Source organism: Sceloporus occidentalis, unplaced genomic scaffold, assembly GCF_023333645.1.
Source record: "Sceloporus occidentalis isolate IW3139 unplaced genomic scaffold, rSceOcc1.0.p SCAF_222, whole genome shotgun sequence".
NCBI lineage: Eukaryota > Metazoa > Chordata > Lepidosauria > Squamata > Phrynosomatidae > Sceloporus > Sceloporus occidentalis.
In genome coordinates this window covers 1-144,179 of record NW_028317202.1, presented here as the reverse complement: position 1 = coordinate 144,179, position 144,179 = coordinate 1, and the positions used below count along the sequence as shown (strand labels likewise).

At 42.2% G+C, this 144,179-nt stretch overlaps 2 protein-coding genes across 2 annotated transcripts in view; one reads left to right on the top strand and one right to left on the bottom strand.

Moving 5' to 3' along the window:
- Positions 1-7,811, bottom strand: part of LOC149276968 (bcl-2 homologous antagonist/killer-like) — an 11,315-nt gene extending 3,504 nt beyond the window's left edge. Inside the window, exons 1-2 of the mRNA XM_089503190.1 lie at positions 7,757-7,811; positions 5,198-5,333 (exon numbers count right to left, since the gene is read on the bottom strand). Coding sequence (XP_089359316.1) covers positions 5,198-5,333; positions 7,757-7,811 — 191 coding nt within the window. The remainder of the gene's footprint in view (positions 1-5,197; positions 5,334-7,756) is intronic.
- A 78,172-nt stretch (positions 7,812-85,983) lies between these two features.
- LOC149276967 (inositol 1,4,5-trisphosphate-gated calcium channel ITPR3-like) lies at positions 85,984-143,912 on the top strand (the record flags this gene model as incomplete). The annotated part of the gene is made up of 34 exons (XM_089503184.1): positions 85,984-86,072; positions 99,356-99,426; positions 99,610-99,731; positions 100,271-100,357; positions 100,493-100,651; positions 100,801-100,899; positions 102,117-102,200; positions 102,373-102,519; positions 104,309-104,404; positions 114,076-114,132; positions 114,826-114,968; positions 115,974-116,073; positions 116,419-116,579; positions 121,357-121,498; positions 122,401-122,562; positions 123,237-123,409; positions 124,664-124,783; positions 125,396-125,578; positions 125,878-126,129; positions 126,612-126,750; positions 133,061-133,211; positions 133,821-134,020; positions 134,126-134,255; positions 134,555-134,612; positions 134,771-134,936; positions 135,117-135,281; positions 135,397-135,468; positions 136,400-136,525; positions 140,601-140,723; positions 141,361-141,561; positions 141,820-142,071; positions 142,618-142,743; positions 143,528-143,653; positions 143,792-143,912. Coding segments are annotated over exons 1-34 (4,603 nt in total), but the record flags the coding sequence as incomplete, so codon positions are not given.
- Positions 143,913-144,179: the final 267 nt, after the last annotated feature.

Here is a 144,179-nt window from a genome sequence, read left to right as displayed (position 1 = left end):
ACTCCTGAGGTGGCGGTTGAGACAGTGTGGCATGCACATAAAGCGGTCATACGGGGCACTATGATTCGCTTAGCTTCCCAAAAGAAGAGGGAGAGGCGTAGTAAAGAGAAGACATTGAGAGCTGAAGTTTTTAGACTAGAACACATACATAAGGCCACTGGGGATCAGACAGTCTTATGTTTGTTAATCACTAAAAAGGGTGAGCTCAATCTGCTGCTATCTGAGGAGGTTTTGAAAGCAATATGCTGGACGAACCAAAAGTTTTTTGAGAAGGGCTTATTGGCAAGAGGCCTTAAACAAGTGACGAAATCCAACCACATTCGTCAGATTCATACCTCACATGAACATACATCATCATATCCTGACATAATTTGTGAGCAAATCTTACTATAGGGAACTTTATGATGACCTCTACTACTCTCAAATTAAAGCAAGCACGCACACATTCTTACAAGACTCTGCTTTGCCCACTCTCCCTCCTGATTCAGGGCTGAATCTGGCGGCTGAAATTACTCAAAAGAGATTGATTTGGCTATTAAGTCCTTGAAACGCTCCAAGGCCTCGGGCCTTGATGGGTATACAGCACTCTATTATAAGCAAGTTAAAAGCACCCTTATCACACATCTGCTTTTATGCAGGGGATCCCTAAAGAAAAGCTTCTAGCGAAAATCATAGCCATCCCTAAAGAGGGCAAGGATAGATCCTATTGCTCAAACTATCGGCCAATCTCCCTCATCAATACAGACATTAAGCTCTATGCTCTATTTCCAAAATTGATGAGAATAGCTCCCCATCTGTCGCAGTTGATTCACCCCGATCAGATGGGACCTATACCAGGCTTATTATCGCCCCAGAATTCAGGAACCGAGCGGAGACCAGGACAGATCGATGACCTATAGAATCTCAATGCTGTGCAGACTTTATAGTGTTAAAATTACTTTTGCCGAAGATACTCTCTCTTCAGGTCTCTCCCTATTCCTTTAATCACACAAGAGCTATGGAAGCTTCAGACCGGTGTTTTTAAATTATTTTAGAACAAACGGAAACCCTGGTGGAAACACCAATAACATCAGCCTCGGTCTGTAGGAGGTTTAGGTATGTCCCACTTACTCACATACTTTCATGCGGCTCAGTTGGCTCAATTGACACAGATACACTTAGACCTGACTGCTCTGAGATGGGTGGCTCTAGAGAAAGAGCTATTCGACATACCAGATATTTCAGATACCGTATTTGCCCGAATATAGGCCACCCCCTCCACTTTAAGTCTTTAAACTGGGGGTGTAGCCTATATTCGGGGTTTAGCGCAGGAATGTGCAATTTGTATCGCCAGATGCCCGGGACATGCAGTTCCGGGCGCCGGGCAGGCAGCAGGGTTAGAATACAGATCCCCCGCAGTGCTGCAGGGGGCCTGGATCCTACTATCCGATACGCTGATACAGCCTCCCCTGCCAGCACTTTCCACTGTGCCGGCACAGGAGATTGTCTAAGAACATCGCGCAGATGTTCACCGGCTGCGGCGATGCACGTAAACAACCTCCGCTGCCGGCACGTCTGCTCGATGTGCTTTAACATTCTCCCTTGCTGGGACTTCCAATGGGGGGGGGGGGAGTCCCTGCAAGGGAGATTGTTAAAGCACATCGTGCAGACGTGCTGGCAGCAGAGGTTGTTTATGCTCGCATCGCCGCAGCCAGTGAACGTCTGCCCGTTGTACGTTAACAATCTTCCTTGCTGGCACTTTCCACGGCAGAAGTGCCGGCACCGGAACTTGTCCACGCCTTTCGCGCAGATGTCCCCCGCCAGCCCCGCTAGACACCAGGAAGACTGCATTGGTAAGTCTAGGGGGGGGCATATCTAGGGAGCAGAGTGGCAGCATATCTTGGGGGGCAGAGGGCAGCTTATCTCAGGGGGGGCAGAGTGACAGCATATCTCGGGGGGCAGAGAGACAGCATATCTTGAGGGGGCACAGTGGCAGCATATCTCGGGGGCAGAGTAACAGCATATCTTGGGGAGCAGAGTGGCAGCATATCTTCGGGAGCAGAGTGGCAGCATTTCTCGGGAGGCAGAGTGACATATCTGGGGCAAATGGGCATATCTATAAGTAAGGTGCATTAAAATGGCTGTTGGTTTTCTGTTTGTATGTAACATATGTTGACTAACCCCTTACGAAAAAATTACTGCAGTTTTTCTGAAGTATTACTGCACATTTACTGCAGTATTACTGCACATTTACTGCAGTATTACTGTATTTGTACTTCACTGTACTGCAGTTTTACTGCAGTTATTTTTGTACGGAAGTACAAATGCAATAAAGCTGCAGTACATTGAAGTACAACTGTAGGTTTGCAGTTTAAAAAAAAAGTGCACTAAATGTGCAGTACAACTGCAGTACAGTGAAGTACAAATGCAGTAAAACTGCAGTAAATGTGCAGTAATACTGCAGTAAAAGTGCAGTATTGCAGTTTTTTCATGTCCAAAAAACTGCAGTATTACTTCAGAAAAACTGCAGTAATTTTTTGTAAGGGACTGCTTAATAGATACCAAAAATGTTAAAATACAGTGTGTTAGAATACTGTTTTACTATTCCACTAATGTGTATTTTTTCTAAAAATCAAAATTTTTCTTTAAAAAAAGGCACCTAACTTTTAGGGTGTGGCCTATAATCGAGCCAATACGGTATTTGTTGGCTGGATAGGAGCGCACACCTGTCTTTTAAGAATAGTCCAACGTTATCTTTCTCCCTCTCACTTTGGGAGCAGCTGAGATTGAAGTGCAAATTACATAACCAGCCCTCCGTCCTTAAGCCACTGTTACACGATCCTGAATTCCCAGCTGGACTAACACCTACATCATTTCAGTCGTGGAGATCACATAACATGACTAAGGTTGGACACCTGTGTTATATGGGTCTCTTATACACGCTTCAAGACTCAATACAGATGCCCCCTCAGAGACCTTCCACTTCTTGCAACTTAAATCGTTTGTGTCCCGGGAGCATTACACTCTCACCATGTCACGTCTGACACGCGCTTGTGGTTGGCTCATTCAAAACCGGTGGGTACGAGTTCAGTCATGCACTCTCATGTTATTGAGAATACCTTCTTTCATATTCCTCTACACAGACAGGCTTGGGAGAGGAACTAGGTGGCAAACTGTCCCTAGAGCAATGGACGAAAATGTACAGTAACACTTTTAGATTAACGGCAAATACACTTAATTAAAGAGGGAGGATATAAGGTCCTGGGCCTGTTGAAGATCTATCCTGGTGCGACTGAAAGACGTACAAGAGGGTGTGGCATCTACCTACACACGTGGTGGAATTGCCCCATTATTTGAAGGGTGTTGTCAGGATTCTGCCCCAACCCTACAAACTGCCTTCTCCACAGCTTGCCGTTTTGTTTACTCGTGTGTCTCTGTATTTTATGTACCTTTGTCCTCTTTCTCTTATACATCTAAGGATCTTGATTCCTCTCTCCTCTCCCCATGTCCCAGTTGAAGATCTCCTATCCTTGCTTAAAGAAGCGTCTGATAATCTTGCTTCCTCACTCCATCCCCTGTGTTCCTTGCCTTGTTCCCTGGCCTTGGTGTCCTGTACCATGTATGTCTTGTCTGGTTATGTTTAGAATCAGTGTTCTGTGTATTTATGTTCAGCTGTGTTAGTTATGCTATATCCATGCCTCCCTCACCTGAAGCCTTTGTCATTACCACACCTGACCTAATCAACAGGCTTTATATCCCTGCCTCTCAGTAAAAAGGTGTGAGTTCATTAAGTTACTTTGGCGCTATAGTGCATGCCTGACGCTGGACCTGTCTCTTGGAATCACCATTTTGCCTGCCTGCCTGCCTGCCTGTTACCTTTTTGACCCGGACTGCCTATTGTATTTATCCCTTTTGCTTGCTACCCGTCCCAGACCCTTTTGGATTCTTACCTGGACTATTTCACTTTCATACTCCCCAGCAGTCTGTTTACTTGATATGCCTTCTACCCTGCTGCTTATGGTGAGATGTATCAGCTTTGTTTAAGATAACTATATTCAGCTTTTGTCTCATTTGTGAAGTGTGTCTATCACTGTGTGTGTTCTTACACTCCTGCGTTTTGGACTCCACCATTCAGTAGGGCTGAGATATGATGAGCCTGACAGGTGTAGACTTGGATTTTTCACCTTCTAAGTGAAATTCTTGATTTACCGGTTGCTCCAGACCCCTGGACAGCCTTGCTCAATAGAAAACATTCTAACCCTGCTGTTCTTTCGCCAATTAATAAATTCATACACGGAATACGTGCAGCTACACGCCTAGACATTGCTTAGAATTGGACGCAATCACAGGTCGTGTCTAAGGTCTGGCATATTGTACATATGGAGAAACTCATATGCAGCTTACATGCACAACACTACCAACAGATACAGAAAGGTGTGGACCCCGTGGGTGACCTCCAGATAGGTAGATCGTACTTCTGGAAGAGCTGATCTGTTATGAGGTAACTTGCTGTTCATCAGAGCAACACCCGTTGGTGGGTGTATCTCCAATTTGTTCACTATGTACTATGCAACATTACTTGGCGATACTATTCCGAGAGTGATGTTCATCCTAACCTGAGAGTCTTTTTGTTACATCAAGTACATTTTCTTATGCTTTTTATTTTACGTTACAATAAAAACGTTTAACTGAAAAAAAAAATCTAACCTACTAATTTTCTTTCTTCTCGTTTCTACCTGCTTAAACTGCACTGTTTGTCATCCATCCAATACAGCTTCGTGGTCCTCAGCTGTTCATTTGCATCGATCCCTCTCTCATCTTTCCTGCCCTGTTTTTATTCCTCTCTTTCATACTACCTACTCTTTTCTTCTCTTCCTTCCCATACATATTCCAGTTTCCCACACCTCTACTTCTTCTACTCTTTTATAATGAAATATTATCATTAAATAGAAAAGCAGGGCTCGGTTTTCTCTATCCTTTTACAGAGTATTCCATAATTTACATAATTTTACAAAAATGGGAGGGTTTTTTCACAAAGGCTAAACAATTTTATGAAAGAAAGGCACATAGACCACCCTCAGCAAACCCAAATATATAGACCACTATCAGCCTCACTTAAGTTCCAGTCCCAAGATATGGATGTGCTTGCTTCCAGAATTGCAAGATTCTTTCAATAACAAATTCAAGCTCTGAAGCAAAAGAAAAAACATAATGGTACCTGTTTGGTTGCCTTGCTGCCTCCTGTATTTCATTTTCTATCGGAACAGTGTCCTCATTTTCTGTTCTTTCAATCTGACACAAATGGTATGCATAACTGACGAAAACAGTCTCTGTCTCATTCCTCAGTTGCTCCTCTATGTGGCAATAAAAAAAAGCATATAAATATACTTATATGTATACTATATAGTCACATATAAATATTAGTCCCTGGCCTTATCTTATATCTAGCTTAGCCTCATGCCTAGCCCATGCTTGCTTAAACGCCTTCACGGTATTATCATCTACCTCTTCTGCTGGAAGGCTATTCCATGCATCCATTACCTTTTCAGTAATATTTCATGATGTTAGTCTTAACCTAAAGGGGCAAATGTTTAAAAGTATGTCCTCTTGTTGTGGTAGTATTTCTTCTTTTATCATGTTGACTCTCTTTAAGTATTTAAATGTTTCTATCGTATCCCTCTGTCACATCTTCCTTCCAGGCTATATATGTTTAGCTCCTTTAACCTTTCCTGGTAAGTTTTATCCTGTAATCCATGTACCATTTTAGTAGCTCTACACTCACTGGCCACTTTTTTAGGTACACCTTGCTAGTACATGGTTCGACCCCCTTTTGTATTCAGAACTGCCTTAATTCGTCATGTGATACTTTCTTCAAGGTGCTGGAAACATTCCTCAGAGATTTTGGTCCATATGGACATGATGGCATCACGTAGTTGCTGCAAATTTGTCGGCTGCATATCCATGACGCAAATCTCCCGTTCCACCACATACCAAAATTGCTCTATTGGCCATTGGCGTACAGTGAACTCATTGTCATGTTCATGAAACCAGTTTGAGATGATGTGAGCTTTGTGACATGGTGCATTATCCTGCTGGAAGTATCCATCAGAAGATGGGTACACTGTGGGTCATAAAGGGATTGACATGGTCAGCAACAATACTCAGGTAGGCTGTCACGTTTAAACGATGCTTAACTGGTACTAAGGGCCCAAAGTGTGCCAAGAAAATGTCCCCCGCACCATTACACCACCACCACCACCACCACCAGCCTGAACGACCAGGCAATGTTCTTCCAGTCTCCTATTGTGCAATTTTGGTGTGCCTGTGTAAATTGTAGCCTCAGTTCCCTGTTTTTAGCTTACAGGAGCGGCACCCAGTGTGGTCTTCTGCTGCTGTAGCCCTTCTTCTGCAGGTTCGACATGTTGTGCATTCAGAGATGGTAATCTGAATACCTTAGTTGTAACGAGTGGTTATGTGAGTTACTGTTGCCTTTCTGTCATCTCGAGTCAGTCTGCCCATTCAACAGACTTTTTCTCCACACAACCGTGGCTCGCTGGATATTTTCTCTTTTCTGGACCATTCTGTGTAAACCCTAGAGATGGTTGTGCGTGAAAATCCCAGTAGATAAGCAGTTTCTGAAATACTCAGATTGTCTGGCACCAACAAACATGCCACGTTTTAGTCACAAAGTCACTTAAATCCCCTTTCTTCCCCATTCTGGTGCTCGGTTTGAACTTCAGCAAGTTGTCTTGACCAAGTCTACATGCCTGAATGCATTGAGGTACTGCTTGTGTTAACAAGCAATTGAACAGGTGTACCTAATAAAGTGGCCAGTGAGTGTATATCCTTCTGGAGATTCGGTCTTCATTATTGTACACAATACTCCAGTTAAGGTCTCACCAGTGCTCTGTACAATGGCATAAGCACTTCCCTCTTTCTGATGCGAATACCTCTCCCTATACAACCAAGCATTCTGCTAGCATTTCCTGCTTCTCTATTGCATTGTCTACCTACCTCTGAAACAATTAACCCTAAATCCCTTTCCACACCCGTAGAGGTTAGGACACTATCAAATATTCTATACTCTGCCCTTGGGTTTTTATGTCTTAGGTTCATTACTTTGAATTTACCCACATTAAGCGCCAGTTGCCACAGCTCAATTATTTGCCATTTGGCTTAACCCTCCAGGAACATCAACCCTAATGCAAATCTTTGTGTCATCAGCAAAAAGGCATCACTAATGATAAAAATATTTAATAGAATGGGTCCAAGTACGGATCCCTGAGTACCTCACTGGTAACAAGACCTTGCGCCAAATATACTCCTGACTAAAACCCTCTATTGTCACTCAGCCACTGCCTAATCCATTCAACAATATTTATGGATAACTCTTCTATGTGGGACAGTGTCAAAAGCCTTACCTACCAAAGCACTACCTACCAAAATCCATGTAAAATTCATTTATATGCATTCCCTGTAGATGCTTAAAATGGTCATTCAGTGTAGCACACATATATGCAAACTCAACTGTAACCAAATAATAGCATTACTAATTTACCAAATTCAGAATTCAAGTTTTTAGACTGTTAGTCAGTTAATGGGATCTGGAAAATTTTTACTTTTAACAATAATCACTTTAAGGGGCATTTATTTTATTTAAAAAAACTACGGTATATGGATTTATGAAATCTCTGTACTGCTGTCCCAAACATATGGTTAGTCCAAGGACCCTTACAAACCTAAAGATGTGGAGAATAATTTTAATGAAATGTCTTACCATCAACATGCCACTCAGCTCCTTCGCCTGGTTCATCTATTCCACCAGAAGCCATGGCCGATCAGTTTGTGAGAAGACAGTCCTCTGTACCCTATATGGAGAATACGATCGTTAAATTGTATTTTATTATAAGACTACATGTGTATAACTGCATATGTTTATCATTAATATAATTAATGGTTGTATGATGATGAAAGTTTACTGTGGTTTATGTTGGACTACGTTTAATAAGACTGCACCAAGCATGCTATTGATGGGTAGGCTGGTAATTGCAGGGGTACCCTAATTAGATGTGGATGTGTATATCTTGTTATGAGGAGTCAGAACAAAGTGTTTTAGTACTCTAAACACAAACATAAAAAACATTGGATTAGTTGCATTCATTTGATAAAGCTACCAAGAAATCCCATGTTAAAGCAATGCCCACAATCAGCTATTTCAATGTCAGTTTCATTTCATCAAGGATAAGCTAGCAGAAGAGCCACCACACCCAAGAGGAATTATTTTTCAAAAGAAAAGAAAGACCAGTCGATGGCTGAAGGCCCAGAGATGCACCCATCTTTGCCTGACGGCAATAAATTAAATAGTGGCCACAGGCACATGTATATGTTGTATACACATACATACACACATTTCTCTGCAATAGGAAAAAAGGGAGATAAAACCTCAGTTAGGATAAAATAAATTTGAAATATGTGAGTTTATTGAGGCGAAGGTTCTACTTCAGTTGTCTAAGATAAAGACAAATAAGTCGATAGGGCCTGATGGGATACACCTCAAGATATTAAAAGAGCTTGTTGGTGTACTAGTTAACTGATTTATTTAACAAATCATTGGTAACGGGAATATTCCCAGGGGATTGGAAATTAGCGAATGTTGTGCCCATTCACAAAAAAGGCAGTAGGGAGGAGTCGGGCAACTACAGGCCAGTTAGTCTTACATCTGTAGTAAGGGAAATTAAGTCACATGGGTTTCAAGTAGGGCTGCAACTAACGATTATTTTAATAATCGATTAGTTGGCCGATTATTTTTTCGATTAATCGGATAAAAAAATTAATTTTTTTTTCAATTTAAAATAATGTAATAAAAACGTACAATTTACACTTTCATCTCTTTATCACAATGGCCTCTCTATTCACCTTCTTATTTTACTGACATAATAATAAAAGCTACAAGAACCCAAACACTGTGTTTCTCAAACTAGGTTTTAATACAAAGTTATTAGTAAATATTAATTCATATGTTAACTATTTTTCATATTTAATAAAAACTATGAGAAAAAAGCCTTGTTTAAATTTTTTTTATTTACCAAACTTCCCCCGGTTATGCACATCTGACCCCCAGCTTGCCACTCTGCCCCCATATATGCCTTATACCTCTTATATGCCAGTGATATGCAACTGAGCCCCCTGATATACCTTTTACCCCCAGATATGTTTTATGCCCCCCTGATATGCCTAATATCGATATGCCTTATACCCCCCTATATGCCCTGAAATTCATAATACCCCCCATACACCACTATAACTCACCCATACACCACTCTGGCTCCTCCCCCTCCCATACACCACTCTGGCTCCTCCCCCTCCCATACATCACTTTGGCTCCTCCCCCTCCCATACTGCACTCTGCCTCCTCCCCCCTCCCATACACCACTCTGCCTCCTCCCCCTCCCATACATCACTTTGCCTCCTCCCCCTCCCATATACCACTTTGCCCCCTCCCATACTCCACTCTGGCTCCTCCCCCTCCCATACACCACTCTGCCTCCTCCCCCTCCCATACATCACTTTGGCTCCTCCCCCTCCCATACATCACTTTGCCTCCTCCCCCCTCCCATACTCCACTCTGCCTCCTGTCAGCCACGGAGGTTCACAAGACACCAGGGAGCCGGGTAGAGAGGCAGAGTGATGTATGGGAGGGGGGAGGAGTCAGAGGGGTGTATGGGAGGGGGAGAGAGACGGAAGTGAGAGACCGGCCGACAGTGAGGGGAATCCAGGTCCCCTGCAGCATTGCGGGGGATCTGGATTCTAGTGTTATAATCCGATCTCTGTTTGAGGTCGGATTATTATCGGTTTTATCGATTAGTTGTTTCAGCGCTAGTTTCAAGATCAAAAACAACATGGGTTTACCTCAGGAAGATCATGCCAAACAAATCTTATTGATTTCTTTGATTGGGTGACTAAAGCAATTGATCAACGTGGTGCGGTAGACATTGCGTATCTGGATTTCAGTAAGGCCTTTGACGCTGTCCCACATAGATTTATAAATAAAATGCAATCTCTGAGTTTAGATCCTAATGTTGTTGAATGGATTAGGGAGTGGCTGAGTGACAGACAACAGAGGGCTGTAGTCAATGGCGTATATTCAGAGCAAGGCCTTGTTAGCAGTGGGATACCTCAGGGATCTGTACTTGGACCCATTATCTTTAATACCGTATTTGCTCGATTATAAGAAGAAGTTTTTTTCAGAGCAAATGCTCTGAAAAATATCCCTCGTCTTCTAATCGGGGTCGTCTTATAATCAGACCTCAAATAGGTCTGACTATGAGACTAAGATCCAGATCCCCAGCACCGCTGCAGGGGACCTGGATCCTTCTGTCTCCCTCCCATTTAACACTCCCCCACCCCACACACACTTACCGGTGCTTCCAATTTCCTGCTGTATACCGGGGCAGCGGGTTGACGTCCACGCGATCCGCGTAGACAACTTACGCTGCAGCCGGAAGGAGGTGTGGCTAGCAGCGGGGGTTGTCTGCGTCCATCGCGCAGACCTTCCCCGGCTGTCAGAGATCAGAGTTCCCGGTGCGGGGAACTCTGATCTCTGACAGCCGGGGAAGGTCTGCGCGATGGACGCAGACAACCCCCGCTGCTAGCGGTGGAGTGCGAGCAACCTAGAATGAAGCAGCGGGCCCCTGCGGAAGTCTGCGAGCGGCACATACATCTTCAGTTCAGGTAAGGGGGTGGGGGAGGCTGTATGAAGGAGTATGTGAGATTGAGCGAGTAAGTGAATTAATGAGTATCTGTGAAGGAGTGAATGAATGTGAATGAGTATATGTAAATGAGTATCTGAATGAGGGAATTAATGAGTATCAATGTATGAATGAATATCTGTGAATTAGTGAATGAATATTTGTGAACGAGTAAATTAATATGTGTGTGTGATAGCATGGATGTGTAAGTGGGGGGGACATGCAACAGGCAGGCTGTTTTGGTGGCAAAGATGCCACAGGCAGGCTATATTGGAGGCAAAGATGCCACAGGCAGGCTGTTTTGGGGGCAAAGATGGCAAGTCCTATTCTTCCAATCGGGGTCCTAGGCAGGTCTGGGTGCCGGATCTGATTTGATACTAAAGGGGGGTGGCTGGCATAAATACACAATGTGGGGCTGGCTGGGGGCAATACGCAAGGGTGTGGGGCCATTCACAAGCGGGTGCTGGCTGGGGCATCACATAAATCAATACTAAAGTGGGGCTGTCTGGTGGGATAAATATACAATGTGGGGCTGGCTGGGGGCATAAATACACAATGGGGGGCTGGCGGCATCAATACAAAAGAGGGCCAGCTGCGGCCATCACATAAATCAATACCAAAGAGAGGGGCAGCCTGGGGGCATAAATACACATAGGGTTGGCTGGGGGCAATACACAAGGGGGCAAAAACACAAACGACATAAGCAGCGTAGAAACCGTCCAGATGCGAGTGTCAGTGTGGCAGAGTCTTTCCTTGTGTGCGTGTCTGGGTGGCAGAGCCTGTCCTGGTGTGTATTTATCTGTCATCTGTTTCCTGGCACTTTACTTTCTGTAGGAATAAATTGAACTATTTAATTTTTAGTTATCCAGAGATAAAATGCACTCCTGAATTTGTAGTCACTTCAGAGAACAAAACATTCTAGGCCCAGAAATCATTGAGAGCAAAAGTAAAGGTATTGTGTTATTTACTCTATTTCAACCTGCGTATCTTATTAAAAAGGATTAGTGACACTAAATTGTGGCTTCAGGCGTCCCGTGTATGATGACTTTTTTTTTAGTGTACTGATGTCCTCCCACTCCCATCACATAAAATTCTGTCTTATACTATCTGCCTAGCACTGATGTTCTCTTTATCCAGTACACATGGATGTCGAGGAGTTAAGATTCTGTCCATTCTGTCTATTTTATTTATTTCCATAAAAAGGCCCACCAAAATCCTCAGCACCAGGCCCATGATGCTCTTAATCCGGCTCGTATCACCAGAAGGATATAGATATGTTGGAGAAAGTTCAGAGAAGGGCTACTAAAATGGTTCATGTATTACAGCAGTGGTTGTCAAACTTCCTAATGCCGCGACCCTTTAATACAGTTCCTCATGTTGTGGTGACCCCCAACCATAACATTATGTAATTATATATTGTGAAATATGTGTTTTCCGGTGGTCTTAGGCGACCCCTGTGAAAGGGTCCCTCGAACCCCAAAGGGGTAGCGACCCACAGGTTGAGAACCGCTGTATTACAGGATAAAGCTTACCAGGACAGGTTAAAGAATCTTAAGATATATAGCCTGGAAGAAAGTCGTGACAGGGGGGATATGATAGAAACATTTAAATACTAAAAGGGAATCAACAAGATAAAGGAAGAGAGTTTATTTAAAAGGAGAAATACTACCACAACAAGAGAACATAGTCATAAGCTGGAGGGGCAAAGGTTTAATGATAACATCAGGAAATATTACTTTACGGAAAGGGTAGTGGACGCATGGAATAGCCTTCCAGCAGAAGTGGTAGGTGTTAATACAGAAAAGACATTTAAGCAAGCATGGGATAGGCATAAAGCCAGGCTAGATCTAGGATAAGGGCAGGTACTAAGGAAAACACTCAGGGGTTGGGCAGACTGGATGGGCCTAATGGTTCTTATCTGCCATCACTTTCTATGTTTCTATGTTATGTTTCTATAGTGGCCCAGCATGCTAGGAAGGTATATTGCATAGACTTGGGTGGCCCTTTTCTCTTAGCTGAATATTGAGGGCTGAGGGCTTTGTGGATTAACACTGCCGCAAGGGATGGACCTCATTGCCTCCCACCAGGGTGGACTTAGGGGTGGTAGGTAAGGCAATATATCAGGTTTCTTTTATTACCTTTCACTGTGCACAGAGAAATTGAAAAATGATTAATCATCAGCCTGCTTGACCCCTCTTTTTTATTATTATGTTATATTTTTCAATTTAGTTGGAATGGCTTTTTTAAAACTAACATGCACCTGTGTCTACTACACAGGTGCATGCTAGTTTAATAAAAGCAGTATATAAATGGTGTGGGATGTTTTTTGCCAGTACTTATGTATGTTGGCTTTCATCAATTTGCGACTTGGACTTCTGTTGAGCTTGAAAAGTTAGCTGCTGCAAAAATTTTTACCTAACTTGCAGGCACTCACAGTTTAATGAATAGATCTCCCTATATTGCGCTGTATGGATAGTACAGGGGGGCTAACAAATATATGTATTGTGTTTGTACCTTGTAAATTCCTAGCATTAGTTATTTCTCACACTGTAACTTTTATGTAGTACAAAAGGTAACAGTTCTGTATATGACAATACATTGGTTAGTATGGGATTTATTGCAATGTACAAGAACCTTTTGAGCTCAAGGCAATAACACTGCATACATGTGTTACATATATGAATATTAAAGATATATATATATATATATACATATATATATACACACATATATATGACTAAGGAATTACAACTAGGGGCAGCCTTCAAACACCAAATCAACACAATGTATTTGGCAATAATCTATGAAAATAAACCGATGTTTGTTTCCTGATAAACATTTTAACAAAGACATTGCATATCACATATGAAGAGTAACAAGAGAATGTTATGTGCCTGTCTGAGAAAAGCAGTTGTTCTGAAATCAAAGAGCTGTAGTTTAGGGGTCATTCAATTAAATCTTACAGAAAGAAGGGCAAAAGAACGATGCAGTGTGTCCCATTATCTATGCTTACATTGTAACCCCAAGAGCTGATACTCACCCGTACCTAATCACTCACAGTTTAGAGACTCACTTTTGGGGCTGTAGGAGTGGGCACAAGATGGAAGAGAGATGTCTGACTTCGTGAGGCTCACCGCCCTTTTTGCAGATGCAGGGAAATAGGCTGTCTTTCTTCTTCAAGCCAATTCGCATACAAAGGGGTGGAAACATAATGTGATGTGACTAGGAGGAGGAGGAAGAAGAGGAGGGTAATTTACTAGAAACCAGAGGCTGGGGAAATTGCTAGGAAAGTGAAACACTATCAAGTACAAACCATTCTTAAAAGCCTGCACCTTGAGCATTGTTATTATAATTTTTTATTTAAAAATAGTATTTAACGACAGGAATGCATTCTTAGTTGTTACATTTGTTTTCTGCTAACCCATTCATAGTGGGGAAATAGAGGGTTTTCCCTACCCTAAAGACTGGAGGGTTTTCTGCTGTTTTTTTTAGTTTGATGTACCCAAATCATTCATTGTTTTTTTTCTTAAGGGCAAGTATGTCCTTCTTTTTAAACCATAAAAATACATATAACACAATAGTTATTGTTACGGAAGCATCCGTGCCATGGGCTCCTGGAGGTGCCTGAGTGGCCAGCCTCCTTCCTACAGACTATGCGCCCTGGTATGGAGTGCCACATTTTCCAACGTACAAGAGACTCTAAAGACTGTGGAGCTCGGAAAGTCAGGGAACCCCCATTGTTTACTATCCTCCCAAAGACTACAATATTGACCCCCTTCTGGGTGTCCCCCTTCTCTCTACAATGTTCTGTCTGGTGCCAAAAGGGTTAGTCGCTGGTGTCCCAGCAGGAGGAAGCAATGATTGGCGGGAGTACCCAGTCGGGGTACAGGACATCCCGTCACAATTATTAGTGCTATTATGTAAAATAAAAACAATGCCAAAAGAGAAGATAAAAATTGCAGTTTGGTTTAGGATTTCTTTTACAGAATAGGTGTCCTAATAATACATTGCTCCCTTACAAAGTACCCTACTTTGCATAACAAAACTCTGAGTTTGACAATAGCAAAGGGTGTTTTTTCTAATTCTCTGCTGGTACCATTTTATATTATTTTATTTTAGATTTATTTTTAGTTAATTATTTCCTGCCTCCAGTGGAACATGGTGACTCCCTACTTCCTACTCCTCTCTTCAGTCCTTTTGCATTGATACCTATCAAGAGACATTTGGGCATTCAAAGAATGGAGATGAAGCAGTTCTCACTCAAAGTGGCTCTTCACCAAAACTAGGATGTTTGCTACTGCTGACAGAAAAGAGTCCAGGCTGTCATTAGACATAATTACATCAGACGAAACTGAGTATGGTTTCAAAAATACGTTACTTTCTTCCTCATACTTTTACTTCTTCCATTATACCTTTCCTGAAGGCACGAAGCAGCATGTTCAGAAAAGTTTGTTGCACACTACTTGTTTTTTTGTAGGTTTGTTTGCCGAAACGGCAAAAGAACAAAAAAAATCTAAACTAGATTCTCTTCTTAAAGGGACACGCCATCCATCACGTGCACTTTAATGTATAGGATACCTGAGAGGCTTCTTTTGGAAATGCTTTAATTTTACCCATGGTATACAATAAGGTGGGTGCTTGTGCCAATCTTTGACTAATATTACATAGGTTTTTTGTAATGTACCATACAATCTAAGCTATAGAAAAGGCAACTTTAATTGAACAGATGGGTTGTATCTTTTCTGCTGACACAGCCAGGGCCACCATCAGAAATCTTGGGACTTAACACCTGGACCCCAATGTGCTTTCCATTAGCCCTCCCCATGTCCATCCTATTGTCTCACCTATCACTCCACCTTAAGATCCCCCTATAAGCACACGTTATGAGAACAGGGTCAAGCCTATGGTCATGCTTACACCCTAAACTAGCACACTTACACCACACAGTAACAGACACACATCCTAACATCATATCCTCATAAACACTAACATCTTACAGTAATACACACACATCAACACCATTTACTTAATACAAATTAACACTACAAGGAGGATGGGGTCCCCATCCATGGGGATTTGGATCTTTGGACAGATTATTCATAATTTGTGGAATTTAGGGTTTATTTTCAAGGATTGTGGTTTGAGTGTGTCTGGGCTCAATGGTGGTCCAATTGTGGTTTTACTAAAAACCTATTCTTGATGGACTTGTTCCTTATTGTAGTATGAGGTACAATTTGATAATTTGACTGTGTTACAGGTAATCGGGTGATATGCTTACTGCGTCAGTTTTTCTTTTCTTGTCTTTATATATTTGGTATCAGAGCTGGCCTTAGGTGTTCAGGCACCCTGTGCGGACTACTTCTCTGCCCCCCCCGAAAACAGAAAAGAAAGGGAACAAATCTTGTAACAAACAACTAGTTTTAATTAGAGATTATTTGTGTGCAAGTAAAAACAAGTACAATAATAATAACACTGGTAACAATAATGTACCTTAAATACATTAAATATAGGGCAAAAAATCTTTGTAACAAAAACAATTTTCCTTTAAATATTAAAAAAATTGGACCCTAGGCAATTATTTCCTTTGCACTCCCTCCACGCACCCTAGCATGCAAAAAAAAATATTTGCCACACTGACTGCAGATTAGGGGAAGACTGTGAGAGTCAGTGCAGTCTTCCCTCCTTCTGACTCTACCGTGACTTTGAAAGGTCCTCTCCCTCGTGACCATCCCCTCATTCACTAAGCCACACCTCTCTTTTCCTTCCTCTCTGTAGTTCAGGTATAGATCAAATAAACAACAAATGTAAGCAACATGCGTATATAGCATTGCAGGTATAGTCCAACCTGGGGATCACATGTAAACTCAGCAATGAAGGCATAGCTCAAATAAACACATGGAAACAGCACTGCAGGTATAGATCAACTAAATAAGATATACAAACCAAAGTATACATAAATAATGTATGGATCAACAAAATAACAGACAAATCCAGCTTTGCAGGTATAGATCAACTGGAAATCACATATAAACTCAACATTAAAAGTATAGATTAAAAAAACCCTAAATTACAGGCATAGATCACAGGTTGCACACCCCAAAGCCAGCCCTGGTGTCCACAGCACCCAGATTACACACAAACAAATTACAGCCCAACCTGAGCCATCTTTGTCCCCAAACAGCCCAGCGTGAGCCATTTTTGTCCCCAAACAGCCCAGCATCTTTGCGTGAGACATCTTTGTCCTCAAACAGCGCATCCTGTGCCATCTTTGTCCCATAAACACCCTGCCTGTGCCATCTTTGTCCCACAAACACCCTGCCCGTGCCATCTAGGTCCCCAAAGCTCAAATACACTGCTTGTGCCATTATTTATACATCTATGATACACACAAAACACTTATACAATCACTCACTCATTCACTCTGTCATTTACACAATTCCTTCACACAATTATTCATTCTTTCACTCATTCACACAAATCATTTACACATTTATTTATTCATTATCTCCCACATTCACACAATTCATACAGACATTAATTCATTATCTCACGTATTCACACAATTCATCCACTCATTAATTCATTTATTCTCTCAATTCATTCATTATCTTACTCATTCTCACTCTTTCTTTCAAGATTCTTACCCCCCTTTGTCACGATCTCTTCCCCCTTCTCACTATCTACCCCTTCTCCTGCCTTTCTCACAATATCCTCCCCCTTCTCACTATCTACCCACTCCCCCACTTACTCTCTACCCCTCTCCTACCTTTCTCACTATCTATCCCCCTCTCCTCCCCCCACTCACTATCTATCCTTCTCACCATCTACCCCCTCCCCGCTTCTTACTATCTATCCCCTCTCACCCCTTCTTACTATCTACCCCCCTTCACAGCTGAGCATCAGGAAATGACATCATATTCAAGCGCTCATAGTGAAGCACCGCACCGGGCCAAGGCCTCGAGCTCCCACCGCTGTAGTCAGGGCAGCGGTAGGGAGCAGAAGAGACAAAAGGGGCTGAGTGGTTGCTAAAAACTTTTTCATGTGCGACCACTCAGAACCCCTTTCTCTCCTCCTCCTCTACCTGCTGCCTTGGCGCGGCCCTGGCCTTGGTGATGGGATGGCCGCGTGGTGCCCCTGCTACCATGGTGCCCTGTGCGGCCGCACAGCTCACACACCCCTAAGGCCGACCCTGTTTGGCATGTTCATGTTACTGTAAATGATGTGGCCTATGTTTTATCTTTACAGATGATTTACTTGTTCCAGTTGTTGGCTCCAGTGACAGATCCCAGGGGTGTGTCCATACCCAAATGGATTTGAAGTGTTTAGTAGTGATGTCCGGTTCATGAACGAATCATTCTTTTGATACAACTCTTTTCAATGATCCGGATGAATCGGTTCAGTAGACTAAACGATTCATTTGTAGCAGTTCAGTCTGTGAATCATGAACTGCAGTTGTAACATGATCCTAGAGTGAGTCATCTGCAGAGCACACAGACTCGGATCAGGTTACAGCTCATAGATTCACAGACTTGTTCAGAGACTCGTTCAGAGACTCATTCAACTGAATCGTTCAGAGAATTGTTCAGAGAATCGTTCACACAATTAATCTTCACTGCCCCCAGGATTTAAATTCCCCTTAGTTTGCCCCTTTACATCTAACTGCACCTTAAATTAACCCTAAACACCCCGTTAACCATAACTGCCCCTAAATTAACCCCCACCTCCCCTAACTTTCAGCAGCCCAAATATTAATAGCAGCTGCTATGTAGCCAGGAAGTACCAGTCTTGAAGGGGTTAAGTGATTTGGGGAAATATGGCACATGCAGGGTATTTATGGGACAAAAATGGCAAAGGGTGGGCTTTTATGTGTGTGTAATCTGGGTGCTGGTCAGGTTCTATGTGGGCAGTGTGGACGCCAGGGCGGGCTTTGGGGTGTGCAATGTGATATATGCCTGTAGTTTAGGAGGTTTATCTATACCTTTAATGCTGAGTTTACAAGTGATTTCCATTTGATCTATACCTGCAGAGCTGGGATTGTGTGTTCTGTTGATCTGCATCTGCTATGCTATGTGTCCATACATTATTTATGTATACCTGCAAATACAGGGTTTTATGTCTTATTCAGTTGATCAATACCTGTGGTGCTGTTTCCATGTGTTGGATTCAATCTATACCCTCAGTGCTGAGTTTACATGTGATTTCCAGTTGATCTATACCTACAATTTTAGGTCACTGATTATTGATCAGTCTCCCTGATCAATGTCGGTGGCTTAAACTTGTCACCTACAAGCCATCTGATATATATATAAAAAATACAACATATAGTTAACCTAATAAAATGTGACCACTAATTACCTTTTTGGTTACTAATTATTGATCCATCTTACTTCAATAGCCAAAGACCTAATCTGATCATCATCCCTAACATTAACACTATACAGTACTCTAACCTAAAACCTAACTGTACCTTTAACTATACACCAACAGGATCCTAGTGTTGCCCCTTATGCTGTTAGATAACCCCTATTTTCACTAAACTGAAAGGTAAGGGGGTGACCGACGTCCTTCAGCTTTCTGGGACTATATAGTTTTATGGGGCTAAATACAAATCAAAAGTTGTTTCAGTAATTTCACGTACCAAAACACTGTGTTTTGATAGCATGGGCTTGTTAAAAATGGAAAAAATGAAACTTTACCGCAATGTTTAGCACAGATTGGCGCTAAATTGATTATATATAAAGTGTTGAAATGGTACTAGTAAAATATTTTGAGATGTCAACTTTCAAAAAGTCTATACTTTTGTTCAGCAGTTTTTCTTTTTCTGGCTGCTATTGGGGCCCAACTCCCAGCATTCCACATTTTAAAAAAATCTTGTGCGCATCATTCATATTTAACCCATTAAGTGCCAAAATAAATGAAAATGGTAGGCATATGAAATGTTTCCAAAAAAGGACAAATTCCTAAATACATTATTGGAGTTTTTTCCCCATTTGCACTGGTTATATACTTTCTGTAGGTGAAACGTTTGCCTTTTTCCCTAATTTTCCCCACATTTTTAGATATTTTTCATACTAAATCATGGTTTATATATAAAAATTATTGCAAAAAAAGCCCTACTTGTGTGTGTGTGTATTATATATATATATATATATATATATATATATATTATGCACAAAATGAGTTAGTGGGCAATCACAATTGAATAAAGTAAAGCAAAAACTGCTCTGGTTATTTAGCGTAAACATGGAAACACCCCTGCTCCTGAAGGGGTTAAAGGTAAATATGAATACTAATAAATCAGTGTAAAAAAAAGTGCCTAAATACGATTAGGCTTCCCACAGGAAAATAATAAATAACTGTACTGATCGTGCAAGCCAAATGTTTTTGAAATAATATAAAATAGTGTTTTATATAAAGGAACATTTTAGTTCCCCCAAAAATAAATAACTATGTATGTGGGGTATTATATTGTGAGGATGTTGCTAAACATAGCTTAGATGGTACCAAAAATGCCCTGTACATGAACATATGCAACAATACTTACATTGAATAAAAATGGCACAATAGAGAATAAAACTGGTCATAACTAAATTTCTTCCTTTGCTGATACTTTCCATGATGTTTCAGCAAGAAATGTTATGCAGAGACCCTAACACTTAACCTTTACTATTGTCAACACCTCTGTCAAACCCAAGACTAAACCCAGAAGCACACAACACAGGAGTTATTCACCCCTTTAAAACAGTTATATGTGGCACAATCACACTTGACATCAGGCCATGGACCATGGATAGGAGCAACAAGATTACAAACGAGTGGACAGAGAGGCTAGGATCCGTAGATCACTCCTATTGGCCAATATTTTTAGTGTTGATTTTATCATTGGTAAGAGTGATGAATTGTTTGAGTAAAGGCATTAGCTTTGAGATTTTTTTGAACCAGGGTGGTATGAGATGACAAAGTCAAACCTGGAAAGGAACATGGGCCATCTGGTTTGTTTAGGGTTCAATCTTTTGGCCCTGCTAAATTACTCCACATTTCTGTGATCAGTGAGAATGGTGACAGCGTTCGTAGACCCCATAATATTACCTAGGAATTCTCAATTGCCAACATCATAATTGGTTTTGGTAGAAGAACATTTATTGTAGAAGAAAGCACACAAATGAAGTCTGCCATTTAAGTTTTTCTGCTGATACAGGACTACCCCCTACCCTGATTTAGGAGGCATCAAGAAAGGTGTAGTAATACTGGAGCTGAAGAAAAGGCCTGCTTAAGCATCTAGAAGGCCTGGACAGCTTCCTCAGACCAGTGCTTACAGCCCACCACTTTTCTAGCCATGGACATAAGTGGACCAAAAAATTTTGAGAAATCTTTGATACATTTTTCAAAATAATTGGTAAAGGCCAGGAACTGTTGGAGAGGCTTGAGCGCAAGCGGTTGGGGCATTAGCAATTAATAGCTGTTAATTTCACAGGATCCATTTTCAAAGCCTGAGAAGGAAATAATATATCCCAGGAAGGATATTTTGAGGGCTTCAAACTTGCATGTCTCAATATTGTCCCATTTGTTTTTGGAAAATTAATTCTTTTTCCTGCCCTTTTGGTTTGGATTAAATTCTGGGGGTTGGGTGGTTATTCGGAAACAAAATTTGCTGCCTGAAAATGTCTCTCTTGCTTTCTCTCTCCATGTGTCCCCCTAGTCCTATCTGTGCACCCTGCACTCTCCCGCTGCTTTATGTCTGCTCCCCCACCTGCTCACTTACCTTCTCCAGGAGTTTTCTGGTCTCCTTTAATCTCTTGTGGCAGATGCAGAGACAATGCTGACAGGGAGTCACAAGAGGGAAGGAGGAGGGGGGTCAGTATAAGAGACTGTGTCCTGCTACAGAGAAAATTATGAAATGGAGAATGGGAAGGGGCAGGTAGTGTACACAAACCTGTTATAGAGGCTGCCCTAAATGAAAATATAAACCTTGCTAGTCTGTATAGGTAAATTATTCTACAGCTTTCCTTACAGACACCAAAATGGTTACTTGCATACTAATTACTAAATTAAATTAACCCAAATTTGTGGATTTGTAAATTCGTAGGAATTTTTCAAAAACAGGTATAGACTCCCACAAAACGGACGAAGGCAAAGAAAAAAAGCTAAACATTTCCTCCAGGTGAACTGGCAGAGCTTCCGGTGATCTCCTCTCCTCCAGTTTGAGGGTTGGGGTAGGATGTCAACGGAAGCTCGCCATTTTGCTCTACCACAACCTTGTGTGAACTTCCGCTAACATGGCAGAGCTTCTGTGACATCCTCTCCCCTGATTGGAGAATTGGGGAGAGAATGCACTATGATACCCTTGTGTGAACTTCCACCAAAATGGTGGAGCTTCTGTAATTTTGTTCAAATTAAAGTAAAAATGGGTCCCAAGAATCATTTTTGACCCAGTTGCAGATGTATCAAGTAACTTGATTTTCATAAAGGGTTGAGAATCGAGCTAGACTGACCAAGCACTTCGATGATCCCAGCAGTGTGGCGGCTCAGTTAGAGACTGAGTTGTAGTGTAGCAAAGCAACTGCTGGAGGGAGAGATACCTGCAGACAGGAGATGCCTTAGGTAGATACACTGAACAGGTAGTCCCAGGGTCAGGGCCGTTGCTAGAGCCCATAGCAGATTTAGGGTAAATCAAAATTTCTTTATTTTGTAATTTTTGCAGTGAAAAGGGGGATACAGAAGGAAAAAAAAGGGGGAATGCGGGGTAAAACAGAAAACAATGGTCGCAACAAGAGACCTACAGTAACATAGCTCAATACAAGAGGCAGGGTGCATTACGATAGCACACATTGTGCGTAGAGAGCCACACATCAAGAGACATAGTTGACAGTACATTGTAAAATGAGCAGGTCACATAACAACAGCGCACTTGTGCACGAGAGAGCCATATGACAAGGGGCAAAGTGGTACATACGATAACCCCTATTATAAGGGTTTGCAAACTAGTACAAAGGGCACTGTGTTGTTGCAGACGTGATAGCTAGAGGAGCTCTCGTTTCAGCAGCCCCAAAACTAAAGGGGAATCACAAAAGTGGGAGAGGGAGGGGAAAACACAGGGAGGAGGGAAGGGAGAGGGAAAGAAGGAGAGTGAGAGAGAGAAAAAAGAAACACAAAGAGAGGGGGAAAAAAAAAAAACAAAAAAAAAAAACGCTCAAACACCACAACAAAAACTACTACCTCACCTGGCCACCTCAACCAAACGCAAAGAGAACACATCTCTTTGGAACTAATCCAATAGAGGGCGAATAAGGGGGCCTGCGACAAACTCCAGCCAGTGAAACCAAGTCTTCTGGTATCTCTCCTCCGCACCCGTGGCAAGCAGGTGCAACTCCTCCAGGACGCTCGTTTGTTCAACTCGGAGGACCCACTCCTTAAAGGTAGGCGGGGCAGGATCACCCCAGTGCAGCGGGATGAGCGCCTTAGCTGCTGTGAGAAGATGGCGCGTAATAGACCTGCGGAACCAACGTTCCGAGAGGGGGGTATGAAGGAGAAGACAAAATTCCGGCGTGAACGGGACCACGCGGTCCGTGAGGCGTTGCAACTGGGTATGAACAGATTTCCAGAAAGGAACTATACGAGGACACTGCCACCACAAATGCAGGAGAGAGCCTGGGGAGGCGTCGCATCTCCAGCACCTGTTCGGCACGTCGGGGCGGTATATAGAAGTCAAGGCAGGGGGTCGGTACCATAGGGCCAGCAGCTTGTATGACATTTCCTGGTCGCTGGTACTCCTGGAGCAGCAATGAGTGAAGACATATATCTTTTCCCATTGTTCCGTCGTAAAAGCGACCCGCAGCTCGGATTCCCACCGTCCCATAAACACAGGGGGCACCGGATTAAGTGCCTCAAGGAGCAGACCATATAGCCGTGAGATGCCATGTGGTGGGAGCTCAACAGCAACACACAGGTCCTCAAACACTGTGAGTGCTCGCTACATGTCATGTCTCCGGTAAGAGCACCATATAAAGAGAACTCACGGAGGATATTGGGGAGAGAGATCTGGGGTCAGGACACAACGAACAGCAGGTGATCCGCATAACCTAAAATTTTATGATGGGTACCCCCAGCTCGCAACCCACATATATCAGGGTTCATCCGCACGGCTTGGAGTAAGGGCTCAACAGAGAGCACGAACAGCAGGGGGGAAAGTGGGCAGCCCTGCCTCGTCCCATTTCGGATAGCAAAGGAATCCGAGAGGGAGCCATTAACCCGGACGCGAGCTGAGGGAGTGGAATACAAGGACCGAATCCAGGTCAGCAAACCGGGACCGAAACCCATATGTGACAGGGTGGACAGCATGAAAGGCCAGTCCACCCTGTCAAAGGCCTTCTCAGCGTCCGTGGAGAGCAGCGTAGTCGGAGTGGAGGTGTGCTTGGCGTAATGCATAAGTGAAAGGGCTCTGATAGTGCTGTCCCTGGCTTCACGCCCGGGGATGAAGCCCGTCTGATCCGGGTGAACCAGCGAGCGCATGAAAGGCTTGATTCGGTTGGCAAGAATCTTGGCCAGCAGTTTCAGATCCGCGTTCAACAATGAAATTGGGCGGTAGCTGCTGCATTGCTCCGGGTCCTTGCCCTCCTTTGGAATGAGAGTAATCGCGGCAGACAAAGTATGATCCGGAATACGACCGCCCGACAGAATAGAGTTGAAGGCACTCACAAAGTGAGGGCCCAAAATATCTTTAAATACCGAGTAGTAGCGTAAGGGAAGCCCATCAGGGCCTGGGCATTTCCCAGCCGGGGAGGACTTAAGGGCAAGGAGAAACTCTGGCAGTGTGATTGGGGAGTCCAGAGTGGCCGACTCATCCAACGTGATCTTCCGTCTAACGGTCCTATCAAGATACGACCTGATTTCTAGGGACTGACTGGGAAGTGCGAAGATTGTAGAGTCCCTCGTAATAACTCTGGAAACAGCGAGAGATATCGGAGGGGTGTGAGTGAAGGAGACCGCTCGAGGAGCGTATCTTGGGCACATAGGTCGGTTTCTGTATGGCCCGTAAAGCCCGAGCTAGATATTTACCCAGCTTATTGCCATGCTCGTAATATATTGCCTTGGTTTTCAGAAAAGAAGTGTGCAGTCGACAATTGAGGATCGAGGCCAACTCCCCCCGGAGAGACAAGAGGAGCTGCAGGTCGCTTCCAGACACCGAGGTTTTGTGCGCCTGTTCTGCCAAGGCTATCTGGGCGTAGAGACTGTCTATCCGCTCCTGCTCTGCGCGTTTGCGCTTAGAGCACTCCTTGAGAAAATGCCCCCTAATTACGCATTTATGCGCTTCCCAGACTGTCAACTCAGGGGTACCCTGGAGGAGGTTATCCTGAAAATAATGGCGGAGGACCTCAAGCGACTCAGAGCGGGCCACCACGTCCGATAAGACAGATTCATTGAGACGCCAGGAGCCTCCAGTAGGACGGGGGAGGGGGGAGGCCAGGGAGAGGGACAGGGGGGCATGGTCCGACCAGGTCGTCGCCCCAATGGGCGAAATGGCAAGGAAGAAAGAAGAAATCGATGCGGGAATACGAGTTGTGCGGCATGGAAAAGAAAGTGTAGTCTCTTGTATCAGGATGGAGAGCCCTCCAACAATCAACCAGCCTGTGAGTCGTAAGGAGTGAATGGATCCTGCGGAGGACGTGGCGGGGGGTCCGCGTTGTCCCTGAAGAGGTGTCTAAAGCCGGATACAGTGCTACATTAAAGTCACCCCCTAGGACTAGAATCCCTTCTTGAAAGCCATTAAGCTGCTGCAGTACAGAACGAAGGGCGAGGTGTTGGCCTCGGTTAGGGAGGTAGACATTCACCAGCGTGTACATTTGATCCGCGATCACGCCCTTAACCAATAAATACCTCCCCTCGGGGTCAGCTACAACATCTGAGGTGTGGAAGGGTAACTGGGCAGAGAAAAGAATCACCACTCCCTTAGATTTTGCCAATGGGTTATTACTGAAAAAACCGGTGGGGTAGGAGCGGCAGGAGAGCCTAGGAGCCTGAGACGCCAGGAAGTGAGTCTCCTGAATAAAAGCGATATCTACCCGACCTCTGCGAAGATCTCGGAAAAAGGAGGAGCGTTTCTCAGGGGTGTTGAGGCCCTTGACATTAAGTGAGAGCAAATTAAGCCCGCGGGTGGGTAGAGTTGACATTGAACAAACAAACAAACACAAAAAAAAAAAAGGGGGGAGAAGAGGGGGGGAGCAAGAGGAGAAAGCAGGAGTAGGAAGGAAGGGAGGGAGGGAAAACAGGAGGAGGGTGGGTCAGGACAAGAAATACACCAACAGCGCCCGACGGGTAGTATACACCCGACAGCAACAGGGCGTCCCTGTGCAGGGGAGATGTCGAATCCGTAAGGAAAGGTGGAACCACCAAACAGAACAGAAAATAAACACAAAAGTGAGTGAAACATGCACGGGCCGCCGCCCGCTACCTTTTACTAGTAAGAGCAACAAAAGCGATAACAAAAAGACCGCTATGTGAACCAAAACAACACAATCGAAAGAGGCAAAGGAAATGAGGAGGCGGTGAGGTGCAAGCATTGCGCGCGGATGGAGGCGCGGGGCAGAGGTTCTACATGTGTGAGAGTGTAAAGGGCAAGAAGGTCAGAGGACAAACAGGACGCATGCACCGAAGCCGAGAACAATGCATCCTCTAGCCGCTACAAAATAAATGCAAGTTATATGGATCAATATATATAAAAGCGAAAGAGAAGAAAAAGAAAAGAAAAAAAAAAAAAGATAAAAAAAAGGGTGGGGTGGGTGTGCGTGTGGGTGTGTGTGTGTGTGTGTGTGTGAGAACTCAGGTGGCCATGACTGCAATATGACAACTCAAAGACAAACAGAAATCATACCACTATGCACACATATAATCAGCGAAAGGAGGCGGCGCATCCGGCAGGCAGAGCGATCCACGCCAGCCAACATAGATAGGTATAGGCAGGCATACAAGTGTGACGTGGTATGTGCAATGCCCGCAGGCACAGGCACAGGCACAGGATACAGGCCCTGCCCATGTAGGGGCCCGAAGGCAATAAACCCGCAGGAGGTGGCACCGTGTGATAACAGTCCAAACGTGGCGAAGCGTGAGCGCTGTCTGGGCTGTATAGTTGGGAGTATATATATGTATATATGTAAAAAAAAAAAAAAAAAAAAATATATGTAGAATATGTAGAGGCAGACATACAAGTGTAATGCAATGTGCGTACAGCCCGCAGGTACAGGCACAGGAGATATGCACTACCTATGTAGAGGCCAGAGGACAACCAGCGCGCATGAGGTACCACTATGCATACATATAAACAGCGAAAGGAGGCGACGCATCCGCGCAGGCAGAGCGATCCACGCCAGCCCACATAGATATGCATAGGCAGGCATACTAGTGTGGTGTGGTATGGGCAATGCCCGCAGGTACAGGCACAGGATATAGGCTCTGCCTATGTAGGGGGGGGGTGTGTGTGTGAGCCCATAGCCGCAGTGTCGTGTGGGTGTGCCTGGATATAACTCAAAGATAAACAGAAAATCATACCACTATACACGCATATAAGCAGGGGGGGGGTCCGGCAGACACGAGTAACGGAAGGTACCATGCGGACACGTCACCCCAATCCCCCAAACCCACGCGAAGGGTGGGGGCGGCAGAAGGGCTTCGGGGACCAAGCAATTGTAGAGGCACGAAACCTCCTATGAACAAATAAACAGGGGGTAGGAAAAAAAATAAATAAATAAACAGGACAGTACAGTCCAAATAAATAAACAGAAAGAAATTGCCACGACAGGTAGGTATTGAGTGTGGTGCAAAATCCTCTACTCCTCTACCGGGCCCATACGTCGAGAGGCCATTAAGGCAGGAGGGTCAAGCGGAGAGCTTAATCGCGTGTCAGGGCGCCGAAGTCTACGAGGCCCGGGTGGTGGACCGGCGAGTCGGCCAGGAGCCGCAGACAGATCCACCCAGTCAGGGATCTGGAGGTCCGGCAGGGCCAAGTAGCGAAGCACCTCCGGGATATCGTGGTGGTATAGGATAGTCAGGGACCGGTTGGCATGCCTGATTACTAAGGCGAATGGGTAACCCCAGCGGTATGGTATGCGGAGCCGCCGTAACTCAGATAGTAGGGGACGTAGAGCCCGCCTCGCCTGAAGCGTCAGGTCGGAGAGGTCCTGGTAAAAGGAAATCGGGTGTCCATGAAAGGACCATTCACCAACCTCCCTGGCACGGGCCATGATGGTTTCCTTGAGGCGAAAGTCAGTCAGATGGCAAATGATGTCCCTAGGAGGGGACCCCGGATCTCCGGATGAGCCCTATCTGCAGGCACGGGAGTGTCCAACGGGCGGTCCAGGAGGCCATTGAAGATCTCTCCAAGCAGGCCAATGACGTCCTCCGGCGCATCCGATTCTGGGACCCCTCTGACCCGAACGTTCTGCCTCCGGCTACGATTGTCGATATCCTCGACCCGCCGGTGCAGCTCCCTGAGGTAAGTCGCGTTGCAGTCACCAAGGCGTTGAGTGGATGCGATGGCAAGTTTCTGCTGAGTCGCCGAATCCTCCAAGGTCAAGACCCTCTGTTCCAGAGCAGATAGATCCGTGCGCAAGGCCGATACTTCGTCGCGGACCACCTGCTTGAGTTCGGCGATGAGAAGAGAGAAGTCAGCCTTCCATGGTGCCGAGGAGAATAGCTGCACAACCTCCGGAGGGTGAGATGATGGAGGTGGATGCGTGATGGAGGCCGATTCCTCCGCAGAGGAAGAGCTGGCTGGAGATGCAGCCCCTGAGGCCTGCGAGGCCAAGTCAGTCGGGGTGCGAAAGTATTCGCGGACAGAGGCCGAGGAGGACCGGTGACGATCCACGTCAGGAGAGGGGTCAGAGACCATCTTCTTATTGCGTCCCATGCTAGTGTAGCAGTCAGGGATAGTAGGAGAACGAGCGAGCAGCGGCGGAGCAACTAGCTCATGCGGCCATCTTCCTCGGCGGCCAGACACGCCCCCCCCATAGCAGATTTAATAGCAGATTTAATAGAGTCTGTTTTGCAGTGGTTGCTGTGCACACACATATACATACATACACACATATCTATATATATACACACTGATCAGCTATAACATTATGACCACCTGGCTAGCATGGAATTCACTACACCTCTGAAGGTGTGCTGTGGTATCTGGCACCAAGACACTAGCAGCAGATACTTTAAAGTCCTGTAGGTTGCGATTTGGGGCCTCCATGCAGGCCCGGACTGGGACAAAAAATAGGCCCGGGTATTTAAGACTGAGCAGCCCATTTTTATTTATTTATTTATTGTTAAACCAAAATCTGACAAATTTAATATACCATTTCTTGTTGTCTATTAGTTATATTTCAACATGCTTTTGTCACTGTAATCAATTAGCATTACATAAATATATAATAAATGAATCAAAATGTCATGCAATTAAGCGCTATATCTGAAAGATTCAAAACAGTAACTAATCTTTGACCATTTAGTTGGTACTTAGCACAGCACAGCAGGGAAGAGACTCAGACCTCAGACCACCCCAACTGAATTTCAGTGCTCAGCCAATCCTCTAGGCGGAGCAATGTGACTAAAAAAAAGTTATCATACACGGGACCCCTGAAGCCACAATTTAGTGGCACTAATCCTTTTGAATAAGATACGCAGGTTGAAATAGAGTAAATAACACTTTTGCTCTCACTGATTTCTGGGCCTAGAATGTTTTGTCCTCTGAAGTGATTACAAATTGAGGAGGGCGTTTTATCTCTGGATAAGTAAAAATTACATAGTTCAATTTATTCCTACAGAAAGTAAAGGGCCAGAAAAAAGATGACTAAATACACACCAGGACGGGATCTGCCACCCAGACACACACAAGGACAGACTCTGCCACACCGACACCCAAACACACACACATACCAGGACAGGCTCTGCCACCCAAACACACACACACCAGGACAGGCTCTGCCACACCGACATTTCCTTGGGCCCTGCTCCACTCATGCATGCAATCACTCCCTCCGCTACCACACCAAAAAAAAATTGCCACGTTGACTGCAGATTAGGGGAAGACTGTGAGAGTCAGTGCAGTCTTCCCCCCTTCTCACACTGACCATGACTTTGAGAGGTCCTCTTCCCTGAAATCATTCCCAGTCCCTTTGTCCCTCATTCACTAAGCCATACTTCTCCTTTCCTTCCTCCCTGTGAACTATAGATCAAACGCATATAAACAGCACTTGCATGTATAGATCACATACAAACCATATATTTGCAGGTATGCATAAGTGATGTATGGAAACATAGCATAGCAGGTATAGATCAACAGAATCAACACAGAAACCAAGCTTTGCAGGTATAGATCAATTGAAAATCACATGTTAACTCAACGTTGAAGGTATAGATCAAATAAACATAATCAGACATACAAACCCTCTATTTGTAGGTATACAATAATAATGTATGGAAATAGAGCGTACCAGATACAGAATAACACACACCCAGCTTTGCAGGTATAAATCAATTGGAATTCACACATAAACTCAGCATTAAAGGTATAGATAACCCCCTAAATTACAGCATAGATCACAGGTTGCGCACCCACATTACACACACATTACAGCCCAGCCTGAGCCAACTTTGTCCCCTAATAGTCCAGTGTAAGACATCTTTGTCGGCAAACAGCCCACCCTTCATGTACCATCTTACTCCCCCTTCTCACTGCCTCCCCCCCTCTGCCATAGAGGCCGCATAAGCCTAGTCAGTCCGGTTCTGACTGGGTCTATTTTAAGGTAGGGGCCTAGAGCTGCAGCTCCATCAGCCCATACGTCAAATGCCCGGTGTCCCCGATGGCCAGTCCGGGCCTGCCTACATGGATGCATCCTGGTACCATATGTTCTCCAAGTAAGTGATGCACACGCACTGGGCCATCCACAAAATGTAAAAGAAAAAGTGATTCATGAGACCAGGCCACCTTCTTCCATTGCTCTGTTGTCCAGTTCTTATGCTCACATGCCCATTTTAGGTGCTTTCGGCAGTGCCTATTTAACAAACTGTGATGCACTGTGTGTTCTGACCTTTATATCAGCAATTTGCTCGTCTGTTGGATTTGACCACAAGGGCCAGCCTTCGCCCCCTCCCTTGTGCATCAATGAGCCTTGGCTGCCCTTGACCCTGTCGCCAGTTGATCACTTGGACCACTTTTGGACCCCACAAGAGCTGCAGTTTTTGAGATGCTCTGACCCAGTCTAGCCATCACAATCTGCCCTTGTCAAAGTCGCTCAGATACTTTATGCAAGATTATCGGTGTTATTTGCTTCACCTGGTCATAATGTTATGGCTGATCAGTTTGTGTATATATATATATACATACACATATATACACACATACCTTCCAACATTTCAAAATGTGAAAGAGGGACACTTTTTTTTTTTTTTTAAATCTCGCGGAACTGATACAAGCAGTTACACTTTACACCAGGGGCGTCCAACATGCGAACCTCGAGGTGCGCTCCGCGTGAGATCGGCAGCCAGGATCACAAGAGCCCTGCTGCTTACTTGTGGGGAGGGTCTATTCTCTGCTCCAGTTCTGCTTCCTCTGTGGGGAGAACGAGGGATGCCGCGCCCCCTGCTGAAATCTGTGAGCGGCATCGAGAGCTGTAGAGCAGGTAAGGGGGTGGGGTAGGTTGTGTGAATGAGTATGTCTGATTGAGGGAATGAATCTGTGAATGAATGAATGAGTGTGTGTGTCATAGCATGGATGTGTAAGTGCTGGAACTTAGGCATGATGGGACTGTGATTGCTGTTAGCCACCCTGTACCAGCATGTATTGGCTGACTTGGGATGATAGGAGTGTGATTGCCAACAGCTAACAGCAATCTGCTAACAGCAATCACAGTCCCATCATGCCTAGGTTCCAGCATTTACTGGTTGCCTGGGTATAAAAAGAGTGTGTTTGCTGTTAGCAGTCACACTCCTATCATGCCAAGTCATATTGTTTATTTTTTTTGTCCAGTTGTGGTGTATTACTTTTAATAAAAGTGTGGTTACACACTAAAATTGGACAAAGGTTAAAGGCTCAATCGCGGATCAGACGTGTACGCTGGCGAATGTCTATCTTCCCAACCGGGGCCAACACCTCACCCTTCGTTCTGTGCTGCAGAAACTTAATGGCTTCCAGGAGGGGATCCTCGTCCTAGGGGGTGACTTTAATGTTGCGCTGTCTCCGGCTTTCGACACCTCTTCAGGGTCGACTCGGACCCCCCGTCATGTTCTCCGTAGGATTCATTCCCTCCTTACAACTCACAGGCTGGTTGATTGCTGGAGGGCTCTCCATCCGGACGGGAGGGACTATACTTTATTTTCCACGCCGCATAACTCGTACTCCCGCATCGATCTCTTTTTTCTTCCTTGCCACTTCGCTAGCCTCCTCCGCCGTTCCTCCATTGGGACGACAACCTGGTCGGACCATGCCTCTCTGTCCCTCTCCTTGGCCTCCCCCCTTCCCCGTCCTCCTGGCGCCTCAATGAGTCTGTACTATCGGAGGTGCTGGCCCGTTCTGAGTCTCTTGAGGTCCTTCGACATTACTTTCAGGATAACCTCCTCCAGGGAACCCCTGAGTTGACGGTCTGGGAGGCGCATAAATGCGTGATCCGGGGGCATTTTATCAGGGAGTGTTCCAAGCGTAAACGCGCAGAGCAGGAGCAGCTTGACAAACTCTATGCCCAGATTGCCTTGGCAGAACAGGCGCACAAGGCCTGTGTCTGGCAGCGACCTGCAGCTCCTCTTGTCTCTCCGGGGGGAGTTGGCCTCGATCCTCAATCGTAGACTGCACACTTCTTTTCTCAAAACCAAGGCGATATACTACGAGCATGGCAATAAGCCAGGTAAATACCTCGCGAGTGCTCTGCGGGCTGTGCGGAGACAGACCTATGTGCCCAAGATACGCTCCTCAAGCGGTCTCCTCCTCTCCCATCCCTCCGATATATCCCGCTGTTTTCAGAGTTATTATGAGGGACTCTACAATCTCCGCGCGGCTCCCTCTGACCCCGCGCCTCCTAGTCCATCACTAGCAATCAGGTTGTACCTGGATAAGACCATCAAACGGAAGCTCACGGTGGATGAAGCGACCTCTTTGGACTCTCCGATCACGCTGCCCGAGTTTTTCTTTGCCCTTAAGTCCTCCCCGGCCCCGGATGGGCTTCCCTTGCGTTACTACTCAGTATTTAAGGATGTTTTGGGTCCTCACTTTGTGAGTGCCTTCAACTCTATTCTGTCTGGCGGTCATATTCCAGATCACACTTTGTCGGCTGCGATTACTCTAATTCCAAAAGAAGGTAAGGACCCGGAGCAATTTAGCAGCTATCGCCCCATCTCCTTGCTGAACGTAGATCTGAAATTACTGGCCAAGATCCTTGCCAACCGCATTAAGCCCTTCATGTGCTCTCTGGTTCATCCAGTTCAAACCGGCTTCATTCCCGGGCGTGAGGCCAGGGACAGTACTATCAGAGCCCTTTCGCTTATGCACTGTGCTATACACACCTCCACCCCGACCATGTTGCTCTCCACGGACACTGAGAAGGCTTTTGACAGAGTGGCTTGGCCTTTCATGCTGTCCACCCTGTCGCAAATGGGTTTCGGTCCCGGTTTACTAACCTGGATTTGGTCCCTGTATTCAACCCCCTTGGCTCGCGTCCGTGTCAACGGCTCCCTCTCGGGTTCCTTTGCTATCCGCAATGGGACAAGGCAGGGCTGCCCGCTCTCTCCCCTGCTGTTCGTACTATCTGTTGAGCCCTTGCTCCAGGCCATACGGATGAACCCGGATATATGCGGGCTGCGGGTCGGGGGAACCCATCACAAAATTTTGGGTTACGCGGATGACCTGCTATTTGTTGTGTCTCGCCCCCAGATTTCTCTCCCCAACATCCTCTGTGAATTCTCTGTACATGGGGCCTTTACCAATTTCAAAATTAATGCCTCCAAGTCCGAAATACTGAACGTAAACCTCCCTCCCGATGTGGTTCGTCCCCTGAGGTCCTCTTTCCCCTTTGCCTGGTGTGGCTCTAAGCTCAAGTACCTTGGGACCTGGCTAACGCCTGATTTCTCCCAATTGTTCAATTATAATTTCTCGCCTTTGTTCACCACCCTTCGGTCTGATCTGAGGTCCTGGAAGTCGTTGACGATCTCTTGGTTAGGTCGTATCAATGTGCTAAAAATGAATATTATGCCTCGTCTCCTATATCTGTTTCAGACCCTCCCTATCTCTATCCCCCCCTCTTTCTTCGCTTCCTTGCGCACAGCGTTTCTGCATTTTGTCTGGGGTTCTCGGGCCCTTGGGTACGCCTTGCCACGCTGATTCTCCCTAAAGTTAACAGGGGTTTGGCCCTACCCTGTCCTCGCACCTATTATAGGGCATGCCATTTGTTGCGTGTGCTGGAATGGTCACATGCCCCTTCACACAAGCAATGGGTGGCTGTTGAAGCCGCCTTACTGGGCCTCCCTATGCGCTCTTTACCGTGGCTCCTGCCCTCTACTGCGCGGGGAGCGGCCCTGCCTCACCCCTTCATTCGGGCCACTCTGGATGTCTGGTCTCAGGTTCTCCGGAAGACGCGCCTCTCCTCGGTGCCTTCTCCTCTGACACCTGTTCAGAATAATTTGATTTCCCTGATTTCCCTCCTGGGATGGGCGGTTCCCTCTTCTCGGTCTCGTCTGGGGCTGGGGGGTCGGAGATTCGCTCTTACCTTTCTGGCGAGGGTCTGAGGCCTTTAGATCAGCTTTCCTTTCACTCCCCTCCCTCTTTTCTGGACGCGTTCCGCTATGCACAACTACGCAACTTTGTGCGGTCGTTCCCCCGGAGACACGAGTTGTCGCGAGCACTTACGGTATTTGAAGACTTATGTGTTGCTGCTGAGCTTCCGCCGCACGGCATCTCGCGGCTTTATGGCCTACTACTTGAGGCTCTCAACCCGGTGCCCCCCGCGTTTATGGGGCGGTGGGAATCCGAGCTGCAGGTTACTCTTACACCGGAACAATGGGCTAAGATCTGCACCTTCACCCATTGCTGTTCCCGGAGTTCTAACGACCAGGAAATGTCGTACAAACTGCTCGCCCTGTGGTACCGACCCCCTGCCTTGACTTCTCTATACCGCCCTGACGTGCCGAACAGGTGTTGGAGATGTGGCGCCTCCCCGGGCTCTCTCCTGCATCTGTGGTGGCAGTGTCCTCGGATAGTTCCTTTCTGGAAATCTATACACGCTCAGTTGCAGACCCTCACAGATCGTGTGTTCCTGTTCACGCCGGAGTTTTGTCTTCTCCTTCATACCCCCCTCTCGGAGCGTTGGTTCCGCAGGTCTATTACGCACCACCTCCTCACAGCTGCTAAGGCGCTCATCCCGCTGCACTGGGGTGATCCTGCCCCGCCTACATTTAAGGAGTGGGTACTCCGCGTTGAGCAAACTAGGATTCTAGAGGAATTGCATTTGCTTGCCACGGGTGCGGAGGAGAGATATCAGAAGACTTGGTTTCACTGGCTGGAGTTTGTCGCTGGCTCCCTTATTCGCCCGATGTTGAATTAGTTCCACTGGGCTGTGTTCCCCCTGTGTTCGGTGGGGGCGGCCAGGTGGAGTTGTGTAGAGGCTTCCTCTCCCCCCCACCCCCTTTTTTTTTTTTTTTCCGTTTTCTCTCTCGCTTTCTCTCCCTTCCCTTCTTCCCCATACCTCTTGCGCTCCCTGTGCTTCCTCCCCTCCTTCGCCCGTCTCAGTGCGTCTCCTTTAGTTTTGGGGCTGCTTGTTTGCGAGCTCCTCTAGCCTACATGTATGCACCTCCACAGTGCCTTCTATGATAATTGCCGGCCCTTCTACGAGGCGTTACTATATGTACTGTATTGCCTCTTGTTGTGGGGCTCTTTTCTTACATTATGCCTCTCATATATGTTGTAATGTCTCACTGTGGACCTTTACATGCGATATTCGCTTTCTGTTTTACCCCTCGTCCCCCTTTTTTTTCCCCTTCTGTACCCTGTCTTTTATTGAAAATTTCAAAAATACAATGCCCAGCCAGCCAGTACATGCTGGAATCTGGGTAAGCCTGAGATTGCTGTTAACAATCATAATATATAATTTTTTTGTACAATTTTGGTGTGTGACTTACTTTTATTAAAAGTGTGTGTGGGGGGGTCACTTTCAGTTTCGGCTAAGTGAACCCAAAATTTTCATTTTAGTGCATCCCTAAAATAAATAGAACTATTTTATTTTTACTTATCCAGAATCCTGAATTTGTAGGCCCAGAAATCCCAGAAATAAAAAAATCAGGAAAAGTAAAGGTTTTATGTCATTTACTTTATTTTAATCTGCATATCTTATTAAAGGCCATATTTTCTCTCAGTGAAAAATCAGTGCGGCCCTCGCACGTATACAATTCTGATGAAGTGGCACACTGCAGAAAAAACTTGGACACCCCTGCTTTACACGCTGGCATCGCCACTTAAAACACTCTTTGTTTTTGTCAGCACAGTCATGCACATTAAAATAACCAACACATTGAATTGAATTCCCATGAGGCTAAGCCAGACATACTACTTCTGTCAGGACCAGGGCGAGCAGGTCGTGTAGGAGTCCATGTGCAGGGGATACGGGGAACTCTGTCTGTACCCCTTTATGCATGGTGACACTGATATAGGTACAGACAGAGTAGCAGGACTGGATAGGACGAGAGACAGGAGCTGAGGCAGGTACAGGCTCGGGAGCTGAGGCAGAGAGACGGGAGCTGAGGCAGGTGCAGGCTCGGGAGTTGAGGCAGAGAGACGGGAGCTGAGGCAGGTGCAGGCTCGGGAGTTGAGGCAGAGAGACGGGAGCTGAGGCAGGTGCAGGCTCGGGAGTTGAGGCAGAGAGACGGGAGCTGAGGCAGGTGCAGGCTCGGGAGCTGAGGCAGAGAGACGGGAGCCGAGGCAGGTACCGGCTCGGGTGCAGGTACAGGTACAGGCTCGGGTGCAGGTACAGGCTCGGGTGCGGGCCCACTGGCAGGTAAGCCCACAGGCACAGGTACAGGCTCGGGTGCGGGCCCACTGGCAGGTAAGCCCACAGGCACAGGTACAGGCTCGGGTGCGGGCCCACTGGCAGGTAAGCCCACAGGCAGGTTCAGGCACAGGTACAGGCTCGGGTGCGGGCCCACTGGCAGGTAAGCCCACAGGCAGGTTCAGGCACAGGTACAGGCTCGGGTGCGGGCCCACTGGCAGGTAAGCCCACAGGCAGGTTCAGGCACAGGTACAGGCTCGGGTGCGGGCCCACTGGCAGGTAAGCCCACAGGCAGGTTCAGGCACAGGTAACGGTGAGGCCCACTGGCAGGGCGGACGGGAACGGAGGCCCACTGGCAGGGCGGACGGGAATGGAGGCCCACTGGCAGGGCGGACGGGAACGGAGGCCCACTGGCAGGGCGGACGGGAACGGAGGCCCACTGGCAGGGCGGACGGGAACGGAGGCCCACTGGCAGGGCGGACGGGAACGGAGTACCACCAGGCCAGGCACGTGTACAGGTTCATGCACGGGTACGGACTTACGCTCGGGTACTGGATCATGCACGAGTACCGGCTCAGGCACGGGTACAGGAACAGGCTCAGGCACGGGTTCAGGCACAGGCACGGGTTCAGGCACAGGCACGGGTTCAGGCACAGGCACGGGCACGGGTTCAGGCACAGGCACGGGTTCAGGCACGGGTTCAGGCACGGGTTCAGGCACAGGTAGCGGCTCAGAGCAAAGGCAGTCCTACAACTTCAATGCCAAGGCCCTGACTGATGGGCAGGGCAGGTCTTATAAAGGCAGGCTTCACTCAGTTCATGAGGCGCAGCTGTACCTGATAATCAGGTTCAGCTCACTCTAGAGGGAGGAGGGTGGCCACTAGTGGTAAGTGAAGTATTAGCCTGAAGTATAATTCAGCCATGGTTCAGGCAGCAGAGAATGGATCCTGACAACTTCCATGATGCTGGCTGAGTGCCATGGGAAGTGCAGCAACAGTAAAGCTGCAGATGCTAGCTGTGAACTAAAATTCCTATAATTCTCAGCCAGCCAGGTGTCCACCATAATGCTAGCTGAGCATCATTGGAAGAGTAGTCCACAGCAGCAGATTTTTTAAAATTAAAAAAGGCTAATGTTAGCCTTCCTCCCAGGACCCTTACACACACCTGCCCATAAACACACATACACACACACACTGCCCTTACACACACATATACACATGCACTGCCCTTACACACACACGCATATACACGTACACTGCCTTTACACACAAACATACATGTACACTGCCCTTACACACACATATACACATACACTGCCCATACACACACAAGCTTGCAAATACATACATGCACATACACCGCCCTTACACCCCCCTTTCTCCCCATCTCTTACCTCTGCCTTTATACTTCTGCCTCCATCCTGCATCCTGTGGTGGGAGCGCGAGGCCTGTCACTTTAGACTTCGCTTTTACTGCTCCCTCATCACTACGCGCTGGCTATTGCTGCAGAGCGCAGGGATGACGTCATTATATGCCGGCGGGTAGTGATATGATTAGGGAGCAGTAATGTTGAGTAATGTTGAACCGACTAGAGGGAGATCGTGATCTCCCAACTAGTCTGCAGCTGCTGATCGGTCATCTGTGCGCCCCCCCTGCAGCTGCACCTAAGGTTCTCGCCTCACCCTTCCTCTGCCCCTGCAAAGCGTGACACAGACCCGAAATCGGGACTGTCCCGCCTAAATCGTGACAGTTGGGGGGCATGTATACATACACACATGCATGAAAATGCCATAACATCCGGATCACACAGACACATTACACAACACAAACACACTTTCTCATAATCTTTCATTATCTCTTGCCTCCGCTTTATCTTAATCTCTCATCTTTGTCCCCATCTCATTATTTCTCTACTTTCTCACTGTCTCCCTTTTCACTAATGTATTTGGCACCGTTCCCTTGTCTCTTCCTCAGTAACTCACATATGCACTGGCACACATTATTACACACATTCTCACATTTGCACACATGCTCACACACATCCACACACCACCTACATACTACCTAGTATCTATATGGCGTCCATGCACAGACACATACACATCTGTGCTCACACACACACACTGTCACGGGCCGGGTGAGCAGGTCTAATAGGAGCCCAGGTGCAGGGGATACGAGGGGCTCTGTCTGTACCCCACGATGCATGATGGTTTGGGGTTGGTAGAGACAGGCGCAGGAAATAAACCACAGACAGATGATGCTGATAATAATTGTATTGCAAATGATGGTACAACATATAAACAAGGAAAGTCTCTTGGCTGGAAGCCCTCTGGACGGGGCATACACGGCAGGAAGCCCTCTGGATGGGGCACACACACGTCAGGAAGCCCTCTGGATGGGGCACACACACGGCAGGAAGCCCTCTGGATGGGGCACACACACGTCAGGAAGCCCTCTGGATGGGGCACACACACGGCAGGAAGCCCTCTGGATGGGGCACACACACGGCAGGAAGCCCTTTGGATGGGGCACACACACGGCAGGAAGCCCTCTGGATGGGGCACAAACGACAAGAAGCACTCTGGATGGGGCACACACGACAAGAAGCCCACTTGCAGGGCACAAGGCAGGTTGCCCACTTGCAGGGCACAAGGCAGGTTGCCCACTTGCAGGGCACACGGCAGGTTGCCCACTTGCAGGGCACTCGACTTGGGAGTCCACTAGTGGGGCGCTGGCCGCAACTCAGGAACAATACAGGAACCAAAACAGGAGCAGATCAGGAACCAAAGCAGGAGCAGATCAGGAACCAAAGCAGGCAGACCTCTTTATAAAGTCTGTGTAATCCAGGAAATAAGGTGCACCTGGACATGGCATGGATCAAGTCTGAGTGCAGCTGGACTTTTCAATCAGGTCTGAGTGCTGCAGAGTGACAAGGGCGGCCACTAGTGGTTGGCAAATATAATGAACAGCACAGAATGTAAAGAAATCCAGACAGCGAAGGGTGAAACGTTACACACACAAATAAACACACATCCATACCTGTGCTCACACACACACATCTGTACACACGCACATACCTATGCTCACACACATCTATGCTCAGGCAAACATCCATCCTCACTTATGCACACACTCATCCGTGCTCGCACGCACTTATGCACACACCCATCCATGCTCACACGCACTTATGCACACACCCATCCATGCTCGCACGCACTTACGCACACACCCATCCATGCACGCACTTATGCACACACCCATCCATGCTCGCACACACCCATCCATGCTCGCACGCACTTACGCACACACCCATCCATACTCGCACACACTTATGCACACACCCATCCATGCTCGTACGCACTTATGCACACACCCATCCATGCTCACACGCACTTATGCACACACCTATCCGTGTTCACATATACACATCCACACCTCTGTGCTCACACATACACACATCTGTGCTCACACATACACATCAGTGCTCACACACGCCTACACATGCACTTCTGTGCTCACAGATTACACATACATGTTCACACTCACTTATATACTAACACTTACACTCACAAAATACACTTCCCCCCAAGGGACAATTTATACACATGATAATAAATCCGTAAAAATAAATATTAAAACTGTAAAAAAATCCCAAAAAATAAAATGTAGTCCTTCAAAAAGTAAATAAATACTGGTACATTCTAAAATACTGGACTGTTCATTCTGTTGAGCTGCACCAGGGGCAGACTGCCCCTAAGCCACTTGCGGCTCTGTTTGGTGGTGGTTAGAGAGAGATCAGATCTCCCCAACCGGACCATAGCCCAGAACGGAGACTCTGGTACCAAAGTATGCTCTCCTGCTGTTCTGCTCACCGCCCAACTGTGGTCACCCTACCGCTATATGTTGTGATGGAGAGGTGAGGCTGCTTAAAGCATTGCCCTAGTGGAGTTGAGGCTTCCTCAAATGAAGAAATGAAGGCATGCATTGAGGTTACTTAACAGGAAGGAGGCTAATTAAAAGAACTAATTTGGCAGGAGAATTTGAATAGTGGTGCCAGAAAGTAAACTGGATTTTCATTTGTCTGGCCTATACTTGCCTCAAGAGGACAGGAAGAAATGAGCTAAATATATATGTGTGTGGTATTTAAGACCTTTATGTGATGTCTGAGACCCAAGACCAGATAAAGGAACCTTGTGCCCAGAAGCAGTTATACAAGAAGGGCCCCTTCACTGGATTTTCTGCCTTTAGCAAGCTTTTTTCTCTGTTGACTGTCTTTTTCAGTTTCCCTTCTCTTCTATTTTTCCCCCGTCATTAGCAATTTCTTTTGCCGACACATTTTCCTCACGTTTTTCTACTTTTTTGAGTTCACTTTTTCTACCCTTTTATCTAACATTTTTCATCTGCTTTTTAACTTCTATTCTGCCCCCCACACATACACACTCACATTTATCTATCCATCCATACCGATCAGCCATAACATTATGACCACTGACAAGTGAATAACACTGATAATCTTGTTATCACGGCACCTGTCAGTGGGTGAGATATATTAGACAGCAAGTAAACATTTCGCCCTCAAAGTTGATGTGTTAGAAGCAGGAAAAAATGGTAAGTAAGGATCTGAGCAACTTTGACAAGAGCCAAATTGTGATGGCTAGACAACTGTGTCAGAGCATTTCAAAAACTCTTGTGGGGTGTGCTCGATCTGCAGTGGTCTGGATCCTATCAAAAGTGGTCCACAGAAGGAAAACCGGTGAACCGATGACAGGGTCATGGGGGGCCAAGGCTTGTTGATGCACATGGGAGGCGAAGGCTGGCTCATGTGGTCGAATCCAACAGACAAGCTACTGTCAAATTGCTAAAAAAGTTAATGCTGGTTCTGATAGAAAGGTCAGAACACACAGTGCATCGCAGTTTGTTGCATATGGGCCGCCTAGCCGCAGACCAGTCAGGGTGCCCATGCTGACCCGTATCCACTGCCGAAAGCACCTACAATGGGTACTTGAGCATAAGAAGTCCACCACAGAGCAATGGAAGAAGGTGCCAGATACCACAACACACCTTTAGAGGTCTAGCGGAGTCCATGTCGTGGTCAGGGCTGTTTTGATGGCAAAAGGGGGACCTATGCAATATTCAGCAAATCCACTACTTCCCTCAAGTATGTTCCCGTGATGATCCAATTGGGGCCCGCAACGTGCATCAATTATCTTATTTCACTGACACTGTGCATCAAGAAGTGATGACATTTCAAGTTGCTCAGTGTCAGTGAATGAGGATGATTGCCACAAACTGCGAGACCGATCAGATTGTTGCTTTATGGGACAGAAAAGAGGTATGGACCAGAACACTGGGGTTCTGGAGCAATTGCTCCTTCTGCCGTTAATCCGACCCTTCTGAAACCAAATTGCAGGAAAAGCAAAAGGAGGAAAGAAACCTGCAAAAACAAACATCTGGTGCATGAAGTGTGCAAATAGACAGTGCCTGATAAATATCCAAAAAAAACAGCTGTTGATTGTCTTGTTAAGGCTTCAGAAAGAGAGTCAGAAATAAAACAATTCTTTGTCATGGAGGCAGAGTAATTCAGAAGCCAAGTCAGCTGTGGCTTTTAGAACTATAGAAAGTCTGCCAAGAAATTCTTAAATTCTGAAGCAAAATTACAACTATGTTGTGTTGATTACATAGAATCTTCCTAGGAAAGGAATTACTGGGTTTCCTTTTTTGGTTTTCCAGATGGAGGAAATGCTTAGGTTAAGATAATGAAATTCATCATGCAATCTGGAGAAAAAGAAATTAAGCATGTAATGTTTATCTCTTGGTCAAAGTTTAGTGATCAGTCAACTAAAGGGTTGACAGGACTGACCAGACTCGAATGAGCTTGCAAATTCATGAAAATGCAAAAATTTAATTTTAAAATAGAGCTTCCAATGATACTTGCATGCCCTTACCTTAAACTTGTAATGCACATACATATTTACATTTAAATAATAGTAAAAAAAATCAGGGGTCCTATGAGCCTCTTTTAACCAAGAGGGTAGACGATGATCACCCCTTCTACTCTCACCTCATATGAGGTAGGAGTACATAAAGTAACCTGTGTGTATGGTGGCAAACATAACCCCTTCTCACCCTCACCCCCTGTTCCAGGTAATAGAAGGAGGTTAAAAGTACCCAGAATTAACCTATGGAAGGCATGGATTCCCAAGCAACAACCCATAAAGAGAATCATTTCTGCCCCCAACTGGGGTAAAGGGGTTTAAAAACAATGACCTATCTCATGCTCATCCATCCCAATCCAAAACATCAAATAATAAAAAAAAAAAAAAAGGCCTGATGCAACCCTGTAACCCATGATCAACCCCCATTTTATGAAGATTATTGGGACTGCACTTTTACATTGACTTACAGGGGTTAAATTGTAATGTTTTGTACATTCACCCTCCCGTCTCAATTACTATGTGTATTGAGGTTGACTGACTGTCTAGTCTATGTTTAAGTGTTACTTCCCTAATCTCTTCACCTCTGTTGTGTAGTCACCATTGTTAAATGTCTGATCAGATTAGCGTAGTGCCAATCAATCTGTTGGAAGAGACCTCAAAAGAACAGATACTGTAGATACTGGGAAATAATAGAAAGACATCTGATCCCTCAGTTGAGTCCAGCAAAAAGTATAGAAACAACTACCGTTTGCCCATAGGCTCTATTTTCAAACTAAAAATAAATGACTAGTTCTCCCACAGTCCTTTCCTCAATTCCCTCAGTACTCTTTCTCTCCTAACTTCAGCTACCCCATTCCTTGTCTTGGGCTGCTTCATTGATAAATTGAAACACTACATAGTACAGTGATATTATAAATGAGGTTAAGATTAACATAAGCCTTTTCATTCTGCTCTGGTATCCAAATGATGCATGCTGTATATAAACATATGGCATTAGAGGAGTTTTGGTGGAGGAAGATTGAATACAGTATTTACTAGAAAAAGAAAGCCATAGAACAACAACAAATCTCTTCACTTTTGAAGTATAATTGGAAATTGACGTAACAAATTTGTCCCCCTGTAATAAGTTAATTAATAAATAATGGTCGGATTTTAAACATTCATAAATATTTAACACTATAATCATTTGATTTTCTTGTATAAAAAAAAAAAACTTACAGCACTTATGAAGCTTAATGGGGAAGGGGGTAACTATCGACAAGAATATTACATTTAAAAATTTAGTATTATTGGCACTAATGTGTCACCCAAAACATGAATTGCAGGAATAAGAAAGAGCAAACTATATATTTTAAGTTTTGAATTATTTATAGATATTGATTTCTGTAGAACAATAGGTTATTAAAACCAGATTCATGGAACAACTTGAGGGGTAGGAAGACATGGGTAATGTGTTTCTTCAGCGTACACCTAATTTTTCTATCAACAAGTATGAAGTCGGAATGAGACAAAACTAAATACATAAATTAAAATATAAGTGTATATTTCAAGGTAAGTTGGAAATTTATAGTTATAAATGAACCTACAGTATTTTGGATGAATGAACTTTGGGTAGATGACAAACATGCATGAATTTTACAGAAGGAGGCTTTGTATTTTGCATAACTTCCTTTACTGAATAACCTCCAGCAGCAAAGCAGTTAACAATAAAAAGAACAATAACCAATAATAGAGCCCAAGACCCTATATATGATCTAGAGTCCAGCCACTCCTCCTCTTTCTTTGCTGCTTAGCCTCCAGGTGAGAACCTTCCAATTTCTTTGTCTAATTGATTCATTTGATTATTATTATTGATTGATTATTTTTATTGATTCATTATTTATTATTAATTATATTGATTATTCTATTTATTATTATTTTTACCATTTAATATTTTCCATTTAATGTTTCCAGATTATTTTTGATTACTCTTATGGTTTCTTTATTTTACTTGTTTCTTTACTTTGTCTTCTAGACCCCCATCTGCTCGGGTACGCTTCCTTTTGGGACGTCTCCACTGTTCTCGAGTTTGTGGCGCGTTGGCCAGACAATGTCCGGTTATCTCTTCGTCAGTTGTCTGCTAAGCTTGCCCTGCTCCAATGTATCGTTTCCTTCCGTCATGTCTTGGACATTCACGCTTTTGACATTACTTCTTTCTCCTTTTCCCCTGAGGGTGTTTCTGTTTGTATTTCATACAGGATCAAATCTCACTCAGTCTCTGTTGCCAATCCCTATTTCCCTGATAGGCCTTAGCTGTGTGTGGTGCGTTGCGTTCAATCTTACCTGACCAATGTCGTTCTTCTTCTTCCAGGCCTCTCTTTATCTTGTATGTTCACCCGTTTCAGCCTCTCGGGCCCACTTTGGCCAGGTGTGTTTGATGGATCCTCCAGTTGGCTGGCATTCCGGATTCTTTTGGGGCTCACTTAATCCCCTGCTATCTAGGAAATGTGAGGGTGGATCTCGCTCGGTGCTGGTTTTCGCCATTCAGCTGCTGGAGTGGTCGCCGTTTGCGGTTTTGTTCCTGTTCGGCTTGTACCGGCAAAGAAAGAGGAGGAGTGGCTGGACTCTAGATCATATATATAGGGTCTTGGGCTCTATTCTTATTGGTTATACTTTTTATTGTTAACTGCTTTGCTGCTGGACGTTATTCAGTAAAGGAACTTATGCAAAATACGAAGCCTACTGTCTTAAAATCTAAATAAAATTTAGATTGATTCTACACCAAGGCTAGATTAATCCCTAATTATACTATAGTCATTTAGGCTTATCTCTGCTCCGATTGTTTATCCAGAAGAAGCCATACCTCATTGTAGAGGTTTCCAATTATAGTTGAACACAAGGAAAAGTATGCAAAAAAAAATTGGAAGTACCTGGATTTCTGCAAACCTTGGTTATTACTTTTATCTGATATTCAACTAAGACACAATAACAATAGACAAACAGTTAACATTAACTAATAACACAATAATACGTGTTTTCACTGTCTTTATTGAACACACTTTGTAAACATTAACAGTGAAAGCTGGAAAAAAATATGTGAACCCTCCCTTGGCTGTAGTAACCTTTACCAAACTTTTCCAGAACAGCTATGGAGGGGAAGCAGTGGACGGAGGCAGGGCCGGCCTTAGGTGTTCAGGCACCCTGTGTGGACTACTTCTCTGGCGCCCCCCGTCGACAAAAAACAGGGAACAATTCTTGTAACAACCAACTAGTTTGTTTTAATTAGAGATTATTTATGTGCAAGTGCAAACAAGTACAATAATATATAACTGCAAACAATAATGTACATTAAATTAAATATAGGGGGGGAAAAACAATCTTTGTAACAAAAACATTTTTCCTTTAAATATTGAAAACATTGGACCCTAGGCAATTATTTCCTTTGCACTTCCTCCATGCACCCTAGCATGCAATCACTCCCTCCACTACACATAAAAAAAAATATTTACCACACTGACTGCAGATTAGAGAAAGACTGAGAGTCAGTGCAGTCTTCCCTCCTTCTGACTCTACCGTGACTTTGAAAGGTCTTCTCCCCCATAATCATCCCCAGAGTCCCTTTGTCCCCTCATTCACTAAGCCACAACTCTCTTTTATCTTCCTCCCTGTAGTTCAGATATAGATCAAATAAACAACAAATGTAAACACTTTTGTGTATAGCATTGCAGGTATAGTCCAACAGAATAACACACAAACCCAGCTTTGCAGGTATAGATGAACTGGAAATCATATGTTAACTCAGCACTGAGGGTATAGATCAAATAAATACATGGAAAAAGCATTGCAGGTATTGATCAACTGAATACGACATACAAACCCTGTATTTGCAATGTCCCAGATTGAGGCTGCCCGGGATCCGGGATTTACAGTCCCCATTGCGGGACTGTCCTGGGCAATCTGGGACATGTAGTCACCCTAGGGCAGAGGGGCATATAGGGGACATAAGGCATACCAGGGAGGCAAAGTGGCATATCTGGGGGGCAGTGTGTCAAGCCTGCGGGCAGATGTGCATAACTATGGGCAGATGTGCATAACTGGGGGGCAGGAAATAAAAATACATTTTTCTCAATCAGTTTTTATTAAATATGAAAAACAGAAATGTTTACTTACCGTAAATTCTCTTTTCCCAAGTATAGTGGCAGTATCGGCGGGCTTGCTGTCTTCCCCGGGACAAACACTTTAAAAAACCCTATAACCCTTACCGGCAACCACAAGCCAGTTAATAGCAAGAGGACCAACCAATAAAACAAAAATAATCTTTATTAACGAAATTTGGGAGGGAAACACGTACTGCCACTATACTTGGGAAAAGAGAATTTACGGTAAGTAAACATTTCTGTTTTTACCGGAGTATAGTGGCAGTACCGGCGGGATATATCAAGATCCCCCCCCAAAAAAGGAAGGGAGTTAGACATTCACAGCGTGAAGAACCTGACGTCCAAACTCAGCTTCTAAAGCAGAGGAAATGTCCAGTCCATAATGTTTAATGAAAGTGTTCCAGGAGGACCAAGTAGCTGCCTTACAAATCTCCTCCGGAGAGACTGAAGACCGGGAAGCCCAGGAAACAAACAGATCTCGAGGAGTGAGCCTTAATCTGAGACGGAAGAACCGCACCACAGGAGTCATATGCCAGATGGATGGCATCCGTGAGCCATCTGGCTAAGGTTGATTTAGACACTGCTTGACCCGAAGATTTTCCATGGAACTGAAGGAACAGATGGTCAGATGAACGAAAGGGAGAAGTACGCTTCAAATAAACGGTAAGAGCTCTCTTAACATCCAGAGAACGCCATTCATTTTCTTCCGATGATGTAGGGTCTGGGTAAAACGTTGGAAGGACTGGTTAATATTAGCTTGAGATAGCACCTTCGGAAGGAATGACGGCCTGGGATACATAACCACTTTGTCTTGATGAAAAATGAGAAAATCTTCCGAGGCTGAGAGAGCCTGGAGTTCCCCAATCCGTCGTGCTGAGGTGATAGCTACCAAAAACGCCGGTTTCAGGGAGAGGAATTTAACTGAGACTTCCTGAAGAGGCTCAAACGGAACTGAGCACAGAGCCTTGAGCACTATGGTGAGATCCCATGGTGGGAAAAAAAGATCTAACCGGAGGCCTTTTAATCGTGATGGCCTTAAAAAATCTCCGAATGAACGGATGCTAAATCGACAAGCAGAAAATGGCTGAGAGCAGAAATCTGACCTTTAAGGTGGTCTCCCTTGAACACACCCAAAAACAATAAAGTGGAAAAAGATACTTAGAGTAGGTGAGCTGTGGATAATAAATCACTAACTCAATATAAATCAATATGTAAAACGTGTTGTTCACACCCTGTGATATAAAAAATTAATATAAAAAATAGATACATATACTTATATCCGAATGTGGAAGGATCTTCAGTCCGAATATTTATAACTCGAACATGAATCATAAAAAAACAAATAATACATAGCGCAACCTCTAATTACAAGATGAATGAGATAGAAAAATTGTGCAGTATCAAACTCACACTTTACAACAGCACTAATAAAGTGCTATATGCGTGGATCATACAGAGTAGATAAGATCAGTCAGGGTCCCGCAGAATAAACTTCTATATGTAGGTTTAATTCCAGCAACAAATAAATACAATAAATATGCTTACAGGACCAATGTATACAGCTAGCTAGCTAGGAAACCTAAGAAAGTCCGTTGGCGTCTATCTTCTATAGCGTCCTTATAAAGCCTGTATATATATATATATATATATATATATATATATATATATATATAAAAATATAGACTCTGGATGTTTAATAATTTTTTTTTAATTTTTTTTTTATTATAAAAAATTAAACAAGTCAAAATCAATATTTAAACCTCTAGGGGCTCAAGTTTGTAGATCATAAAGCCATTTCATTTCTTTTTTACCTATACTTTTAATTAAATTATCTCCCCTCCAATATTTGGAAATCTTTTCTATTCCAATAAAATCTAAACCTTTCGGATCTTTATTGTGCACTTCAGCGAAATGAGCTGATACACTATGGGACATATATCCTCGTCTGATATTTCCGATATGTTCATTAATCCTAGTAAGTATTTTCCTTGTAGTACGGCCAACATATTGCATCCCACATGGGCAAGTGAGTAAATATATAATATTGGTTGATTGACAAGTGATAATAATTTTTATATCATATTTCTTGTTTGTTACATTAGATTTAAAAATTGTAACTCTTTTACTACTAAGATTGTTTCTAGTTACACAGGCTTGGCATTTCCCACAGTGAATAAAACCTTTTACATCATTAAAAAAAAATGTGTTTTTTTTCTTTTATATAACTCTTAACTAACTTTTTTCTTAAATTTGGAGCTCCTCTAAAAACGATCCTAGGAGAGGGAGTGAGAATTTGATTTAATTCTTTGTCTTTCATGAGTATCGGCCAGTGAGTTTGTATTATCCTACGTACTTGTTTATGATTTGCATTAAAATCGACAATCGTGGGAAGCTCATTTTTTATATAGCTCTTTCTACTTTTACTTTTGGCTTCAGAAGTTTTTCCCTATCTGTTTGTTTAACTTCTGTTATAATCATTTCTAATTTTTTAGAATCATATCCTTTTTCTTCAAAATCTCTCTTTAATTTAGCCATCTGTGTATCTAGGGTATCTATATTGGAACAATTCCTTTTAATCCTATAGAATTGACTTTTAGGAATGTTTTGGATCCATAGTGGAAAATGGCAGCTAGATGTTTCAATAAAGCTGTTTGTGTCCACCTTTTTAAAAAACGTACATGTTTCTATTTTATTCTCACAAATGTATATTTTTAGATCTAAAAAATGTATTTGACTTTTACTTATCTCTGAAGTAAATTCTACTCCCCATGTATTTGCATTAATATGTTTTAAGAAAAGGAGAAGCTCCTCCTTGGTACCGCTCCATACGAGAAGGACATCATCGATATAGCGTTTATATAGTATGAGATTCTTTACCCAGTTACTGTCATTAAAAATAAATAGATATTCAAAATAGGCCATAAATAGATTGGCGTAGCTGGGAGCGAATTTTGTGACCATTGCTGTACCTTGTTTCTGTAAATAAAAGAGGTCTTGGAACCAAAAAAAGTTATTTTCTAATATCATCATAATACCTTCAATAATAAAATTTATCTGTTGGCTGGAAAGGACATTTTTACTTTCCGAAAAAAATCTGACTGCTTGACATCCTATATTATGTCTAATTATGGTGTATAATGATTTTACATTACAAGACACCAAAAAGAAATTGTCTTGCCACTTAATATTTTGTAATTCGTTTAAAACGTGAGTAGTGTCCTTTAAATATGATTTGGTTTCATTTACATATGGTTGTAAAAAAATATCTATGTATTCTGATAATCGAGAGAGTATAGAATTAATTCCTGATACTATTGGTCTTCCCGGAGGGGAAGTGATATTTTAATGTATCTTAGGTAAAGTATAAAAAACTGGGATTTTTGGATGTAGGATAAATAGATATTTGAATTCTTGTTGCGTTATAATCCCTAAAGTTTTTCCTTGTTCTAAATATTTATAGAACTTAGTAGAGATAGTTGAACTAGGATCCCCTTTCAAAACTTCATAGGTGGTTTTGTCATTTAATTGTTTATTAATTTCTTCTACGTAATATGTTTTCGATAAAATGACTACACCTCCACCTTTATCGGCCGGTTTTATAATTATTTCTGGATCTTCTTGAAGTTCCTTTAATGCCTTTATTTCTTTTTTATTTAAATTCCTATTTATTGACTTTTTTAAATTTCCATTGCACTCGATTTATACTTAATTGGAAAAAATGTAGATTTCTCTTTTAAATTAGTGTGTATAATTTGTGTTGTGTTATTAGTGTCATCAGTACTTTCCTTAGTCTTTATATTTTCATTTCTTCCTTTTGAATTTTTTAGTGAAAAATTTCTTTAAACAGAGTTTCCTAATAAATCTCTGTACATCAATATAAGTAGAGAAGTGGTTAAAGTGATTGGTGGTTGCAAATTTAAATCCTTTTTGTAACACATATTTTTGTGTCTCTGTGAGTGTTTTTGCACTTAAATTAAAAATCCCTATATCAAATTTTTTATTTCTTTTTTATTTTCTATGGTGATGTTACTTTTTAAAAAAAACGATTTCTTTTTCTTCGATTGAATTTTTCTCCCAGCTCTCGTTCCCCTACTTCCAGACTTCGTATTCTTTTTGTAGGGGTGTGTGGGCCTAAAAAAGACCATCGTTTTTTTAGTTCTGTAGTAGATGATAGATCTTGTGCATAATCTTAATTTATAGGAATTTTATTGGGATTTTCATTGGATTTTAATCTATCCCTAAAGGTAAATCTATCCTCTCTTTTCCAACTATCTCTATTAAACTCTTCTCTAAATGTATTGTGTCTTTTATGGTGATTTCTCTGATGGTATTTCTCTTTTTTTGAATTAAATTGTATTTTATTTTTATTTTGATAATTTACAGTATATTGATGTAAAGATTCTGTCCTTTTTCTAGAGAGGCTTGGCTTTTCTTCCTCCCTTTTCCATGGAGGAACAGATCTATCTTTCTGTTCATATTCATTAGAATATTGATTTTTTATTTTAAAACGGGAGAAATTTCTTACTTTGTTATTTTTATAGTCATTTGTATCTCTATCAAATTTCTTTTGTTTGTTGTTCTTTATCTCTATGTCTAGAACCTTAATATGTTCTTTTGTTTTTTCCGAATAGATTTTAAATTCAGGTGTTTTAAAAAAGGGGTCCATTCTTTTTTGTATCATCATAATATCTTTATCGATCTCTACTAGTTTCTCCCTCTTACAATGTATAATCAGTTCCATTAATTGAACTGAACAGGAATCTAAAATTTTATTCCAGTGCTACATGAAGTTAAGAATATCATACGCCGAAGTAGGCTTTTTAAAAATTCTAAGTCCTCTCGGGACTCTTCCTTCTTTCCAAAGTAGCTATTTCCCAAATTATTTTAAGTTCTTTAGTCATAAAAGTGTCTAAATCATTAAATAAATTTTTTAAAAGGTGTCTATCTTCATTACTTTTTTCTGAATGTTCAACAAAACTATTTCTCATATCATAGTATAATTGTGTTCTATAGTCAAAAATAGACATAATTGCAGCTGCTTATACTTCAAGGGAGAAAAAACAATAAAAAACTAAACAGGAAGTGAAATACAGCGCTAGCAAAACAACAAGAAAAGCTCCAAACCAAATACTCAAGGTGGTCTCCCTTGAACACACCCAAAAACAAAAAAGTGGAAAGCAGAAACATAGCAAGCAAAGGGGACAGAGCAAGCAAGGGACAGGGAGAGCAAGGGGGACTTAGCAAGGAACAGAGAGACCAAGCAAGAAACATAACCAGACAAGACATACATAATACAGGGCACAACAGGGAACAAGACAGGACACCCCGCTGCCGGGGATACAAGACAGGACACCCCGCTTCCGGGGATACAAGATAGGACACCCGGCTGCCGGGGATACAAGATAGGACACCCGGCTGCCGGGGATACAGGACAGGACACCCCGCTTCCGGGGATACAGGACAGGACAGCCCGCTGCCGGGGATACAAGATAGGACACCCGGCTGCCGGGGATACAGGTTACATCAGACTGACACACTTACATACAGGAACTAGCCTAGCACTATTTGATAACTATTGGAGATTCCGTCACATCTTACGGCCATAGTATGCTTAGCCCACCATTACGCCAAAGTATTCCAATGACGGTGGGTCCTAACACTAAAACCTGCTTACAGAGGTACGAAACAAACCAAACATGAAACCCAAACACATAGCAATAAGAGACATACCTGTAGACTGCAGACTGAGACAAACAGAACACACAGGTGGGGCACACCTTATAAAGGAAACAAAGCTAAAGCAAAGAGCAAGACTGGAATCAAGGAATCAGAGGTACAGGACAGAGCATAGGGAAATCCAGGAATGGATTACTGCAAAGGGAGGAAAACTGTAGCAAGGCAAGGGAAACTGTAGCAAGGCAAGGAAAACCGTAGCAAGGCAAGGGAAATTAAAGACATGCAGCTCCGCAACCCGGATGGGGCCTGACACAGGATCAGCCTTGCAGCAGCCAAGCCGTCAATCTGAACATTTGAAGAGTGTGGAGTGGAATCCCCTTGTTCTCCAAAATGTCTGGAGATAACGGAAGTAGGGCTGCAACAACTAATCGATAATAATCGATAATGAAAATTGTTGTCAATTGATTAGTCGAATCGATTTTTATCGATTTTAAAAAGAGGTTTTTTCAGAGCAAATGCTCTGAAAAACTCCTCTCCTTATATAATCCGACCTCAAACAGAGATCGGATTATAACACTAGAATGGGAGGGGGATAGAGGCAGAGTGTATGGGAGGGGGGAGGAGACATAGTGGTGAATGGGAGGGGGGAGGAGGCAGAGTGGTGAATGGGAGGGGGAGGAGGCAGAGTGGTGTATGGGAGGGGGGAGGAGGCAGAGTGGTGTATGGGTGAGTTATAGTGGTATATGGGGATATAATGAATTTCAGGGTAGCAGAGTGGTGTATGGGGGTGTAATGAATTTCAGGGAGGCAGAGGGGCATATCTGGGGGAGTTAGAGTGGTGAATTTCAGGGTGGTGCAGGGCATTTATGGGGGGCGGAGTGGCATATCAGGGTGGACAGTGGCATATAGGGAGGTATAAGGCATAAATGGGGGCGAGTGGCATATTGGAAGTTATAAGGCATATCAGGGGGTACAGTGGCATATAGGGGGTATAAGGCATATGGATATTAGGCATATCAGGGGGGCATAAGACATATCTGGGGGTAAAAGGTATATCAGGGGGCTCAGTTGCATATCACTGGTATATAAAGAGTATAAGGCATATCGGGGGCACAGTGGCATATCAGGGGGCACAGTGGAATCTCTGGCATATAGGAGGTAAAAGGCATATCTGGGGGCAGAGTGGCAAGCTGGGGGTCAGATGTTTATATTTTCTTGTATTTACCAAACTGCCCCCAGTTATGCACAAGGCTTTTTTCCTCATAGTTTTTATTAAATATTAAAAATAGTTAACATATGAATTAATATTTAATAATAACTTTCTATTGAAACCTAATTTGAGAAACACTGTGTTTGGGTTCTTGTAGCTTTTATTATTACGTCAGTAAAATAAGGAGGTGAATAGAGAAATGCCATTGCGATAAAGCGATGAAAGTGTAAATTGTAAGTTTGTAAGTCGATTATTAAGATAATTGTTAGTTGCAGCCCTAAATGGAAGTTCCCAAAATGTTACCGAAAGTTGGCAAAGGTCTGAAAACCAGCTCCGGTTTGGCCAGAATGGGAGAACCGCCAGCACTCTTGCCTTGTCCATCTTGATCTTGAGTATGACTTGAGGAATCATAGATACTGGAGGAAAGATGTACGCCAGATTGAATCGCCACTTGATCTCCAGACCATCCAGAAAAGGAGGGTAATCCATTCTGTAGAGTGAGGCAAAAAGGGACACTTTCCGGATTCAGTCTCGTCGCCATGAGATCCACTTTGGCAAGCCTACTTTCGCCACCAACATTTGAAAAACAGTCGGGTGTAGAGACCATTCTGCTTGGCAGCATCTGTTTCTGCTGAGATCGTCTGCGAGTACATTGTTCTGACCTCTGATGTGGACCACTGAAACAGCTTCGAGATTCCCTTGTGCCCATAGCATGATTATGGTGCATAGATTTTGAAGACTGGTTATTCTCGTACCTCCTTGTCTGTTGATATAGGCTACTGTTGTGGCGTTGTCGGATTGAATCTTCACCGGCTTGCCCGATATCCACGGTTTGAAGAATACCAGACCCCTGAAGACTGCATTTAGCTCCCTGAAATTCGATGATTGACGTGCTTCCTGCGCTGGACACTTTCCTTGTGCTGTGCGAAACTGGAAATGTGCTCCCCAACCGGTTTTGAACGCGTCCGTGGTAACTATCAGCCAGTGCTTGGGCTGGAATGACAGCCCGCTTGTCAAATTTCTGTTGACCTTCCACCACTCTAGTTGTTGAAGTACTTCTTGAGATATAAGAATGTTCTTGTCTAGGTCCTCGTCTTTTCCGGACCAGTGGGACAGAACGTGCCATTGCAGAGGTCTCATTCTTGTTTACGCCCAGGCTACAGCAGGAATGGTGGAAGTCATTAATCCCAATATGCTCATTGCCCTTCTGATGGAACAGAGGGGATAAGTTTGTAGCTCGGTGACACTTAGCCGAATGCGTTTGGCTATGTCTTCTGGAAGGTACAGACGTAGAGACATTGAGTCTACCAGAAAGCCCAAAAACCTGATCTCTGTGGTCGGATTTAAGTTTGACGTTTAGAATCCAACCGTGGTCTTTGAGAAGAGTAATAGTCTCTTGAAGGTCTGTTAAAAGTTGGACAGAGGATGAAGCTTTTACCAGCCAGTCGTCCAGATATGGAACCACAGCTATTGTAGTCTGTGGGGAGGATGGTAAACATGGGCGGTTCCCTGACTTCTGGTTGAAACCTGCTAGATATCAGAGCCAGGTGTAAATACTCGCTATGGACCTCTCTGTCCTGTAAGTCCTGACCTGATAGAGAATAACACCACACATAAACGCCCTCCCAAAACGCAAGTGCCGCAAATCTGCGTCCGAGCTCCACAGTCTTTAGAGTTTCTGATACTTGGAGAAATGTGGCACACTGTGCCAGGGGGAAGAAGTAGTCCTAATGGACCCCTGTACCCACCTCCCCAAAAACAGAACCTCTCCCAAGGCCAGGACCCATAGTCTGTAGGAAGGAGGCTGGCATTCAAGCCCCTCCAGGAGCCCATGGCACAGAGGCTTCCATGACAAGGTCGATAGTGGGAAAGGGTGGCGAGAGGTGTCATGAACCGGGTCCATACAGACGACTGTAAAAACCCAGAGCGCCCTAAGATTGTGTTCAGGAGTTACAGTGCAGTAGCGGAGTTGGGCAGGGCCTGGTGCAGAGCGACAGCACTCTCACGGGTGTTGCGCATCTAGGGTTGTGCAGCCACAACCCAGTGCCCTGACATAGCAGCGGATGATGACAGAACAGCAGAACTTGGAGATATTCTGGAGGCACCCTGGGGCAGGCATGAGACATAGCACTGGAATCATGTGCAGGATGCTGCAAGCTGGAAGCAGGGAAGCTAAGCAGAGTATATAGCAGAAACATAACAAGCAAGAGACAGGGAGACCAAGCAAGAACCATAACCAGACAAGATATACATAATACAGGGCACAACAGGGAACAAGACAAGGAATACTCAAGATCCGACATGAACAGGACATGACACCCCGGGGATTCAAGATAGGACATCCCTCTACCGGGGATTCAAGACAGGACACCCCTATACCGAGGATTCAAGACAGGACACACCTGTACCGGGGATTCAAGACAGGACACACATCTACCGGGGATACAGGACAGGACACCCCTCTACTGGGGATACAGGACACCCCTCTACTGGGGATACAGGACAGGAAGAGCGTGACAAGAGGCAGCTAGTGAGAAAGTGGGGTTAGTAAGAATATTGAAATAAATAGTGTGAATGAGTGAGAATATGAATTAATGTGTGGATAAATGGTGTGAATGAATGAATTAATGTATGAATTAATTATGTATGAATGAGAGAATGAATTAATGAATGTGAAGATGAATTGCTTGAATGATTTTTGAAAATGCATTAATGAATAAGTTATATGAATGAGTGAGAGAATTAAAGATTGTATGAATGAAAGAGTGAATAAGTGAATGAATTAGTGATACTAAGGATCTGTGTATATCGTAGATGTATAAACAGAGCCGGACTGGGAACGAAAAGCAGGCCTGAAAAAAATTTGGACACCAGCCCCATGTATTGTATCGCATGGTTGAGCTCTTGTGCCCACACGCCACACCCCTTACACATGCCTATCCAAATGGCTATAGATCATTCTTTTTAAAACTATATTCTATATTGTTCCTTTACAATAACAGAAGGCCCAAATAAGTACCTGGAAATGGACAGAATCTTAACTCCTCACCATCCATGTGTGTAAATTAGTACACTAAAAAAGCCATGATTCACCTAAAGCCAGAATTTAGTGCCACTAATCCTTTTTAATAAAATAATGCAGATTGAAATAGAGTAAATAACACAAAACCTTTACTTTTCCTCACTGATTTCTGGGCCTAGAAAGTTTTGTCCTCTGAAGTGACTACAAATTCAGAAGGGCATTTTATCTCTGGATAAGTAAAAATAGTTCAATTTATTCCTGTGCCAGGAAACAGATAACCAAATACACACCAGGACAGGCTCTGCCTCACTAAAGCATAAAACATGACAATGCTTTGTCATTAACTCCCCCTTTTGTATGTTTGCCCCCTTGTGTATTGATGCCCCAGTCAGGCCCCCTTTAGTATTGATTAATGTGTCCCCCCCACTACCTTGTGTATTGCCCCTCTTTGTGCATTTATGCCCCCGCACCCTTGTCTATTGATTTATGTTATGCCCCAGCCAATCCCCTCCCTTGTGTATTGATGCCCCCAACCCTTTTGTATTGGTTAATATGATGCCCAACCACCCTCTTGTCTATTGATGCCCCACTGTCATGTGTGTTACCCCCAGCCACCCCCCCTGTTTATATTGATTTTGTAATCCCACAACCCAGCCACCCTCCCTTTTGTATTATTTAATTTTTAATGATGTCCCAAGGCAATCCCCCCCACCCCTTGATTATTGGTCCGCTTATTGGCCCTAACTATTTTTTTGCTAATACATTTTTCTTTTTCTTTTTTCCTGCTGTCCTCCGACGTGACAATCCTCTCTCTGTCACAAGGAACTCTTCTGTGAGCCCGCCCCTTGAACATCACGTCTTAAAAGGGGTGGGACAAAATGCTGAGGCACTGCCGCTGGGCGGCATGGTTAAAGTTAAAGCGGCCGGCAGTCATTTGCATGCGGTAAAATAAAATTTGATGATTTGAAGTTAGAAAAAGGAAATATGCATGTTGTGCTCCGCAACTTCCAAAATCCATTTAAAAAAAAACCTATGCATGTGTGGTATTTCTGTAATTTGGAGATGTAGCTTAATATGTTTTTGGTTGAATGTAATCTGTGTAAACAATCCTTAAAAAATCTGGAAAGGTTGATGAAGATACCAACAAATATTAATGTTAAGGCTCCTTTTGCCAGAGACTGGTGATCAACTGGTTGCATGATGAGTGTCCAATATTTGTAGTGAAATGCCCTGGGTTGACTTTCTCTAAAAATCTATACGTTTGTGGGGGGTATTTTGAGCTGGTGGGTTGCCAAGTAAGACATCTGCATCACAAAACAAAATGTAAAAATTTCAAGTTTGGAACAGGCATGTTTCATTTTATGCCCCATAATTTCCAAAAAAAGAGTAAAAAGAAAAACCTATGCATGTTGGACACTAAATACACTTAATAAACTGAACTGGTTTGAGGACCATTTTCATGGTAAAATATTTGTGTTTTCATTAAATGTTTAATTACCTTAATGTATTATTTATAATAAGTGTTGTACTATACATCTAAAAATGGTATCAAAGAAACCTCCGTCTGTTTTTGAAAAAAAACAATATATAATTTGTGTGAGTGTACAAAAAATTAAAAAGGAGAATCATAGTTAACAAAACAGTATAAAAATGCAGAAAATTCTAGTTATGCCCCACACCCAGTGGCCATTCCCCATGTTTAACCAGCCAAATGTCCCCTCTTCAGAACAATAGCCAACTTGTCAATTGGTCCTGTGTGTCCCACTTGTTCAGGTTTGAATCTGCCACTTGCCACTTTGAATGGACAAACACCCCTTGGATGTAAATAATGTTAACCAAACCAATTATACAATTATTCTAGTCTTGATGTTCGAATAATTGGAATTTTAATAAAGACAGGAGGCGAATATTTGCTTAACACTTCCTTTACTTCTCACCATAGCAGCAAAGGATAAAAATAGTGAACCAATTGTTGTATATACTTCTCCTCTCTCAAACCAATACCACCAATTGATATGCGTGGAGAATAATCCGTTCTGCGTTGTGTATTAATGATAAATGTAATACCCTTGTTACCTCCTCCAAGAACTACATATAACCGTATCCCCTTTTCCAGATAATATATATGTCTAGTTCTACTAAGGTTTTCTACCTGATATTACAATAAAACAGCCAACCCAAGATTCTTACCAGAGAGAGAGCTTTAATTAGAATCTACCCAGATTAATGTTACAGCAAAGACAAAACCAGAGTTACAGTGATATACAGATGACAATCATTCATACCACTCACAAACATCCCATCTATCTAATATCTGCTGCTAAGTGTGTATGCTGTGTGGGTGATGTGCCAAAGGGGAGACTCACCAATCCAGTCTCCTTTTCTATGTGTTTCTACAATGTCTTTTTAAGGGATTTCTCTATTGATGTGTAAATGAGGTCCCTGTCCTCTGTTCCCAAGACCCCACCGTGTGATGTTATTGACTTGCTATGTTTCCCATGCCTATCTCCAGGTGATGCATTTCCTTCCTTCTCTACATAGTGTATAGGTGTGATATCTTCTTACAGCTGTCTTTCCTGTTACTTCCCCCCTAAGTGGCTTGCAGCTATCATACATACATATATACACACATAAACTTAATCAAGCACATATTAATTACAAATATACATACTTTGTATTTACCCCAACACTCCCCCACTTGAATAAGATCCATATAGGAACTTATTCATAAAGACATATACCAACTCAAACCCAAACAGTATTACAAGAACCAATATACTGGTATTTTATATCCCTACAATTGATGCTAGCTCTAATCGTTCCTGCTTGGTGTGTGTTTTTTTCAGTTCTTTCCTCCAGAAGCAATATAGGATGAATAAGGAGCAAATTAATACAAATTGCAGGAATACAAATATTACAGAAGCAGTTCTTAATCCTGGGTGTGTATATACATTGTAGGGAATGCTCCACCAGGGCTCTTGAAAGCTGTGTGTAATTTCTTTAGTGCTGGCTAAATTTTGTTTCACCAGATCTTGTAATTGCACAACCCTTCTATTATTTCTTTTAAATAATGTATCCAAATCTATGTTAAGTGGCGGGATTGTTTTAAATAGTGAGGGAATCATCTTATTCCAATTTCCCAGCTCCTCCTGTACCATGTTCACAGATACCTGTGTGAGTTGAATGTTAGCTCTTATGATCTCCTTACCCACTTTCATGGAGCCATAGGTGAGATTAACACACCATCCTGTAGCAGGTACATTACAAGGTACAGTTTGTTGCCAGAGAATTTTAGATACACCCAGTGCACAGATCGTAGGGCCCTGCCCATGCACCACCCTTTTCCATCCATTTACAGTTCTGTGAAGGTGAACTGGGCAGCTCCCTGAGCTCTCCATTATGCATCCATCTGACCGGACTAGGGGTTCTAGTACACAGGAACAAAGCCAAGCATTTTTACGTCTGTCACAGCAACTGGGGTTAATAATCTTCCATAACTGGTTTTCTTTTACCACCAAGCGGGTTTGTGGCAGGAGTTGTTTTAAAACATTAGTGCCATTAGCCACGTCTAACTCACCCAGCATAGTCATCTTATAAACAGGTACAGGCTGTTCTGTCCAAACTGGAATGTCGATTAGTAATGGAATTACCTTTTTCCCTACTTTACACTTATTGCACCAACTCTGTAGACTTTTAATTTTGGAAAGGACTACATTCTGGCAATCTATGCCAAATTCCCTAACCAGATCAAAAACTAGGGTAGAATTCACAATTCTGGGCCATTCCCCTTGTTTTATTTCTTGGAGGCCTAAATTTAGGTGTTCAACTAGTAGATTTCCGACTATACCACATACCATAGCCTTGGACACATCATTATTCTCAACTGATTCTCTCAGAGCATTTACAGATACATTAATCCATTGCAAATCTGCAGCAACTGTGTGAATGTTCTGTATTGATAGATCAGTTTCGGCTAGAGTGTTAAATTCCACACGTCCCTCTTTAAGTAAAATTTGTTGCAACCCATCTACAAATTTTTGTTCTCGTGAGTTTAGATCCTCTATGTCTCCTCTATTCCAAATTGAGGTCCCCAAACTGAATCCTGATATTATATCAGTATCCAGATCCCTTTTTTCTCTCTCTCTAAAACGAAGCCCTTGTGTAGCATCCCAGAATAGATTAATATGTGCTTGAAACACCTTTTTAAACCATTCTTTCAACATTTCTGGGCAGCTCTCTGGTATATTAAATGAAGAAAAATTTAACAATAAAGGTAATGTTACATAAGACACATCTGTATAAGCGACCGTTTGTGTTGGTTGTATGAATAATCCATGCTCTGGCCAGGGGGTGGTTGTTGGGCAGTCCTGTGAGTTAGTAAGTTGTACTTTAATTTCTGAGTCTACTATAGTATGCAGTCCACTGTGATTTGGGTTGCATGTCACAGAACCATCCTGGGTTAATGTAAAATTTCTTTCCAGCAGCATCTTTATTCTCACTTCCTTTGTGGTATTGGTCCAAAATGTACTGGTACTCTTATGCATATCACTCCGTCCTGGATAGCTCCAAACTGCAAATTCAGAGGGAAGGTTAGACTTAGGCATTGAAATATTACACTGTACCACTATCCATCCCCCTATAGCCCCAACCATGGTATGCTTATCCTTAAATGTAACTTCTGGCGATTGCCCCTTTACTCTTAAAGTTACTCTGATTTCTCCTTTTTCTTCTGAACGTCTTTCCTCCCTCTTATAAAATGTTAATTTCCTGCAAGAAATAACATGTTAATGTCCCGATCCACGGGTTTGTTTACTTTCTTTCTTCCTTTTTTTTTTTTTTTCATTTAGTATCATCTCTTCTTTTTCTGAAAAACAAATACTTTAAAACAAATAGATTAGCATCATATGTTACAACAACAAATGAAAACAAATCTAGAAGACCACACTAGTTTTATTCTGTTTTTCAACTCTTTCTTTCTGTGCCTTAATAACATGGTAGGGAATCCAAGGCTTGATATAGTCTTTCCTAACATCATTACCTCTTCCCTGAGATCCCCACCTAGTGTAATTAAAACAACTCTTATCTACCTGCCTCCAACTATCAACCATGGGTCTTTCCTGAACATCGTGTTCTTTAGCAGAGTGAGAGTGGCAATTTCTGGCAAAATGTCCTACTTTACCACAAGCAAAACATTTAAAGGCTTCCCTTTTACCTGTGGGTCCTTGAAATTTATGTTGTAGCCTGCTCGGATACAACTGTCTCTGAAGCGAGGGGCTTAATACAGACACAGGCTTTGCAATGATTTTGCTGTGATTTCGGATTATTTTATGATTAGCATTACTTTGCTTCTCATCTAAACCTTGCCCATCTATTTCAACTGCAGCCACAACATCATTTCTTTTCTGTAGCTGTACATTTAACTTGTTACCGTTAGCTGTGCAATGCACAGGATCAGCCTCCCTCTTACTGCAGGCTGCCAGGGTCCTAATCTCCCCCTCTGCATCCCTCAGCCTCTGAGTAAGGCACTCATTTGCACTACGCAATTCCTCAATTTCTTGCAAAGTCTGCTGGTTGCTTACACATAAAGCTGCAGCATTCTGTGCAAAAAGCTTACACTTCTCAACTTCAATGTTTAAACCTAGAACTTTTGCTTCCAAAAGTTCTTTTTGCTCTTTCATTGATTTGTGCTGCTCCGCTATCCAACGAGCAGCAAAATCCAAAGCAGTTTTCACTCTAAGATCAACAATCTTATTATTTAACGCGTTATACATCTCATCATGCTTCTCAGATTTTACTTTAATTGAAACATTCAGCTCTGCCAACTTATCCTCCTTTGCTTTCACAATTTCTTCTAATCTTAAACAACAAGAGAGTAGTCCTTGCACAATGCAACCTTTTCTTTTACTCTCCGACACCTTTTTTTCAAATAATGTCTCTCCCAAAAACTTCTGCAACATCTCCCATGACTGTTTACAGTCCTGTGGGATTTCATAAGGACCACCATGTCTCTTAATATAATTCAGAAGCCATTTCTTAACATTTTTAGAATAAGTAACTTTTGCATCCTCCATGTTGCATGTCATATCAAACGAACAAATCACAGCAATATAATATAATAACAGTTATACTCACCACACTCCAGGCAGACTCTGTAAAGTTCTTCTGGCCAAGAGTCACGGCACCAATATGTTGTCTATACTTCTCCTCTCTCAAACCAATACCACCAATTGATATGCGTGGAGAATAATCCGTTCTGCGTTGTGTATTAATGATAAATGTAATACCCTTGTTACCTCCTCCAAGAACTACATATAACCGTATCCCCTTTTCCAGATAATATATATGTCTAGTTCTACTAAGGTTTTCTACCTGATATTACAATAAAACAGCCAACCCAAGATTCTTACCAGAGAGAGAGCTTTAATTAGAATCTACCCAGATTAATGTTACAGCAAAGACAAAACCAGAGTTACAGTGATATACAGATGACAATCATTCATACCACTCACAAACATCCCATCTATCTAATATCTGCTGCTAAGTGTGTATGCTGTGTGGGTGATGTGCCAAAGGGGAGACTCACCAATCCAGTCTCCTTTTCTATGTGTTTCTACAATGTCTTTTTAAGGGATTTCTCTATTGATGTGTAAATGAGGTCCCTGTCCTCTGTTCCCAAGACCCCACCGTGTGATGTTATTGACTTGCTATGTTTCCCATGCCTATCTCCAGGTGATGCATTTCCTTCCTTCTCTACATAGTGTATAGGTGTGATATCTTCTTACAGCTGTCTTTCCTGTTACTTCCCCCCTAAGTGGCTTGCAGCTATCATACATACATATATACACACATAAACTTAATCAAGCACATATTAATTACAAATATACATACTTTGTATTTACCCCAACACCAATCACAAAACAGAAACAGAATAATATATATAGCTGTCAGGAACCCTCTATCTTCCTCTTTCTGCAGCTGCGAACATAATGAACAGGAACGGACGAAATGCCAACGTAACATCCATCAATTGATGATGAAGAAATCGCAGCCAACAATCCAAATGAGGCGAAATTTAAACTGCAAAAAGAAGAAAATTTGTGACAGCAAACATATATGATATCTTATATGAATAAAACGTAATTCTGGAAAATTATAATGTAATCCAAAATATGAACATACCAAAAAATGTTATGATACCACAAAACATATATATATATATATATACATACATATATAGATACAACTTTAGGAAATAAACAAATAACCTAAGGGAGGGAGGGAGGGAAATATTCGCCTCCTGTCTTTATTAAAATTCCAATTATTCGAACATCAAGACTAGAATAATTGTATAATTTTAAGGCAAGACAGGAGGCTCATATTTGCAATTTTAACGCCTGGACACCAACGACTGAACTGCCGAATCCACAGGCTTAAAATAAAACTCACGAAAAGTCGAAGCTCGTGACCAATCAGCTGCCCTGAGAATTTCTGTCAAAGAACCTCCTGAATTAAAAGCGGAAGAAGCAGCCGCTCCTCTAACCGAATGTGCACCAAAATGACTAGCAAAGACAAAGACAATAGCCAACGGATCCATCTAGCTAAGGTAGGATTAGAAACTGGGCGAAAAGGTTTGGAGTAAGACAACAGGAGTTAAGAGTTAGCCGACGAACGATGAATTGCCGTAAGAGCCAGGTAAGTGCGAAGACATCTCGCAACACAAATCTTAGGATCCGCTGCCAGGTACGGGTAAGAAATGGAGGATGAGAACGTTTTAGTACGTTTCCTCAAATGAAATTCTACACATTCCGGAGAAAAAACAATGGAATCAGCCTCTAAAGCACCAACATCAGCAACTCTACGAAATGAGAGAAGACATAAGAGCATGGCAAGTTTAGCTGATAATTGCCTCAAAGAAAGAGAATCATTATCTGGCCAATTACGTAAAAAATTCAGAATTATAGAAACATCCCAAAAAGAGTCGTAACGAGGAGCAGGAGGTCTACTTAAACGAATGCCTTTGAGTAGACGACATACCAGTGGATCCCTACCAATAGGTCCGTCTGAAGAACCAACATGGGAACCAGAGATTGCGGAACGAAAAACATTAATGGAACGGTATGCCTTACCGGAAGAAAATAACTCAGCTAAAAAATTTAATAAGTAATTCACAGGGGCTGTATGAGGATCAACTTGTTGTCCCACACACCAAGAGGACCAGGATTTCCAAGCCGCTCGATAGGATTTGTGAGTGCCAGGAGCCCATGAAGCTCGGAGTAAATCCTGAGCTTCCTGCGATAAACCTGAGCCTGATGAAGATTCCCTGACACCGTCCAAGCAACCAGCGATAATCGACCTTCTAAAAGAAGTGGATGGAATCGATCCTCTGAATCCATCAGAAGAGAGGGAAACACAGGGAGTGCCAAGGGGTCCTGAACGGACAGCTCCAGAAGAGCTGGAAACCAAGGCTGGGATTGCCAGAGAGGAGTTACCAAAACAATTGTCACTTGCAAAGCAAGAATCCGTTGTATGACCCTGGGAATAAGAGCGAACGGAGGGAAGACATAAGCCCCCATGACTGGCCAATCTTGAAGAAATGCATCCGTCGCTAGAGCTTCCGGATCCGGGAGCCAGCTGAAAAACTGTGCAATTTGGCAATTTGTCCTGGAAGCAAAAAGATCCAATGTCAACGGACCCCTGCGACTGTTGATACGTTGAAAAACTTTTCGATTTAGTGTCGCTGGCGTCTCTCCAATGTCTGGAGAACCAATCCGCCTTCTGATTCTCTATTCCCGGAACATATTCCGCCAGAAGAGAAATGTTGCGGTCGAAACAAAACTGATAAATGTCTTTGGTCAGGTCTGCAAGACGTCTGGACTTGGTGCCCCCCAAACGGTTGATATATCTGACCGCTGAAAAATTGTCTCAACAGGAGGCAGCAATTGGAACAATCCTTGGCTAGACTGCGAATAGCAAAAGAGCCTGCAATCAGTTCCAGGCAATTGATGTGAAGAGAACGTTCCTCTAGAGACCAAACGCCTCCCGTGGCCTCTAGAGAAGAAACTGCTCCCCATCCTATCATGCTTGCATCCGATTCTAGGATGACATCCGGGCGAGATCCGAAAATGGCTCTGCCGTTCCAAGCCTGCATGTGAACAAGCCACCATTGCTTGGTCCTGACGGACATCCACCGTGAGACGTACTATTTGATCGTAAGATGGGTAACGTTTCAAATAACTGGCTTTGAGTCTCTGTAAAGCTCTGTAATAGAGAGGACCTGGGAAAATGGCCTGAATGGAAGAAGAGAGAAGTCCCACAACTCTCGCCAATTTTCGTAGAGGGCACGACTGCATGCGTAATAAGCGTCGAATCTCTTTTTTGATAGCCGAAATCTTCGAAGCTGGGAAACGAAGTACTGCTTCCACGGAATCTATTTCGAAACCCAAAAATTTGATTGTCTGAGTTGGAGACAACTCTGACTTTGGAACGTTCACCAAAAAACCTAGATGATGAAGAGTATCCATCACAAAAGACGTCTGCTCTGCCAGAAGATCCGGATCCTGAGAAAATAGTAAGATGTCGTCCAGGTAAATGATTGACCTTATTCCTCTGGAGCGAAAGAAAGCCATGACTGGACGAAGGAGCTTGGTAAAGCACCAAGGGGCTGAGCTGAGACCGAAAGGGAGACAACGGAACTGCCAAAGCTGGTGACCCCAGTAAAATTTAAGGAACTTCCGAAAATCTGGATGAATGCGAATAGAGAGGTAAGCATCTTTTAGATCCAGCCTTGTAAACCAGTCGCCTTTTTTCATGAGATCCCGAAGGAGATGAATACCTTCCATCTTGAAATGGTGATATCTGACATATTGGTTGAGAGCTCGTAAATTGATTACAGGACGAAGATCCCCCGTTTTCTTTTTTACTAGAAATATCGAACTTACGAACACTGGGGCACCTGATGCCCGCTCTATTGCACCTTTCTTTAGAAGAGAAGATAACTCTTCTTCTATCAAACCTGCCGTCCTGGATGCACTGAAAACCGGACGGCATAAACGCTGTACTGGAGGAACAACAAAATCTATGCAATACCCCTGGACCGTATAGAGGATCCATGGGTCTAAAGTAATCAACTCCCAATTGTGGGAAAAATAAGATATTCGACCAGCAACTTGTGGAAGGGAAGAATGGTAAACTGGAAGAGAACTTACCGGTATTGTAGCGACCTCTGGCGAACGCTGAAGCTCCTCTGCCTCGGAAAGCGCCGCGAACCGTCGATGGTCTGGAACGAAAAGATCCCAGGAATGTTGATGGCATCTGGTTTTGAGAAAACCTCGGGCCTGCTTGGTAAAACCGGCTGGAGATCCGGCCCCTAGATCGTCCAGCCCTGGGCAAAAAACGTGGATCCGTCTGGAACACCTTTCTCATGGATGTTTTGGCTTTAGACCAGGAAGACATCACAGAGACATGGCGATTAAGCTCTTCTACAAAAGAGTCGCCAAACAATAAACCGTTAGCTGTAGAACCTAATTCTTTAGACCCCAGCTCAGCCAAACGTGCGTCCATTTGTAATAAAGCAGCCTTTCTGCGTTCCGTTGAGATAGCCACATTAGTATTGTCTAACAGGCATATGATTCTGAAGGCCCAATCACGCACCAGTTTGGGGTCAAGGATAGAATCCTGCAAATAAGCTCTGTCAGCTAAAGATAAAATTTGTGTAATAGGCCCAACTATATCAAGTAATTTATCTTGAGCCGACTTGAGGCCTTGTTCTAATCCCTTGCGGGGATCCCGTTTATTATTAGACAGGAGAGTGACCACATTAGGATCAAACTCCGGTGTCAAAGCCACTTTCCCCGGTAGCACCGGGCGAGGGCATTCTGCCCGCAATTTGTTCCGCACCTCTTTCTCCAAAGGGCGTCGTAGCCATTTTTGTAGATATTGAGCTATATGCTCAGGCGGGGCCCACTCTGTAGCCCTAGGATGACGCATGACAGTGGGGTCAAAAAGCGCCTCTCCTGCAGGGTCCAACACCGGAGTGTCAGCATTCGGAGATGAAATGGGTTGAGATACAGTAGCCTCATTATTTTTGAAAGACTGACGGGGCTCGTCTATCATGGACTCACGGACGAAGCGCGAGTGTTCTCCTCTGGACGGAACCAGATTAACTGAATTTTGAGAATCATCCGATGAAGTGGCATGCCACTCATCAAGTAGTGTCATAACACCGTCTGCCTTATCAGAAGCCATGGACACCTAACCCGACTCCCTGAGAGTATGAGATGAACTAGCATGTTTCGCTCGCTTAGCAGGAGCCTTACCCTTGCCTGCAGAGACACTTCTACCCTTCCATGGGCGTTTTCTTGAGACAGAATCATCTGATAGATCAGAGTCATACACATGAACCTCTTGCAGAGGATTATCAGGGACAGGGTCTAATGGGATAGAACCCAGAGACTGAGCAGCTAAGGGTAGTGACAATTTTTTTGTCATTTTTTCCATAAAGACTTCCATAGAGGAAGTAAACTTGGATTCCAACCAAGACATCAAAAACTTCTGAGAAGGATTAGATTCCTCAGCCATGGTGATACTAGGGCTGAAACAACTAATCGATAAAATCGATAATAATCGATTATGAAAATCGTTGGCAACGAATTTCATCATCGATTAATCGAATCGATTTTTATCGATTATAAAAAGAGGGTTTTTTTTCAGAGCAAATGCTCTGAAAAACTCCTCTCCTTATAATAATCCGATCTCAAACAGAGATCGGATTATAACACCGGAATCCAGATCCCCCGCAACGCTGCAGGAGACCTGGATTCCCCTCACTGTCGGCTGGTCTCTCACTTCCGTCTCTCTCCCCCCTCCCATACACCCCTCTGACTCCTCCCCCTCCCATACGTCACTATGCCTCTCTCCCCCGGCTCCGTTACTGACAAGGACTTTCACTGCAGCTTCATAGAAGCCACAGTGTAAGTGAAGGGCAGTAACGGAGGCTGTCTGTGCGATGCAGACACTCACAGTCTGACAGAGAATCATCCTCTCTGTCAGCTGGTGGGGGTCTGCATCGCACAGACAGCCTCCGTTACTGTCAGTAACGGAGCCGGGTAGAGAGGCAGAGCGGTGTATGGGAGGGGGGAGGAGTCAGAAGGGTGTATGGGAGCCACCCTCCCATACACCACTGTGGCTCCTCCCCCCAGAGAGGATGATTTTCTGTCAGCCTGTGAGTGTCCGTTAATGCACTTCACTTACACTGTGGCTTCTATGAAGCTGCAGTGAAAGTCCTTGTCTAGTGAAGATCCGTTGCTGACAGGAGGCAGAGTGGAGTATAGGAGGGGGAGGAGCCAGAGTGGAGTATGGGAGGGGGAGGGGCCAGAGTTGCATGGGAGAGGGGAGGACCAGAGTGGTGTATGGGAGGGGGGAGGAGGCAGAGTGAAGTATGGGAGGGGGGAGGAGGCAAAGTGGTGTATGGGAGGGGGAGGAGGCAAAGTGATGTATGGGAGGGGGAGGAGGCAGAGTGGAGTATGGGAGGGGGAGGAGGCAGAGTGGAGTATGGGAGCGGGAGGAGCCAGAGTGGTGTATGGGAGGGGGAGGCAGCAGAGTGGAGTATGGGGGGAGGAGCCAGAGTGGTGCATGGGAGGGGGAGGAGCCAGAGTGGTGTATGGGAGGGGGAGGAGCCAGAGTGGTGTATGGGAGGGGGAGGAGCCAGAGTTGTGTATGGGTGAGTTATAGTGGTGTATGGGGGGTATTATGAATTTCAGGGAATATAGGGGGTATAAGGCATATCGATATTAGGCATATCAGGGGGTCATAAAACATCTGGGGGTAAAAGGTATATCAGGGGGCTCAGTTGCATATCACTGGCATATAAGGAGTATAAGGCATATCAGGGGCACAGTGGAATCTGGCATATAAGAGGTATAAGGCATATATGGGGGCAGAGTGGCAAGCTGGGGGTCTGATGTGCATAACCGGGGGCAGTTTGGTAAATAAAAAAATTTTTTATAAGGCTTTTTTTCCTCATAGTTTTTATTAAATATGAAAAATAGTTAACATATGAATTAATATTTACTAATAACTTTGTATTAAAACCTAGTTTGAGAAACACTGTGTTTGGGTTCTTGTAGCTTTTATTATTATGTCAGTAAAATAAGGTGAATAGAGAGAGAGAGGCCATTGCGATAAAGAAATGAAAGTGTAAATTGTACGTTTTTTATTACATTATTTTAAATTTTAAAAAATTGCATTTTTTTATCCGATTAATCGATTAATCGAAAAAATAATCGGCCAACTAATCGATTATTAAAATAATCGTTAGTTGCAGCCCTAGATGATACACACCAATAATATATAGTATATATATATATATCAATACAGGGACTCAGCCTGTAACAACTCAACTTTTATTTTTATTTTTTTATATTGTAAAAACGGCAATAACCACGGGCTCACCGTGAGGATCACAAATAATTACGGAAGGTACCCGAAGAAAAAACAACAAAATACAATGTAAAATATGAGCCGAACAGATCATGAACTGTCCAAAGAAGAAGCGTTGTATAACTGCCACTACGCGGGAAAGTAACCGCACAGTAGCAGAGAAAACCAAAGATGGCGGCGAAATCTCGCGAGAGAAGACCGCACAACTAAGGGAAAAACGATACCGGGAGAAACCAAAATGGCCGCCGTGAATGAACACGCAGTAAGAAAAAACAATAGACAGCGGAAAGCCGAAACCGGCGAGAAGCCGGCACTAGAAATCAGCCGAACGAACGGACAAAGGTAAGTAGAAACCCGGAAAAGCCAAAGGCTGATAGAATAAACACTGCAGCAAACGGAGAAAACTACTAACACCGAAGGAGTTATAAAAGGAACACTCCTGATAATGGAGAAATCCACATATAGGACAATCCATCACAAGCAAAATAAGTCATTCAAAACTTAAAGAAATAAACATAAACCTAGGAAAAAAAAATAAATATATATATATACCTCTAGAGAAATATACCTAGAGAAAATATATAATAAATAATAAACAATAAGTCACCAATGTGAAAATCACCAAAATGTATGAACAGCCAATGTAATGAAAGGAGCTGACCTGTATACTTGAGGTGAGCAGCAAAGAAAGAGGAAGATAGAGGGTTCCTGACAGCTATATATATTTTTCTGTTTCTGTTTTGTGATTGGTTCACTATTTTTATCCTTTGCTGCTATGGTGAGAAGTAAAGGAAGTGTTAAGCAAATATGAGCCTCCTGTCTTGCCTTAAAATTCATGTCTCTTGTACCTACTCATTTGTCTTTGGTTATAAATCCTCCCACTAAACGTTTTTCTGGAAGGCAGCAAGATGTATCAAAGTAGTTAGGGTTTTCCTTACAATATGTATTGCTTATTTTATTGTTGCCATGTTAACACCCTTACAAATGGTATTTTAGTGTATAGTGCTTGTAAAACATTTGATTTGAAAATAATGACAGATCCTATTTACATTAAGATGCCAACGGGTTTGAGGATTTCTCCTTTGGGTTTGGTCCCTAAGAAAGAGGTTGGAAAATTCCACCTCATTCATCATTTGTTGTTCCCTAAGGAGAGTTATGTTAATGATGGTATTGGCCCAGAGTTGTGTACTTTATCTTATACTTTGTTTGAGAGAGCCGCCCATTGGGTGAGGTCTTTTGGTCAGGGGGTTCTCATTAACATGCCAACTTCAGAATGACCATTTAAAAGGCAACATAGCTGCCTAAAAGAAAGACCCTGTGCCTCCAAGGGATATCTGTCTGGAATGACAAGTTCTGTGACCACAAGATTCCTGACAGTGGTAACCATGTCCCCTACCTAAAAATTATGACAGTAAGACTGACTTGCAATCCAGAGTTGAAAACAGAATGTAATACTAAAGGGCACTTTTAGTACAATAATGGTAGGTTTCCAGGTGACCATGAGAGCATGTCAGGAGATACCATATTTTGGCATAAATGTTAGTAAATACTCAGTCTTTAGATAATAATATGAAATAAACAAAAAGTCACAAGACTCTCAGAGGGTGAGGCTGCAATAGCTTATGTCCCAACTGCCCTATAACCCTTGAGACCTGGCGTCCTTATTGGTGAGCAGGGAAAACCGGTCTGTCCGCACAGATCTGTTTTTCCTGCTTCCTAATCATAACCACATTGCTATGGGAGTCTATACTCAAAGTCTGGTTCTGTTTGTAAATTGACAAGAAACGTGTGAGACAAACTTGTCACCCCATTATCTCACTGATTATAGGAGTCCTTGGAACCTCTCCAGTCAAACACGGAACTTAGCGAGATGAGCAGCAAGATGACCAGCAGTAAACTACTTTGTAGTTATGCTCTATTGTGTTTATATGTTACTGTTACTTTTTCTAAGTACTTTAATATGCATTTATGTTTGGTGAAGCTATTTAGGACAGTGGAGTGCCCCTTTAAGAGTAAATTATGTATTGGCTGTATTTACTTAAAATGACACTCCAGCCATCTTATATACTTTAACAAATTCTGTAGAAAACTGACCCCCCCACCCCCGATGCATTTGCTCCTCCAAGGCTTCCAGGAGATGTGTTTACTGCTAGCAAGCTCACCTAGCTTTTACGGTCAGTGGCTGCTACTAGGGCTACATACTAACCAATGATGTAGCTTCAGTGGCAGGTCAGGTCCTGCGGCTGCCAGCTGTGTACGCACAGCCACAAGTTATGCAAGTATAGAAATGTAACATGTGGCTATGCACATCCAGTTGGGGTCCACACGTACATAATTTGATTATCACTGTCCTTAAAGTGCCAGGGCAGCCTTGTCATCCATAATCTGGTCCTAGCAGTAGCCCTGATACATTATGCCTGTGTGTAAATATAAAGTGTCATGTGCATTTTATATTAAAGTTGGTACTTACTGTTTAGTTCTATCCTCACTGTATAAGACTCTTGAGATAATTGTTACTCTGACCAAATCTGCTGAAATAGTAACTGTAAATAATATATCCTCTCATACCTATTTGCATGCAGTAAACACAAAATGGACCCCAAGGTGCATTTAAAATTAAAATGGAGAGTAGACTGTTCCATTAACTGTTATCTAGTTTACTGTTAAGTTTGCAAGTTTATATCACATAGTAAAAAGGAAATGAAACACAAACAATAGAGCGAGGGAAAAATACTCCATAATCCAAGAGGTATTTTTAACAGACTTAGTCAAAGAGAACAAATATAGTAACTAGTAAAGATGTGTATGGCAAGCAATTTTTTTTGCTGCAATGGATTTTATTTCCTGGCAGTTTGGTTTGGATGGAATTTGGGGTGTTTTTTCATTCGGAAATTAAATTTAGGTATTTTCAAAGGGAGAGGCCTTTCCTCTTCAGCAGCATCTTAAAAATTGGACTATTTTGATGACTTGATTCCTCAGAGTAAGGAAGCTTGAAACATCAGCAACAGTAGGGCACTGGGCAGGTGTACATTTAGATTGAACAGGACTTTACAGGACTGACTCTCCCCTCAAATTAGAAAAAAATGCAAGAGTAAGGAAGGAGATAGAGCTACAGCAGCAACAGGAGGGCACTGGGCAGACACTGGCAGACAGATACATCAAGCTCACTGGTACAGGACTGAATCCCCCCCAAATTAAAATAATCAATCCCTAAGAGCAAGAAAGGAGAAAACCATGTTCAGCTTGAATATTGAGTTCTAGGTGAGCTACCAGGTGCAGGGAGACAAGACCACTGCTGAAGGACTACGTGGACACACACAGCAGATGTACAACCCCATTTTTGGCCTGCCTAATTGAATTATTAATAATTTAACAGCACATATTGTCCAAAATTAAGAGGCTTAGCTGGAGGTGTAATCATACAACTATAACACAACTCAGGAACAGTATTTCAAGAACTAAAAACTGTATGAGTGCACATGCACAGTCCCCTGCCCTGCCTAATTTTTCACCAATATTTTCTGATTTATTATTTTGTATTGCCTGAAATTAAGAGGCTTTGGTGGTACTGTAATTGTACAGATAAAACAAAATGTAGGAACAGTATTTCAAAAACTAAACACTGTGCAAGTGAACATGCACAGTCCCCTGCTCTGCCTAATTTGTCACCAGAGCAGGAGACAGCTCCGTGGCTGCTCGGAGGGAGCTTCCACGGAGCTGGGCGATTCGTCGGTGTGGGAAAAGAAAAAATGTCGGTGCGCTAAGCTTCGTCGGTGTGGTCTGGAGACGTCTGGAGGAGGTGATGAGGCTACACGCTCCAAGGATGGTGCTTGGGAGCTTCCTTCTGCCGGTTCGGCTGCCATGCGATCTGAAGGGGCGGGCACACGGCCTGTTACTTTGCGCACCACATGCCATATGGCATCCACTACATGGGGATCTCCAGTGGCCATCTTGGAGGAGGAACACTCTGTAGCTGATAGACGCACCGATGCAGATGAGGAATTTCTGGGCACACCTGCCTTACTGCAGCAGGGTTTTTCTGCACCTCCCAATATTGAGGCAAGGCTGGTCGCATCCACCTCAGCTGGTGTTCAGCCTTCAGGTGAGCATGGTTTTTCCCTTCCCCCTTTCTCCGCTTTTTCTTCGCTTTCTAGGTTGCCTGTCGGGGGGTTCTGGGGTTACTCCTGAGGGTTCAGGTGTTGTAGGGCCACAGGCCAACCCCTCCCGTCTTTTAGGGCAGTTGATGTCGGGCTTTGGTGAATTGTTGGATGTGTGTAAGCGCCAGGTCGGTTCTTCTTCCCCGGCTGGGGTGTGGGGTCATTATGGTGGGTCTGGGGTGCCTTCCGGTGCGCCTTCGATTATGGTGGTTTCTGAAAAACTTGCTAAAGAGGTGCGGCTGGGCCGTATGGCGGGCACGCTTTTGGTTTCGCCTCACCCGGGTTTGAGGATTTCTCCTTTGGGTTTGGTCCCTATGAAAGAGGTCGGAAAATTACACCTCATTCATCATTTGTCATTTCCTAAGGGGCGTTCTGTTAATAAGAGTTGTGTACTGTATCTTATACTTTGTTTGGCAGAGCGGCCCATTGGGTGAGGTCTTTTGGTCAGGGGGCTCTCATGGCCAAGACTGATATTGAGGCGGCGTTTTGGCTGTTGCCGGTACACAAGGAGTGCGTGCACTTGTTTAGATGTAGCAGGTAGGGTGGCGTTTACATTGACAGATGTTTGCCTATGGTGGGTTCCATTTCCTGTGCCTATTTTGAGACCTTTAGCACTTTTCTGGAATGGGTCGTTAAGGAGACGTCGGGGTAGCCTTCGGTCATCCATTATTTGGATGATTTCTTGTGCTTGAGACCTCCTGGATCTCCTCAATGTGTGGGGCTTTTGGCTTCGGCTCAGCTGGTTGGGCCTGATTTTGGTGTTCCTTTGGCCCCTTTGGTTTTGGGGCCTATTTTCGAGGTAGGTGGTGTGTGGGGCAATGGCCAGATAGTGGAGCGAGTTTGGCCTCACCAGGAATCTGATGTTTCTTGAACTTTTTCCAATAGTGGTGGAGATCCGGGGCGAGGAGCTGGCGAACCATGAGCTTCCTTTTCGGTGTGACAATTTGGCCGCAGTGCAGGCGGTGAATGGTCTCACCTCCTCCTCTATCCCCGTCCTCCGTTTGTTGCGTCGCTTTGTCCTGCGTTGTCTGCAATTGAATATGAGTTTTCGGGCTGTTCATGTTCCTGGGGTGGATAACAGCATCGCCGATTCTCTTTCTGATTTGCAGTGGGAGCGTTTTTTCTAGCTGGCCCCGAATGCAGACAAGGTTGGAACGCAGTTTACCAGGTGGATGTGGCGACTGGGCGAGCCGGAGCAGGGTTGCTCCTAAGGAGGGCATTGGTTCCTTCTACTTGGAGCTTTTAACGGACGGTTTGGGCTGATTGGGGTGAGTTTTGGTGCCAGGCTGGGTCCCCCTCTGTTGATGATTCCAGGGCCGAGGTCATATTGTGGTATATTGTTTTTTGTTTAGCTCAGGAGTGTCGGTGTCGGGCCTAGACCGCCGTATGGCAGCATTAGCATTCATGTTTCTGGTGAAGCAGGCATTGCGAGGGTTTAGGAGGGGTCTCGTTCCCGTGATTCTCGCAGGCCGGTTTCTTTTGGATTGCTGGTGGAGTTGGTGGGGCTTCCTTATTGAGGTACCAGTTTGTGGCCGTTTTTTCAGCGTTGCTTGGGTGCTTTGGGTCTTCGAGTTTGGTTTACATTCCTTTAGGATTGGGGCCGCCCCGGAGGAGGCTAGGTGGGGGTTGAATCAGGAGGTGATTATGAGGCTTGGGCGATGAGAGTCTAACAGGTTTCCGTCCTATGTCAGGCCACATGTCCTCTAGGTTGTGTGTTTTTCTTGTCCTAATGTTTCATTCTTTGTTTCTTTTAGGTACCGGTAAAGTGGTCGTGTGGATCTTTTGCACTCGTTTGTGTATTGGGTGGTGAGGCTGGCGTCAGTTTGTCCCCCTGGCAGGCAGCGAGGCTTTGATCCAGACAGGCTGGTGATCCGGTGGCTGGGCTTCCGATGCATGCGGTGGGACAGGGTTGGTAGGGAGCTGTCTCACCATGTCCGCCTACACTGAGTGCCCCAGGTTCTGTTGCTGCATGTGGGTAGGAAAGATCTAGTACAGGTGCCTTTTGCGGGTTTTGATTGCCAATATGAAGGCTGATTTTCAACAGTTTTGGGCTGCTTATGCTCGTACGTTTTTTGTCTGGTCTAATATTGTGACCCTATCGGGTTTGTTTCGACGTGATGGGGTTCACTTATCTGATGTGGGTTTGGATATCTGGTTGCTTGATGTCTAGACGGGCCTCAAGAGGGCTCTGGCGGTGGTGGGGTGCCAGTGAGATTTAAGTGGTTGCATTCCCTGGCTGTGGAGGTTTTATGCTGGCATGGTGCTAGAGCTAATCACCTTTAGGGTCCTAAAGGGACAGTACAACCAAATACAGATAGCAGTGCCCCTGTCTCTACAACTCCTCTAGCATATAGCAGGTGAGTTTGGAAGAAGTATCACAGCAAATGTATGGCGCAATCCAAACCGTATCAATTCATGGTGGTTTGACACATTTTGCGAGAGAGTCAAGGGTGTCTCATTACAATCATCATAGTAAGACTGACCCCTTTAATCCTCCCATTTCAGGATGTATTGGTTTCAGAGTTTTAGAGGCCCTAGCAGAAGTGCAAATTGTTTGTCTACTAAATGAGGCTTTCTACAAATATCTGCATAAAAAGGTCTGACTAACAAGTTATGCAATGTCGAATTTATACATATCAGTAAAGCTGAGAATTGTGTCGCTGCCAAGATTGAAAAAAATATAAAAATGCATGTATCTGGAGTATGTACACATTAAACTTCTTATGGTTGTAGGGTTGAAAATAGTGACCAAACCTTGGGTGCCTCACTAATGGTGTCCAGAGAAGGTTGACTATTACACCAGCAGCACATTATATACCTCTGTGGGGTTAATTTGAACTAGCAATATAGGCACACCAAAACCATTATTATTATTAATTGATTACAGTTAATTTTGATAGAAATTTGTGGTAAAACGGTTGCATGGCAAGTGTGCTCATGATCCTACGAAAATACCCTCTGTTGTCTGCTAACCAAAATTATTGTTTTTTTGTTGAATAGTTTTACTATTAATGTTACAAATCCAGCATTCTAAGGGAAAAAAACATTTTGAAACAATAATCTATATTCTCTAATATTTACCATATATATGAAATATATATGTAAATCAGGTATTTTAAAAATGAAGTCACCTATATAATTAAATTTTGGGGTGTTTATTTCTATTCTTCTATAGTTAAAGAAGAAAGCTCAATCTTTAAATCCTTAAACCCTTCCGGCCCAGGGGTTTTTTGGTACCTTAAGTCCCTGAGCAATTTTGACATTTAAGCCATATTGGTTCAGCCATTATTTCCCTTTATTGTGAATGGTGCATCCACGTATACTATATATTGTTTTTTCATGAAGAGAGAGTTGTCTTTTGATACCAAAGTAAAAACTAGCAAAGAATATATTAATATATATAGTCATCTGTATGGACCCAGTCCCTGACAATATATATATATATATTGTCAGGGACTGGGTCCATACAGATGACTGTAACGACCCAGAACACCCAAAGATGGTGTTCAGGAGTTATTGCGCAGTAGTGGATTTGGACAGGGCCTGGTGCAGGGCGACTGCACTCTCCAGGGTGTTGAGCACCTAGGGTTGTGCAGCCACATACTAGGGCCCTTACATAGGAGCTGATGTTGTCCAGAACAAAGCAAAATATCCTGCAGGCACCCTGGAGCAGACATGAGACATAGCACTAGAATAACGCACAGGATGCTGCAGGCTACGCAGAGTAACAGCTGAAACATAGCAAGCAAGGGGGAGAGAGCGAGCAAGGGACAGGGAGACCGAGCAAGAAACATAGCCAGACAATACATACATAGTACAGGACACAACAAAGGGAGCAAGGCAAGGAACACAGGGGATGGCGTGAGGAGCCGGAATCCTCGGACGCTTCTCCTGTAAGCAAGGATAGGATATCTTAACTGTGACATGGGGTGAGAGGAACAGAGATTCTCAGCTGATTCAGGGAAATGAAGGCAAAGGTTCATAAGAGACAGACAAACATGAATACAGGGACTAGCCTAGGACTATGTGATAACAATTTGAGATTTCGTCACATCATATGGCCATAGCATGCTTAGGCCACCACTACACCAAAGTACTCCAATATTCAGTGGGTCCTAGCACTAAACCCTGCCTACTGAATTAGTAATAAATTGAACCTAAACACAGAACCAAGAATGACATACCTTTAGACTGCAGACTGAGACAAACATAACAAACGAGTGGGGCACACCTTCTAAAGGAAACAGAGCTGAAGCTAAGAGCAAAACCGGCATCAAGGAATCGGAAGCACAGAACAGAGCATATGGAAATCAAATGGATTACAGCAAAGGGGGAACAATAGCTGTTGATTATTTACATTTGGTATGATGGGATTGCAACTCTAATTTTGAACAAAGAAGTCAAAAATGCCCACAAAATTATATATTTCTGAAAAGCAAACAACCCAGAGTATCTCATCAGGAGTTACATAGTTAGGTAGGCTGAAAAAAGACATGCATCCATCAAGTTCAGCCTTTCCCATATCTGTTTATTTCTTGCTGTTGATCCAAAAGAAGGAAAAAACCCAGCTGTGGCTCTTTCCAATTTTGCATAAACTAGGGGGGAAAAAATCCTTCTTGGCCCCAGAATGGTAGTCAGATCTCAGCTTGGATCAAGAAGCCGTTTCCCCATAATTTAAAAATTGTTGTTTAAATGTCTGTACAGACTCTGATAAAACTACTTCTGCAGGCAGAGAATTCCACATCATTATTGTCCTAACTGTAAAAAAGCCCTTTCCTTTAGCCTAAATCTCCTTTCTTCCAGTTTAAATACGTGACCACGTGTCCTATGTGGCTTAGTAGGGAAGTAAACCAAGAAATTAACTGACTGACATAGTTTGTTGTCTATAACAATTCCCAAGTGCATAACTTTGCATTTATCTACATTCAATTTTATCTGCCATTTGTGTGCCCAGTCCTCCAGTCTATCTAAATCCCTCTGCAGCAAAGTGATATCCTGCTCACATTGTATTACTTTACAGAGTTTCGTGTCATCTGCAAACATGGAAACATGACTTTCATGCCTATTGCAAGGTCATTTATAAATATGTTGAATATAATTGGTCCCAGGACAAAACCCTGAGAAACACCACTTACCACTTTTGTTTGACGATACTCCATTTTTCCTCAGTGTCTTTATCACTAAAGAGTTTATGCCAGTCAATATGTTGTAAAGCTGCCCTTATCTTATTGAAATTGGCCTTTACTATATGTTTTAGTATTCCCCATGTGCAATTTATTTTTTGAGTTTATTTCAAAAGATACCAGGAGCATACAGACAATTTTAATGCAACCACTTGGCCCCCAATCACTGCCAAAGTTGCCCGTAAAAATAATTTCCTGCACTCTTTTCACCAACACATCTGTGTTGCTTACAATATTTTGAACAGGTTATGGGTTTGGGCTAATTAATCCAGCCTAACTTGTTCAGCCGCTTCTCTAGATTATATCTTTTTGTAAAGCAGTCAACCAGAGCATTTGGACATTTTTTTCATGTAGCCTTTGGCCATCATTCACTTCCTAAGTCAGCTGTAGCAATAATTTCTAGCCTAAATTGTTCAGCCGCATCTTCAGATTACAGAAATACCCCACATAGATAGAATTAATACAAAATCCCTTTTTTGTCCCTGCCTAAAACCATCTACGTTATCCCCAATTCTCTCTTATCACCCACCAAACTAATCTAAATCAACCCTAACACTATAGATAACTATATTCTCAACTTTGTCAGATCAGTTAGCCAACATGCAGGAAAAATGCAGGGGCCAGTACCTGTGAATTTACAGTAGCCACCCCTCTTCTAAAACACTCCACCCTCCTATTTTTAAGGAACACACAAAACAAACATGTCAGAATTTAAAAAAACTAATAATAAAAAAAAATGATTGGGGTGGGATCCTTGCCTCTCATCAACTATAACCTCCCAGGTTTATTTTACTAGCAAGCCCTGCATGTATGGTTTGGGTTTTATATTGATGTTTTTTTATTAATATTGTGTGGGATGGGGTGATGTTTTGTGAGTTCCAGCTGAGAACAAAAAGGTTTTCACCTAACTCACATGCATTTGCCTGTAATGTGAAAGTTGCATGCAGTTGCAAGGATAGCATTTGATAGCAGATATAATACATTCGGCCCATCTAGTCTGCACTTTTTTCTTGATGTTAACCTTAACCCCTTCAGTCCCCGATGAACGTACCTGTACATCCTAAAAAAAGCATTCAGTAAAGCCCTTTAGGACATACAGGTACGTCCTGACTTTCTTGCAGCGGCAGGGACACATCCCTGCAGCTACATAGGAGACCGTTTGACAGCCTGGACTCCCCCTGTCAGCCGAAGCCAGCATCACTGATGACGTCACCCGGAAGGTCATCGGAGGACAGGATATCCTGCTGGGATATCCGATTGCTCCTCCTACTCGCCGATGATGCACAGTGTAATTCCCAATGCAAGTCAATGGAGACTTGTATGGACATCACAGTGTGATCAGTGCAGGGGTTTCACAGGGAAGAGAGTGAAAAACCATGTTTATCACTCTTCCCACAAGTGGAAAAATAAACAAAAACAAAAAAAGAAGAAAAACGAAAATCACTAAAATAATACAATAAATAAACAAAAAAAATAAACAATAAAGTGAGCTAAGTAATGTTATTGTGACATCACTGGCATAAATAACATGTTCAAGACCTCTAACATACTGCACTGATAACAGTGTAAAAAATGTAAAAAGAAAAATACAAAAAATAATAAAATACAAAAATAAATAAAACTAATTTTAAAAAAGATAATAAAAAGGGAAAACCCTTACATCCCATTGCCCTAGCACAACATCTAAAAGGTATAACCTTCGACCTCGTGCACAACCCCTAAACCCGTTAAGCCATAACTATGAAAAATACTATCCTATAGGATACTATATGTAATGGATGGATAGGGCCCTCTAAAAAAAGAAGGAAAAAGAAGGAAAAAAAAGGACGTGGGGTATTTCCATCTGCAGATGTAGCTAAACAATTTTGGCTGGGTTTCTCTACCAAAACACATACCCTTTGCAAAATAATCTAAGCAAAACAGAAGTGTTGCTGAAAAAAGAGCAGGAAATTATTGCTACAGGCAACTTTGGCAGTGATTTGTGGACAAATGGCTGCATGAAAAATGTCCAAATGCCCCTGATAAGATACTATGGGTTTTTCTGCTTTACAGGAATATGTATACTTTTATGGTGGTATTTAGAATTATGGGGATGCTAAACAGGCCCAAATGAGAAATACGGCAACTAAAGCAAAATGTGAAAATTTTACGTTTGAAATCTATAACCAGGGCCACTGGAGCCGAGTGGGGCAACTGCTCCAGGCGGCACTTTTGAAGCCCTTTTTTTTTTTTAAAGAGGAAGAGAGAGAGGGGCGCCGAGGGGTTTTCACTTACCAAGTTGTCAGTACCTGCTCGGCTCTCTCTCCTCTGCGAGCCCTCTAGCTCGGTCTCGGTGCTGGCTTGTAATGCTGAGCGCCGGAAGATGACGTCGCAGGACTGCTGAAAGGTAAGTACAGGAGGGGGAGGGGAAGGGTAGATAATGGGGGGGCGGCATTTTAAACTTCGCCCCAGGCGGCATTTTGTCTTGGGCCGGCCCTGTCTATAATGCGCAACTTGTGCCCTGTAATATCCCCAAAAAACTATGCTTGTGTGGTAGTGCTGTAATCAGTAGATGCAGCTGAACACTTTAGGCTGGATTTCTCTGCCATTTCACATACCCTGTGCAAAAAATCATAAGAATCCTACAAAGTACTAAAAAGTGTTGGTGAAAAAAAGCACAGGAAATAATTGTTTTTTTCTCAAATTTTCGCTATTTTTACTAAATTTCCCATCCTAAATTTTCAGGAAAGGGGAATAATGGCTGAACCGACACACCGCAAAAATGGCACAATTGCTCTTTGGGTACCAAAAACCCTTGGGACTGAAGGGGTTATTCAGTCCTTGGTCTGGTCTTAAACTTATATCTCTATTTATATCCCATTAATGTTTAAATTTGCTCACTGTTTCATCCTTTACCAGTTATGATGGGAAGCTGTTCCACTAACCTACCACCCTTGCATTACATCTAAGCCACTGATCCATTAGTTTTAGATTTCTAACATTTCTCCTCTTGGGAAATTACTCCTGCCCTGTACTTTGTAGTGGTAGCGCCAGGGGTGGTAGTGATAGTCTCAAAGGCGGTTGTGGTTGCATTGGTAGTGGTGGTTTTATTCTGTGCTTAACCATAAAATAGTTTGCAAGCTATCTGCACCTGGATCCCTCATTGAGTCCTTGGTTATAATTCTGACTAAAACCGTGCCTTACTTTTGTAGGTGGGGTGGACAAGATTTTAGCATTAGTAGTAGATCGAGGATGTTCGTCTGTACTGCTGCGGCTGCTGCTTTTGACTTGTGGTAGAAGTAGTTCAACTTCTGACTCCAAGCAAAAAGGCTTTTGCCTACTTGGGACTGGTATACCAATGGACACCTGACTACTACTTTTTTTGTCATGCCTGCTGCCAGCGCTGCTCAACCCTCACTAGAATCACTCATTCTCACAGACATTTCCAAATGTTTTATATACTCGCTGGTATAAATAAAAAATAATAATTAAAAGGTATACCGCACAAAGTGTCTTAAATTAGTACTCAGGGACAGGTTTTAAATTTTAAGCAACTTAAAGACAGTCACAGTTGTGTGCAAGCTCAGTAAAATGCCCTGTTTTCTCACCAATATTTATCAATAATGATATTGTGGATAGATATTTAAAAACTTGTGCACAAACCACAGGTTTGGCTGGTATTAGTGTAATTGGGCAACTATCTAAAACTACTCAGGAACAGGTTTTAAATTTTAAACAAGTGAAAGACAGTCACACGTGTGCAAGCTCAGTAAAATTCCTGTCAAGGAAGGATCGTCTAGCGGGTGTACCCAGGTCGTTCCCGTCACAACAGCCATAACAATCCTGTTTTTTGGCTAGTTCTACCATTCTATCTAACGGTCATTGATATGTACCCTCCGATACACAGTCTCTCCCACTTCACCTCATCAACAAGTGTAATTGGCATCAAAACAACTTGTAATGGTGGCAGCTACACATGGCGATAAATGGATGAATCATGACACATTTTCATGCACTTTTGCAGTTCGTTCTGGTTAGTTTCGGTGATTGCCCTTGTTATTATTGATTCGTACAAAAGCACGAAACAGGCAATTTACGTTAAAAATTTTGTTTGTATGAAAATGAATGCACAAGTCGAGTTCTTATAGCTGTTGACAGCTTGACTGGGCTGATTCATGGTGCACCTTAAAGCACTTGTGCCCAGTGTCTTAAGCGTTAAGAGAGCCCTAGGTTTACCTGAATAAAATCTGAAGATAACAATGGTCCTTCTTGTTTTCTATTCTCCAGAATTTGGAGGGCTTTACGTTGAGTGGTGCGAGGAGTAATTTTTAGTCCTGTGAGATGCTTGTTCCATTATCTGGGTTAAGGATGAAGAACGACCATCTCTGAGAGCCATTTCCTTACAAGACTGTTACTTCTTTCAGCCACACATCAGCTTTGTTTAAGAGGGCAAACAACACAAAGAGTGTACATAATACAAGGAGATCATGTCACAGGCAGCAGCAAAAATGAAAGACATTTGGGGGGGTAATAAGTCCTTGTGTTGGGGTGTCATCTCTGGGCTTGCCAAAAATCTGCCTGCTTTCAAGATGTCTTTTATAATACACTAAACTCAAGTCAGATTTCATAGATAGAAGTATCTGTGAAAGACTGATCCACCATTAAAAGCAGATATTGCAATGATAGGCTTGTTCAGGGAAAGGGAAATAGGGATCCAGTAAGTGGGGCCAGATATGGTGGTGTAGAGAAGCTTATTTCCAGGGTTCGGACTGGGGATGACAGGGCCAATCTGGAATTTAGGCTAGCAGCTGCCAAATTACATAAGTGCGGAATATGCATGGCTGCACCTTATGTTTTTATGTTCATGTAGTGTGCAGCACTGAAGCACCGGATCTAGCTCTCTAGTGTATGGGGTGCTAACAGTCCACTGGGCAGTTTCGTTGTGTGACAGATGGCCTATTACCAAAACAAAATCAACCTAGCAAAACGTAGAAAAGTTCCCTGCAAAAATGCTGAGAATGCTACAAACACCTGCTTATTCCAAGCAAATTTGAATATATCCTTATTGGCCAAAGCAGTAAAATCATCTCAGGAGGATGTGAAATAAGAAGCCTCTGAACAGAGATAAGTGATCTACATCTCATCAAAAAAAACCCTTGTCACAAAACCAATTAAAAATCCTGTTTTACCTGAAACAGATAGACTGATTCTACACCAGATATTATTGAATAACTAGAAGCAGCTCGGTCGAACAAATGGAAGAGAAAAAAAGTTGTCAGACATCAAATAAGAACCATCCAAACCAATTTAAATACATAAAATAAATACCTAAAACAGTTTAATAATGTCCAGGAGAATAGTTTATTTCAAAGGAGAGAAACGTTAGAACAAAAAAGAAGTCATAATGAGAAACTAGAGGGTCAAAAGCTTAGATTATTATGTAAGGAAGCGTTACTTAACTGGTGATAGATAAGTGAAACGGCCTCTCAGAAGCTTACACAGTGAGGAAATTCAAACATTTCTGAGGCATATAGCTTCATATATGTCTTTACATCAGGACAAATGGGGTGACTTAATTGTCTGTATGGATCGTACTGGCTGTCAAATTCTGTGTCTCTATGTGTCACACCTGTCCACCACCATTTGGGTTCTACAGGTACTTCAAGCCACTTAAATGAGAATAATCAGTATTTTAAAGAAAAATATTTTTGTTTTCCTTTAATTATTTGACACGCTTTGCACGAAGCTCTACAGATTGCTTTAATGTTGTTAACTATGAAATGCTTAAATTGTCCTGAAAACTATTTTTTTGGCAATATGTAAGGCATTTTTAGAACAAATATGTGCATTAATATTGTATACATGTTTCTGTAGCACTGCATATGTTCTTTATTGCCCACAATGAGCACCTCACAAGCATCCACACACCAGGAGGCAACAGTGCAAGGATGGAGTTAATAGCCTGCTTTGTGGCGCGGGTGCAGGGGTGTGCCTGTGCGGCAGACAGTACTTGCATTTAAGAAAACTTCCTGGTTATTTATGTACAGGTGAAGGGAGGGAATGAGAAAGGAGGAGGGTCAGACTGGTAAGAACAAGAGAAAGACTGGAGACAGTGTGCACTTGGGAGAACGAGTGTGAGAGAAGGAGGCAACTAGTGAAAAAGAGAGGGAGGTAAAGTTGAAGAGAGGAAGTCAGAAATACAACGTGACGGAGAATGATGTGATACGAGGGAAGGCGACGCATGCAGATACAAGCAAACCAGACACGACTGAGAGAGAGAGAGAGAGAGAGAATATACAAATTAAACGCAAATAAAGGCGCAGTCGGGCATTGCTCAACAAGAATAGATTATCAGAGTTAGGAAAGGAACTGAAGCAGAAGTCAGGCACATTTGAGAGATAAGAGTGGTGGTGTTAGGGTAGTTCAGGCTGCTCTAGGGTAATGCACTCTGTCCACACAGCCTCCTCAACCTGATTTCTGGGACCTTCGGTGCAAACTGTGGAGGAGACAGCCGAGATGAGTGAGATGTCCAGCTTCCTGCACATTGGGGACATCGTATCCCTATACGCAGAGGGGACAGTATGCGGCTTCATCAGCACCTTGGGGTGAGTTTCAGTGCCTGAATATGTATTAATTAATATATTAAGGTGTTTCTGCGGGAATATTATTGTGTGATGTATGTTTAGTGGGTGGCGACGATATAGTGGCGTATGTGTGGTGTTTGTACAGGCTTTCAGACTGGGAAGAGTTTAGAGAGTGTTGTTTCATTAAGTTACAGCGCTACTTTTCATAATAAGTTAGGGCACGGGGATACAGGTAATGGCCTGCTTTTAAGCACTTGGTCGCCTTACTAAGAGCAGTGAATCAGCATTGAGTTTACATGGATTTGAGTACACATGTAAATGTCTACCTGGGCTTCGTTGAAAGACATTGATGTACTGATAACGTTCCAGATGCAACTTTTAGAATCACATACTGTAGTATGAGCATAAACAAACCATCAAGTTTTCAATTGCAGGTAAAAAGGAAAAATAAAGGCCTATTTTATTTCCAGCCAGGGAAGCTTGGCAAGCAGTCTCCCCCATTGCCACACACACATACTATAGGTGCTACCCTTGCCACACATACTATAGGTGCAACCCATGCCCTGTCAGTGCAGAAAGGAGATACATAAGTAATGCCCAACTGTCCTTGAGGGGCCATGACACACCAGGTTGGAGAAAGGCCATGGTCGTTGATTTACTAAATTGAAATAACCAAACAATGTGTTCTTTCAAAACATTGACATATACCAAAACATTTTCTATTAAAAAGTTATTATCAAATAACAAACTCTTGGCCTAACCATCACCCAGAGTATTAGACTAATAATTGCCCCGATACAGCCCTGATAGCATGAACTGTCTGCTTTTCTAAGGCTGCATTATGAGGGTCACCGACCCTATGACGCACGACAAGATAAAGCAAAAAGGGAAGGGTGGGTTTCTGGCACCTTAGAGTGTGTCTTGTGGCAGTAAGTGAGCCGAGCAGTACCTCAGAAATTTATATTAAAAACTACCTGCATGCAAGCTAGCATAGCGTGCCATGTTACACTGCCTTGACTTAGCACTAAAACGAAATCCCCCTTACCATCCCCACTAGCTACTTGTCCCGCAGGGCTTAAGGCCCACGATATCAATTTAGGAATAAAAAAACCAAACAAATTGGGAGTGATACTTTTTTATGCAGTGCAGCCGCACAGTGAGTAAATAGAATAATCCACCAATATTTGATTAGAGCACTGCACTGTAAATGCAGAGGGTGTGGTGTTGAGATGCTGTGCCATGAAATATAGACTGCTTATTGGTAGACTGATGTCTATACTTATGAGATGGGTTTTGTTTTAGTGCTGCACAAAGAAGTTAAGTAGACTAAGGTAGAGGCGCTTCACTAATAGGCCACTAACCTACTTAAATACCTTGGTTCGTCCTGTAACTGAAGCTCTTAGACTCTGTAGTTACACTTTTCCTCCCTGAATGAGGACTGTGTGAAGACATAGAAGTAAATAGTTCAAACATCTGGACATCTTATAGCAGATACAATAGCTTTGCAATCTTGTAAAGAACTCTAGAAAGTTTGCAATATGCAAGTTGCCCATATACTGATAATACAGACAGCTGGGATACGTAGGCTCTAAGCCATTGTGTTAGTGGAGCATCTTGCTCACTATTGTTAGTTTGGTAGGCATTATGTTTCCCTGTAAATTCCTACACACGTGATATTCACATTTCTTTGTACCCCATGTCTCTGTTAAATTGCACGTTAGGTTTATTTTTAGTGCTACACAATTTTCAAAAGTGAGGAAATGATTGACTTCTTATTGATATTGTTAGTTGCTTGTGATTATTATCTCCCACTAGCCTTGGTCATTAGGGCTCACATATTTTACACACTAGTGTAATAATCCCACTGGTACATTATATGCCAGTGGGTTTATTATATGGTTCATTATGATGGTCTCTGTTGACCAAAACACTAACTACTTATTGCAGTTCCGTCGATTCAAAAGAGCAGTATGCTCTCTCCACCTTGGTTGACCATCCCTAAAAATAATTCCAATATTTCCAGCTTATAACTAATTTTACAGTTATTGATGTGTCCCATTTTAGCTGGTGGTTGTCAGCAGTCCTGTATTTATATAAATGTGAAATAATAAGGGTCATATGTAGTTGATGTTTTAGTCTACACAAGGATGTTCATGGTAGGATGTGAATCTGATGTGACTAAAGAGGAAGAATACATCATACTTTTTTGGCCTGTACTTTTTAAATTGTCTCTTTTGTGATAAAGGAATACATATGATGCATATTATGTTGAAGTATATCTAGAAATGCCATTATAGATATGTATATACATGTATTCATCCAAGTTTTTACTGTAGAAACACACACACATTCTCCTGACTTCATCTCATTCTTTAAGCGGTTTTACACCTCCCCATGCCAGAAATACAAGTCCTTCCTGTTTTAGCGGACCTTTCCCCTTTAAAGTTATTGTACTGTGTTTGTGATAGGATTGACTATAAATTGGTTTTGATTTACAGTAAATTTTACTAGAGGTCATGTTATTTTGTTGCATATAAAATACACCCTCTCGCTAAGAGTCCTCAAAAGGTATTATGTATAAGAAAAAATATAGTAAGTTATTTGTCTGTGTAATGATAGTGAATAGATATTACAAAGGCAGAGCTAATAATATATGGCTATACTGCTGTATCAGTTTGGCATCATTTGCGCTTATCACCTAAATATAAATGTAACAGATATTGTGTGTTAGCATTTTTTTGTGAGTTCTCTATAATAAATAAAATACATTGGCATAATGTGTGTATTGCCTAAGTAAGTATTAAGTATATGTAATAGTGTGGCATTTGTGATTTTCTGACACTCCTTAATGAATGGGTTAACAAAAGTTATGTCTCTGTGCCCTGCAGATAAAGAAAGGAAATGAATTGGAGGGGGGGAGTAAAGGGGCGGGATATGTCCCTTTTTGTCCCTTAATCCAGTCATTGCCACAGGGAGCTATGATATTTTCTTAATAATCTTCCTCCATGAAGAATTACCGTAGTGTCTCAACAGTTAGGAAAAGCTTTTATTGATTTATGTAGTCAATCTCTTAACAATGTATTGTGGCTCCTAATGCCGAAAAGCAGTAATCTCGTTATTAACCCCTTAAGGACAATTGGCGGCCCCAAAACCCATTGAAAACAATGCATTTTGAGCCCGTACATGTACGGGCTTTGTCACTAAGGGGTTAACACCCATGTTGCTCAGTTACTGTATTAATATTGCAAATTATGTTAATGGAGACCTAGTATCCTGAGTGTGCCTATTTAAGGTACTGTAATTGCTGTAAGCGTCCCATGGAGGGGCCCTGATTATTATGTGTTGATTTCTAAAGAACTATCATGTTATTCAGCACTGTACAATGGTTAGACACTATATAACAATTAGGACTTACAAAAAGGTGATAGCGGCTCTGCTCCAATGATCTTACAATTTAGGTATTACACCCTGATTATGGAAGTATCCAGCACCATCCCTGATTCAGCATAGCTGTTTAAATTATCGGGAACAATGGTTTGAAGTATGCGGATCCTGTATAAGGAAAATCATGCTAGTTTAATTTCAATATAAATGGTGACTTTGATTTGAAGTTAAAATCTGGGACTTCATGTGCATAAATCTTTTGCTGGGATGGTTTGTTCATCTTTTACATCTATGTGATCTGAAAAGTTGTGTTGTGTTTTCAATTGTTTGATATCCACGAGAGCACAGTATGTATGTCTATTTTTTGAAGAAAAGGTCAAAAGGTTAAACAATAAAGACAATTGTTCTTTGCTCGTATTTACCAAGGGGGCCAATATTTGTATATTTTTCAACCTTAATTCATGATTGACTAAAATCTGCATCTATCAGAGCCATACCAAACAGGTCTTGTGTTAAATTACTAGAAACTCCAGTGTGTCTGGTTTTACCGCAATAGAAAAGAATTTTAGGATTTTTAAGAACTACCTAATTAGCAAACTCTTTGAAAGTAGTGTACATCTGTACACATCAAAATGAAAGCATACCTGGTTGTTACTTGCAAACTATGAGTAAAGATACACATATGTGGATATGATGACTTCTTAACTGAAGTGTTTCAACTTTCAAAGTCATAGAATAAGTAGTAGTAATGCTTCCCCCCATGTTTCACTATTTGGCTGGATTAATTGTAGGATATTTATTGTTATTATTATTGCTATATCATATTTCTTTACATAGTCCATATTATACAGACTTTAGAATGGGAATTATATATTATCCATAATGTATGTTATCAAATGGATGGGCTAGTACGTTAAAGGAACAGTGTGATAAAAAATTGTATGGCTTTTCCTGTAAAGCGGACCTGTACACTAATTAAACACATTTCTTTTTTCAGGACAGGAAGTAAATTAGATAATATGGGCTTTGTTCCATACAGCCATGGATCTTGTCTTTCAGATCATGAACTTTTAAAGAAATATTTCCAAAACAATTCTGCTGACAGAAGTCTGATTTTCTAGCTTCACTAACTAAAATTTGCATCCAGTAAAATGCCTTTGTGTCCAAGCAAAAATAGACTCCAACATACATTATAAAGTGAAGAGACCAGTACATATTTTCATCAGCTGCATTAATAAAGATGAAGATTTGATCTTAAACAATGCTGCAAGGGAAGAAACCATTTAAAAGCTCTGCCTGGGAGACAGACAGTAGCTGCCACCAGATTATGGTGTGAATCATCACTTATTTACTAATTACTCCATCTAAAAATGATCTTCTCTATTTACTGGAGCCACTCCCTCCCTGAACATCCTCACACCCTAAAGGGATTTATATTCTCTGTATAGTTTGTTTTCAGCAGTTTTTCTGGGAGGTATTCAACAATTGACCTGTTTCCTCTCACCTCCCCTGATTTCTAAAAGTTCAGAATTTTTGGTATACATAAGTGAATCATAGTGTTCAATACCCTTAAAAACTAATAGTAAGATGTAAAATGTGGTTATATAATTTACTCACAATACAAAGTAAAATTGTGTTTGTATTAAATTGTTTCTATTGAATAAAATAAATTATTCTTCTTAGAAATACTTTGTAGACAGGCATCAATAAGTAACTAGGACACATTAAAAGTTTTGTTAATGCCGTGCCCCCTAGCCAAACCACACCCCATAAAACAGACACTGATGGTGTCGCTTAAGACAGCAGACACACATGCAGTTATACAAATTATTGCATGTCCTTCATGGAGTGGCTCCTATCCTAGTTTATGCACCTTCATTAAACCTCCTCTAGATGATCTAGACTTATTTCTTTGCTCCTATAATTGATTATTGTATCTAGACCCTCTGCATGATCTCGACTACATAGTCTTCAGCCTGCCAAACCTTTGGCCTGGCTGGCCACACTACTCCTTTAGATTTAATGTTTGTGGGGCTTATTTGTGTTCACTCTTTTGGATTATGGCCTGTGTTTAGGAACATGTCATTTAACGTTACTTGTGCATGTAATTTGCTGTAAAAGCTATCACATGTAGGCAAATACACCCGACAGTGGACTGACTGCTCGTGTAGTGGTTAGCCACATCCGTCCTCCCGTGATCCAGACCTGCACAGCGCTTCTGCACAGGTTGGAATGCATGATGTAGGGCAGGGGTGTCCAAGTTTCTTCTGCAGTGGGCCACTTAATCAGAATTTTATACGTGAGAGGGCCGCACTCATTTTTCACTGTGAAAAAATATGGCCTTTAATAAGATATGCAGATTAAAATAAAGTAAATGACACAAAACCTTTTACTTTTCCTCTCACTGATTTCTGGGCCTACAAAGTTTTTGTGACTACAAATTCAGGATTCTGGATAAATAAAAATGAAATAGTTCTATTTATTTTAGGGACGCACTAAAATGAAAATTCTGGACCAAAACTGAAAATTCAGGGTTCACTTAAAACGAAAACGAAAATGACCCCCCCCCCACCTTTAAAAATAATAAAAAAAATCCCACACTTTTAATAAAAGTAAGTTACACACCAAAATTGTACAAAAAAGTTATATATTATGATTGTTAACAGCAATACCCAGATTCCAGCATGTACTGGTTGGCTGGGCATGATAGGAGTGCTGTCAACAATCATATATAAATTAATAGTTATTGTATTTTTTGTCCAATTTTACTGCGTTAACACACCACAATTGGACAAAAAAAATCAATATGACTTGGCATGATAGGAGTGTGATTGCTAACAGCAAACACACTCTTTTTATACCCAGGCAACCAGTAAATGCTGGAACCTAGGCATGATGGGACTGTGACTGCTGTTAGCAGATTGCTGTTAGCAATCACACTCCTATCATCCCAAGTCAGCCAGTACATGCTGGTACAGGGTGGCTGTAAGTGCAGACCCCATACTGCTGGCAGCATCAATACACAAGGGGGGCAGCTATCCAGGTTTCAGCATGTACTGGCTGACTTGGCATGATAGGAGTGTGATTGCTAACAGCAAACACACTCTTTTTATACCCAGACAACCAGTAAATGCTGGAACCTAGGCATGATGGGACTGTGATTGCTGTTGGCAATCACACTCCTATCATCCCAAGTCAGCCAGTACATGCTGGTACAGGGTGGCTGTAAGTGCAGACCCCATACTGCTGGCAGCATCAATACACAAGGGGGCAGCTAGTCAGGTTTCAGCATGTACTGGCTGACTTGGCATGATAGGAGTGTGATTGCTAACAGCAATCACAGTCCCATCATGCCTAGGTTCCAGCACTTACACATCCATGCTATCACACACACAAATTAATTCATTCACAGATTAATTCCCTCAATCACGCATACTCATTCAAACACCCTCCCCCACCCCCTTACCTGCACTACAGCTCTCGATGCCGCTCACAGACTTCAGCAGGGGGCGTGGCCTCCCGCTTCCTCTGTACAGGACAATAGACCCTCCCACAAGTAAGCAGCTCTTGTGATCGTGGCTGCAGATCTCACGCGGGCCGCATGTTGGACGCCCCTGATGTAGGGGATACATCCCTGGTGGTCAAGGACAATTTTTTTATTTTTTGTGACCCAGCCCCTTCGTCATTGGTCTTTAAACATGTAACTATATATGTATTACAACTTACATATTAACTAGCGTAACCATGTTATATTTTCTGTTTATATATTTTCTGCTTATGTTAGATCTTGAAAGCCAGAGAAAATAACAATTTAAAAAATGCATTAAAGCGTATAACGCTGTGAAAAATATTTCTCACCCTTCCACAATCTATGGGGGCCCTAAGCAGGTACTTACCGTATTTGCTCGATTATAAGACGACCCTGATTATAAGACGACCCCCAAAATCTAAATATTAATTTAGGAAAAAAACAAAAAGCCTGAATATAAGACTACCCTATAGGAAAAAAGTTTTACTAGTAAATATTAATTCATGTAAACTATTTTTTCTTATTTAATAAAAGCTATGATTGAGAAAAATATATATTTTTTATTTCCTTTTATTTGCCAACCTGCCCCCCCCAGTTATGCACATCTGCCCCCAGGCTTGCCATTCTGCCACCAGAAATGCCTTATACCCCCCTATTTGCCACTCTGCCCCATGATGTGCCTTTTAACCCTCTATATGCCACTCTGCCTCCAGAAATGTCTTATACCCTCCTATATCCCACTGTGCCCCATGATATGCCTTTTAACCCCCTATATGCTCCTCTGCCCCATGATATGCCTTATACCCCTATATGCCACTCTGGCATATAGGGGGTTAAAAGGCATATCATGGGGCTGAGTGGCATATAGGGGGTTAAAATGCATTTCTGGAGGTATTATATATAACTGCTAACAGCAATCACACTCCTATCAAGCCAAGGCAGCCAGTACATGCTGGAACCTGGGGATGATAGGAGTGTGAGTACAGCCTCCCTATGCCGTGCTACCACCACCACCCCCCTTACACATCCATGCTATCACACACACACACTCATTCACAAACATTTAAATACTCATTCATTCCATTAATCACACATACTTGCTCAAAAACCCTCCCCCACCCCCTTACCTGAACTGCAGATCTTTCACTCGCAGACTTCTGCTGGGGCCCGGCTGTGCGAGCAACTTCTCTGGCCCCGGCCCCAGAGGAAGGAGGGGGAGGTAGAGTTATGTGAGGACTGTGCTAGCTTCCTGTTCTCCTGCTGCAAGTAGCAGAGAACCTGCTCGCGACCAAAGCCCGGTAAGCAGCATGGCCCCAGCAGACATTTTTTTGAGGTCTGATTAGAAGACGACCTCGATTATAAGAGGGGTATTTTTCAGAGCATTTGCTCTGGAAAAAACCTTGTCTTATAATCGAGCAAATACGGTAATATGCTTACATGCCAATGTTACATTTTAAGATTAGAGGCTTTAGAAGATAAGAAAATTTAGGAGGGTTGTTTGCTCAATGTTTGCATCCCTAAAGCACGCATCTGGGTAAAAACCCTGTAACACATTGGAAAGATGGATATATGAATGTGCATTACTCTGGACCCGCATGCCTGAAGTAGTCAGATTTCATGAGCTAGTTAAATATCAACCCAGTGCCTCCTTTTACATTTGTTCCTTAATAGTAACACAAACTTCACACAGATGTTGCCTCCCATGTCCCAATGAGAACTGTTGAAGCATGTGACTAGGTGGGCTGGTCGAGCCTTGAGCTTAGTTTAAGACTTGATAACTGACTTGAAAGTTGGGGTGGACCAGACTTGCTCCTCCTCCTCTAGCAGGGTGACCTTTGTTGAAGATTAACTGACTGATTGGTTATGTTCTTTCAGAGAACCAGACCTATAAATTGATTGTCTCAACTCCTCTCACACTATCCATTGTTCATTCATCTCTACCCTGGGCCTAATGTCAGTTGTCCTAATTGCTCTAGTCATTGCACCCAAAGGGTTGAAAGATAAGAAATGTAGCAGATTTTTGGTTGCTGCAGAAACTCTCATGTTTGCTTCACATTTCTATGTAACCCCCCCCCCAGTGGCGTCGGCAGGGGGGGCCAGAGGGGGCCATGGCCCCCCCTACATCATGCTGTGCCCCCCGGTGTGCCCCCCCAATTGAAACGCCGGCTTTTTTTTTTTTTTAATAGACCCGGAGGAGAGAGTGAGAGGCGCCGAGCGGTTGCTGAGGAATAAGTTCTCAGCAACCGTTCGGCGCCTCTCACTCTTCTCCGCGACCGCGAGGCCTCTTCCTGGTTCGCAGTGCCGGCATTTCAAGCCGAGCGCCGGTATATGTCGTCATATCCGGCGCCCAGCAGTGAAGCCGGCAGAACCAGGGACACAGAGACCTCACGATCTCACCGCTGGACAAGCCCAAGGTAAGTGAACTTCAAAGGGGGGGTTAGAAAGTTAGGAGGGGGTTAGAGAGTCAGAAGAGGTAGATAAGAAGTGAGAAGGGGTAGATAAGGATAGATAGGATAGATTGGGAGGGAGATGGGGGTGGATGGGATACATTGGGAGGGAGAGGGGATAGTTAGGATTGATTGGGAGGGAGAGGGGGTAGATAGGATAGATTGGGAGGGAGAGGGGGGTACATAGGATAGATTGGGAGGGAGAGGGGGGTACATAGGATAGATTGGGAGGCAGATGTGGTAGATAGAGAGGGAGAGGGGGTAGATAGGATAGATTGGGAGGGAGAGGGGGTAGATAGGATAGATTGGGAGGGAGAGGTCTTTATGGGACAAAAACGGCGTACGTTCAGCTGTTTGGGGACAAAGTTGACATAATGTGTAACTTAGGTGCTGGTCAGGTTCTATGTGGGCAGTGTGGACACCAGGGCTGGCTTTGGGGTGTGTGACCAGTGATCTATGCCTGTAATTTAGGGGGTTTTATCTATACCTTTAATGCAGAGTTTATATGTAATTTCCAATTGATTTATATCTGCAAAGCTGGGTTTTGTGTCATTCTGTTCATCTGTATCGGCTATATTTCCATACATTATTAATGTTTACCTGCAAATATAGGATTTGCATGTCTTATTCAGTTGATCAATACCTGGAGTGCTGTTTCCATGTGTTGATTATTTGATCTAAACCTTCAGTGCTGAGTGTACATGTGATTTCCAGTTGATATATACCTGCAATGCTGGGTTTGTGTGTTCTGTTGGTTTATACCTGCAATGCTATGTTTCCATACATTATTTATGTATACCTGCAAATACAAGTTTTTTTAAATCTCATTCAGTTGCATGTGCTGTTTCCATGTGTTGTTTATTTGATCTATACCTGAACTACAGGGTGTAAGTAAAAGAGCGCTATGGTTTAGTGAATGAGGGGACAAAGGGACTCTGGGGATGATTACAGGGGAGAGGACCTCTCAATGTCACGGTGCAGTCAGAAGGAGGGAACACTGCACTGACTCTCACTGTCTTCCCCTGATCTGCAGTCAGTGTGGCAAATATATTGGCTGCAGGGGCTAATATTAATATATATCGGAAGCTGGGACTAATGTTTATATATATCGGCAACAGGGGCTAATATTAATATATATTGGCTGCAGGGCCTATTATCAATAAATATTGGCTGCAGGGGCTAATATTTATATATATTGGCTGCAGGGACTAATACTATATATCGGCAGTAGGGGCTAATATTAATATATGTTGGCAGCAGGGTATAATTTCTATGTATATCGGCAGCAGGGTATAATATAAGTATGTATCCGCAGCAGGGGCTAATATTAATATATATCCGCAGCAGGGGTTAATATTAATATATATCGGAAGCAGGATGTAATATTTCTATATATCTGCAGCAGGGTCTAATATTAAATAATGAAAAATAACTGTCACTTTAGCTGTTATTTTGAAATCATATTTTAATCACGGTCTTTACTTCAAAGAGATAAGTGCATATTATGTAGTTAAAAATGCACGTCTAACGTGTGTGTGTGTGTGTGTGTATATATATATATATATATATATATATATATATATATATATATATATAGTGTATATGTACCGTTTTATAATTGGCCCCCCTACTTTGGTCCCTGGCCCCCCATGTGCCCCCCCTAAATATGAAACCTGGAGACGCCACTGCCCCCCCCCCCAAACTTCCCTGTCTCTTTGGTGCATCAAAGTAACCTTGGCTATGCCAGCTAAGTATTTATTATAAGAGTTTAACACTGTCTTTAACCCCTTAATGACAAAGCCCATGTAAAGGCTTTTCAATGGGTTTTCTATATATATACACTTGCTCACTCGCTCTCTCTCACACTCTCACACTATATATATATATATATATATATATATATATATATATATACACCAATCAGCCATGACACTGATAATGTTATCATGGCACCTGTCAGTGAGTGGGATATTAGGCAGCAAAGAAGGTTAGGAGCAGGAAAAGTGAGTGACAAGGGCCAAATTGTGATGGCTAGATGACTGAGTCAGAGCATTTCCAAAACTGCAGCTCTTGTAGGTTCCTGGTCTGCAGTGGTCCAAGGAAGGAAGAGGGGGGCAAAGGTTGGCCAATGTGGTCAAATTCAACAGATGAGCTACTATAGCTAAAGTTGTTGTAAAAAAAAATACAATGTGCATACAATATTCAATGCCCTTTTGCCCTCTTAAAAAAAAAAATTAAGCATGTGAAGACCGCATGTTGCAGAGCCTTGCAATAATTAGCAAGAATTCTTTATGCAACTTCATTTTAATTAGTTAAGAGTTTCTTCTTAGGAACTAAAATAGCTGTGGTGAATGTTCAACCCATGATGAATCACCTCTTGGTATTACATACTATGGAGTAATATTTTTCACATGGAAGATTAATCAATGAATATACTCAAAGGAGAAAGACAAAAGATGAACTTAGAAAAAGTGAACAGGCTGGTGTGGGGGGGAGCAGACCAAAGGTACTTGAGGGCATATAGATAAATACGAGGAACCAGAATATCAGAAAATATAAGCTCTTAAAACAACAGTTAATATATCAATTTCAGAGGGTTCCCTTAAAAACACACAATGTTGGGAAGAATGGAACAGTAAATTAAAAAGTATGGTTTGGCAAACAACCCTGATAGCTAGGTCGAGGTTGGCGGAAGAAGAGATAAGATTTATTATCAGAAAAGAATTAGCTGATCTTCTCTCCTCCCATTAAGTATCGGTCATGCGGATTTCGTCAGTCAATTCTCCGTCTGTATTCTCCTTTTGTTATCCCCCCAATGAATAATGATTATATTAGAATTCTAATTAGCAAATTGTACAGAAGTATAACTTTTTGTATAATCCTATAGCCATGATTATTATCTGTACAGTTTTATTTTGGATATGGTATTTATTGTATGTGCTGTATGCATTGTTTGTCTTTTTTATAAAATAAAAAAAAGAATATCAGAAAATAAGGATAACATCAAAAGCTTCATATGCAAGCTATCTAGTTTTTCTGTGTTTTAGTCCAAGGTAAAACCTAAAACCTTAGTTCAAACATTATGTTCATCACAGACTTAAACGTGTATTGTAAATTCTCAAACTATCTCACTATATAGTAGATGAGTAAATTGAAATAGACGCGCTGGAGAAAAGATAACCCAGAAAACAGCTGGCAGACAGAGAATAAGAATCTCCCACACAAATCTCCACAAAGCCAAAAATACAAAGGAAACTTGTGTTGCTGAAATGGTTAAAAACAAAAAAACCCCATACAAAATAAAATACAAAATGAGTCGCTTTATCCAGCCATCTATATATATCCTTATGAAAAATATCCTTGCTTTGATAGGGGTGTGACTATAGTGTCCAATATAACTTCTGCTGGTTCTTCAGTAACGATCCTTAAAAGGACATGACAATAAATTGCAGTACGCGGCAAAATATAAGAAAAGCTATAGTGCAGGTAACTTCAAAACAGGGCGAATATAATCTGAATACATTTACAGGATTAAGTAGATGTACATACATATTGTACAATTTATAAAGACTTGTAGCTGCACCTACATAAACTTTCTGCTCATTGTGTCTTCAATTGCAGATTAAGGCTTCAGTTTTGCTGACATTGGGGTGTGTGTATAATAGTTTTGTGGGTCTACTGCCCACTTCAACAGGGGAGATCCCTCACTGTATAAAACATTTTCAGTGCAAGCGTAATAATATAACATGTTTAGAAGACTGTTTTCTGTTTGGTTTTTTTCTTGTGCATGTTCTATAGTTCTCAAAACAAACAAGGACATTTCAGTTTATAGGAAAACATATTCAGTTTATTTTTAATCTTATTGTTAACAGCGGGAGATTTAAGGACCAAGGACACATTTCCCCTAGTAGCAAACATTGTACATATTTTACTCTCCTTCACAGGTTGGTTGATGATAGATGTGTAGTGGAGCCCGCAGCTGGGGATCTAGACAATCCTCCCAAAAAATTCAGAGGTGAGACACTTCTTATATTGTGAAGAATATGGTTTTCTTAGCTTTTTCTTTATGTATAATCACTACAGTGTAGTGCAGTAGTTTTTTCATGTAAATAAATTCCTGTATTGTTTTATATGAAAACTATTTTACTTTATATGTCTCCTCCCCATATGTTTTCCTTTTTCCGTTTACCGGCCTCAGATTGCCTGTTTAAAGTATGCCCCATGAATAGATACTCTGCTCAGAAGCAATACTGGAAAGCCAAACAGACTAAGCAAGACAAAGAAAAGATCTCCGATGTCTTACTCCTCCAGAAGCTACAGGTAAATGGTATTTGAACTGTTTGCATTCATCTATTTTAAAGCAATTAGTCAGAAAAAAGAACCAAGCTACATTATACCTCTATATTCCATGATTTAGAGCCCCATAATGGTATAATTCAATAGTAAAATTTACCTGCAAAAACTAAGTTAAATATTTAGTTTTAAACCCAATAGTGTTCTTCATAATTTTGCTGTTGAAATGTTGTAATGCAAAAATGATTCTTACATTCATAAGTAGCCACCCAAACAAAGCCTCTTATTCTCCCTTTTGAATTGTTTTGTTCAGAAAATGTTTACATTGCTGAGTGTCACCTTAAAATTAAGGTTAAAATTTATGCACAGAGAGCACTCACACTGATTCAAAAGGTAGTACTTTATTGTATGTTAAAGTACTTACTAAGTATATTGTAGCTTTAAGACAGCCAAAAAATCTTTTACTTATACCCCACTGATCTCACCTGAAGTTGGGTCATTTTAGTTAAGTTGGGAGTGGTCGCTGTTTTTAACACCACAGTCCTGATGTGTTATTCTTTCTACAGCATGCTGCACAACTGGAACAGAAGCAAAATGAGACAGAAAATAAGAAGATGCATGGAGAGGTTGTTAAATATGGAAGTGTTATTCAGGTATGAGATATCCATTGCACGCTCTAAGATTGTACAGCTAAATGAAAGAAGCCCAGGAGCAGAAATATTTGTTAATAGTTTATTCTATGTATTATATCTACACATCTGCATACCCACATTTTATATCGCCCACAGCTATTGCATATGAAGAGCAACAAGTACCTCACAGTAAATAAGCGTCTCCCTGCTTTACTGGAGAAGAATGCCATGCGTGTAACACTCGATGTGACTGGAAATGAGGGGTCATGGCTCTTTATACAACCATTTTGGAAACTGCGCAGTAATGGAGACAATGTAAGGGAATGCTCTGGGTTAGAAATACAGAGGGGTAAAAGATCAGAGGGAAAGAGATGCTGTGTGGGGAAAAAAAGAATGATAGTCTTTTGGAGACTCCAGGCTGTCCTTTTACTATCTTTTTAGTTAAACCCCTCTCTGCCTTTTAGGTTGTTGTTGGTGATAAAGTGAATCTAAACCCTGTGAATGCTGGTCAACCTCTACACGCCAGCAATTATGAGCTCTCTGATAATCCAGGATGCAAGGAGGTAAAGAGACACAGGGCAGGGCTTATAAGGAAAACAGAAAGAGATCTATCTCATTGTACATTGTACAGTTCATATCCTTGTGATGGTACTTACTGATTAAAAAAGCAATATGCACTACTGGCCACTTTATTACATACACCTGTTCAATTGCTTGTTAACACAAATAGCTAATCAGCCAATCACATGGCAGCAACCCAATGCATGTAGACGTGGTCAAGACAACTTGCTGAAGTCCAAACCGAGCATCAAAATGGGGAAGAAAGGGGATTTAAGTGACATATTTGTTGGTGACATTCGCACAGGCTAATCAAAATTGAACAATGGAAGACTGGAAAAATGTTGCCCAGTCCTATGAGTCTTGATTCCAGCTGAGACATTTAGATGCCAGGGTCAGACTTTGGCATAAACAACATGAAAGCATGGAACCGTCCTGCCTTGTAGCAACGGTTCAGGCTGGTGGTGGGGGTGTAATGGTGCGGGGGACATTTTCTTGGCACACTTTGGGGCCCTCAGTACCAATTGAGCATTGTTTAAATGCGCCAGCCTACCACAGTGTACCCATCTTCTGATGGCTACTTCCAGCAGGATAATACACCATATCACAAAGCTCACATCATCTGCTTTCTTGAACATGACAGAGTTCACTGTACTCCAAAGGCCTCCACAGTCACCTGATCTCAATCCAGTAGAGCACCTTTGGGATGGATGTGCAGCCAACAAATCTGCACCAATTGCGTGATGCCATCATGTCCATATAGACCAAAATCTCTGAGGAATGTTTTCAGCACCTTGTAGAAAGTATGCCACAAAGAATGAAGGCAGTTCTGGAGGAAAAAGGGGTCCAGCCCGGCACTAGCAAGGTGTACCTAATAAAGTAGCCAGTGAGTGTAGAAACCATGTAGAATCATTTAAAAACATTAAGGTCAGTGATTTTCTGTTGGTGATTTACATGAGTATTCATTGTTATTATTCATCTTTTGTTGAAGCTGATTGAGTACAACAGCCTTAAAAAGCCCTGCAAAACAGGACAATACAGTTAACCCCCCACTAAAATAAGTTTAATTTAAAATTACATTAAAACGTTTCCAAAACAATTGCACTGAAAAATGTTGTGTAGATATAGGATTTTAATGATAAAATATATTTGACAGTACCTGTTTAAGATAAGATGCACATAAAGAATTTGTGTATTTGATTTGATTACTATTTTTCTCCAGGTGAATTCTTTGAATTCAAACACGAGCTGGAAAATCAACCTTTTCATGCAATACAGAGACTATATTGAAGATGTTCTAAAAGGGGTATAGAACCTTTGCTTTCATCAGGCTTGTGCTATTTCTGTTGATCTTACATTTGTTCTTTTCCCTTTCAATGCTTGTTTTTGTATTGATATTTCCACTTTTCCATAATCTTCATATTCTTGCCTTTTTTCAAAGTTGGTTACATGTACTAATTTGTCCTCCATTTTTAAAGGGTGATGTGGTTAGACTATTCCATGCTGAACAAGAGAAGTTCCTGACGTGTGATGAATATAAGTCACAACTCCATGTCTTCCTTCGTACGACCTTACGTCAGTCAGCAACTTCAGCCACTAGCTCTAATGCTCTATGGGAGGTGGAGGTATGTAAGGCCCATAGAGGTCAAGCTGTCAATACTGTGTATTAGACTTGACTTTTGGCCAAATTTTTCACATTGTTGGCTCAATTCTGTTTCCTACTCTTTCTGATCGGACAAAATTCGGGGGGGGGCTTTCTTTTAACTGGGAACAAAACCTGTTGCCAAAAACGTCTCTCTCTCTCTCTCTCTCTCTCTCTCCACTCTCTTGTATCTACCCCCTACCTGCTCACTTACCTTCTCCGGTTGTTTTCTCATCTCCTCTGATCTCTCAGTGTCATGCTTCATGGAGGAAAACGGCAGGATTTTTTCAGTATAGATATGTCTGGCATTGCAGTGGATATCTATAGCCTTTTTTCTTTTGTTGTATGTAACCTTTTGCACACTGTCCTTGATTGTTTCTTGGGTAGTTTGTGTTTGCTAATACTTAATAAGCAGCACCTCTAAGATTTATTTGATTCTGAATGCTTAAAAGTGTACCCACTTTGAACCTTAACAACATTTTCTGAGAATCCTACCAAAAATGCTAATTATAGCTTGTTTAAGCCTGCCTGACCCCAGAAAATGTCTGAATGTAATTTCTGTCAACCCCCAAAAATGTGCGAGAGGGAAAGATAACTATATATATCTATAGCAGCCAAAAATTTCAGCAGGGGTTGCCATTAATTTTGGTTTGTTTCATTGAATCCCTCACAAAATAGGCAATTTTTGTAAAGTCACATGTAAAGTCAGATATAGAAAGCCTGGTCAGTAGTGGTGATTGTATATTTCTGTCTAGTTAGAACACACAATGTTTTGGAACAAACAGAGAATTCAATACAAAACCAGATTTGATCCAGACCCATTTAAGTGTCAGCTACATATTGACTAGGTAGAAAACCCTATCCATACCAAGCCAGGCAAATACCGCCCTCTTTATCTATTCTAGAAATGGGAAGGTCTGGAACAAAACGGAAAAATTGGCAAAAAAACTTTTTTTTTTCCCCATTTTTTTCCAAAGCCAATTTTTTTTTCTGAAAAATTAAAACAAAATTGGGTGTGGAATATCTTCTTTTACAATGATGAATAATATGTTTATAACATGGCATTCAAACTATATTACATGAAGACCTTTTTACGAAAGTTGCACAAATAATGCCCGTTACTTCACTTTTTTTATTTGCAATTGGTGCTAAAGTGCAAATCTGATTGGATGATTGTTGTCACTCTCCCCTTCCAATCCAAGAGATCATTTGTTTTTTTGTGTCGATGGTTCCTTCATTTACTTTGTTTCATTTGTTCTCGTGTATAGCTATGTTTGTAATATATACAGACCTTGTTTTTCCATTTGCTATTTTCTACAATAATTTTGTTTTATTTATTGCATTTTACTGTTGGGATTATCAGTTTAAATTTAGGCTAAATGTTTCCATTATGGAGGCTTCAGTTCAAACCTTTGCCTGCTTTGGATGAGATATGATTCAGTATAGTTACAGCCTTTCATAGCATATGCTGTCTGTCACATTCTAGATTTTCAGTCAGCTGTGTACAGAATGAGATGTAGAGGTAGAACAGCACCAGCACACCTGTCATACTTTCTTTATCAGACCAAAGACATCACATTGTTGACAAGCATCTTGACACCGATACCTGCAAATTAATCTATTTTGGGCTTAAAGCAGTAAATCATAAGTCACTTTTACAATATGTAATCACTAATTATTTTAGCAGGTATTGTGCATAAAATGGTTTTACAATCTATGTTCTGATTATTCAAATCAGCTTGCTTTTTTTTTTTTTTTTTCTTTGTTCAAAGGTTGTTCATCATGATCCCTGCAGAGGAGGAGCAGGTCACTGGAACAGTCTCTATCGATTTAAACACCTTGCCACTGGAAACTACCTTGCTGCTGAGGTAAGAATTTAGAATGGGCTAGTTTTGGAACTATAGCAAGAGGCAAACATATATGTGCTATTAAAGGTGCTGTTCAACTTACTCTGCTGAATATAGCATCCTGTAACTAGGTGTATCATTAGAAACATAATTCTGGAAATGGGAGAAAATATGTTTTTTTGAGGGGCAGTCATGCTTTTAAATGTACACTCAAACCTTCCAATAAAGAGGAAAGCTGTGTGTTTATGTTTAAATAGACCGATCAGCAGCTTCTCGTACAATACAAAAAATTTAATTGATTTCTCATTGCTCCCTCTGAACAATGATCAGCCCACTTAGCAGGCAGTCTTGTATTGCTACTTGGTTCCAATGAGCATGGAAGAATTTAAAGTGCCAGCATGCTGCTGGCTTATTTTTTATGAAATTCCCTGACTGGCATGCTGGTAAAAAAGTCTGATTCCTGCTACCAGGCAGGGATCAGAGACCATGTGTTTCCAAGTGCCTGAGCCTAGAACCAGTTGCTGCCCCCCCCCCGAAAATTTAATTTTCAAATCGTCAAGCAAAAAAACCCAAAATGGACCGATAACCCTTTGTTGACTTCTCTGAGCCAGAATACTGATGGGAGTTGTAGTGCTCGAAAGCAGGTAAGGCAAGGTGTAAAAAGGCTGGCATACTTAGCATACATATTTTCACTGAATTTAACTACTTGCCCTTTCTGTGTTTAATCTACATGTAAGTAACCATATCTATTGGATACGTTTACTAATGGGGCTGGTAGCTTTAAAGAAAATTATTCAATGTAAGTATCCTTTACTATTTGGTTTGAATTTATGGGGAAATAATGGGGATGTATTTTTTTGTAGTTTTACCAATATATCACATGATAGGATGCACAATTTACCTTAAAGTAGGTATCTCTGAGTAGTAGTAGTGAGCTTATCCTCCATTTGTGGCTATGACACTCTCCGTTCCTATGGGACCTATTTTGTAGGTGTTTCTAGGTAAATGCACAGCCAAAAGTGCATTTGTGTCGTCAGGGGCCGATTTCGAATGAGAAGGCCTGGCTCACAATCGGCTTTCTAATTCATCCCAAAAGTGTTCAATGGGGTTAAGGTCAGAGCTCTCTGCAGGCCACGGGAGTTTCTGCACACTTTACAGGTCAAGCTTGAACAGGGAAGGACATTCCCCAAAACAGCCAACAGTTGGCATAATGATCTTCGGCTTATGTGGAGCTGCTTGGCCTTGGGAACCCATATCATGAAGCACCTGGCGCACAGTGCTTGTGGTGATGTTTTTTTTTTTTCAAAATCCAATATTTATTTGAGTTTTCAATTTTTTTGTAATAAGGGGGGAAAGGGTACAGAAAGGAAGGAGGGAGGGGGGAGGAATAAAAACAAGGGAAACAGCGCAAAAAAGCCAAAATGACATGGCAATAAGGCAAAAGACATCATACGTAAATACGCGATACATGGAAATGCAAAGGCGTACAGATAAAAATCTCCTGGAGAGCACAAAGGACACAGTGATGATACAGAGCAATAGTAGGCATGGAACAGGAACAACGCGTGAAGGAGAAACAATCAAGGCACCTACTGAGAACGACCACCCACATACAAAAGCCAGTGAAGCCAAGTAGCAGTGTAGGCGTCCCTTTGTGTTAGAGACGAAGCCGAGAGGTCCTCGATCACCCTGATCTCCTCCACCTTAGAGATCCACTCCTGCAAAGACGGAGGACGATCCGACTTCCAATGCAAAGGAATAAGGCATCTTGCAGCATCGAGCAAATGCCGAACCACGGACTTTTTGAATTGGGAAACAGAAAGCGAAGTGTGGTGCAGGAGCATAGGAAAAGCCTGGAAGGGTGGGGGCGAATCGGAGAGCTCAGAGATAACACGGTGGATCTCCCGCCAGAAAACCTGAATAACAGGGCAGGCCCACCAAATATGAAGCGCGGAACCCACAGCCTCCCCACAACGCCAGCACACGTCGGGAACAGTCGGGAACATAGCATGTAGTTTCACAGGCGTGCGGTACCAAAGGGACAGGATTTTATAGTTCGTCTCTTGCGTCTTGGTAGCCCTAGAACTCTGGTGGGTAAGGGTAAAAAGCTTAGACCAGTCTGCGTCCGTAAGTTGAATGTCGCAGGAAGCTTCCCAGGAGCGACAGAAAGAAGGCGTCGTGTCAGAGAACAGCGACAGCAGCAAGCTGTAGAGCAAGGAGATGGCCCCAACCGGCGGGCGCGGCTGAGTGCACAGCGACTCAAAGACCGTCAGGCCCCTGTAGAGGCAACTTTGGTTCGGGAGAGAGGACACATAGTGGGACAATTGGTGGTAGGTGAATCGGTCCAACCAGGATGGGGACCCTCGTGCATGGAAGTCCGAAAGGGGCAGGATATCCCGCTCCCCCAAAAGAGAGTGCAGACGTACCGGCAGCGGGACCCCCAGGAACGCCAACCCCCCCCGAGCCTGTCCCGGCGCAAAGTCCGGATTCCGCCAGAGGGGCAGCATGGGAGAAGGCGACGTGGAGAACCGAGGTAATAGACCCACGCGCCTCCAGACCGCCAGAGTGGCGGAGATCAAGGGATGCCGCTCTAGCCCACAGCCAAGCCTAGGGCCCCAGAGAGCATGAAGCACCCTCCCCCTCAACTCCCCCAACTCCAGCTCAACCCAGGGCTTCTCGTGCGGCCCCGAGATATTCCACTCAATGATTTGCAGCAAGTGGGAAGCCTGGTAATATTTTTGAAAATCAGGGAGAGCCAGCCCACCCCGAGATTTGGGGCAAGTGAGCTGAGAAAATTTCTGTCTGGGGCCCTTATTACCCCAGATAAATCTGGTCACAACGGAGCGGAGTGTAGTGAAGAATACCCGTGGTAAGCGGATCGGCAGTGTTTGAAACAGGTAAAGAGCCCTAGGGAGCAAATTCATTTTGATCACGTTAACCCGGCCCATCCAGGAGAGGAAAAGGGGCGCCCACTTGCGGAGATCCGCAGTCATAGCAGAAAGCAGCGGCACAAAGTTAGCCTGGTACAGGTGCGCGAGATCAGCGGTCAACCAGACCCCCAAATATTGCAGCCGTTCCGGGCACCACCGGAAAGGGAAGCTAGCCTGAAGCGTTGTGACCTGAGCAGTAGGGACAGAAATGTTAAGGATCTCGGATTTGGAATAATTAATTTTCAGGTTCGACAGGGCCCCATAAAGCGTAAACTCATTCAAAATGTTCGGCAGGGTAACACTAGGATTAGTAACAACAAAGAGGAGGTCGTCGGCATATGCTGCCACCTTAAGAGCCACCGACCCCGAGCAAAAACCCTGTATGTCAGCATTAGCCCTAATAGCTTCCAGGAATGGTTCAAGAGAAAGCACGAACAGCATCGGAGACAAGGGACAGCCCTGTCTAGTGCCATTCCCGATAGCAACCGGGGGCGACAAGGCCCCATTAATCCGAATGCGAGCAGTGGGCTTACTATATAACGCATCGATCCACGTCAACATAGCGGGGCCCAGACCCTGATGTTCCAGGGTGGCCCGCAGGAACGCCCAGTCCACCCTGTCAAACGCCTTTTCGGCATCAGTTGACAACAGCAGGACCCCCCGAGCCGCCCTGCGCGCCCGATGGATAACATTGAGTATTTTAACCGTATTGTCACGGGCCTCCCGATGGGGAACTAAACCCGCCTGATCGGAGTGGACCAAGGACGGAAGAAAGCGGCCCAGCCTGAGGGCCAACATCTTCGCAAACAACTTGAAATCAGCATTAAGTAAAGAAATGGGTCGGCAGCTCTGACAGAGGCTGGGGTCCTTCCCGTCCTTGGGAAGGACAACAATCGTGGCCGCCAAAGCCTGGGGTGGCACCTGAAAGCCCTCCCGTATGGAATTTAGAGCCCGGAGGAGAAAAGGGGATAGCCGCACTCCTGGGCACTTACCCCATTGGCTGGCACGTAGCGCCAAAGTGAGTTCCTCCCCAGAGAGGATCCTCCATGGAGGAAGCCTGTTCAGGGGTAAGCCGCCGACGAACATTGCGGGCCAGGTATTGAGAGACCCGGGTTCGCACCTCCGGGTGGGCGCCCCGGGAGCCCCCCGACCGTATGTTGTAGAGCGAAGAGTAGTATGCGTGGAAGGCTTCCGTAATCTTAGCAGGGAAAGGAGATACCTGACCGCCCGCCGTCCGTATCTTGTGAATGTGGGCACGACGGCTTAGGGGGCGGAGCATCCGAGCGAGCAGTTTTCCACATTTATTGCCGTGTTCCTGGAAAAAACGCTGGCCATAAAGGGAGGCCCTTCTATAACGGGCGTGCAATAAATCTGAGAGCTTGCCCCGCAAAGCCGTGAGCTCCCGATAAGCCTCGGCAGAGAAAGATTGTTTGTGAGTAGTTTCTAAGTGCCTAATCTGTGTGGTGAGGTGGTCAATCTCCCGAGTGCGTGCCTTTTTTCGTTGTGCCCCCTTTTGAATGAGGAAACCCCGGATCACGCTCTTATGGGCCTCCCACAGAACCAGTGGGGACATCTCCGGCGTCTCATTGTCCTGAAAGTAAAGTCCCAACTCAGTCTCAATCTGGGCCACCAGAGTCACATCCGTCAGAAAGGAGTCATTGAGTCTCCACGTCCAGTCTCTAGCTTTGTACAACGGCGATGAAACAGTCATGAGAACAGGGGAGTGGTCCGACCAGGTCATTGGCAAGATAGAGGCTGACTGCAGTAAGTCCAGGTGAGCATGGGAGAGAAACAGGTAGTCCAGTCTAGAGTAGCAGTTGTGGGGGGGTGAGAAAAACGTATAGTCACGGGCCTCTGGGTACAGAGAGCGCCAACAGTCAATCAATAGGAGCTTGGCCAACCGGCCGCGCATGGAGCGCAATCGGCTATGTGGGAGGCAGCTAGACCCAGAGGACGTATCGGACTGCGGAAAAAGGGGGGCATTCAGGTCACCCCCAACTACCAAGACACCCTCCCGGAAGCTAGAAAGAGAGGCTGCGAGGGACCGGAAAGCGACATCCTGTCCCCTGTTTGGGAGGTATATGCTAGCGAAGGTATACATGGTGTCCGCTATGGTCCCCTTAACAAAAGTATAGCGACCAGACTGATCAAGGAGAGTGTCCTTGACCAGGAACGGAACCGTACGGGCTATTAAGATTGCCGTGCCCTTAGTCTTAGCCTCCACATTATTGCTAAAAAAACCCATAGGAAAATGTGCGTCGCGAAGACTGGGGGCCTGCCCCGCTTTGAAATGGGTTTCCTGTAACATCACAACAGAGGCCCGGGAAAGACCGAAACTCTCGTAGAGCCCTAGAACGCTTCTCGGGTATATTGAGACCCTTAGCGTTAGCCGAGTAGAAGGTAAGGGGCGAGGGCTGGTAAGCCATGTCTAGTAGCGTAGTGTGAGGGAACAGGGGGGCAACAAGGGAGAGACAGCAGGACGGGGAAACAAAACAAGGGTAGGAAAAAGGAAGGGAAGGCGGGAACGAGAGGGAATTGTGTCAAATACCGGTGATAACTCCGCACCACCCGTTTAGGGAGCAGAGACCCCAGTAGGAGGAGTGTGACACCAGGTCCCCTAGGGGCAAGAAAACAGGCGGGCGAAGAAGAGTAGGCAGCAACCGCAACCAAACGATAACAGCAAACACGCCACAACAAAGTAACATTGCCCCGCCACCCACTCTGTGTCACGGGGTCAGGTAGCTGGGGAGGATCCAACTATGCAGATATATGGACGTAGCGTAGTCCAGTCAAAAGAGCAACGGCAAACAGCGAGGTCAAAACGTATCCGAGGTCGAGGCAGGCAGATAAGAGGCAAAACGGTATAACAGGTCCGAGGTCGAGGCAGGCAGATCAGAATCGTAGTCAAAAGAGCAGGCAAGGGTCGGTACACAAGGCAAGATAATGTCACAAGGAACAGCACACCCCAAAAAGCAATATACTTTGAACGGGTACAGAAGATAAAACAAATGGCCTTTAAATAGGGAAATGCCTACTCACAATGAGGCCGCGGCGTGCGTGACGTGCGCCGCGTGACGTCATCGCGGCAGTCATCCGATCCGCGATCCCGGTGGGGGGAGGTGGTGACGCGCCTGCACGTCCCTGGCGAGCAGGCGCAAGCCCGAGTGACGACGTGGAGGCAGGACCTCCCTGCCGGCGTCCGGTTGCGGCGGCGGTGAAGCCGCGACCGTACGGCGTCGGCGGCATCGACGGGCGCGCAGCCGGGATCCCCTGGCGTGCGTGCCGCGCGTGACGCCCAGCCGACATCGGGTCGCGGCGGGGGCGGATCCGCGACCCCGACGTGACCGCGCGGCGGCAGGACGGAGGGAGCTGCCGCGAGCACGCGAGGTAAGTGCCGCGGCGGCTCTCGTGACACTCTGGTATAGTAAGGCATATATGCAACACCGAGCATAAAAAATGATGAACAGACCGATTTCATAAGAACGGACCGCAGCCGCGGTTAACATGTCACGGCAAACCACTAATAGGCATAAAATGGAAAGAACGTGTGGAAGTGAGAATAAGAGACGAGAGAAAGAGAAAAAAAATAAAAAAATAAAATGCCGAAATGCATGTGCGTGTGACAGTGTGTGGGGCAGTGTCAGGACCTATGGATCCGCGCGAGGAGTGGGCAACGACTACCCAGCCAGCCACGCTGGGCCACCCAGGGCACTCCCGCCAGGTTACCGCAGCAGCAGTGTACATAAGATAGGCACAGTGGAGGCGCCCAACTCAACCCCAGGGGACCGCAGAGGCGCAGCCAAGGAAGGACAAGCAGCAGCCCCAACGGACGCAGTCGCAAACAAATAAAAAAAATGCCGAAATACCGAAACGACAGGACTCGCAGGGGCGAGCGATTGGGGCCGCCGATGGGAGTGGCACGTCCCCCGCCGTAATAGGCGAGCAGGGAGTGCAAATGTGGAGCGAGCACTAACACACATGCGTCAAACCCTAAGCAATAACGCACCCCGGTCGGAAAATAGAGCAGCACGGAAAATAAAACAAAAAAAATAAATACAAAATATATAACAGAAACAACGATAAACAGTCAGCTCACGTGAGCCAGGAAGGCGACATCACGGAAGAGTCCAAGTCACTGGTAGAGCAAGACACTCAGGCCCTAAAAAGAGCGGAATAAGAGGGCGCAGGCAGGAGCGCCGGCAGCTTGTGGAGTCACAGGAAAGTCAATGCAGCCAACTTCACCCCTCCACGCGAGGAGCACGGGCGCCCTCCCGGGCATCGCGTCGCGGCGATCTCTGGCGATTGCCGCCGGTCCGGAGGGGTCGAGGGTGGCGCAGGCGGGGTCCGGGTGTCCAGGCATGCCAATCCTCGACGTCCACATCGGGTAGCTCCAGGGCGCGCAGAAATGGTCCCACGTCTGCGGGCGTGCGCACAGTGGCCGTGGCGGTCCCCCGTCGCGCTATCAAAGCGAAGGGTGACCCCACCGATAGGGAAGATTGCACTCCTGCAACGCAGCGGTGACGGGTCGAAGGGCTCGCCTGGCCTGCAGGGTGTAACGGGAGAGGTCCTGGAAGAGAGAGACCTGGTGGCCCTCAAAGTCCCACGATCTGCGAGCACGTGCCTTTTGCATAATGGCGTCCTTCACCTCAAAGCTGTGGAGGCAGCAGATGATATCCCTGGGGGGGTCGCCCGGGCCGCCACCCCCGGGTCGCAGAGCTCTGTGCGCTCGATCAAACTTTATGGGTTTTTCGCCCGAGTCAGCGGGTTCCCCCAGGATCGCCGAGAACAGCTTGTGCAGTATGCCGCGAAGAGCCTCTGGACGCTCACCCTCGGGTAGGCCCCGCACACGTATGTTGCATCTCCGTCCGCGGTTATCTAAGTCCTCAAGGTGGTAAAGTAAGTCGGCAATCCTAGTGGAGTAGGACCGGTCCAGCAGAGTGACCCTTTGGTCGATGTCCCGCATCCGGGTCTCCGTGGCTGTGAGCCTCGTGTCCAAGCGCGTCATGTCCGTGCGCAAGGCCGTGACCTCCGCCCGAACCGTCTGTTTCACTTCCGCCACCAGCAAACTAAAATCGTCCTTGGTGGGAAGGGAGGAAAACATGCGCCTCCAATCCCTGGAAGTAGGCTCCGGGGAGTCCTCCGAAGCACGCGGCAAGGATCCGTCCTCCGATGCTTGAAGGCCAACAGGGGTAGGCGCCATGTTGGAAGCGTCCGACTGAGACTGGAGCAGCGCCGGGGTATGGAAATACTCCCTCAGGGACGGAGGTTGAGGCTTGTTGCTGGGCCCCGGGGTAGCAGGGTCGGTCGGGGTCTTTTTATTTCTGCCCATAGCGAACGAATTCGCTGTGCAGGCGGTAAATAGAGAGCGGGTGGCGCGGAGCTTCGCGGCTAAGCGGCCATCTTCCTCGCCAGGCCAGCCACGCCCCGTGTGGTGATGTTTTTATAGCTGTTAGCAATGGGTGTAGTAGAAAAACCTAAATTCAATAATTAGGAGGGGTGTCCACATAATTTTGGTCATATGGTGTATTTGCTTTACTGAGTTTAAAAGTGCATTATGAAATAATTTATAAGGCACAAATTTATTACTTTTTGTTGTGAGTTTTTCTTTTACACTTTCTAATTTTAGGTGCCCAAGGCACCAGGAGAAGAGTAAGCTAGGAGGAACTGAAATAGTAGCCATGCTTCCCCTTTTCAATGTTACAGTCAGTGTTGCCATTGCATGGGTTAGATTGTCTTGGATATGATTATTTTCACATCGTTTAACCCTGCGCTTCCCTACCTGTATACATTACACTTGTTTCAATAGTACTGTGAGGAGTACTAAGGAGGAGCTGCGGGTACGCATGTTGTTATAATTCATAGAAGTGCCACATTTCACATACACACCTCGTTTGTATTGCATGAGTTACACCATCTTTCTCAAGAAGTCCATTAAATAGGCAGTTTTACAGCTGCAAGTATGAGGCAGAGTTACTGCTGGATTACTAAAGGGTGCAGCAGAGCTATTTGAATGTTCTGTAGATTGTGCTGTTTCACTAAAGTGTTTCCTGTTGTCTCTTTCAGTTAGCCCTGATTCACTCTGGACATACAAATTCTGGGATAGTGGCCAATAGTTTACTTGGGGAAACAAGAGATTTATATACAAGTAGTATGGAATGGGAGAGGGGGTGAGATGAAAGGAATGAAAGTGGGAGGAGGGAAGAAGCATTTTCTTTTAGCTTACAGATCCTGTTCATACATGTATGGCACTTTCAAATGCTATACATAATGAAAAGAATAGTCCCCCCCCCCCCCACCCCACAGGTTCATGGCACAGGCTAGGGAACTAGGCTTTTACTTTAGGTAAAATATGTACCTACTAATTCCTTTTAGCTGTTTGTAATTTTTAACTTTTACAACACCTGGGAGATAATCATTTCATTAGTTTTTATATAAAAGAGTTAAAAAGAAGCAATGTTAGTCAAATATAATAATAGAAATCTAATGGCATATACAACAATGGCTTATGCAAGCGATAGAAACTGATAGCCTTCTGCAGTTTCTCTTTGTAGTGTGAGTAGAGTCTGCTTTTTATGCAGAAGAGAAAATGTTGATGCTATTCTTTAACAGCTTTCCAATAAAACATATCCCTTTGCGTTGTCAGTGGTTGGGTTTTAGAATGCAGTTGTGTAGTGATATATTGTTTATATATCACATGGTTGTTAAGTAGTGACAGCAGTATGTAGTATATATAATAGATTTGTTCTCTCTTAAACATTCCAGGAAAATCCAACTTATAAAGGGGACGCACCAGAGTCTAAAACAGGATCCTCTAATGCAGTAAGTGCAATTATACAACAGTCAATCCACAAAAAAACTGTAAACCCTATTTAAGAGAATTCTATGACAAATCATAAATATTTTAGACTTCATGAAACAATGATCAATTGGATAAGATAGGAAAGACAGAGGTAGTGGTGGAGCTACACAGAATGGCGTTCTTGTGCATTTACATGTTCTGCCGCTTCCTCATGAATGAATCTATGAATAGCAGCCTGCAGTGATTCACCCATATGGTGGCTGGGCTGCAGCATCTGCTTTTGCCCTTACAGTGGGTTCTCATCCACTTTATCGTTACCTATGTTTTTTTAAATGTCTTATGTGACCGCAGTGAATGAAACCTAAACCGCTAACACATTTTGCATGACTGAACCTTAACTTTGCTGTTCCCTATTGATCTCTGTCTTATTAACCTAATTCACCTAATATTTCTCACATTTATTTGTATGTTTTATTCCCTTTCCCTCTTTTTTTTTGTCGATGATTTTCACCCCCCCAACATTTCTACCCCTAGCCTTGTATTCCATTTATTTATCTTTCTGTCATGCAAAATAATAGCCCTATTTCTCTACCACAGTAGTTATCTGTATCACGTTGTTTCTCTCCACGTCTCACCATTTTGATTTTTTTTTCCATTTTCTTTTCATGCTGTGCATCCTTCCACCTTTCCATTGATCATCCTTCTTCCACTAGGTACTGAACACTCTTCCCAGCCGTAGGAATATAGGAGAGAAGATAAAATATCGTCTGGTTGCTATACCTCATGGGAATGACATTGCTTCCCTCTTTGAACTGGATCCCACCACCTTACAAAAGACTGACTCCTTTGTTCCCAGGTAATAATGTAATAAAGATTATGGGGTAAAAATACCAGTTTAACAGATCATTGACATATTAAATGGTTCAAATACATTTAAATTTCGTGTACCCACTGACATTAGTAAAAAATATTTGTTGTATGGAGGGTCATAAATTCAGGTTACACGCATACTTTTCCTGTGAATGTACAAATAGTTATGTATACCCATTTTGCCTTTGTGTGCTTAACCAACTTTGATGTTTGCTCCCAAAGCAACTTAAATATAAGAGATAAGAACTTTTGTGAAAATTGTGAGGGAGTGTGTTTATCTTAATTAGAAAAAATAGCCACTGTGTTATCTATTTAACTAACCTGATAGCAACGTCTGACATATAATTTAAACCAGTGGGCTGCCGCAATGTTGATTATGAATTCAATCCTTCTGATATACATACATTAACCCAAAAAGAAAAGACAATAAAACTAAAGAATAATCCCTAAAATATTACACCTGGGGGATGCACAAAAATTAAAAATAATTTTTTTTTAGTAAATGAAGGGCAGTGTTTTTTTTTTTGTTTTGTTTTTTTTTTACAACATCTTAAAGCAACTGACAGAATAATTGATCTAGTGATGTAAAAACCTGTCTCATATTGGCTAATGATACAACCAACTATGTAGTTGTATTTGTTGCAGCCTACAAATGCCTTGTGGGCATGTAAAATTAGCGTTTCAGAGCACATTGTTACGATGTACTGTCTTGGTGCATTCAGCTGTTGCATTTATGGATCCAATAAAGGAAGCACATGAACTAATATTTGTGTTAACAAAAGCAGCTCTGGAAGTTAGGGTTTGTGGACCATCTTTCTCCAAGAAGACATACACTGAGAAATGGAAGCCCCTGGTTGAGTTTCTATAACTATTGAACTTCTGTCATATACTTAAACTGTCATATTCATTGGTGTGTTGTGCTTCACAGGGAAATGTACAAAGATACTCAATGATTGTGAATATAAATACTTTTTTTTTTTTTTTGTACCAGGAACTCCTTTGTGAGATTACGACACCTCTGCACAAACACATGGATTCAAAGCACCAATGTCCACATTGATGTAAAAGAAGAAAGACCAATTCGCCTTATGGTAATTTGGGGTTTGGGAGAAACTGATAAAACAGGAAATATGTGGTGGGAAGCCATGATAAGCAAAAGGTGGAACTGGACATACTTATTTTTTTGAACCTCATCAGCTATATAACTATATAACCAGTACACAAATAGACCTATTGTTATAAGTTTATGGTAAAATTCATTAATATCCATAATATTATCTACAAAAGCATTAATCATTAAACTTTTTCTACCACTTTATTAACTTTCTTATACTCTCTTGCTTTTTAAATGTTATTTTTTCATGTTTCCGTCTTTTCATTTAATTATTTCCTCTCTTGTGCATATTACTTTATTTTATTTAATATCTCACTTACAGCTGGGCACCTGCCCCACTAAAGAAGATAAGGAGGCTTTTGCCATTGTGTCTGTGCCTGTGTCTGAAATTCGTGACTTGGACTTTGCAAATGATGCAAGTTCGATGCTTGCTAACTTTGTGGAAAAACTGAATGAAGGGTTTGTCAGCCAAAACGACCGCAGGTACGGATAAGTAATTTAGAAGATATGGGGAATTTATGGTGTAATCAATTAGAGAAAAGCCTTTCAGTTATGATACCAAGTGACAAATCATAAAACAACGTTTGTAAGTTTGTTTAGTAAAAGTAAAAAGTATATTTGGGGTAATGTTTAATTATACACGTGTGTGTTGGAATGAGAATGCAAAAAACAATTTCTGAGAATCTGACCTAGATCTATATTTCAAGTACTTGGGGTACAAATGCTACCAATCCCTCAAAATGTAACAGGACCTAGGCAAGAGATGGTGTGTTCTTATCTAGTCCCCAATATATATATTTTTTTTAACGGTTGTTGTAGTCAATTTTGTATAGGCTTCAATGCATTTTACAATATGCAAATCGGTGTGTGTTTTATGTCTCATGTATTGTCTCATTTATGTACGGTTGTCAATTGGATCAGTGCTCCCAGTGAAATTAAATGTGGCAGCCAATTGCAGCATTCAGCTATATACATGATGCTGCTGCATTTTTGATGGGAGGTAAAGTCTATTGACAACAATTGGAGCATCACAGGAAATGTCTGGGAAATATAATTGATGAGACAGTTTACATCCCTTCCTGCCTCACCAGCAAATAATGCATATTAAAGTACTTCGTAAGTACAAAAATATGCAATATTTACCTGTTTGTTCTTTTAGCAACACAGCTGCAGCTCAGCACACTCTTTGTGGTCCTATTTTTTGTTCTAAATTTAGCTGTCTTAAGCTGCCAATGAGCGGCAGGAAACCACTCACTCTCCCCGTCCTGCAGCTGCCTTTTGGAGTATAGCATGCGTTAGAATGCAAATGAGGACTTGAGCGTGCCTAAACTTGCATCCTGCTTTCTGTGGAGGAAGCCGGAGGATGGCGAAAATAGAAGGTTCATTTTGTAATTCCAATAACTAAAGCAAGTAGGGTAACAATATGTTTGCAATTAAATGCATTATGTGCAAACTGAAGCATTGTATGTATTATACATGTTCAATAACCAGCTTTATGGATGCTCTTTTCTATTATACTATTTTTGTGAATGGATGTATAAAAATGTAATGGACTTACAGTTGTTGGGCATGCCAATATTAGTTAATGGTTTAAAGGCTGTCATTAGAAAACCCTCTATAGGTGGGCTAGCTCCTGCACACCCTGTATTGTTTAAGTTTATTTATAGAATGTGTAGGATTAAAAGTAATTTATCGGAGTCTAAACCTAATAAGGCCATTCATTGTATTGTTAAACATTTCCTTATCTGCTCTCTGCACATTTATGATGTAACAATGAGCATCCGTTAGCTACACAAACACAGATAACAGAAAGAACCTGCACAACCCCACATATACCAGCACTTCAGTGAATAAAAACAGCAAACCATTGTCCTGTGTTGCCTGTTTATAAGTGTTTAGATATTCAACACGATTTAAGAGAGCAGCCTTCTTATTTTTTATTGTATGTATACTTAGCATTATTATAAATGCTCAGCACATTTATTATTTTTGCATTGAGACATGGTAATGAAGTGTTAGACATATCAAGGGATGCCTTGAGGGAATAATTCCAGTCTGAGCCTGTTGAATGCACTGGATCCCTCTGTCTGTGCTGTGAAATTATATCCATTGAGCCTTCCCTGAATGGTAAAAATACTTGATTGTCCACACCCCAGTGACTTCATTCCTTCAGTCTGAGACATGTATACTTCATGTCATCATGAAGGGAGGTCACAAATTACAAAGGTTTAACTATTTTTCCCAATATATTCATGACAGGCATTAATGTATTTTGTTCTGTGTCCTAGCTCTTGGAAAATACTGCTGTGTTCTATTGTTAAAAGGAAAGTAGCCATTATTGATATGAGTGTTCTTCGCACTAAAAGCTCTACTATCCTTTAGTACTAGATACTTCATGGCATACACACGGTTGGATACCAGTGCCCATTATGTTGGTGAGAGAAAGCAGACCGCAGAAAGTTATTGGCACTATAATAAGTAAAGCAACTTTCTACTGACACAGCTGTTTTAGGTTTTACCTTATAAACTCCCTTTGGTTTTGTTTGTTGATTGCTCAGCATTATGTTAGCCTTGGTAATTATTCATCAGTCATATTCACGTATAGTGTTTCATAGTAGTTTTGTTTAGAATTTTTGAACCATTTGCACATTGTCAAGAAACATCTTGAGGCATGTAACTGCTTTTATCATCATACGAAAAATTGGGTCAGTATTGCTTGCAGAAATCTAAAACTCATCAGGCATACAACATTATTTAATACATTCTCTCATCTATAAAATAATTGAGAGGTAAAACTAGTGTATGTGATACACAGATAACAGTAAGAGTATCAATGATTTAAACTTTGCACAGGGCAAATATGACATACTCAGAAGGGAAAGGCAAAAAACTAAATGACAAAATGCGCTGCTGCAGGAATTAAGTCTTGGTTTGGAGGTCTTTCCATCATTTGGAAGAGAGCAATGTGCCTTTGAAAGTACTTGTATTTGATTTCTGAATATTTCCTTATAACCCACAATTCTGTATGAACGAGTATGCGTGATTAAGGGAAAGAATGAGTTTCTGTGAATGAATGAGTATATGAATGAGTGAATAAATGTAATTGTAATGAGTATGTGTGTGATAGCAGGGATGTGTAAGTGGGGGAGATAGCATGGCATAGTGAGGCTGTAACCACACTCCTATCATATTGTCACGCACAGCGTATGATAGAACCTGTAATCAGGTAGAACAGCGTGTGCAAGTCCAAATAGACAGATACCAGAGTCCAGTACAGAATAGCCAATGAGCAAGCCAAGGTCAAGAAGCCAGAAGTCAGGATCGTTGCAGGGTAAGCCGAGGTCAGGAAGCCAGAGGTTAGAATCGTCGTAAGGGAAGCCAGAGTCCAACACCAGGGAATCGGTAACAGGAACAAGCCGGGTCGGTAACGGGAAATCAACAGGAACGCGTACTGAGAAGACACTATGCAGGATAGGTACAACCATCAGAAGGCAAAGGCTGGAAGGTTTCTGAGGCTCTTAAATAGGAAGAGGAAGTCCAGACCTCAATTAGTGTTCTCCCGCCATAATTTAAAAATCCCGTTATGTCACTTCCGGTCCGCGGCCATCTTGGGATTGGCGAGGTCTCAAATTCTTAAAAAGACCTGTAGTACCGGCTGGCGCCACTAGGTGAGAGGAACGAGTACACGCTGCAGGTCCGGACCGGTTTCCAATAGACGGCGGACGCCGTGTGGAGCTGCGGGGTCTTCCCCGTCCTCGCGGCGGCAGAAGCTGTCTTGCGGAGGAGGGAGGTCTTCCTCTCCTCCGCGGCGGCTGAAGCTGCTGTGGCAGGGCGGGGGGTCTCCCCCTTCTCCGCGGCGGTGGAGGCCGTTGTGGTAAGGCGGGGGGTCTCCCCCTTCTCCGCGGCGGTAGAGGCTGCTGCGGCAAGGTGGGGGGTCTCCCCCTCCTCCGTGGCGGCTGATGCCGTTGCGGTGAAGCCGGCGGTCTCCCTCCTCTCCGCAGCGGCTGAAGATCCGCGGACCCGGAGGAACCGGCAGCCAGGTACGTAACACATATATATATATATATATATATATAATATTGTTATTGATTTTTTCCAATTATTAGAAGTAAGTAACGCTCCAAAATTGGACAGAAAAATTCAATAACAATATTAATATATATATGATAGGAGTGTCGTTACAGCTCCTGTCATGCCCAGCCAACCAGTGCATGCTAGAACCTGGGCATCATAGGAGTGTGATTGTTGTTGTTAGCAATCACACTCCTATCATGACAAGTCAGCCAGTACATGCTGGAATCTGGGTATGCCTGAGCATGATAGGAGTGTGATTACTGTTAACAATCATATATATGTATATTAATATTGTTATTGAATTTTTTTGTCCAATTTTGCGGATATCCGTAGGGCTGCAACTAACAAATATTTTCATAATCGATTAGTTTTCTCGATTCATCGGATAAAAACATAAGATTTTTTTTGTTTATTTAAAATACAAATTGGGTGTTAAAAACAAAAAGCAGAATAAAAAACTTAAGTTACATTAACGTGTCATTGTACTCTGCACACACCACTTTTCTCTTTATCACAATGGCATTTCTCTAATCGCTTTCTTATTTTACAATGACATAATAATAAAAGTTATATTTTAAAGGTACAAGAACCCAAACACAATATTTCTCAAACTAGGTTTTAATACCTAAGAAAGTGTTACTAGTAAATATTAATTCACTTATAAACTATTTTTACATATTTAATAAAAAGTATGATTGAGAAAGATGCATTTCTTGTTTTTATTTCCTGTTTATTTGCCAAACTGCCCCCCAGTTATGTACATTTGACCACATGCTTGCCACTCTGCCCCCCCCCCAGATATGCCTTATACCCCCAGATATGCCACTCTGCCCCCCCCCAGATATGCACCCACCCGGCACCCGGAACTGCATGTCCCGGGCGTCGGGCGATAAGAATTCCGCATCCCTGCAGGTATAAGTGCTCATTTTGAAAAGTAATGCTTAAAGACCTTACCCTTCTGTCGTCCCATGTGTGTTGGTTTAGAATTATTCATTGAAAGAACTGCTGAAGTTAAAAAAAAAATCAGTGTGGCAATAAACATGTTTCATTTGCAATTAGTGAATTTATATTGTTCTGTTTAATAATTGTATTCACAAATGTATATGTAACAATCTAGCTGTTGCTTTTCACTGCACCTGTAAGGTAATTTTGCTTGTTTGTTAATAAATGCTGACTATGTCACTAGGTTTGCCATTAAACTTTTGGAAGATTTGGTCTTCTTTGTGGTGGATGTTCCCAACAATGGTCAGAATGTGTTGGATATCATGATCACCAAACCCAATCGAGAAAGGCAAAAACTGATGAGGGAGCAGAACATCCTCAAACAGGTTGGAAATAAATGCTTATAACATGCACTTTGAGTGGATATTGTCTGCTACATGTCGGCCTTTTTTTAAGCATTGACAAAGCTTGCAGTGGTATTGCAGACAATATGTGAAGTGCAGAATTTAAATACATACACAAAGTTCAAAGTGGAAAACAGTTTGTGGTTTGTCTAATTGATTGACTTCCATGAGCTTATACATCTCACATACTGTGGAGCAGTTAACTTTGCTTACCTTAGTTTTCTCACTGAATAGTGCATATTAAAGCACTTTTGAAGTACAGCCTCCTCTTTTTTCCTCCATTCTGCACCACTAATTAGCCACAAAAAATTGAAAGGAAAACACTCAGCTATTATAGGTATTAAAGTGCTTATTGTGTTTGGAGTGTCCCTCTAAAGGAAAATCCCCCATCATTCTTTTATTACTGTGTCAAACTAAGTTTTCAAAAATATTGTGCTGTTTTTATTTGTTCATTTTTTCTCGTAATGTCAGGCACCTGCATATAAGTTAGTATTGCCAATCAAAACAGGTCAATTTTACCTGTTAAAATAAAGAAATAGTTACTCACATCCACATAGTACACAGAAATCTGCACATTTTGACTAACCATGGCACACTAATCAGATGCGCAGAAATTTGGTTATGTTAACCATATTTTTCAATAGTTCACCTCTTTACACAATTATTGTAATCGTTCAGAAAAAAATATCGTTTTACACGCATCATTGTTCTCCGAATCGCAGTATGTGGTGAAGCCCATATAGTACACAGAGAAACGGCGAAAGGGAAAAAAGTGTATACAACTTTTTACTTCTGATTTCTATCTTTTCCGTGCATTTTCCTTATTTTTTTTAATTGTTTAGTAGCAGCCTGCCCTTTTCTAAACCCATTGTTTTCTGTTCCAGATATTTGGTATCTTAAAGGCACCTTTTAAGGATAAAGGTTCAGAGGGCCCTTTGCTCAGGTTGGAGGAATTGTCAGACCAGAAGAATGCACCATACCAGTATATGTTTCGACTCTGTTACCGAGTTCTACGTCACTCCCAAGATGATTATAGAAAAAACCAGGTGTGTACTTTGGGTGTTGATAAAACCCATTTACATCTTACCTTTGTTTTAGATAAGATGACAAGGTCATAATCTAACTATAGGGTCAGCGATTTAGATGTATTGAAAGGAAGTTTTCCTTTCCACCAGAAGTGGTAGAGGCTAATATAGTGAGAGAATTAAAACATTCTCTGCCGTCAAATTTTGTGAATGTGTGTTTCCATTTTAATTTGCAATCCATTTAGACTGAAATACAGTAGGCATGTTCATTACAGCGGTGATGCATCAGGACATTTTTATAATCTACAGAAACAATTTTTATACGATTAGCAATACTGGCATTCTGCAAATACAATAAATTGTATAATGCTTCTTGGATGAAAATAAAACTACTTGCTGATAATTGTTGTGAAATAATGGTACTACTTGTGGTACGTGTGCTACCAGCTGAGTCAGCTAAGAGGGCCCGACCGAGATATTAAGCTTGACCAAAGAGGACATTCCTGACCTTTATCCTAGTGTGAGTCTTTCGTACAGTACTGTAGAATAATAATAGTGCAACCACTGGTTCTCAGCTGAAAAAAAATATATGGTGGAGTTTATTCATTCTTATAATGGGATCTAGTCTCCATCTGTGTAAAGTTTTTTTTTCCATTGGATATTTTCTTACCTTATTCTATATTGTGACACATCAGGAACACATAGCCAAACAGTTTGGTGTCATGCAGTCACAGATTGGCTATGACATTCTTGCTGAGGATACAATTACTGCTCTGCTACACAACAACCGCAAACTCTTGGAGAAACACATTACCAAAACAGAGGTGGAAACATTTGTAAGCTTGGTGAGGAAGAACCGTGAACCCCGGTGAGTTTCTCCTTTACTGTTAATGCTTTACTCATTGGACTACATTTTTATTTGCCTCTAATGCTTGTGGCTGACAAATGTGTTCACAGTTGTTCACTCTATATTACCATAATAGACTCCATTGTTCCATAAAGGATAGTTATATGCATATTTTTTCAGCTTCACTTTATCTCACTACCCTGTCTCCATTAGAAGAAAAGGCGCTTTTATAGAGAAATGCTACTGCATTACTACCCATTGGTTACTTGATGTCTCCAGTTCCCCCATTGAAGCAGATTAGGAAAGCAGGTTAGGAAAGGGTGGCACACGCTGCTTAAGCATGAAGAAAGCCTATTTTCACATTGTACAGGATTTAGGAGAGAATTCAAAAGCCACCGAGACAGGTACTTTTCGTAAAGCCAGACTTTAAAAAAGAGGATTAGTTTAGGTTTTGTTCATATGGCTTCACAGAAACTCTTCAGGGCAAAGTGAAGGTTGGAAGCAGTTATTATTATTATGATTATTAAAAAATATTGAGAATAATATATTACTGTTATCAACATCATATGTGCAGTGCTGGAGGGGAAAGAAGGTGGCATGTATTAATATTGTAGTTTATAGGTTTTGTTTGTTTACTTGCTTTTGTTATATTGATTTTAGATAATTCACAATTTGGCTTTATGTCATTTTGATTTGACTTGAGGACCTAGTAGTGGTGCTTTTCATCTTTGTAGGATCTATGCGAGAGTAAGCCATATGAGTGTGAATGCAACCTTCTGCATAATTAAATACTTCTATGTAAATTTAAATTCACACTTTTGAAAATATAAACAGAATACCAACAAATACAATGTAGTTGTGAACCTTTTTTAAGTGAAGTAAAGGGAAACTTCTAATGCCTCTGTTACAATTGCATTGTGATGTAGATATTAGTATATATTATTGGTAGGTATTGGTGGCAGAATTATACCCAGAAAAAAAAACGTTTGCAGCATCCCAGGAAACACTGTAACTAGAAAATAATGATCTTTAAAAAATTACTTTTAAACATGTTAAAATGTGCTAAGCCTTTTGTTAGTTAACCAAAGCAGTTGAGAGGGACAGAATGAATACCTTTTAGTGACAGAAGCTAACATTCAAAATCTTAGCCTTCTTCAAATAATACGTATATATTGTACTGTTTCAATTTTGGGCTGTGCTAGATTGCCTTATCACACTATGTAAAATATTGCAAAATACAATATACCAAAAAACCCTTGTTTTGCTATTCTGTAGGTTTCTGGATTACCTGTCGGACCTGTGTGTGTCAAATCACATTGCTATTCCAGTAACCCAGGAGCATATCTGTAAGTGTGTTTTGGACCCCAAGAACAGTGATATCCTAATCAAGACAGAGTAAGTAATAACATGGTTTGACAGAAGAAGCTATAGAAAACTACAATGCAAGAGCTAAATCTTAATGGATTAAAGGAATGACTGTAACCTAGAGGGGTTTCCCCTCATCTTTTTCCCCTTACCAATTCATGTTGTGTAAAATATCACAAACTGTGCACACGTTGGCACAATCTATTTGACAAGCTTTGAAATAATGCACAAAATGTGTGGTTATTGCAAATTACTTTTGTTGATGTATAACACTATTTGTCTTGCAAACGATGTCATATTACAGATGCAAGGATGGCTGAAAGATTTTAGAGGGAGGGCATCTCTAATACAAGTAATGCAAAGAAACTAAGGAACTCACTATTGATGATTATATGCTTTCATTATCATTTGTGGGGACTTTGTGTCTGATCCCTTGCACATTGTCCGAGGAGGAGCCTTAGGCAAACAGGGGCCCTTAGGAGCTGCTTATTCTACTTATATGGTGGTGCCCCATAACTCTGGCAACAAAAAATGTTTTAGGACTTATAAGCTGTGCAAATTTAAAAACTCTGACCACATGGTGACCACATTAAAAGTATTTACTATGATATTTTAAAAGTCTTTGGTATTTTTTATCCACAGGCTAAGGCCAGTAAAAGAGATGTCACAGTCCCCAGAATATATGGGGATAGATTTCTGTGAAGAGGAGGTATGGCTGACATGGACAGACAGGAATAATGACCCCCATGAAAAGAGCATACGACAGCTTTCTCAGGAAGCACGGGCTGGAAATGTGCACGATGAGAATGTGCTGGCATACTATAGGTATATGATCTCTGTTATTTTTGGCAAGACTCTTGCAGTATAGAAACTCATGCATACATATGTGGAAGTAAAGCTAAGCAAATAAATATATATATCTATTGTATGCTAACTTTTCCTAGTCTTCCCAACTTTTTCATCCCTCTTATCTAACTACCCCCTGGTTCTAAACTGCACTGATTTAAGATATTTTTGTTTTGTTGCCATGTTTATCATTGAATTTGCTTTTAATTCTATTTCCTCTTTTGCCTCTCCCATGACATGTTGCCAGTGTCTTATGCCATGTTCTCTCATTTTTTTAGGTACCAGCTGAAGCTTTTTGCCCGGATGTGCCTGGACCGCCAGTACCTTGCTATACATGAGATCTCCAAGCAGCTGAGTGTTGACCTTATCTTCCTTTGCATGGCTGATGAAATGCTGCCTTTTGACATCAGAGCCTCATTCTGCCACCTTATGCTGCACGCTCATGTTGATAGGGACCCCCAAGAGCTGGTGACACCAGTTAAGTTTGCCCGTCTATGGACTGAGATCCCCACGTCCATCACTATCAAAGAGTAAGAGACCATACAACATCATACATTTATGTGACCCCTAACATTTTGGTAACGTGTATAAGATAGCATCACTAACTTTACAAAAAATATTTGTACCCAAAATATGTGTTTACTATATTTTAGTAATAGAAGATTCTTATGAGGTAGTCATATTAAGGGTGGACTCCAGCCATCATAAGCACTAATTTTCAACGTAGCCATTTTTGTACGCAAATGCATAGCGAGCTTTACCAGAATCATCTTTATACATCTGATTTCTACAGAGTCTGATGAGACCTCCTGCACGAATGTGCAGTTATCACTTCCACTGATTTCAGTAGGACATCTTTCCTGCCAGTGACTGGCTGCTTCTAGCTGCCAAAACTGATGTGAAGCATGGACAGAGGAGGGGGGGTGCAGTATCTTCAACAGACAAGTGCTTAAGTATTATCCTTCTAGTGTAAAGAATGCATTAGCATTAATCTGGCATTCTCCATTTACAGCTATGACTCAAATGACTCAAGGGATGATAAGAAGAACAAGTTTAGCAGCACAATGGACTTTGTGGAAGAATATCTAAATCATGTGGTCAGTGAGTCTATACCCTTTGCTAATGAGGAGAAGAACAAGCTAACATTTGAGGTGAGAACGCAGCACACTGCACAATGAACTTGATTATCTATTTACTGATAGTAAAATAAATACATAATAACAACGCACTGGTGTATTATGGCTTAGGTCTTCTAAGCCCAGGGCAGCGGGTTCAGGGTGGGCAGAGACCTCAATTGAAATCTGTAGAGGTACTTGCATACCCCAAGAGTATATTTTTCCTTATGGGCAGAGGACCACGATATGGTATCCTATCCCAGTGCCCTATACAAGTTGAATGGGAGTGAGGACAAGAACCTCCTCAGTTTGGTAGTTCTGGGCCACCCCCATAAATATATCACTGTGTCAGGGTACACCTTTGTACTGACAGAATATAGTTTAATAAAAGTAGTGGGTAAAAATTAAGTTTTATTTATTTCTATAATTTTACTTATAAGGAAAGGCTGCACATTTCTGCACTTTATTACATATATCAAGGTATTTAGGAACAAATAAAGAGGCAAGCACAATGTGAATGCTCAGTAACTTTGAGACACAGATTCTTCCCAAAAGAGTTGAATAAGCAGATTTTATTGCTCGTGCACACGAGGGAGTGTCATCAGCCAGACTACTCTCTCTCAATGAAAACAACACATGTCTTATATACCTTTACAAACAAGAGAGCTACGTGCTAAGATCTGTCTACTTAGCAAGTGTCCTGAAATATACATACAGAAAGATACAGAAAACCATTCATCCTATTATGGTCAGTTTATGTCAAAGACCATGTTTGCAGCTGAGATGATCAATCACTTCTGACCCCCCTCATTGTGGTCCTTGAATAGACTTGGTCAGTTTCTTTTAACTTACTTGGAGCAAGAAATAGCCAACCACCTGTCCACTCTTAACCTTTCATTGCACATAGAGTCACACAGAAAAGGACACTCAGGGTTAACATAAAAATATCTGCTGAGAAGCTGAAGGCACATATTCAATATTCACAGTCCTCCCTTTTTATTCTTAACAGATCCTGTTAAGTAATCAATAATTTGTTGTTTTTTTTTTTACGAGATGGAGCTTGTTGCATAGCGAACCATGCGTCCATTAATTCCTTTTCATGTGGATCATACAATGTGTTATCCAGAGTTTCCGGGTCTTTAAAATCGGGGGATTCTTCACCTTCCAACAAAGGCATTGCGTGGCTAGTGCCAGTACACTTTACACTCAGCGACTTAATTAGTAGAAAGAAAACATACACACACATACAATAACAAACAAAGCCACAATCATACCAATCACCAGTTTTGCTCCAAGTGAACCGAACCATCTTTCAAGGCCAAATGGATCCCATTCCTCATCGCTTTATAAAACTAAACCCATTACCTAGTTCCCGTGAAACCCCCGACCTGGCACAGGGACACCCAACACAGGGAGCACCCGCAGCATGTGGAACAAACCCACACACCCAACATGACTGATCACACCCGAAGCTCCACGAAACATTCTGCCTATGTCAAAATACAAACCATCCCTCTCCCATGGTACTCTAATATCCTCCCTTTTGTGTCTGACAATGCAAAGGGAATTCTACCAACATGCACAATCCCATAAAAATCTAACAAGACATGCAAAAAAAACCCATTTAGATCTTTCTTTCAGCTTTTCCAATATTTTGCTGCATGGTTTCACGAGTGGCCTCTTGGCCTTTCTCGGCTTTCCCACGTAGGTTAGTCAGCTAGGGTTATTGTGCCTGTTGGAGGACTAACGTGTTGATTTCCTTGGAGTTGGGAAAAGCTTTATATGGCTGCAATGAATACAAGAAGCAATCTCAGCTACCTTTGCAGCTCTGTTAGTTACAAGCAGACATGATATGGGCATTTCCAGCAAAGTTGAAGAACTTTCTTTTAAAAACTCTTGACCAATACGTATTCTCCTGGTTGGATTTGGTGAATTGGTTTGTCGTCCTGTGTCCGTGCGCACTGCTTGCACCTGTGATTTGAGAGACTTAAAGGACTTCATTAGAGTCTTACAATACACGCTAATTGTGTCATCTATCAGCATGATCATGCACTAATACTTTTAGTGAATTAGCTGCTAGCATAGGACGTCCCATTATGAGCTCGTGAGGTGTAGCTTTTATGGCTGCATGAACTGAGTTTCGCATAGACATTAATGCTAAGGGTAAAGCTGCTGGCCAGAGCATATGAGTTTCTGCGCATATTTTGCTAATCTTTTTTTTTTAAGACTCCATTAGCTCTTTCTACTTTTCTTGCACTCTGAGGGTGATATGGACAATGCAGATGGTACACAATACCTAAAACTCTAGCAAGCTCCTGTACTATATCAGCAGTAAAGTGCGTTCCTTGATCTGAAAAGATGTGCAGAGGTATACCATATCTAGGAATAAATTCCTGTAGTAGTTTCTTTGCTACTGTTCTTGCCTCTGCACCTTGGCATGGGTAGGCTTCTATCCAGCGGGAATATGTACACACTATAACAAGGACGTATTTATAATGCAAAGATCTTGGCATTTCAATAAAGTCAATTTGCAAACTTCTAAAGGGTCCCATGGGACACAGAGTCCTCCCATGCCCTTGTATGTGTACTCGCTTACCCACATTGTGCTGTTGACAAATAACACATTGTTCACAATATTCTTTAACAAGGGGCCGTATACCTGGGGCCCACCAATCAGCTTGTATAGCTTTAACCGTTGCTTCACTAGACACATGACTCAGGCCATGCACTAGTCTGATAATATAGGGTGTCAAATCAGTAGGTAAAGCTGGTAAATGTTGAAAAATTTGAGGGCCATGCCAAAAACCATTTTCTTCCACTCCCCCCTTTTGTTCCCAATATTGTTGAGTTTTCTCATCAATTTGGGAATAAAATTTAATTTTATTTTAACCGGGGGTTCTTCCCAAATCAACCCTGCAGAATCACCTGGGACTGCCCATACCCATTTAGGTAGCCCTTTCCACATATCATTTGTAACCTGCTCTGTCAATGGATATGCAATATCAAAATCAATCGTAGACATCGATTTTCTATCTTTGATCACTTCTTCTAACCTACCCAAATACAATTCCTCATACTCATGAAGTTCTAAAACAATATGGCCATTAGGAGTGCAAGATATGGTTCAAACCATATCACACAGCAAGTCCTTTCCTAGCAAATTTATGGGACAAGTGGGGCTTACAAGAAATTTTACTTGTAAATTTATTCCTGCCAATTGAAAGTTTAGAGGCTGAGAAACAGGGTGAGGAATTGCTTTGTCACCAACACCTTTTACAAGAACTGGCAGGTCTGAGCTTAAGGGAAATTTCCCTATCCAGTCTTTAGACAGACAGGAGCGGGGAGCTCCGGTGTCTACCAAAAATTTCAGTATTTTACCTTGTACCTTTGCTTTAATAAATGGGCCTTCATCTTCGGCCGTTATAGTGGGGAATGAGTCGGAAACAGCAGGAGCATGGGTGTCAGTGTTAACTAGTCAATCTCGTACATTACTGTCCTGTCTGTATAGTGGGGGTACCCACTTTGCTCTCTGTTGACCGGTTGCACTAGAGAACTGCCGTCTGTCAAAGCTATAACCTTCACCATTATTCACATTCTTTTTTTGGGAATTTGCAATTCCTAGCCATATGACCAAGTTTGCCACAATTATAACATGTCACGTTTCCTCCAGGTTGCTGCACCAACTGATCAGTACTTCCCCCTCCAGCCACAGGCTGTGAAGCAGAGACCACTGCTCTCATTGCAGCTCTATACTCCTTAACTTCAGCAACTCTCTGCCTTTCTCTAGAATCCTCTTTATATTTCTCAAAATGCTTTGCAGCAGAGACCACATCTTTTAAACTCTTCTCTTCCCAACCAATCACCACTCTTTTTACTCCCTTCTTTACCTCTGGTAACAATCCTTTCACAAATGCAGCAACTATCATAGGTTCTGCGTTTCTCTCTGGGTCATTCACACCACTATATGCTTTCACCAATTTTTTAATTCTATCCGCAAACTCTTCAACACTTTCATTTTTACCCTGTGAAGCAGTGTTAATCTTAGTCCAGTCAGTGTTCTGAGGAAATCCTTCAACAAAAGCTTTAATAATATTATCATTCAATGTCTTGCGTGCGGCAGCATTGCGCTCTACCAATTCAACATCTGTATCCCAATTAAAATCATGTACTACTTTAGGAAACGCTGCTTTAAAACAAGTAAACTGCACTGGTTAAAATAATCTGCCACAATTGATCATAATCTCGTTTAACAGGGTCATAAGCAGTCATCAGTCCTTTCAAAACATCACAAAATTTAGTAATATCATCTCCAGGACGGGGAAATTGTTGTTTTAGAACTAACAGTTCTCCCGGTGCCCAAGGGTGATGAATGGTAAAGGGAACACCAGCATTATCCATTTGTCCTATTTCTTTCATAGGATACATGCTTTCTGTGCTCGAAGCAATCTGTTTTACTTTAACAGTTTTATCTGTATTTCTTAAATCATATGGATGTTTAACATCAGTAGAAGGAGGAGGGGAAATTGGGTGCAGAGGAGGAGGGGAAGCAGTAGATTGGGATAAGGGTGATAGAGATGAAAAGGGTGTTGGGACAGAATGGGGAGGGGTGAGAACAGGTTCAGGAATGAGGACAGGAGCATCAGCTCCAGGGGCAACATGATTATAAGGGGGAGGATTAAATATCAAATCATCAATAGTCATATCATTGTTAGTAAGCAATGGAGGATATAACTTATCAACAAGTACAACATTCTGAGATTCTTTCTGCAGTTTTTTATCAGTTTCCTTCTTCCTAACAGGATAAAGGGAACTGGCGGCCGCCTGAGGGTGTTGGGAGTTTTCAAGTGGAGCAGACTCATCATGCTTTCTCCAGATTTTGAAACCTTCCCTAAACCACATACAAAACACTCTCCATTCATTTTTGGAGACATGTGACATGTCTTTCTTTAAAGTCATACGGAGTCCTTTTAAGGATTCCATATTTAAAGATCCCTGTGAGGGTCAACAATAAAAATTATCCTCATCTGATTCTGAGGCTAATTTCCATTTATACATATATTTTCCCATCTCTTTGCCATGCTTCTTAATCATGGTTTCTAGAGGGGACCCCGGGGTAACTCTCGAGAAAAGATTTCCCATCTTATTCTCCTCTACACAAATCTACAATAGCGGGTTAGGCTATGCACTTCTACAATAGCGGGTTAGGCTATGCACTTCTACAATAGCGGGTTAGGCTATGTACTCTACAATAGCGGGTTAGGCTATGTACTCTACAATAGCGGGTTAGGCTATGTACTCTACAATAGCGGGTTAGGCTATGTACTCAACTTAGTTGCAACTTCTGACAATACCATACAATACAATAACTTACTTCTTATAAACATACAAAATAGAATAACATGCATGCATCTTACTTACTCAACTCTTATGGATCCCGTCATTCAGATAGGTACCCAGTGGCCGACCCCCGTATCCTCTACCCAATACTTTACACTAAAGGCTTTCTTTTAAAAGAGGTGCCTCTTACCTTTTTTCAGATGAGCTCAATGTTGGGTAAAGGATCGTGAGTCTGCACCGTCTGGATCCTGAGTCCGAAATGTGGGATCCTGGACGAGCCCCCAACTGTGAATGCTCAGTAACTTTGAGACACAGATTCTTCCCAAAAGAGTTGAATAAGCAGATTTTATTGCTCGTGCACACGAGGGAGTGTCATCAGCCAGACTACTCTCTCTCAATGAAAACAACACATGTCTTATATACCTTTACAAACAAGAGAGCTACGTGCTAAGATCTGTCTACTTAGCAAGTGTCCTGAAATATACATACAGAAAGATACAGAAAACCATTCATCCTATTATGGTCAGTTTATGTCAAAGACCATGTTTGCAGCTGAGATGATCAATCACTTCTGACCCCCCTCATTGTGGTCCTTGAATAGACTTGGTCAGTTTCTTTTAACTTACTTGGAGCAAGAAATAGCCAACCACCTGTCCACTCTTAACCTTTCATTGCACATAGAGTCACACAGAAAAGGACACTCAGGGTTAACATAAAAATATCTGCTGAGAAGCTGAAGGCACATATTCAATATTCACAACAATTTCAATAATATTGAACAATATCACACTTTTACTGATGGCACTGATACATTGAAAAACAGGGGTGTTTCCACTGTTTTACGCATTGGAATTAATATCATTTGAACTAGGAACAGACATGACAGTTTTCTGCGTGAAAAAGTATTGTTACCAATAGCAAAAAGCTCTGGAGTTTGAGGGAAGACAAGGTAGAACACTGAAATGGTCTCTCACTCCCAGCCATAATGTAAACACCTATCTTTTTGCAGGTGGTGAGTCTTGCGCGGCACCTGATATATTTTGGATTCTATAGTTTTAGCGAGCTTCTTCGTCTGACAAGGACTCTGCTTGGGATTATAGACTGTGTTCAGAACCCACAGGCCATGCTGCTGCAGGCCATGTACAATGACGACGGATCAGGTACCCGTATAAATAAAATGTACCTAACATAAGTGTTAATTCAGTCGCTTTGGTGGCTTAACATTATTTTGGAGATGTTTTGCAACAAACTGAATTGTAGGTGCCTTGAGTTCAAGGCCACCTTTTCAAATTGCTAATGCTCTTGCATGTTATATCCTGATTCTGATATGCAGAAACAAACTGCAGATAGCCAATATTTGCTTTACAGATGTCATTCACCTTTAAAAAAAAAAAAGTATCATCTTCAACAAAAAAATCTTTGTTAAAAAAAAATGTTTTCTGTTGACTACATTTTTTTATTCAGTTATTTTCTTTAATGCCTTTAATGCTTATATATTGGTTTATGGTATTTGTAAATGTTAATGTTTAGAAATTAATCAGGTGGCCATACCCTTGCTTATTAGGTGATTCTAGTGGCTGAGTTTTGGACCACAGTTCTTTCCCGCTGGTGCTTACTCAAAGTGATCCTTATCCTTTATTTTTTCACAAAAACATGAAGTTTGTGGTAAACAAACAATTCTCACAGAAAGTTGACCTGTGTTTAAGTGAGGTCATTACAACGAGACAGAGCTAACCAGTATTTCTTTATCACCTCAATGCATGTATTAGGGAAGAACGTTAGGAGGTCAATTCAAGGAGTGGGTCACATGATGTCAACAATGGTACTTAATCGGAAACAGTCTGTGTTCAGTTCCTCCCAGACGCTAAATGCTGTAGCCACTCAAGAGGCACCAAGTAAAAGAAAAAACATAGAAACTGAGAACATTACTGTAATGGAGACCAAGCTAAAAATACTAGAAATTTTACAGGTGAGGAAGCATAATAACTAATAAAGTGTATGTGACATTTACAAATATATTAAGTGCAATATGAAAATATTAAGTGTTCGTCAGTCTCTTTTTTTTTTCCCATAGTTCATCCTAAATGTAAGACTGGACTATAGGATGTCATATCTTCTATCTGTCTTCAAGAAAGAGTTTGTAGAGGTGTTCCCTATGCAAGATAGTGCTGCTGATGGAACAGCCCCAGCATTTGATTCAACAAGTAACATTAACCACCTTTCTTTAACTTGAAAATTCATTTTCAATCCCTGATCCAGTGGAAGCATTTATTGAGTCTCTCTTAATTCTTTCTCACAATTTTCTTTTGGTTCATTTGTCTTATCCCATCTCTTTTTTCTTTGCCATCTGTCTATTACACATACAGTGTTATATATCACTTTGTAAACATCCTCTAATGCCCCCGTATCACCTTATAAATGTATTTATTTATAAAGATGGTCCACAGTTTGTAATGTAACTGTAATAATTTGTGTAATTCATGTAACATATTTCCAATTGCAGATGCTACGTTAAACTTAGAGCGCATTGGAGAGCAGGCAGAATCTATGTTTGGTGTAGGGTAAGTGTCTTAAAATCTGTTACCAGTGAGTTCTGTTGTGAGCATGTTGTTGCATTTGTTTCATTTCATCTTTGACGATCATTGTCAGCCAACCTATATAGCTGTGAATGACAGAACATCTTTCCCTTTTGCAACACTTTGTGTATACGTCTTATCAGGAAGAATACCAGCATGCTTGAAGTGGATGATGAAGGAGGAAGGATGTTTCTGCGGGTCCTTATTCAGCTGACCATGAATGATTACCCGTCTTTAATCTCTGGATCACTACAACTGCTTTTTAAGCACTTTAGCCAGAGGCAGGAAGTCCTACACACATTCAAACAGGTACACAGTATTAAAAGCAGAAGAGATGTACAAAATATTTTACCATGCCACACATCTATTACTTTTAATACTATTTTAGGTAAGGGTAGGCGGTTCAGTAGTTTTTGGGCATATGGGAAGTGCACCCCTATTAATTAATTCATTATATATTTGTCTTTTTTTGCACTACGACCTTTTCAGGTTCAGCTGCTGATCTCTGCTCAGGATGTGGATAACTACAAAGTAATTAAGTCAGAGCTGGACAGACTTAGAACAATGGTAGAAAAATCAGAGCTCTGGGTAGACAAGAAAGTGAGCTCAAGCAGTAGTTCTTCAACAGATGGGAGCAAGAAGGACAAAAAAGAGGTAGGTGAAACCCAAATACCATTTCCTTTATGATTTATTGGCTGTTTGCATTTATATTTAATGTCACGTATTTATTCCTCGAATTGACGTTCATTTTTATTTCCTTTCGGTCCAGCATGTAGAGAACCAGGAAGGTGCTGGAAAACCAACAGTAAAAAGTAGTGAGAATTATCAGATTGTGAAAGGGGTAAGGTCACACAACACTGTTACAGATGAGCTAAATGTACAACATTTTGGGTTATGATAGGTTTAGTTAGTAATATTTACAAATTTTATTGCTGCTTAAATCTCGGTCATACTACTATGTGAGCGTGTCAATGATTGTATACCTTTATCGGTTGAAAGAGATCATAATGTTATACCTATATCTGTTTTTTTATGTATCTTTCATAAACATCCTAGATTTGCTATGCCAAAGAAAGTAGAAATCCAGATACATCGTACTGGGGTCTTTGGCAGGCCATATGCACATATTGTATTATTTTTGTGAAAAACATGAGACATTGGAAGGTTTTTATGCTAGGTCCTAGCTGACTTGTGTTGCTGGTTTACCTTTTTTGCTGTTACAGTATACTTCTTCTGAGGCCTAACATGTGAATGAACTCTGCAAATCTGTCCTGCATGATTTAATGGAACAGTGTAATGTTGCTGACTTGCATAATTTCCAAAAACATGCATGTTAAAATACTTTGAGTAGTTTCAAATGCGTTATATAAAACCAGAAAAAGGTACATAATACCCTAGGGAGAAGCTGCAGCTGCAGATGATTTTTGCCTCTGATTGACTTCTTGAAACAGCCAATCAGAAGCAGGAAATCGCTTGCATTGAAATAAATGTGAGCACTTTCCACACATGTGCATGGGGGTGTCATTAGACCTGTGATGTTTGCCAACCCAGCGATTGAGCTGACTGAAGGTAAGCTTATCACATGACAGCAGCTATACTGGTATGTGATAGAAAATAGCAGGGGGCAGACAAAGCGTAATGCGTATGGGGGAGTCGGCAGAAAAAGGACACAGGAAAGAAGGGACCTCTCAACTTCAAACTTTAAAATCATTTTTTAATGTTATATTTTAGAATGGGCTTTAGAATTTTATATCCTCTGTTATATGACCTAGATCTTAGAAAGACTTAATAAGATGTGTGGAGTTGGAGAGCAGGTTCGCAAGAAGCAGCAGAGACTGTTGAAAAATATGGATGCACACAAAGTTATGCTTGATCTGCTCCAGATCCCATACGAAAAGGTCAGTTTACTATTTTATAATTTGTGTTATTCTGAATAACTTTCCTGTATGACCTCTTGAAATTTGTAAATGTTATTACATGGATAATTTGTTGCTTTTATTATTATTAGTTATTTTAATATATGACCTATTGACAAAACGCTCCTTAGTTGTCTCTGTAAACTGATAAATTGCAGTATGATAAAAATGTCTGTCCCTTTGCAAACACTCTTGGGAATTGGGTCTATCGATTACCTGTATATTATTAATGGGGCACTTCCTATAGAAAATGAGTATTGATTTCACTTGAATGAATAATTTGCATCTAGCAGGATCAAAGTCCCTATGGTGAAATGATCACAGTCCAGTTATCGGACAATTTGTAGGAAATGTCAGTGGTGCAAATGTTTTATTCTTCTTGCAAAATGTTGTAACTTAGAAATTAAAATATAATGTTTAGCATTATCTTGTAAAAAAAAAAGCCATGAAAATAGCATTACATTTCACAGAGTGCTAAAGAGAAGGTGTTTGGTTTGTATTAACCAGAAACACATTTAAGTTGAAAATATGTTAAAATCTTTGATTTAATTCATATTTAGCTGTTAAGGTTATTTGATTATTAAAATATCCACCTTGTTCTTTGTATAAAGTCACAACAATAAACTATAAATCATAGTAAAATGTGATGTACAGTATAGTTTGGAGAATGATCTGTTTCTCTAGGCTCTCCTTCTATAAATGAGCCACAAGTTATAAATTAGATATTTTTTCCAAATTATCCTCCGCTGAAAAGCAATAGCCCCTGAAGAAAAAAAAATCTGCTTTACAGTGCCCCCAGGTAATGCATTGATTTGTTATCCAGAGAGCTAAGAGTTATGTCAGTGTGGCTAACTATTAGGCAGTATTGGTAATTACAGTGGGCATGCTGTGTATATTGATGCTATGAATCTAATGTCTAATCTAATCTACCACACAAATCTTTGTAGCTAGAAACTACAGCTATACAGTGATGGTGCACTGTAATTGTGCGGACCATGTGTAATTCTGGGTAAATTGTTGGCATATGTATATATGCCTTTGACTTGAGAATTTGATGCTATTGAAAGCTTGTCCTTAAATGGAATGTTCGATAAAAACATATTATTTTATATTGCAGTACTCTGTGTATAAGGTGGGTGTGTCTATATATACAAATTATATGGCCAGAAGTATGTGGACACCTGGCCATCACACCTATATGATCTTATTGGACATACCATTCCAAAACCATGGGCATTTTCCTGGGAGGCTTTCCACAGGATTTTGAAGTGTGTTTGTTTGACTAAGCCCACTAAGCCAAAGGAGCATTGGTGAGGTCAGGCTGGTTGGATGAAAAGGCGTAAAGCCCAATTGGTATTCCAATTCATCCCAACTCCTGTTCGGTGGAGTTAAGGTCAGGGCTCTTTGCAGGTCACTAGAGTTCCTCCAGACTAAACTCATTAAACCATGTCTTTATGGACCTTGCGCACTGGGGTACATTCATGTTGAAACAGTAAAGGGCCTTCCTCAAACTGGTGCCACAAAGTTGAAGCATACAACTGTCTTAAACGTTTTCAATGCTGTAGCTTAGTACCCTTCACTAAAACTAAGGGGCTTAGCCCAAACACTGGAAAACAAATCCAGGCCATTATCCCTTCCCTACCAAACTTTACAGTAGGCACTATGCATTCGGCAGCGTTCTTCTGGCATCCACTGTAGAGAACACATGTCCACTACTCCAGATCCAGTGGCGGTGTACTTTACAGCACCCCAGACGACGCTTGGCATTTCATATAATGATCTTAGGATTTTGAGCAGCTGCTTAGCCAAAAAAGCCATTGCATTAATCACCTCACGCACAGTGCTTGTGCTGATGTTGCCTTCAGAAGCAGTTTGGAGCTCTCCAGTGATTTTTATGCGCTATGTGCTTTACCCCTTGTCAACCCCGCTCTGTGAGTGTGCATGGTCTACCACTTTATGGCTGAGCTGTTGTTACTTCTAGACAATTCCACTTCACAATGCCAGCACTTACAGTGTACCATGGCAGATCTGGCAGGAAAGACATTACACAAACTGGCTTCTGGCAAATGTAGCATCCTATGACGGTTCCACGTCACTGAGCTCTTCAGTACAACCCATTCTACTGCCAGTGTTTGTCTATGGGGATAGCATGTCTATGTGGTTGATTTTATACACCTGGCAGCAATCAATGTAGCTGAAACCAAAAACTCAATAATTAGTAGGGGTGTCTACATAGTTTTGGTCATATAGTGTATATATTCCAACAAAATGGTCATAAAGTGTATAACATTCCAACAAAATGTAAAAAAAAAACCCAAAAAAACCCAAAATTAAAAAGTTTATTTTATTAGCAAGTGCTAAAATTACCACTGTATTTTCCCAAAAATCCATGAAAAGAGTTAAAATACTAGTATTTCAAATACCCAAGGGATGTCTAATATAAAAATAAAATTAATGGTTTGATGGGCTAAATTGGAGTGGCCGGGTTCAAAGATGTCCCAACTAGGGCATAGGCACAGAGTGACCAAAATTAAAAGAAAAAAAACTTCCCAAATGTGGCCTTTTAGCCGCAAGCAACGACATAAACCCATACATGGGGTGGTATTGATGTACTCAAAAGATGTTACTAAACACACATTGGGGTGTTGTTTGACAGTGACATATAGACATATACCAGGAGCTCTAAATCCACACCTGTGGAAAAAAAAATAAAAAAATACCACCACAAATTTTGACAAAGGCTGTGGTAAAATTAGCGCATGGAAAGGGTTAAAATACTGCCATTTAAAATACACTGGGGTGTTTAGTTTACAAAAAATATGATTTGACGGGGGTACATTGAACTGACCGGCTTCAAAGATGTCCCAAATAGGACATGGTGGCAGAAGGACCATATGTCAAAGTTCCAAGTTAAAAAATACGCACTTCCCAAATGTGGCGTTTCACCTCCCAAACAACCCCACAAACCTATGCATGGTTGGTATCACTTAGGTGTTGTTTGACAGTGACATATACCAGGAGCTATAAATTCATACCGAAAAAATAAAAATAAATACATTTCTACCACAAACTTTGGCAAAGGCTGGTGGTAGAATCTCATACAAGGAAAGGGTTAAAATACATTTTAGTTTTCCAAAATATTCGGTTTGGTGGGGTAAATTGAATTAGCCGGCTTCACTGATGGCCCACTGGGACATGGGGACAGTAGGAGCAGATGTCAAGTTGAAAAATGCGCACTTCCCAAATGTGGCATTTTACCTCCCAAACAACCTGACAAACCCATGCATCACTGTACTTGGGAGATGTTGCTGAACACATATTGGGGTGTTGTATCATATGTACTAGGAGCTGTAAATTCACACCTGAAGTACAATGTGTGTGATAAAAACACAAAATAAATACTACTACTACTACTACCGCAAAGTTTGACAAAGCGTGGTAGTAGAATTAGTGTATGGAATGGGTTAAAATACCAGCATCTTAAATACCTTGGTGTGTTTAGTTTAAAAAAATATATGGTTTGATTAGGGTAAATTGCATCGGCTGGCGTTTTCAAGATGTCCCAAATAGCACATGGGGAAGAATGTCCAGATATGAAAAAAAAAAAAGGTTTTTAATAACAAAACACTACTTGTACATTTTGCCCTATAACTAAACTAGAATCTATTTAGCAGGGTTTTTTTCATTAGTTTTTGTAGATCAGTAAAAGATTTTTCTAATAAAAGTGAGTTTTTTTTTTCACTTTTTCATCATATTTTTTTTAATAGGAAATTATATTATATGATCACAAAAATGATATCTGAGGAAAGCACGTCTTGTCCAGAAAAAAACCCAAACAATATATAACTTGTGTGGGTACACTAAATAGGAGAGGAGAAACACAAGCACCGCAAAAGTGTTGTAACAGCCTTGGTCACAAAGGGTACAAAAACAACCAGCCTGGTCCTTAAGGGGTTAAAAGGGATTAGCTCTTTGTGTGTATATATGTGTGTCTACAAATATATGTATGTTTATGTGTACATAATGTATTTCAGTTGGGTTTTCTATTCTTTCACAGGGAGATACTAAAATGAAAGAGATATTAAAGTACACACATCACTTCCTGCAAAAATTTTGTGCTGGGAACCCAGAAAACCAGGCACTTCTGCATAAGCACTTGACTCTATTTCTGTCTCCAGGTGTAAGTGATAATTCAATATTTTCTTTTCTTATTCTGCTAGTTATAATTTTTATTTTAACCATTTTATATATATGTCAGTTATTTGTGTTCATGTGCAATTTCTGTAAACACAAACAGATGTTTTGCAAAGATACTGTTGCAAAAGTAAAGTGATGTGTACTTTAGTACTGTAATTTATGCTGACATGGTCTCCACTGTGTGAATGCGGTTTACAAAATTAACAACATGCATAATGAATATAGAAAATGTAATTAAAAGATTTAATAAGCTTGTTTTTAATGACAAATAAAATACTGTTGCTAATATCAAATATCTGATGGTATACTATATAGATGTAAATATAGATTTCATTTTTATTTTTATGGTGTAAATGAATTATATTACAGAGCCTATGTGTATGTATGTCATACCTACCAACAGTCCCTGATTTGCCTATGCACAATGTATTACACTGTGCACTAGCACTATTGCGTTTTAAGCTGTGTATGTATGAGAGACACACACAGCCTAAACACTGGTGGATGAGATCCAGACACCACGCGGTGTGACATAACTTTGCCTACTTTATGCTTCACCCACTTGGGTGGTAAGTTTGATATGCCAATGTTTCACAGCTGAACTCTCTTTGCATTTCTAGCTTTTGGAGGCTGAGACCATGCAGCATATTTTCCTGAATAACTATCAGCTATGCTCTGAAATCCACGAGACCGTTCTTCAGCATTTCATTCACTGCCTAGCCACACACGGTAGACACGTTCAGTATCTGTATTTCTTGAATACCATCATCAAAGCCGATTGCAAATACATCAAAAAATGCCAAGATATGATTATGACTGAGGTAGGCTCTATAGCTGTCTTGGACACAGATTTTCTATTCCATGGTTATGCTAGCCATAGGCATGTAGAAGTATTATTGTGTGGCAAATTCTTGCTGGTTATTTGTAGAGGGAGCAGAGGCAGAAAGACTACATATGGCGTTGTTAGAAATTAAATGTATTTAGAGCTAAAAGTATAGAAAAGGAGGAACAAAAAAAAATCTTTAATGTATTGTCTCATCACACTGAAACATATTGAAAATGTGTCCTTTATTCTGCAGCTGACTAATGCCGGGGATGATGTTGTGGTTTTTTACAATGACAAAGCATCGTTTGCACTGATGCTGGAAATGATGGCAGCAGCCCGTGAAGGAGTGGAAGAAAACAGTCCTCTCATGTATCATATAACACTTGTTGATCTTCTCGCTGCCTGTGCAGAGGGGAAAAATGTGTATACTGAGATCAAGTGCACATCTTTGCTTCCTCTGGAGGACATTGTCAGGGTAGTGACACATGAAGATTGCATTACTGAGGTCAGTGTGATGCTGGGTTAGGAAACTGTGGACCCTCATTTACCATGAAGGTTAGGACAGTAGTTTAAAAAACCAGGGTTTATTATTATTAATTATTGATTTACATGGCACCATCATATCCTGCACAGTGGATAAACAGGGCACAACAAGGACTGTATCATATAACTATTTAGACTTAAACAAAGGTAAGAAGGGCCCTGCTCAAGCAATCTTAAAATGTAGCAGGTAGGACCATATTTCACAAGATGCAAAAGGGCAAATGTTTGAGGTAAAACAGCCACTTGCAGAAGTAGGAGGCGGGAGGGAACTAACCTCTTTTCTGCTTCCATATTACATTGTTACTCAGAGCTGACTTCACTAATATATTCAAGTAACCACCATGATGGCCACACTGTTTCAGGAGTGCTTACTAATGAGTAGTTGTACTGATGTGGCAATTCACTATAATGGATGTAATCTACTATGTAACTATATTCCACTGATGCCATTACTAAAAGAAGCACATAAAATAATTGATGGCTGCACCATCTTCTTCTTACTCCTCAGGTTAAAATGTCTTATGTGAACTTTGTGAATCATTGCTACGTCGACACAGAAGTGGAAATGAAAGAGATATATACTAGTAATCACATCTGGACTCTGTTTGAAAACTTCATTCTGGATATGGCTCGAGTAAGCCGAAATGACATTTGTAACATAGTTGTTGTAATAAATTAGAAACAAAGTTTAGTATCGCGTCTAGGTGCGTTTCTTTCAGAGAATATTGCATGTATTATGCTCTATTAACCAGAACTCTGAGGATTTCTCTCATTTTCAATGAGGTTGATATACCAAAGTGATTCCCAAAAATTCTCTAGTCATGTAACACAGAACTGTGACAAAAAATTCTTAATCAGAACATTTTTAAAGGAAAGAAAAATAACACTTAGTGCCTCAACCTCCAGAAATTTAATTTTGTTTTAATAAAACCTGCTGCTTCAACTCGGAATTATTATAGGAAATAAAACACAGGCTAAGTCTTGACCCTTCAATAGTTATTTGTAATTTAACCTTTTTTTACATTTTAGTACTAATAAATAATGCCTTAAATGTTTTGGTATGGTTTTTAAACGAAGGTACCACTTGCCTTGTATAAAAACAATGTATTTTTTATCTGGGTAAGCTAAGCATGGAAAAAAGAAACATTACAGTAATTATAATACCGAATGGTTCCAGATTCCTCTTGCCTAAAATTTTGAGCAAACCCCCTAGAATATATACTTTGATTTTATTGTTGGTTGTGAAAAAAAATAGTAAAGATGTGGGTAAATTTAAATATGTATTGTCATACTGCAAATTGATTTTTTATCTATCTTTATTAATATGCAGTTCAGTGTATTAAATTTTATTTTCTTATGCATGTGTCTTTTTTAAAGGGGTTTTTGTTTATCTTTTCCACTTGTGTTCCTCTTCCCAGGTATGTAACAAGCGAGAGAAGCGTTTGCCAGATCCAACCTTAGAGAAGTATGTTCTTACCGTGGTTTTGGAAACAATAAGGTCCTTCTTCAACTCCCCTTTCTCTGAAAATAGCACCTCACTTCAGGTAAGAGGCTACAAGTAGGATTCTACAGACTACCTCCAAGGGGCACAAGTTGTAAAAAAAAAAAATAAGGTGACAGATATCTATTAAACTGATGGCTGGAGTTCTTCTAATTTATCGTCATCACTGCGTGTCTTGCAGACTCATCAAACAATTGTGGTCCAGCTTCTACAGTCCACTGCTCGGCTTTTGGAGTGTCCATGGCTTCAACAGCAGCACAAAGGCTCAGCAGAGGCTTGTATAAAAGCTCTGGCTGTGGTTGGTAAGACGCATACCTGCTTGCCTGATTTTGTAGATTGTATATTATCTTAAGGGTTAAGGGGACGTCTACATCAAGATACACAAAAAACAGTACAGCACTTCAGTACCACAGAATATCTAGTTTAACACTTTATTCCAGTCTTCTTCAAGTGATAAACTTGCGGGTACTTGCACTTTTCCAGCCTCTATTGACAATGCTTTTAGTCAACAAAAAAGGGTGCTCACTCAAAAAGTGATACGTTTTGTTTACATTTTAATCCTGTAGATT